The sequence below is a fragment of the Chamaea fasciata genome, unplaced genomic scaffold (assembly GCF_029207755.1).
Source record: "Chamaea fasciata isolate MVZ Bird 193981 ecotype frontalis unplaced genomic scaffold, bChaFas1.0.hap1 SCAF_12, whole genome shotgun sequence".
Lineage (NCBI taxonomy): Eukaryota > Metazoa > Chordata > Aves > Passeriformes > Sylviidae > Chamaea > Chamaea fasciata.
Genome location: NW_027094097.1, coordinates 8,050,345 through 8,164,061, shown reverse-complemented (window position 1 = coordinate 8,164,061; position 113,717 = coordinate 8,050,345). Strand labels below are relative to the sequence as shown.

General features: G+C 39.7%; 1 protein-coding gene across 5 annotated transcripts; it reads right to left on the bottom strand.

Annotated features, from left to right (window-relative positions):
* Nucleotides 1-11,308: 11,308 nt before the first annotated feature.
* SMPD3 (sphingomyelin phosphodiesterase 3) lies at nucleotides 11,309-113,494 on the bottom strand. 5 transcript variants are annotated; one of them, XM_066194487.1, is made up of 10 exons: nucleotides 67,160-67,770; nucleotides 66,908-67,017; nucleotides 66,712-66,809; nucleotides 43,626-45,247; nucleotides 31,590-31,665; nucleotides 25,012-25,167; nucleotides 20,807-20,896; nucleotides 19,923-19,986; nucleotides 15,997-16,159; nucleotides 11,309-15,869 (listed from the first exon to the last, which is right to left on the bottom strand). In XM_066194487.1, exons 4-10 carry the CDS (start codon nucleotides 44,955-44,957, stop codon nucleotides 15,768-15,770), a joined length of 1,983 nt encoding a protein of 660 aa, XP_066050584.1. In that variant the 5' UTR covers nucleotides 44,958-45,247; nucleotides 66,712-66,809; nucleotides 66,908-67,017; nucleotides 67,160-67,770; the 3' UTR covers nucleotides 11,309-15,767. The 5 variants fall into 5 exon arrangements, with proteins under 5 accessions (XP_066050584.1, XP_066050586.1, XP_066050585.1 ...); XM_066194489.1 differs by having other exon boundaries at nucleotides 67,225-67,770; XM_066194488.1 differs by lacking the exon at nucleotides 66,712-66,809.
* Between the last annotated feature and the right edge of the window lie 223 nt (nucleotides 113,495-113,717).

Below are 113,717 nucleotides of genomic sequence, written 5' to 3'. Positions count from 1 at the left end.
AAGCTACATGTGTATATTAGTACACTTAACAGGGAGAAGGAAACAGCTTAGCTGTTCTCGGTCTTGTCTAAGTTGTGGCTGGTTCTATGCTGAAATGGCCAGTGAATTGAACTGTGGTACACTGATGTTCTGCTACAGCTGATGTTCTGAGATGCTGCATTTCTGAAGAGCCCGTTGCCAAAAAGTGACTGAAATCTGGAAAGATGTGACTGGAAATGAGAAAATATACATATTCAAATTACTGGAAGTGACAAACTGATGGTAGTCTGACCAAAACCAAAAGTGTCATAGGCAAAAAGCAAATCTTTATGAGATATGTAATATTCAATATATGATTAAAAATGTGGCCTTAAACTCATTGTATCAGAGGTGTAAATAATACCTGGCAGTTTGGCTGCAGTAGCACATGTCCACTACTGAGGTTTTCTTAGTTGCTCTCCAGATCACATTGGCTGCAGTGGCGTTGTGTGAAATGAGTTCTGCTTTAGATGAACAATCAATTTGGTGTATCTGTTTTGTGTGTGTGACCTATTAAGGTTTTGATAGAAAATCAATGTCCTGCCAGTCCCAAATTATGTCAGCCATCCACAAGGATAACAGTTACCAAAGCTACTCCTGTTTTCCTCTGAGCAGCAGCTTTAGCAAAGGGAAAGGATTATCATAAAGAAGCCACAAAGCAGCAGGAGCCTCCCCTACTCTGCTTTCCTGGTCACCATGATACATCATTCTTGTAAGTAAAAATCCTCCTTTTTTTTTTTCCTAATGGTGTGATCATATTTGTGTGGATGTGACCCACAAGCCATCTGAAAAATTCCTAAATTTTTAGATCCATCTTCCTGATGAACAGAAACCCTGCAGCTCCTGCTGAGGTCTGTGAATTTCACTTTTCAAAACTGCACTTTTAAGATGCTTAACTTTAGTTGTCATCCGTTACAGACTTTTCTGGAATATATAGGTTGCTGTTCATAAAACAATTGTTTTAGTTTTGACACACTGTGCCTAGCCCACAGAAAGTATGGTAGCAAATCTGTTTGTTATGTGTTGTACATAGTACATTTGTAAAGGGAACAGCAATATGGCTGAGCCTTTAAAGTAGTAGAGGCTTGGCTCTTTTTTTTTTAAAGGCAGAGGCACAGTTGTACAAGGCTGGTGTACAGCTGCTCTTCTCTTCTCTGGCTGTGTCCTGCAACTCCTGTGTCTGGCCTGACAGAAAGCATGAGCTGCTGTTCTTCTGCAGTAGGAATAGCTTCTGAAAGGGCATTTGACTGCACAATTCATTCTGGATCCAGCAAAAGAGTACAGTGTCCCATCAGGAACAAAACTAGTTAGCAATATATTAGAATTTATATGTATGATAAAATAAGATAGGAAAAAACCACAAGCAAATTCACAATATTTTATTGTGTAGTATTAACTTTCTCAAAGATAACTGTGTATGGATGTGCCTGAATTGTACTTCAAATAAAAAAATAAAACAAAAATTTGTTAAAATGCCAAAGGGAAAAAATCCACACTGATGGGAATTTGTATTTTGTTATCAGTGATGCATAGGTTGAAGTTACATTGTTCCTGCACTGGATATTAGGGATGGTGACTGAGGGTCATCCTTGTTAAACCCTCTTGGTATTTTGTGTTTGAGATCTGGGATTGTAGCGGTTCTCAGGGGTGGGTGCAGTAGAAGGGAAAGCCAGAAGCTGGATGCAGTAGCAGCCATCTGCAGAACTGTAAAAAAAACCCAAAAAACCAGAGAACAAAACCCAGCACTGGAAGGATGGAATGCTGAGCATATTTTAGCACCTGTGGGTTCCTTAGAGGAGCAAAATCTGATGGATATGCTCAAGAAGCCTTGTGCACGTTCTAATTCACTGTCAGTATTGGCAATATCACTAATGTTGCTGGTTTGGCTTGTGCATTTAGACAGGCACTGCAACTGCTTTAAGGATTTGATTAAAATTACTGGGAGCTGTTAAGTTGAGGCAAGCCCTTACCACAAGTGTGTGTAATGAGGACTATTTATTGTATGTATCAGTCGTCTTGACTTACATGAATTCTTCATGTTGGGCTTAAAAACCTAATGTGATCTGTAAATTGTGTGGAAAACAGCTGCTTACAGAGGGACACTGGCCATTTCTTATACATGTGTGCAAGAACAAAATATAAGACTGCTTCTATCTCTGTCCTCTTCCAAAGGGCATTTTACTGCAGGCACGCACTCTGGGGAGGAAAACCACTTTATCGAAAAACCACATTACCCAGGAGCAGCAGTCAGCCTCCCATTTGTTCCCAGACCTGACAGAGGCATTGCAGTCATGTTCTGGGTTGGAAGAGCTGCTGCCTGTGGGCATCTTAATACGCAGGGCAAGAATCTTATTTTCTTTTGGAAGGAACTTATTCGGTGCTGCCACCACAGGCAATTTTTTTTCTAAATGACAACAGCTTTGATCGTGACCAGGCCTGCAGGCACAGATGCACGTTCTAATAGAAACAGGATCCTCTGCCAGCACTGAACTAACAGTATTACAGTTCAGATACTGCAATAGAGCCAGTGTGTAGCTGGGCAGCTTTTTTAATGCAAGACACAGGTTTTAGTCAGGCATTAAAAGTCATAATAAACTACCAAGTGTTGCCATTCACATTTAACTTCCCAATGTTGGCTTTACTGCAGGAGTAACTGTTCTGTAGTTCTGAATTGCAGTGAAATTTTACTAAGGTGTGGTGGTTACCACAGCACTGCTCCACGAGAGGGTGCTGAGAGCCCGCTTCTAAATTTCTAGCACATTATAAATCAGGAAAATGCAGAGACTTGCAATGCAGCTGTCTCGTGCAAATCACACTTGCGGTGTTATGAGATACACTGTACATACATGCATGGAAGTGGAAAACTAGTGCAAAAAGTGGCAACTGCTAGTAAATCTAATCCAGACCTGTACCTACTGTTAAAGCAGGCAGGCAACAAACTGTCTCATGCTGAATACAGAGTGAATAGTACTCCTTGGACAGTGAAGTTGTCATGGCCCTAATGAAGGACAAGTCTTGCATTTTAAAGGGTGTTTTCTAAATCACTGCAGCTGCAAGATTTGTTCCTTTATTTGCAGAACTGGTACCTTTTGTCTGTAAGCTGGGCAGTTCAAGGACTGAGATCCTGGAGCTTGCTTTTCTCCTTCATTAGTCCCTTTGAAACTGCACTGTGTGGGCTTCCTGCATTTAACAGGATAGAGGATGCAGTTCAGGACTAATTCATTTAGTCACTCATCTTTTGTATTCTATTTGTAGTTACAGCTGGTTGTTAGGGGGGAAAGAGACTGTTAGAGCTTCCTAGTGTTGGATTTTTCCAGTGATGATTGTGAGCTGAATACAATGGGTGCTTGTGTTGTCATTTTACCTTATTGACTCTGATAGCATTGCAAAATGTTAATTTGGCTTGGTACTTAATCACTGTAATACTTCACATTTCCAAGCATTTAATGCAGATTAGTGATTAAGATGCTTCTCAGAGGGGTATGTGTTGTCATCTCTATTTTTTGGATGAGAAGAAAACTAAGTGTGGTTTGTGTGGGTGTGTGAGTGTTTCATCTGCCCCAGGCTCACTATAAGATTAGAGCCTCAGAGCTAAAAATGACTTGCTCAAGGCCATGCAGAGTAGACTAATCCCCTGACTCCCCAGCTCTGCTTTAATCATTTGTTTTCTTAGCACAGTGTGATTTCAGATGCAGCCTTATGAGGTTTGACCGAGATGCAGCAGATAAAGACTCAGAGACAGTAAATCCTTGGATAGCTCAGTAATTAAAACCACCTGGGGTTTAATGCACATGTAAAATATATTTATATTATATAGAAGTTACATATTTAATACAAATATATATATATATATATATATATATTTACAAAGCTATAGAGCATTGGTTTTGTTTTCAAAAGCTGTCATGAAGATGACCCACTTATTCTTCCCCCCCAGCAGGATTCTGTCTAGGATTTGAGAGCCCCGAAGCTGCCTCTTTTGTGGACAAGGGCAGTAATGAATGAATGAGAGCTGATGATCTTCCTGTGTGCCAAGGGAAAGCCCTGCAGGTGCAGTTCTGGCTGCTCTTCACAGAAGCGTGGGCACAGTCCCAGGGTATCTTGGCCTTAAGTTACTCAAGACTGGCCATGTACCCTCTGGTTCTTCCTCAGGGTTTTGCTGAAGTGCAGCTGCATGAGGAACTGCAGCAGCCCCTTTGCTGTGGATCGTGCCCCTCACTCCTGTCATTTTCCACAGCTTCTGCTCTCTCTTGCTGTGCACATCACTCCCTTGGGGAGGTGATGTACTCGTGCTTTGGGAGAAGGACTGGGTGCTGCAGGTTACTGAGTGTGCTGCTGCTTCTGCAGGGTGGTGGGTCCTGCTGTATCTGTCCTCATATAAGGCGCCTTCTGGCTTCCTGTTAGGGTATCTAAGAAACTAATTACTCACACTCCTGACAATCAGCAAACAAATCAAGCTGCAGTGATGAATGAGGTGGGAGGGAGACAAACAGCCCTCACTGCGGCACTCCAAAATGCCATGTCCCTGCTCAGCTGCAGTGTTTCTAGGAATGGTTGGAGGGGCTGTACAGTAGATCTGCTTGTCTCATCTCGTGCCTGCCTGACAGGCAGCAGCAAAGTCACTTGTGCCCAGGGGTGCTGATAGAGGATGAGGCGTGGGGTGGAGAGGCTGGGAGTGCATCCAGAATTGGGAATGACCCAGCTGCTCTGCACGACCGGCGCCCAGGGGGACACTTGGCCAGGGATGTCCCTGAGCTGCCACCGTGCCCCTTCCTGCCAGGCTCCTGAGGGGCTGGGCTCAGGGGAGGATGGACATGCTCTCCTTACCCCTCCCTGTGTATCCCAGCACCCTGGGCTGTGTCCTACCCAAAATAAGATGCGTCAGCTCCTGCTGCCAGCCCACAGGGACAGGGAAGCTGGGCAAAAGGCTTGCTGTGTTTTGTGAGCAACTTTGGGAAACCAAAGTTCGTGTGTTAAGTTTGTGTCTGTGTGACTTCCAGCCTGAGGGAGCCAGGAACACACAGGGGTAATGAACTGGTGTGAAGAGAATATTCAGACCATATAATTTTGCTGTGGCTGTTTTGCCACGTGTGTGTCCTGGCAGGCTGGGACATGGTACTGAAGGCCAAGGCAGTGGCTCTAATATTGACTGCTCATGTTCCTGCTGCTTTAAATCAGCTCTGGTGTTCTGTGTCTCTTACCTCCTGAATTGATGCTGTTTAAGAGTTTTTCATAATGCTTCTCATTGCCTGTTTCTATTGAGTAGCAATGATCTTTAGACTCCAACTCAGGTAGTTTCATTCTGTCAGTGGAGTTTGGGTGGTGGGTCCTTAAGTGACCCTGTTGGCATTGCTTCTTCTTGAGCCTTGGCCTTGCTTAAAATCAGGACCTTATGGGTGGCCCTGTGTTGAAAACTGTGCTGGCATATTGCATTATGATGGCTTAGTATGTGTTTTCTGTTTTGTATGAAACTTAGGGAAGCTGCATCTCTTCTCCTTCATGCATTAAATGAATTTCTTTATGGATTTCAGGGGCTTAGATTCCTGCCCTGCCCTGGCTCTTCACTTTTTGGTTATACTGACTAGTGCTCAACAAAAAACTTGCAGTTCCTTCTGTGTTGCATGGCAGAACAAATGAGCTGTGAAGTCAGGTTCTGTGTTAAATGTTGGGTTTTTATCTTTTCTTGCTTTATCTTGACACATAACCTGCAATATACATGGAGAAAGTCTTCAAAAAGGGAATAAGGAAGAGAAATATCTGGGAAAGACTGTGTCTTCATATTTCAATACAAAATGGTCTCTATGTCTGTTGTAGCAGGATGCTCTGCTCCATAGGTTTCATGGGTCTGTGCTGACAAAATGTTTAATTTTTTGTGTGTTTTCTTTTGTGCTTGTCCCAGACACAAGGCCCTTCAAGGCCAGTGTAATCTGTGTGTGGTGCTGCCAGGCTGAGGGTTTTGTTTCATCTTCACTGATGACATGAATGAAGCTGCAGGGTAGAGGCATGGGCAGCATCTCCTTTCCAAAAGGGGCAGCAGCATCTCAGACCATCCCAGCAGTGCTTCCCAAAGCAGGTTAGTGCCCAGGCTGAGCTCCTGGTGCCCCACTGTGGGTGTGTTAATGTACAGAAATGGTTGGCTGTGTGTTCCTTGTTCCAGAGTGGCAGCACAGGTGTCAGTGGGAGGTTTTGGTGAGGATGTGGTGCTGTTTATCCCACTCTCTTTGAGGGCACCCTCGATGGCAGATGTGTCCCCATTTAGAATGGTGCCATTTTTGTTGTGTTCCTGTGCCAGTCAGGCAGGCCCTGAATAAATACTGGGATTTTCTCCCAGGAGATCATCTGTTCAGGTCGATGCAGTGCCTTACATCCAGTGCCAGCTTCCTGCTGCTTTCTTGGATGCTGCTGCCCATATCCTTTCGCCTGCAGGGAGAATATTCCACTTGTGTCCCTGCCTGTAGCTGGGAATGAGATACACTGCTCCATTTTTTACCTCCCCTAGAAGCTGAGAGCTGTGACTCTCTTTTTAAGACAGTCTGTATTTGCTTTCCCTGGGTTGGCTGGGCAACAGCTAATCAAATAATTACATTTTAAATAAGATTTAACAGAAAAAGCACATCTAAAAATAAAGGCAAGGTGTAGTCATGCTTGTCACCAACAGAACTAGTCAGCAGTGTGTGTTCTGGGAAATGTTTCCTGAGCAATTAAGGGCCATTTAATCTTTCTTAATGTACTTAACTTTTTATGTTGCATTTTTTAAATCTTTTAAGATGTTCTCCTATCTTTGCAGTATGTCTGCAGATCCAGTATCTCCTCCCATTCCTTTTCCTTCCATTCCCTCTGCCCCCTGTGCTTTTAGTACAGTCTTCTCACACAGAGCCTTGACAGGCAGCTATTCATACTTCAAGAGTTTCTGCCTGTAAGCTCCAGTTTTGTCCACGTTTAAAACAAGAGTAAAAATAGCAGTGTTGGGGGTTTTTAAATAATAAACTGAAGGTCCCAAAGAGATAATTATGCCTCCCTTATAAATAAGCATAACCCAGAAGCAGAAGAAATTCTGTATTTTCCCCCTATCCTCAAACCAAACACAGGACTGAGTGGGACCTTCTGGGTTGTTCTGTATCATGCCTTCCTGAAGCTTGGCTCAAGCATAGAATCTCTGTAAAAACACATTCAGCTCTGTTTGAAAAGCATTGGGGTTTCAAAGAGGAATTTTTTTTTTGTTTATTTTGCATTCCATTATGGTCATTTGGAAGCTAGTTTTGAACTTTCCTGGTCTTGTGGTCAGAAACCTTCTTCTAATTGTCAGCCCAGGAATCCAGGCCTGGACAAGGACCTCTTACACTGGGTGTGGAGCCACTGCCCAGCCCTTGACCAGACTCAGCATTTCTTTCTGCCAGTGTATAATAAATGCTACATTTACAGCTTCTAATTTGCTCTGACTTTGGGACAGAGCATTGAAACATGGTGAGGTTTCTGCAGTGAGGTGAAAGGACACTCGAGGTCAGCTGTGGGCAAAAGGATCTCACCAGGTAAGCACTGTGAGTTCAAAAGTGGCACAGAGTTTCAGGAACACTTATAATGAAGTGCCTGCAGCATGAAGTCCTTTTTGTGTGCTTATTGTGGCACACAAGACAAGTTTGGTTAAAAGTCTTGAGTTTGCTGTGGCTATAGAAACTTTGTTGGTAAATGTGGAAAAGAGGAATTAAATGTAACCAAGGAATAACAGAAAATAGTTTTAAATACCTGTTTCATAACAGTCTGATTTTGGGGCTGAGATAATGGACTAGGTTGCATACTGAGAATTAGTTTGTCATGAGTGATACACCTTTCATTAGAAGTATATTTAGCTTAGAGCTTGGCACCATGCTAGGCCCAGTATTTTTGTTTGGTTGGTGTTCTGTAGACCTTGCAGCTTTAAATGTAGAGAAAGATTCAGCTGGATTTTGCTGGCTATTTAAAATTCTGAATTGGCCTTTAAGTGTTTAAGAACTTGTTGCAAAGAAGGTAACAATTATACCTAGGTAGGTCTGAAAAGGTAGTGAGGACATTACCCACAGTGTAGCAGGGCTGGGTGTTCAAACTGAGAATCCTCTGCTCGTGTAGAAGTTCACGAACCTCTTTAATGAGAAGAAAGGTACCTAATTACTTTTGAGTGGAAAAATGTCATCTTTCCCTCATCATGCTCATCTCTTTCTGTTCATTTCTGTTCATGTGGTGAGATCAGATACACTGGGGAATTTCAGGTTCTGAACTCCCACATACACTACCAAGGTGTTCAGAGGCTTCTGTGCAGACACTGCAGCATCTGATGCTGTGGCAGCGTTGGAAACTCCTTCAGTTGTTTGAATCCACAGAATCCCAGAATGACTTTGGTTGGAATGTAAGACCTTAAAGACTGTCAAGTCCCAGCCCCTCTGTCATGGGCAGGATGTCATTTACTGGATCAGCTTGCTCAGGCTCTCATCCAACATATCCTGGACCACTTCCAGGGATGGGACATCCCTGAATCCCGAATCTTACAATTACAGTAATATTGTTGTGGAATAAGGCAGTTCTTAGCACAGCTGCATCCTGAACTCTGTATGAGTCGTCCTGCTCGGCATCTGTGGGTCCCAGGTCACATCTGTGGGGTCTGTCCCCCCTGCCCTGCAGACTCTGCCCTTTGCAGGCAGCTCTGATTCCCTCGTCTGACACTGCAGTGCCTTGGCCACCACCCTCCATTTGGGCTTGTTAAGGCAGGAAGGATTTATATCACTTAGTAGCTAATTCAGTGTTTAATGTGTGTATCTGTGAGGCAAATTCCATTTTAGCTGGGTGGGAAGCGGTCAGGGATATCAATATTCCCAATATTCCCATCCTAATGACAGCCCAGCATTCAGGATCACATTAAGGTCTCTATTGAGCTCAGCACGCTGACGCATCTTGTTGCTGGGATTTGGAAGGGTCAAATAATTTGCAAATAGGAATGGGACTTTTAAGGCTTTTGGTTGCTTTGGACACAAACTGCTGTGTCTTGAGGAGCTTTAGCAGAGCTTGGCACAACCCCTGGTGTATCAGCTGTAGTGAAAAAGTGAAAGCAGAGAAAGCTGTGTGGAGCTTTGGGCTTTTGTTGCAGTGTACAAAGGATATTCTGACACACCTGGCTACCAAATACTGTGGCACTTGAAGCACTTTGAAGTTATTCTGCTGGGTTTGGCTTTGGAGACATCAAAGGTTTACTTGCAAAAGGGGAAGAGGGGGTTTGGTAGTGGTGGGCTCTGTGAGTAGGTGAGATGTTCCTATGGGAGCAGCAGGAGGTGAAGCATCAGCTTACAGACACTTGCAGAGGGGCACAGTAAGCAGGTGCTGTTTTCTAGGAATTCCACCATTTACAGACAGGGGAGCCAGCGAAAGCTGGTGTGTTAACAGGAACATATGGAAAATGCCCCTTTATTTTGTGGTTATATTCAATTATCCTTTTAAGAACACAGGAAAGCTGTAGCATTTTTCTGTTATAGTTAATCTCCTTTTCTGATGAGCTGTCCCTTCAGATGTGATTCCTGGTACCACAGGGGAGGTGTCAGTGACTGAGCACAACTTCAGTAGCTCATGTGATCTGCAGAAGTAGGAAATGTTTATCAGACTCAGGAAGGAGTTTTGAGGGCATTTTGGGGGAGTTTTAGGGAGGAGGAATATACATCCTGAGTTAAATGTTGATCGAGATGCCATCTTTTTGTGTAACTATTCTCAGATATTTTTTTCCTTCAATCTTTTTTTTTTTTTTTCTTCTAATCTTTCCTTCAATTCATGCACATTTCTTCCTGTCCACATTTAATGGTGGTAAGAAGCAGTGATTAAATCTACCATTATGTAAAAAATGAGAAATGGGATCGTTGTTCTCCTGCCAGTCTTCCTAGCAAGCCCCACACACTGATTTCACAAGTGGCTTTTTGGAGGCTTCCCTAAATGTCAGGGCAAATATGGAAGAAAATGGGCATACAGATTTAGGAGTGGTAGATGGGAAATCTGGAATAACCTTCTGAAAGGTCATGAAAATGTAGATGAGTCACTTCACTTTGCTGCAACAAGGAGAATTGCTACACCAAAGTATTAAATGGTCAAAGAAAAGGGCTACAGGAATAATGGTTTTAGCAGCATTCTGAGCAGGAATTTCAGTGGGATATGGAGGTTTGTGTTTCAAAAATTGTGCTTTGCCAAGAGAGTCTGTGAAATAGCCAAAGAGGGAGATGGAAGTGCTGTTACGGTGCTGACCCACAGGCAGATGTGGGCACGAGTTCATCATGAACTACACTGCAACTCCTGGCACAGGGAGCAGGAATGAGCTGGAGTTTTCTGTACTTGTTCTTGTAACTATCTGCAATATGCAAATATCCAAGAAATTACTGTGTTTTTAACTTGTAGTTCCTCAGCACTTCATAGAAGGGAACCCACTCATGAGCTGCTCACATAATAACCAACTGCAGCAATGGGAAAATAGGTCAGGTATTGCAAGAGAGGCAGTCAAGGAATCTACCACTGGAAAATCAAGTCTGTCAAAGTATAATGCAGGGGTAGCATCAGAATGCAGACAAAAATCATCTGTGCAGCAATGGAGAAGGCTGCAGAAATCCATCTCTAATGTCCTGTCTCACAGGATGGGGTGGTGCCTTCCTGAGGCAATGACAAGAAACTTGTGCACTGTCCTTTTTCTTACTCATTTGCATTCCACTGATTTCATCCTTTCTGCTTGTGGAAAATATAAATTCTTCAAGGAGGGCTTCCCTACTGGATTTTATAGGATTGTTCAGGAAGACTAAACCAGTTACATGGACTCTTTTCTCTTGACATTGTTCTGTTAAATGAACAGTTGTAATCAGGGTGTGATGTGTGGTTTTTATCTTTGACTGGAAAGCACAGAGATAAAAGACCTGCTCTCCCTGAGCTCAGGGGCCAGATCACTGTTGTGGTGCCCAGCTGTGCTCCTGCCTCCTGCCTTGTTCTGCACTCTGGGGCCATGCTCCAGTGCAGAGCCTTGTCCTTACAGCAGCAACTGGGCGTGAGCTGCATGGGCAATGCTCTGCAGGAAGGCTGCACGCCTGGAAAACTGCTCAGGGTGTCTGCAGGGGCTCTTTGGGTGGTGGAGGGGGAGCTAAAAGGACTCATTTCTTTCATCCTGTATTTTCTGCAAGTTCACTAGAACAGGTGTGGCACAGTGAGCTGTGCCTGACCCACCCACCAGATTTGGAGTCAGATGATTTGGTGACATCAGACTCCACATCACAAAACCAGAGAATATGACTGCACAGAATCATTTGAGCCTTGAAATTTTATTATCTTGTTTGCATCAACCAGTTATTCCTTTCAGCACCAATAAAAGACAAAAACCCCTCCATATTGTTTAAAATACCTTGTTTTTATCAGGTCTGTGATTGTGGTTTTCTTGCAGGTAAAGAAACCAATGAAAATATTTAAATTTTTCCTTTTTTTTTTAAATACATTTATAACAAAATGTCAGAAGGTGTGTGCTTACCATATAAAAACATTAGGTTCCAGAAGGATACAATACCGAAAAATCATTGAAATAAAAAAAGGTTATTCTTATTACAGGACTTCTAAACCTCAGCAATAATACAAGTCTTTAAAAGCATCAAGATTATATTTAAAACAAAATGGCATGGAAAAGTGAGACCTTCAGTAACAATTTGACCCTCATAATTGATAAAACTGGGAGGTTTTCAAAGTGCTTGAATTGTATTTCCGTCCTCATCCTGTAATGCCAGGAGGAGGCAAAACTGCTTTATTTCTGAGCTGATGATATGTGCTGACACTGCTGTGCTGCTGTGTGATCCAGGGTAGCTCACACACCAAACTGGGGACAGTCAGATTGGCCTCATCTGGACCACCAAACAAAGGCCATTAAAAAAAAAAAAATCCTGATTGGAATTGTCTGTTCCTTAAATCTTACTGTCTTACCCAACAAGTAGGCCTGAGGGTCTAGCCAGGCTAACTGAGAGTGCTTCTGGGGTAAAACTTTCCCCTGCTACTGGCACAAGGCAAGTAATCTCCTTCTGCAGCCAGCAGGACACACCTCAGGCTGCAGCCTTCTCCTGGAGCCAGGCTCTGATAGTTTCTGTTTGGCTGCTTTAGGCAGCTTCTACCAAGTGTCCAGGCTGGGATGGAATAAAACTGGGCACCACTGGAAATGAGTCAAATGCCTCTTCCCCCAGCATGAGGCTGGGTGTCACTTCCCTGGTGCTCAGTGGCTCCATCTCTAGGGTGCGTTTTTGAAGTGATCTAAAGTTACCAACTTTGTCAGGACCTGACACCTTCAAAACTTTTGGAAATGCTTGGTTTTCAACTGTCCTCTTTGGGCCAGTTGTTCACTTGTTCTGGAAGTGTTGTTGTAAAATGCCAACTGAACGTGAGAAACAGAAGACGTTATCTAGCTTTTGTAAAAAGATGACACTTCATCTCCAGTATCCCTGGTGAGGGGCAGGTATTAAACCAAGCACAGTCTTACCACTCACTTCTTGAAGATGCCTGAAATCCCAGTACAAAGTGGGATAAGCATAGTAGAGTAAGCTTAACCTGATTTCTTACATATAACATTCTACTTATAAATTGGGTCATGCTGTTCATAAGCAAAGTAGGATTGACATCTGGAAAACCTTTCCAGGGTTCGATGTCCTGGCTGTGGTCTCTTCACCCCAGCCCCGCCCCCCCCTTTTTTTTTAATGCAAATATTCTATTCTATAGTGTCTGCCTAAGGCCTGTGATGATTGATATTGTGCCAGTACAGGCATTGTCTGAGTGGACTCTCTGTGGGCTGTTGGATAGAGCTGTGGTGGCTGGAGTGGTGTAGGCAAAACTCGTTTTTCTCCTGGAGGTTGCTGTCGTGGAAGGGGAAGCTCACTGCTACAGACACTCTCTGACCCCCGCAAGCATTGCCAAGGCATCAGAAGGCACAGGATCAATGCAAAAAACCAAGGAGCATCTGTACAGTGGTGCCACAATGCTGAACCTCCCAGCATCACTCCCTTGCAAAGTCACATCCCTAAGACAGTAAATTAGAAAGAACTACTTACACTGGTTAAATGTATGTGTATTGTGTAAGAGAACATTTTACAGCTAGCCAGTTCTTGAGCACTGAGGAACTAGGAACATCAGAAATCTAAAACAGTTTACTTCAAATTTGAAAAAACATTTTTCAGCATATCTCAAAAAATTGATGAAAGTGGCTGATTTTTCAGTCAGCACAAAGCCACGGAACAAATTTTAAATTTAGACCATGTTAGTTTTACCGTAAATAATGTAACATTGTTTGGCAGTAGTTTTATGTTTGTATCCCACACAGTGTCAAATTCAGCTCCTGCAACTGATACTTGGTGAAATTGATATCAAATCGTAATTTACATTGTTAGGAAAACTATTAAAAATACCGTACCTTGTAGTTAGTCTTACTACTGAGAAATAGCTGCTGGACAGCACACAAATTGCTACCGGTACTGTTTGGGTTTTTTAGAAAAGATTAATAAAATACAAGCAAGGTAGAAAACAGGATTAAAAAGCATTGGTTTGGGTACAAGTTTTTCTGAATTGAGTGGAGCAATAAGAAACCCGAAAAACACATTGCACATATGTGCACCCTCTGTATAAAGACAGACGTACAAAGTGGGAAACTGGTGGTGCACTGGGGTAGTACACTAAAGTCTCTGATTCTGTAAACTTGACTTCCTAATTTTATAAAAAGGGGAACTGAGTCTGGTTCCATTTTTGAGTCCCCATGGGTTACACTTCAGACTACCCCACGGTTTGGCACAGTACACTTTTAAGAGGCAGTCTCTGCTGAAGGAACCCCAGGACTGGAAAATGAGGCATAAGATGTGTCAAGACCAGGTGCAGCGGGAGAGGGCGAGCAGTGGCCTTGCTGCCTCCTTGGAATGAGCCAATACTCTTAGTCCTGTACTCTCATGACTATTTCCAGTTTCGCTGTTTGCAAAATCAGATCTAAGTACAAGTTCTGTTGGTTACTGTAGCTAACTAAGCAAGTACCAGAGGCTGTGCAGACTGAGATTTCTAATTTAGATCTAATCTGATTTAGCTCAAGCTGATTCACAGCAGGTGTAAACTAAACCAAAACAAGAGCATCCTCAGGAGCTTGTGGGCAGCGTAACTAAAACAGGTTATTTAATGGAATACATCTAATATTGGGTTATTCTTAACACAGGGAATTTGTAATACAAGAGGAAATAACACTAAACTTAACAGGAGATAGGCAGAAGAAACTAAGTAATGGTTAAAACAGAAGGGGTCTCTATGTTCTCCCAACAACACAAATCCTCTGAAATTAAATCCCTAAAAAAATGCCAAGTCTTATTATGGACCTGATTCTCAGTTTTTCATTATTTTTGTTAACGTTACAGAGGCTGGGTAGGTCAGGTCATGGGGCCAAGATGGCAGAGGGGAGCCCCACATTTAAAGAGCTTTAGTGGAAAGAACCTCTGAATCAGATGGCAAGACCCCCATTCAAGTCTATGAGTGCATAACAAATGGAGAATCATGTCTCACAGACATCAAAACAGCCTCTGTTCCTGGGAAGCGGTTACCTAAGGCCAAGAGTCACAGTTCTCTATTCTCCTGCTGGCCACGTTCCACTTCCCCTTTAAGTGTATTGATTCCTTTAGAAAATTGTCAGGTTATTCTGCCTTATCAATCACACACCCTTCTACACCTTTTCCCCCCCAAAATGTCACTTACGTTTATTTTTACTCTATATCTAGCATGCATTTTACAATTCATTTCTCACTTACCCTTTCTAGCTAAGGCAGAATGTTGGCTCAGGTGTTACCAATGGTACTACAGGAATCTATTCACTCTACTGTAACATACATATCCCATACCATAATTCAGAACTGTCCCACACATTGGAAAGAAAAGACATTACAGGGAAACTATTTCTTCTTAAGGGAGTAAGTTGCATTTAGAAAGCTGAAGGCCTGATTCTGGAGTCATCATTCAGACAAAACAGTTCATAATTTCAGTGGGAACACAGCTGGAATAAGGGTGGAACTGTGCCCTCGAAGTCTCAACTCCAAATCTTTTAATTATCCTTAAATCAGACAGGAAGATACTGGTCTGCAAATTGAAGAGAGTTGTTTGGTTTAAGGTGTACCTGTACTGCCAGAAGGCTTTCCAGTCCCAGTCCCCTTTGGCTGGGCCTGGATTGTGCCCTCCCTTCCCTGCTGCCGTTGCCAGGTGTCTGTGCCCGGTCTCTCTCCGGTGCATGCAGTGCGGGCGCATGCGGCTGCTGCAAGCACGAACTACAACTGTCACAGGCTAAAGAAAGAGAAAAAGCTGCAGCTTCGTAGTTAGACAAAGAAATGATGCAAAAAACCATTGAGCGGCACTAACTCACAGACTAAGTACAAACTAAATTGTGCTATATATTAGTATAAAAACATGTTTTAGTAAGAATGGCACTGGTTCAGAAGGAATTAGGACTTCCATCTTGGTTCCGTTCGGTCCACAGTGAAAGCATTGTAGTACAGGCCTGCCCTGTTGCCTGAGCCACTTGTGACAGTGGCTTTTGGCCACAGCCCCTTCCATTTCTTCCCTTTTTAGATCCACATTGTTGGTACTTTCTGGGAGTAGCCCAGGTCAGGTCTGGTCATCTTTCCTAACGTGGCACCAGAATAGTTCATTCTTATCCTCTGATATTTTTGAAATATCATTCATGTTTCCCTCTTCTAATCTCTCAGAGCTGGTCAGTTTTAAGGATCATCCTCTCCCGTAGACACCATGAGACGCATTGCTACTGGTAGGTGGTCTGTCAGGCCTGCCAACTGGGTAATAAAGCTGAACTCTTCCACTTCCTGCAGAAGGAGAACAAAAGTAAGATAAGGAGCTGAAAAATCAGTCTGTCATTCCACACATCAGAGCTCAGCCACTCAGAGGAGTGTATTGTGCAAGTTACAGCTTTTTGGCAACTCTGAAACTCACCACTTTCCATTCCAGGTAGAGACCTTCTTCTGTGTAGAGCATATAGTCAATCCTCCTCCCGTTTCCCTTCAGTGATGCCTTCCTCCCCTTCTGACTGGAACTGTGGTTCTTGCTGGTGGGATAGACTAAGTATCCTTTCCTTCCTTCTTCACTTTCCAGCACCCTATTTCATTTAAAAAAACCAAACAAAGCAGGTTTAATGTTTAAATGTTTGCCCATCCTGGCCATTTACGCATTACCCAAGGTTCTCTCCAAATCCCTGGTAAGGATAATCCCAGTCCCAAAGGACTGTTAAACCTGTAAAGCACATCCTTCTCCAAATGTGATTTCCAGTATGAGGCTGCTCTAACTGCTGACAGTTAAACTCTTAAAGCCTCAGGCTTGGTGTCGCTGGTGCTGTCCTAGAGCTCCCTTGAAGCCAGGAGAGCAGACACTGAGAGGGGAACCTGCTGTCAGTAATAGAAGGCAGCTCAGAGCCCCTCTGCTGATTTCCTATGTTGCTGAAACTGGCAAAGGAGGAGGTAATTTCTTGGATTGTTTTAGTACAAACCTGAGCACTTTGATATAAACCTCTCCATTCTGATCAGACTAATTCCTGAAGTTACAACATCCAGCTTTACAGACAGGTATGGGTGGTTTGCAGGAACACACATCTGGGCTAATGGTGGGTGGTTTTGTGCAGGTTTCACCATCAGATTACTGTGTCTTGCACCCCAAGCTTTTCCTCCACTAGAAGTGACAGCTTAATTTACTTGATTCCTGTTCATGATCCTGCAGACGCCTTCACATGGAGGAGTTACTCAGTAGGTGTGTTAGCACTGCCCCCACCTTGCAAGGTTACCCAGCCCAAGGCCACATACAGAAGCACTCAAAACTGAGAATTGGTTTTCTAGGTACCAATCTTGTGTTCAAGGAAATGAGATGCCGCTCTCCCATTAAAATACTTATTTTGGTTGCTTAAACATTACCTGTAGGTTTTAAACAGAACACTGTTAAGACCCTGAGCAACTCGATCTAACTTGAACTGAGCCCAGCTTTGAACGTGACCTTGGACCAGGTTCCACACCAGGGTCCCTGTCACTCTGTTTTTACAGTAATCCTGTTGCTGTTGTGTTGGATTTTGAAGGAAACTCGCTTTACCGTCCTGTGATCTATTTAAAAACGCTACCAAAGGAGCACGGAGGGAAACAGCCCCAACTGGGACTCACCCATGCTGCCGTTTGTGCACAGGTGACACCAAGTCCAGCACAGGTGAGTGGCACAGCCCACAGAGAGAGGGGCTGCTCAGGCTGTGGTTTTGCTGTATCTGCCTTAAAACACAAACTTTCAAAACCACCTCCTCAAAAATCTCCTTCCTTTACTCACCTGCCAAAACCCGAGCTCACAGTTCTGTGGTTTCCCTTGTAAGAGTTGATTTTGCCATTAAGCTGCATCATCAACTGTTGCAGGAGGAAACACTGAGCCATGAACTTGGGTCCTAGCAGGCAAAAAGCCTTTAATTTCACTTTGGAAAAAAAATAAGATAAATTTGATCCCCTGGTTTTTAAGACTTGACTTGGATGGGTTTTATGGGGCTGGGTTCAGGAAATTTTTAAACGCATATATGAGATTACAGAATGGAGGAAAAACAAGGGACAAGCACTTGTGATATGTTTTAATGTGTGAGATTCAAATGGTTCCTTTGTCAAATTTTGAGGTTTTGGAAAGACCTGAATGGTGGCAGAGGGGACCCAGCACTGGCTACAGTTGATTAGGTCTCAGTAGTGTTATAATCTCTAAGTTTGGGTCAATTGATACATTTGAGGTGCCCTTTATGTGCTGCAGCAGATAACAATGACAAAACTCTGATCATGTTGTCATTTGATAAGAACTTTTCTTAACCCCCCCTTTGGACTTAGGAAGATATTGAAGGTTCTTAGAGCTCACTGTAATCAGTTTATGAAAACAAACTTTCTTTTATGTGTTGCTTTGTTTTAATAATAACTCACAATAAATTAGCTTATTGTCTGCACCCTATTTTGATTCTCCAAAAGAATCAAAGAGCTCTTGCAAACGATTCACTTCCTTAGATTGTTTTATATAGGTTCAAGGAAGTAAGTTGTTTGATGGTATTGACCTCTTTCAAAATTTGTATTTATATTTAGCAAAGCTAATTAAGTAACTAAATAGAAGAAACTGCTGATTAGCTCTGCAGCACTACTGCAAAAAGTCTTATTTGCATTAATTTAAAACATGAATTTGTTTCAGCTTCATTTATGTCTTTTAAAAAGTCTCTGAGTCCTGGGTATTCACTTAAACTGCACAAGTGCTCATGGAAGGGAAATATTAATTTCAAATACATGAGGGAAGCAAATTGTAAATGTGCATGCACGTGCTGCTGCTGAGAACTTGCACCTCTCTGTGCACAGGGCTTTGCTGTTTGTCTCTGCAGGAAGCACAGGACAGCTGGCTCTGCTGTGCTGACAATTTGAGGGAACATTTCTAGTCATGACTGAGTTGCACAACTAAACCTCAGTTTTATCAGAACAACTGTCTTGGTTCATAGGATACAAAGAAAGGGAGAATAAAATAATTGGAGCTTTGTTTTTCCCTGACAGGGTTTTAGTCCCAAATACCCCAGAGCTGGAGTGTGAGAGCCCCTTCCCTCTGTTGGTTGTGAGGTGCTGACCCAGCTGCAGCGAGCAAAGGAGCACCCAGAGCAGTGACTGGAAGGGAGCCAGAAGGTAAAACTCAATCATCCCAAACCTTGAGGGACCATCTCTCATTCTGGCCAGAAACACCTGAGCCAAGGGAGACTTTTCTCGCTGGCATTGAAACCTTTAGCCTAGAACTGTGAGACCCTGTCCAGCAGAGGACACTGGAAAAAACTGCATTTAAATTTTTTCTTAGCTGTGCTGGAATGTGCTCACCTAGGCCTGCCTCTGGTCAGGGTTCAGAGGTTAAAATGAGCACTTATTCCACTGCTTAACTTAAAGATGACAGTCATCTCTCTGAGATGGGACTATTTGTGTGCATTTCCTGAAGCCTTTCTGAGCAGAAGCTTGTGTGGCTTCCAGGACTGTGGCAGGGCCCAGGTTGTTACATCTAGCTAATTAATTGGTTGATAATTATAAATGACTTTCTCATTATTTGTACCAAGTCTGTTATTGTAGTCCAATGTTTTAGGTACACTGTGCTTAACACAAAAGAGATGGTTAAGAACGAGTTGTTCTGCTGCTTTTGTGGCCTATTTATTTTAGTAATGTGAAATCCCTAATTTTATTTATAAACCAGAGAAGAGTGCTGATGAAGAATTAATTCTCTGGATAGCTGATATTGCCAATTTAAATGTTATAAAGCTTTATCAGGGTTTATTATTGAAAAATTTGAGAATGGATCAATTCTAGGAGGTATCCTGGTTTGCTGTGTATATGAACAGTATTTGTCAGCTAGATAGTGCCCCACAGCCAGTGTGCTATTTAACATTTAATGTCTTTAAAGCCCAGATTCCATTAATTGCTTTAAATTTCCCTGAATTTCTTTGCAAATTCCCTGTTTGCCAGTCCTTTGCAGAGACAGCAGGACAGGCTCCCTTGGCCTCTCATGGAAACCATGGCTTCTCCAATCCATGGAGATGCACAGGATGCACATATGCAGAGCCCTGTCCCCCTGCAGAGCTGCAGAAAGAGCCAGGGGAAATGACAATTTCATAGAGGGTTATTTCATCAGTGCAAAAGGACTCTAACACATTGCAGAAAATTGAAAGCCACCCCTATTTGACTTAGAGAACCAACCTCTCCTCCTGCCCCTTTTATCCTCTTTCCCAAACACCCCTGGGTAAAAATGTGATTATTTGGTTTGTTTTCAGTCTATAAAATACATCTTAGCAAGCAATGAACTTGCATTTTACAGAACTAAAACATGTGGAAAGGTTAGGAATTGCATACTTCTGTAGGTTATCTGGGGTACACACTTCTTCATCATATAATCCTTCAGGATCCAACAGGGTACCTGTGAACAGAAAGGGAGATGTGAGTGTCCCAGCAGAGGTCCTGGGATGTTCCTCTAGGGAAGCTTGCAGAGGCACAGGTGTGTGGGAGAGGGAACTGCTCTGAGAGCACAGTGTGTTCACTTCTCTCTCCAGACCTCCCTACTGCCTGACACCTTCCAAATGTCTCCACACTTCCACTTTCTCAGCCCCCATGACTCTAATTTGTTCTTCTCCTACCACAGAGTAAAGCCTCATTATTGAAAGGTTCTACTTATCTTTAGTATCTTCACAGTTATTAAAGCTCCTCTGGAGAAAGTATTAATTCCTGTTCTAAAACTTCAGTAAGTTCAACTGAGTCTCATCAGGTATTAATATCTCAGAATTCCAGGAAATCTTTTATAATACAAACCTTACAAATTCGTAGAGTCGATTTGCTTTGTTACATCCTCAGTGACAGTGTTTATTGAGCAAATGGAACACTCTGAGCAGAAGCTGCAGGATTTCACTGCATGCACAAAGTACAGAAAAAATAATTTGGCTCCATTCCCCTCTAAGTAATTTGGAGATTATTTTAAAAGTAGAATATATGGGGAAGGCATTCAGGTGTCTTGATGCATGACTTCTAGAATGTGGACTGCAGTTCAAGATCTCTGGTTCTTAATTATCATTCCACAATGATAATTAAAGTCCATAAAATCTATTATATAGAAATACTGCTTATAAGTATTTGTTCTCCACCAAACTCTTTGTGCTGGTCAGCTAAAGCAGCTGCTGCTTGGAGCTGGCAGCGGATGACAGACAGGGAGGTGTCCCCACACTGAGAGCTAGGGAAGGTCTTACCAATTGCCCAAGGCTTATCCTCCCCAGGACCAACTCGACACGGGTCTTTGTAGTGTGTAAACAGAGAATGCTGCTGCTCCAGCTTGTCCTCTGCAGGGAAAGAACAACCCCAAGAAAAGGCACATCAGCTCCTGGTTGTGAACCTGTGCACAGCTGTGTGTTCTGCCACAAGAGCAGCACCAAGCCCTCGTTTCTCCTCGGTAGGAGAACCCTAAACGCATGGGTTTGATTTGAGTCACTTCAGCCACAGCTTTACTGCACAGCAGGATCTTGCCTCGGTCAGAAATTCCACCAAATGCTTGCTATTAAATGTGCTTCCCTGTGCTTTCTTGCAAAGTCTTTTCAATGGAAGATATTCTTGGTAGCTTTTAGCTCTAAACTGAAGTGAAAGTTTTCCAATGTATCGCCTCCCTCTGCCATTGCCACTGTTTGCTTACACAGTACAAAACTCTTGTTGAGATAGAACACACAGAGGAGAGCTGGGCTGGCTTCCCAATGGCAAAGGAAATGCCTGTTTATGGGCATATTTACATATCTCAGTAAGTTTGGAGATAAAACCTTATGCTTTCTTTGCTTCAGAAGAATTCACTGACTGAATGTTTTCCAAGCTATAACAGCTACGAGAAAGGACAGGCAATAGATAATTTGCTTGGGATGTTATCCACAGCATTAAAGCTATTCTACACATAATCAGCATGACTTCTCAAACTTTAAATTAAATTCTTCCTAGTTGCTACTGTGCTCCTTGCATTGAAAGCATACAGCAAATCAAGATCCTAGGATCACTTGGTAAGATATCCCACAAAACTGCACATTTCAGACTCTGAGGAAACCAGCAAGATCCTGTTCTATGTGTGCTGCTTATCAAAACAATCCCCACATCTGGGAGACAAACTGGAACTTGAAAATGCCAACGGCAACAATTCCACTATTACATGGCAAAGAAAGTGCAAACAGCTCCTGAAAAGTTCCTCACAGCACTTACACCTTTTATAAGGCCAGAACATCTTAGCAACACTTGAAGGCTCTCTCTTGGGAGATTATTCACCTGAGTTTGGAGCTGCTGCTACTGCTGCTGTCATGTTATTTGTCACTGTCTATGCCAAGAGCACATGTGAAAATGGGAAATAAACTCCAAAACAAAACTCTGAACTGTGAGCTGTGTCTCTTGACAGAGCCCAGCTCACACACCAAGGATCACATCAAATCTCCTCGTGTAAAACTCTGCTCTTGCCAAGGAAGAAGCTGCTGATCTCTTGCTGAACAAAAAGGTGGAGTGAAGCAGTGCTGTGCTCACAGCTGTCGGCTCGTTTGCCATTTTGTTATTCAGAGTCTTTAGTACAGCTGACTGACAGTTCATCTGTCTCATTACATCTTTCCAGCTAGCTCTCAGTCTTGAGAACATCCTCAGAACTGTAAGGAGGTTGAAAAACTAATTTTTCAGGGAATCCTGGAGTTGTGGCAGATGATTGGAGAACTGACCCTCCCTAAGATCTTCCATGTGGGCAACACAGAGAATTGCTCTTTCTGCCTGAGCAGCCAATTGGTTTGTTTAATGCTTATGGAAAAGTAGAAGCTAAAATCTTTGCCATTTTCCATTTCTCCAAGTTTTCCCTTGTTGTATCATATGTCTACAGAATCTCCCTCAAAACCAAGATAGATTGAAAAATATTAATTTACAACCGTGGGGCTGACCATGACAAGTCGCAGCTGATGCCACAAAACTTTGTCCATCTGACCGGAAGGTTTTTTTTCTTATGCTAAAACATTTGAAAACATAACAGACTTTTACACAAATCAGTCCAAAGCAACATGACAGTGAGTAACTTTCTGATAACATTCCCACTAAGTGTGAATTCCCTGTATGAATGTTGCCATAATGTTCTGTAAAGCTGGAAGGGAACACTGAGTTGCAGAAAATTTGTCATAAGCATAAGGTCACTTATGGACCTAAAGATCTTTGAAAACTGTACCGTCAATATAACTAAGAATAGAAGCTTGGTATTCACTGAAACATTAATTAGCTGTTGTATCAGTCTGTGGAGTGGGAAAGGATACAGAAAATCACAGAGAGAATTACAGGAAGCTGGTTATTGCTTTAAAAAAACTTAAGATACTCAATTAACCTATAATGCTAACAAATGTTCCTAAAACAATGAGTAATGTAAAAAGGGAGTAGAGAACTTTAAGATACTGCATTAATCTTGCTTAGTACATATGGAAAGAAAGCAATCTGAAAATTAAAAAAATAAAAAAAATAGCCAGCTTAATTCCAGTTTCCAGGCTGGGTGCATTTTAAAGGGGAGGGTGATGCAAATAAGCATCAGAGATAGCAAAGATGAAATTAATTTTTATAACCCATTTTTCAATCCTCTTTAGCAGTAGTTGCAATGTCTGCAACTATTATTTGCAAAAGCAAATTGTTATTTTTACTTTTTCATTAAAAAGACAGCTCAGAATTGCATTAATTATGCTCTGTGCTTCTTGTGCAAGAACTTGGGTAGAGTGCCAACACTTCCCAGGTGGAGAGTCCTGACCATATGTTCTGCCTCACAGCCTCACTCCCATCTCCCTCTCCTCCTGCTGCAGAGCCCATTCACTCTCCATTTGTGATCTGACTGGGCAGCCTCCCATTTAGTTTGCAGCAGCTTGTTTGTTTCCTTGATGGACACCTTTGCCTCCAGGCCACTCCATGCAGCCAACAACAGTGCAAGTGAAATGGTCAAATCACAGCAGATGTTTTTCTATTTGTGTCCCCAGCTTCTGCCTCCCTTGCCTGGCACTGCTGCAGCCTCCTCAGCCTGTGTGGCAGCTTAGGCAGCTGAAGAGCTGTTACTGACCATTTCCTTCCTGTGTTCTCTCAAAAACTCACTACCACTGCTGCCTTATTCTTCACCCTAAGATGTGTTTGTCTGACTACAGCATTCTGTAGCCACTGCCACTTACTGCTCCCCTCCACCAGCCAGAGCCAGCACTCAAACCATTCCGAGTTCACTTTGGAGCCTGAGTTGTGATGGATTTACTGTTTGTACAAATGAGCTGGAAACGACTGGGAGAAGGGCTGGGGTTTGGACTGCTGGTCTTTTCTACCAAACTTTGCTAAAATCCTCCATTTCAAGTGTCTGATACAAGTAATGAGATAAGAGATAACAGTTTGGGGGTTTTTAGATCAGACAATGCTTTCTGCTAAAATTGCTTCTGGTACAGCTGTTGCTCTCAATCTCAGTTACCTGAGACTTCTCATAAAGACTAAAGAATCCACTGGGTGCTGTTGCCAAATTCACCTTTCACCCACAAACCATGATCTGAGTTGCTGAATCCCACTTTGTATGCTGCAGCCTGAGCTCCCCTGGGCAGTGTCCCTGTGATGAGCCCCCTCCCTGTAGCTGCCCTGTGCTCTCTGTGGCAGCATTTCTGCTGTGGCCCCTCAGCCCCAGCCCCTGATCCATGTGCAGCTCCAGCCCAGCAGGGAGCTCTGCTGGGTGCCTGAGCCGGACAGAGCAGGGAGGCACAGAGAGGATACACACACACACCGCTCTGCTCTCCACATTGGCAATTTAACCGTTACACAGCAGAATGTTCATTTTGGGAAAAGCTTCCATCTCTGTGAACTAGACACCCATTAATTATGGTTTTGTGGAGTTCTTTTTCTAGTACCCTCAGCATCCAATTAAAAGAAAAAAACAAATTTCTTAAAATAAAAACCCCAAAAGTACATAGCATGAGTTAATTTTTTTCCAAGACTGATTCAGCAATGCTGAATTCCCTGTGCAGCATTATCTCCTATGTCTGTATTTATGTACTACCAAATTATTTTTAGCTGCATGAATTTACTACTTTTTCTACATGTCTTTCTTCAGTAACTAAAACTGTTGGATAGTAAATGTCTACCTAATTCAAGTAAAGCTAAGCCATTGGATCTGTCCTCATTATTGCTACCACAAGTCACAAATTATTGCTTTTTGTGCCTTAAAACCCATCATGCTTAATAATTCCACAGAGCTCATGGGATGAGCCAAGGGGAGTAACTCAGACTCAAAACTCATACCTATTTTAGAAGTGTCTGCAGCAATTAAGTTTTTCCTAGCAAAAGCCATTCATAATTTAGTATGTAGTCACAAACTGCTAAAACCCACAGGGATCAAGAACATTCCTATTCCTTTTCAGGACTGGTACACACCAGGAAAAGGCAAACCTTGTCTTACCAGAAGAGCAGTTATCGAAGTTGAGATCTCCACAGAGTACATCAAAAGCCACCAGCTCCTCTGGATTGGCTGTACTGGAGGAGGAGGTAGATTTTCTGAATTCAGACAGCCAATCTTGAAGCATATCCAGCTGCTCACATCGAACAGTAGTGTCTCCTGTAGCAAACAAACAAACAACCAAAACAAGGAGTAAGACCTCCTGTTAGGATGTTACTCAGCCATGTAGGAGTTGTTGAGCTATTGGCAGACATCCTGAGGAAAAGGCTGCAAGATAAGAAATGGTGTGGCCAGAAGTGCACTCAGTGCTGAGCCAGTTAGGAACTCCACTAGGAACCACACTTTTTGATGATTTTAAGTATCTCCTGGAACCAGGCACGTCTGAAAAAATAAGGAGACAAGTTCCCTGTGCTGCAGACAACCACCCAAAACAGTGATGTTTCTTGTCATGGGAGAATCTGATGCACTGCATTTATAATCAGGAGCTCAGAGTTAAAGTCCTGCTTCAGACAGGACTAGACACCATGTTCTGGGGTAAATCACTTCATCTTGCTTTGCCTTCTAATTTTTAAAAAGGAAAAGTTTAGCTTTCAGGTGTAAGTAGTAAATATACATCAATGGTACATTCAGCTTACTTATATTGTAGTAGTCCATCTGAGGAAAGGTTCTAGTTATGGTCAAGAGGAGAATGCCTAAACTGGATTTTTTTTTTTTCATCTTTTAAAGGTACATGTTGGAAACAGATTTAGGTAGGCAGAAATTCAGAAATAAAGAACCAGATTCTTTTCACCAGTTCTGGAGAGTTACACCAGGATTTGACCTGTTCTACATGGAAGAGTTGAGATTGATTGGTTGCCAAATGGAACCACCTGACACACAAACCAGCTCTTTAATTACAGCAACTTAACTTCGAGCACATTAGGTGACATGAAGTCTAATAAAAAATGATTACTGTCTCTCTCTTACAATGATTACAGCAAATCATTTTGATGTGGACAAAGGAGCAGAAATATACATTCTAGAAACAATTCTTTACCATATTGTCTTTCCTTTTGTTCTGTTTTTTTTTTCCACTGTCCCTAGAGTCAACAGCTATAATTCTGCTTGTTTCAGACTTTTAAAGATAAATCAAGTCAGAACAACATTATTTTTCTTCAAATAAAAGATTTTTTTTCAAATGCCAGAATCAGAAGGAAAAGCAGCAAGCCCAAAATTACTTAGCCTGAGTAGAATTTTACTTTGACATAACTGACTACTTTGTAAAGCCTGTTTAGTTATGTATGTCCAGAGCTGCTTTCAGAAGCCACTGTGGAGATGGTGAATATTTAAGTCTGCACCCTCACAGTTTATTAATCACTCATCTCAACTGCAGCTGTCACCAGCACTCTTTAGAGACTCTTAAAAAATGAGCTCTGCAGCATTAGCATTGTCACTGCACTAGCACACAGGCTCCAGCCATGAGGGCTTCACTTTCCCACCACTGTGAAAGGTTGGAATTTCAACATCATCTCAGGGCAGGGGTGAGCAGGAAGGTGTTAAAGCAACAGTTAAATAGAAACAAAATCAGAAATGTTCAACCAAGGATTATTTGATATGAAGCCAAACAATTAAAAGAAATATTGAAAAGACCATGACTAGGGAAAGAGGGTTTTACATAGGTTCTGACATTGACTCATCTCTTCAGGCTGGTAATTCCAAGAGCAAAAAATCCTGTCTTTTTCTTCTGTTTGTGTTACTCCTAACAAACCTTTACCAGCTGGGCCGTAATATAAAAGCAGATGTGCTTCCCAGATCTATTCCCTAACCTACAGTTTCCAGTTACTTGTGCCCCAGGTTCCCATTGTACCCTCCTCACACAGCTTGACACAAAGTACTCTTGGGAAAGCCCCTGCTATGACAGCACAAGAAAGCCCCCCAGTGAAGATGGAGCTAAACAAAAGCACAGGAAATAGGTCACGTGGAATAAATAGAGCCTGGAGCAGGTGACACTCACTACAAAAGGTGTGCGTGACTAACAGATCCATCCTACTTAGCCAAAGATAGGGGCAAAATCACAGATTCATGGAATGCATGAGCTTGTGAAAGGGACCTCTGCAGATCATCCACTCCAACCCTTCTGCCCAAGCAGGGATCACCTACAGCAGGTTGTTCAGGACTGTGTCCAGTCAGGTTTTGAAACTCTCCATAGTTGGAGACTCCATAACCTCTGGGTAGCCTGTTCTGGCACTTTGTCATCCTTGCAATAAAACCCATTTTCCTGTGTTTAAATGGCATTTCAGTTTGTGCCAGTGCCTCTCGTCCCATTACTGAACCCCAGTGAGGAGAGGCTGCCTCCACGTTCCTTGCACCGTCCCATCAGTATTTACACTTGGACAAGAGTTTTCTCCTGAACCTGTCCCAGCTTTCTCATTCCTGGTGAAGCTCATTCAAATTCATAGACTGTCCTCCTTTTGCAGCATCTGAATCTTCCTCTCCTGTCTCCTCTCCTTTGACTTTACATTTCCTCACCTGCCACTGCTTCCTCATAAGATAACTTTTAAGCTTGGTGCTTGTTGACAATCTCATCCCCCACAAAGTCCCAATTACATAAATTGCTTCATTTTCTACGATGTGTTGTTACATTCCTGAATGGCCAAGGATTTTTTACTCATTTTCTGTGAATTATCCATCTGACATGGCTTCACCAAATGAGAAATAAAGTAATAGGGCCATTACCACATGGGCATAAAACTCAGGCAGCAACCTGTCACAGATCAGTGAGAAAAATACAGCAAACCCACTTAACTGAAACACAAAAAGGCAAAATTCTTCAACAGAAAAATCTTGAGAAAAACAAGAGACACAGAGGCAAAATGATGTTGTGTCTGATAAGATGCATTGTTGTTACTAGAAAAGCATTAACTGCACAATGACATACATCTCTCTCTGAGGATGCTGAGCCCTTCTAACAGCCCTGTACAGCTTTTAACCTCAGGGCTCGGCAGGTAAACAGCAGCCTTGGAGCTCTGGGAACATGACTTCCATCTGTCTTTAGCGAAGTGTGGACTTGTGACAGCCCAGCATCCCTGACTATCCCCACTAGAGGTCATAGAAGTAATTGCTCTTCAGGGCACTACTGGGAGCAGGGGCGTGTAGTCAGCCACAGTTCCAGGACACAAGACGGGGTCTCCCTAATGAATCCCTCTAAAGAATCACTTGAACGTAATTGTTTTCTGAGATTAGGATTATGCAGCTCACTGCAGCTCTCAGCAGGTACTGCCGGTATCCCCATGCAAAAGTTTCTACTCAGACCCGAGTCTCAGCAGCTCCCAATGATCAATAGCTTTGGAGATGAAGATAAGTGAACTCAGCAGACACCCTAACAGAAGAGAAGCCGCATCCAGCACACTCGGGGAACAGACAGTTCAGTAAATACGAAAAGAAGAAAACTAGTTTGTAACTCCCAACAAAGGTTCAACTTCTTAAACTTTCAGATGGAATCAGTGATCTGACTGCCACCAGGGATTAGCCAAAGAATACAGATTTGTGCTAATTGCTCTGCACTCTTTTCTTCAGGAACCAGCCTGGAAAAATACACATAATTGTGTCATGATGGGTTCCTGCAGTCAGCATTTCCAAATTCTCTGAAAGCTCCTTTCAGCCTCAAATTTTGTAGAAGGATGAAAGGGTAATATGGGAAACTTCAGCCAGCATAAATAAATACTTCACCTTTGTTCATTGTAGAATAATCATACTTGCCCTTTCCATTCACTTGGAAAACACTTGAGTGAAACCCTGGCTTCAGTTAGAGCTCAGGCAAGTATTGTACACTGACTGTTCTGTCCTATTCTGAAAGGCACTGGAAGGAGCACTGTGGTTGTAGGACAAAGCAGATACAGGCCTAGTCACAGGAAATTAGTGGAGGCAGTGCAGTATGGGATAGATTGGCAAGGAACCTGGGGAAGAAGAGCCAAAAAAACCTTGCAAAGTGTTGGATGTAAAGACTAATCACAAGGAAAAATTGTTTCTGAGTCACAAAGCAAAGGCTTCAGTTCAGCTGTGAGATAGGCTGTGTCACACCTGACTGTGTGCAGACCCTTGCACTTGTAACACTTAATCCAGGGTAGGCTGAGGAAATAAAATAACCAAATTAAGAACAAACCACCTAAAACCCCAAAGGAACAAAGTCCCCTTTTATTCTGCTGGGTTCCTTTTGAGCTAGGTCAGGTTCCCAGCCAAGTACAGCACAGCCTTTGACAGCTGGGGTAGCACAGCTGAGAGGAGGGGGAAGGACAGGCTGCCCTGCTGTGGATACACAGGCTCCGCTACTTCAGGAACATCTGTGGAATCACTGCCTAAGGATGCTCAGCACCGGAGCTACTCCTGATTGCACCACCACAATTTCAAACACTGAGAGAGCTTTCTCAGGGCTGAGTTCTGCTTCAGCTCTGCGTAGGCTTCGGAGCCTGAAACTGGGTCTAGGGAAGTGTGAGTTCCCAGTAGCTGGGCTGCCAATGGCTACATTGACACTAAATGCAGAACAGGGATGTGAACAGGTTATGAGATAGCATCCAGCAGGCTACATCACTTCAATTGCGGCTGGAGTAGCTTGAGGCTTACTCTGTACTGATGGCTTGGTGGGGTGTCTGAGAGCCGTGACTCAACGGGACTTGGGATGTGGGTGGATTCAAGGCAGCAAAATCTGTCCACATCATTAATCACTGACTAATCAACAGACATAAAAGAACCATGCAAAATTAACAGCCCCATGGAAAATAATTACATCAAATCTCATTAAAGGATCCCCTCATTTATCACTGAAATGCAACTATTTCCACAGTGGAAATAAAGAACTTCTTCATAGCAGCAACCAGTAGCAGGCAGAGACCTGAGAGGAAAACGTACATCGAAATCTGAAGTTTCTTGAAAAAGTTGAGGGTCAGGTCTGAACAAATAGTAATTGCTCAGAACAGAGTTGTGCCAGCACATACCTTGAGAAAAGCAGTAGTGCCTGGCCCCTGATCATAAGCAGTTGGATCATTTAACATTATACTTAGGTAAGGATCAGAACTGTCGAGTGTAAGTTTATGTATCCTAGAAGGGAAATCAGGTTGCGCTCAACCATGTGTGACAAGATGATTTAAATGGCTGACCTTTTAAACACTGCTTGTTTGTAGAGATACACATCTTTACATCGTCAGACTGGGTTTTTGTATAATTTGTTTAATGCATGAATGTTATGAACTGAATGATGCAAATCAGAAAGCACAGCTCTGCCAAACTTAGGAACTTTAGTTTTCCATTTCACTACATAAACAAATATGATATATCTGGGGACACACTCTGAAGTCATTGTCCGCTCTATTTGAATGTAGTTTGAACCAGATACGCCTGAAAATACAAAGCAGGAAAATAAAAGGTTGTGTTTTACCCTTGAACAAACTTTAGGTTGATTTTGAAAATAGAACATTACTTCCCCTTTCTTCTTCCCTCCCCCCTCTTCCTCTTTAATATTTTAGGGATTTCACAATGTGGTTATCAAGGACTGACTGAGAATACATGACTAGGTAATAAAAAGTAACAGGACGGAAAACTAGAAACAAAACCCAAAAAACTAAACTAAACTAGAACAGCAATAAATCTCAGCAATCTCACAGTACATCACCAGAAGTTAAAAATAGAAAAGCAGAGAAGGATGTTACATCGTTAAAAAGTGGCTGAAAAATTCCTTAATCTTTTTTAGAACCATCCAGTGTCTCTAATGGACTTGAGGGACTGGCAGTTCGTTCCCAGGTCCGTGTGTGGCTGAGGCAGGGATGGAGCAGCAGAGCAACGCCACACGGGCTCACAGCTCCACCATCCACGTGCAGCCCTGGCTTGCCTTGGTCCCAGCACATGGGCTGCCAGCAGCCAGTCTGACAGGGTTGTCCTGCTTCCAGCAGCCAGGAACACAAGAATCACAGTCCTATTAAATAAATGAAGGGTATCCAACCCTCTGGCTAAATAAAATGCTGATCATACTCAAAGTGAAGGTCTATAGCTTTGGCTTTTATAACTACACCTACTCTAAGTACACAACTGCTTTTAAACATAGCACCAAGAGAATTTTCCAGTGAGTGTATCAACTTGCTAGTCATTTATGGATGAAATGTGCAGGTCAAAAGCCAGAGAATTTTGGCTTTTTCCACCAGAAATCAGCAGTTAGAATTACTGTCCCAACATGTATCTTCTTATTATCCCCCAGTTATGTACAAAGAGATTTTTGTTTATATGCTGATACTCACACTATGGGCTGTTGAATGCTGTTGAGTAGCAATGATAGTAATGTATTCCTAAAATAGTAGTATTTGGTAAAGAGGGAGCAAAGGGAAGTCCCCAAGGGATAGTTTTTGTTTGTGCCCTATAATAATTACTCTGAGACTGAAGATGCGAAGGATTGGGGATACTCCTCTGCCCTTCTTTGCAGCACACGCTGTACCTGACTGTCAGAAACACAGGAGGGGAAAAACTATCACTCAACTGCATCTATACAATATGTTGTGCACAACAATACCACCACAGGCCTGGAAATAGTGACAAAGATATGGATCTTAGGAGAGTACCTGCAATAGCTTGCAAGTGAGTGCAGGAAATGTATCCCACAATTCTTTGGTCCTGAGGTGTAGTTCCCACTTGCACCTGGAAAGGAAGAAATAAAAAGGTGATTAATAGAAGAGCTCATACAGCTCAACTTCCAAGCCCATCTGTGCAGCCTTTTTTACCATTCTTTCCAGCCAACTCCATTTTGAAACCAGAAAAACCCACCAGAGACACACACTGAGGCTTACTGCTCTTGCTGGGGCTTGTGGCCAGCACACCGACCCTTTGCACATTACCATGTTCAGTGTCTTGATTTTGATCTGCAACACATTCAAAATGTTATTTTGTCCTGTTCTTTGCAGCCCCACTGGTTCCCTGTCCCAGCTCCCATTTCTATGTATGATTCAGGCCCACCACTCAAGTGCCTCATAAAACTATTATTACCAACAGCCTAATTCTTGCTACCTGTGTATGACCAGAATGCAAAAGGAAAAAATGCCAAGGGCGTCTAGGAAAAAGGATGAAATATGAAATAAATATTGGGTTTGATCATGTTTCTCCATTCCACAGTAAGTTTTGGATTTTGGTGGATTTTTTACATTCTTGTGCCCCAAATGTTTCGGGGGCCTTGGTGTGCCTCAGCAGTGTTTGCATCCTTCAGCTCACAGCAGCAGCCCCCATGCTTGTCAAGCAGACAAAAACCACTACGTGGAATCCTGTTCTTACACGCAGAAGAGGAAGGGCTTCCAGGGAAGCTGGACTGTAATATAATTCCTCATCCATATCTAAAGCTACAATCCTTTAAAAATGTACTTGCAGCTAGACACATAAGCAAATTAAAATCAAGTTCTGGTTTAGGTTTTCAACTCTTATTTAGAATTTTGGCAGTTCAGGACTTAGCTGCAGAACAAAACTCCCAATGATAAGCGGATAAGTTTTGGATTGTGGCAAGAAACTCGTTTGAGAGTATGGTTTTCTTCTTGACAGTTTATGTGGCAACACTGCATGAATTAAAGAAAATGCCCACAGGGGAAAGTTGTGCCCAGGGCTCAGAAAACACCACCACAGATGACTCTACTTCACAAGGCTAGGCTCAAATTTTATCTGACACCTCTAAATAACAAGCAGAGCTCCATTTCATATGGACACAATTTTGTCAGCTTGGTTGGTTTTCTTGTTTTTCAGCTACTCAAGAACCATCTGATTCTTGATTTTATAACTGAAAAGGCAGCTTTCCAGTAAGTGAATCTAGAAGTCATTTGTGCTTAACAATGAGGGTTAACTTTGAGGGTCTGTGCCAGCCAGGGGAGTAGGTAATAAACAACTGGCATTATTCTGTCCTCAGTCTGTTCAGTCCTTTTTTAGACAGTTTTATAAATGGATATTGATGGTGTTCTTATTGCTGTTCCCATCCAGCTAAGCTGCTTCAGGGAGGCAGAGGGAGACAAGGCAGATACAGGCAATCACTGGTGCATCCACCCCCAGAGGAGGAGATTCTCCTGAGCTCCCAAGATTGCAGCAGTCTCAGAGGAAGGGCAGCTCTGCTGGATGGCTGTCAGGGACTGCTGCAGGAGCTGCACAGCACAGACCTCTCCCTCCTCCCTCAGGCTGCCTGAACATCTCAGTGTCACTGCTGAATCACAAGGAGCTTTCTCTCCAACCCTTTTATCCAACATATGCCATTCCAGTAGAAAAGTGGAAAACACTTGATTTCCTCTGCTGTCTAGGACAGGCATGTGAGTGAACCATATTTTCCAAACGTAGTAATTCAAAATCAGGGTTTCTCTTCAATGCTATTAAAACCCACTAAACTATAAAAAGTCTCCACTTGTTTGCAAATGTGCAGTTTCCTGAAGCAGAGGGCAAGTCTGCACACCTTTCAACATCACCCATCATAACCACTCTGGAAGGAAAATACTGCACATAAAATGTTCTGTCCTATAGCAGGAATGTGCTCCTTATAATCCCCTTACTGACTGAAGCAGATGGAATCATTCCAGTGTTTCTATTCAAAAAGTATAAAAGATATAGGTGTAAAAGCTGAACATCCAAACATAAGTTATAACCCAATTGAGAAAAAGAGTCAGCTCAAACTGGCTTTAGAATTTCCTGTGCAGCCTTGATGGAGTGCCTGCCAAGGCCTTGTACTCCTCAACCAACTTGTGCATAGGATCATACTAATTTCCATTAATCGTGAATAAATGTGTGTTGTTCAGTGTGCCAGTGTGCACAGATCTGTGCTGAAATGGACCTGAAATCTTTTGCCCTCAAAAATTGTAAGAAATGGCCCAGGATGGAGACTGGCTGTGCTGTATGGAGGGGGCTGAGCACAGCAAATGTCCACAGGGATGGTGCCCCAGGGCTCTGCTGGAACACACAGACCCACGGGGAAAGGAGAGGGGCTTTCAGAAACACTCTGCTAATTAAAAAAAATAAAGCTCAAAAGCAAGAGCTGAAGACATTAACATAATTAGAATTTCCTTGGAAAGTGCCAGCATGGAAGTGCATCCAAAGCAGCTCGTCTCCCAGATTTCACATTTCCCCCAGCTTTTTTGCCTTTTGGGGGTTTGTAGTTTCTTTTGAGAGGCAGTACTGATGGCAACCACTAAACTGAGGATATTTGGTGTAGAATTGTAATGGAGGCAAATATTTGCGACAACTACTAGGAGAGTAAATAAATACCTTTGCACCCTCCTGGTCAGTTCCCAGCTACAGTAGAGGCACTACTGTATTAAATACAATCTGAAGTCAAACAGTAAGAAAAATCTGTTTATCCAGTCTAACTTGGTATTTCACAGATGGACAAAGACTGTGGGTTGTGCAGACAGGAAACCTACTTGACCTCTGAAATACTACAAGCCCTATAATTCTACATAAAAGCATTCTTTAGTGTGGCCAAGTCCTGTAGCTATTTCAGACTGTTGCATTTTCCAGGCTGTGTTGGATGGTGGTGGCTGGGCCGGGGCAGCGACGTGGCAGGAGGACAACACTGAGCCTTCAGCTCAGCCTCAACGTGGACCTTGGCAGGAAGGTTCCACTTCCACCACACCAAGTCAGCACTTGACAAATATAGTTTTAGCTGCTTAACACAGAAGAAGCATCTACAGTCACAGTTACAAAGAAAATATATGTAAACAAATAAGCCAGAGTGGGTTAGTCACCAAAAGCCTGACTTAAGCTCACCTCAGCTGCTCTACTTTGGTACCTGTGTGTCAATAACACATTTATTGAATCATCCTTCTGCAGGGACTTACTTCAGGCACCGCTTCCTAAAAATCATCATACAGTCTTGGTTGTGCCATGAACCATTCCTCTTTGTGTATGGAAATGTACAGGAAGATAAAATCTAAAGTCCCGATGTTTTAAAATACTTCTTTTCAAATTATCACAGGAGGAAAAAGGTATGTGATAACCTGTTAAACTCTAGTGTTACCTAGAGGTAAAATTAAAACTGACAGAACCTATTTGGGGTTTAATAAAGTGTCCAGTTATATAATTTTCACATTTTAAAAAATAGCATTTTTCACAATTATGCTGAAATATGCACGTTATTTTCCAATTCTCATTAGATTTGCAATAATCAAATTAGTCAAACATTGAGAAGCTAAGAGTGGATTCAGATCCCTGTTACACCACTGACCATTACATTTTGTTTGCTCTTGGGAGGGGAGCATAAAAAGCTCATTACAGATGGGAAAGAGAGTTTTTCCCTTAAGGGGAAAATCCTACTGAGGGTGTGTTTGGAATCCAAAATGCCAGTTTCTGCTGCTGCATATTGATATTTCTCCCCTACCTGTAAACGAAATAAATAAGTGCAAAACTGACCACTCTGAATCTTTGTTTTCCCAGTACTGGCTGTGTCAAGCACACAAAAGTACCTGCCATCAAGTATTTTTATTAAAAGATTTCATCTCAATGCCACAACACTTTAGTACAATCTGTTGGACAGACCACACTGGGACTGTGCTGTGCTATGCAAGACTGGGGATATTCCTAGAATTGTTTTGTAAAAGCTTGTTCTACATGACTGAGGAGTGGTCTGTCCTCCACTGAGAGTGGTATCAGGTAATAAATGGCTCATGAAAGAAATCAAGCCAACAAGGTTATGGCAGAAAGATTCTTGTTGACAGGAAGAAAACCTAATGAGTAGCAAGAACTGAAATTTTAGAGCTACAGCGAGGGAAAATAACTTTAAATTTAATCACACTGCTTGCTATCATGGGAATTTCCTGGGCTAACTGGAAAATATTGCACATCTCATGTTTCCCATATGCTAGCATAGTAAGTATACAAAACTGCTAACTTGAAAAATACCTTGTCTCTTAAGAATTTGTATTTACACACATCTGTTCCAGCAGTACAAAACAATTCTATCACATCTGGATGTCAAGAAAATCATCAACAGATACTTAAACAAAACCCATGAGAATGCTACTTCAGTACTGGGGTATTTCTTTACCACCTTGAAAAACAGCTTCAGACAGGTCATTGCTGTGTAAGTAAATCATCAAGTGTTTTGAAGGAAATGCTCTTTAATGATTAAAAATTTGAATTGTGCATGAGAAACCTCACTTGATTAAAGAACCAATCTAGAGTCTCAAATACTGACTAATAATATGTACACAAAACCAAAACATTTGTTACAAGGAGAACTTAATCTTTAGTGATATTTTCTAGAAGCTTCACACTCACAGGAGGGAGCCATTCAAAAATACCCAAAATAAAATAGTTTCTTAAATGCGTACCGTCCTAAACAAAGGAGTTATTTATATACAAGTCCAAGAATATGCCATTGCCTCTCCTTTCAGGGGAAGCAAATCCTGGTATATGAACCAGATGAGAGCTAAAATTTTGGCATATTCATGGTGAAACGTTCTTCACAAAGTCTGTCATCCCAGTATCTCCATGTAGCCAATAAAACCAGAGCTGGGAAAGGTAAATAACCTGCCTGTAACACTAAAACTCCTTCAGGTAAATTGGGATCTCCACAGTTAACTCCAGCTTCAGCCAGTATAGTTTAATCACATCTTGGGCTGTAAATGAGCAAAACCATCTATTTCATCCACTTAGGTGACCATGGAGGTGTCAGTTTTGCCACTGAAATAAATGTGAACCACAGTACTGCTCTCTGCATTGCTCATCTGAAGAGAAGTCAGCAAAGTACAGAGCTCTACAGGGAATGAATTCACAGTTATGACAGGAACCACACTAATGATGGTCGTATTATGAAGAAAAACTAACCAGGCTGAAAGCACCTCTGCTCTGGGGGGGAAAAAAACCCAAAAAAACCCCAAAACACCTCTGTCCCTAAAAACAAAAGTATGAACATGGCATTTGTAAAGAACATCATCTGCACAGGGGCCTTGAGTAACTCTCTGTGTTGGAAATAAAACACCTCAGACAGAGAGTAAATGCAGGGCACAGAAATAGAATTTACAGTCGATGTGACAGTGACTTACTCCTACAGAAATATTCATCTTACCATATGTAGCCAATATTGTTTAAGTTCAAGGGGAGCTCCCTTAAAAAGAGCCTGAGATTCAACTGAATTACTGTGGATAGAGCAAGTGTACATGCACAAGGAGTGGCGTTTCCACACGCACTGCAGGGTTGGTGCTCTGAGTTGTGCTGGGAACAGGCTCTGTACCTCCCTATTTCCACTGCAGTGGGAATGTCATTATGTAATCCAATGCAATTATAATGAGTTAACAGTGAGGAAGGGAAAAGAAAGAAATGGAAAATACAATTTATTTTCTTTCCAGTTCAACATTTCTGTAATCTTCCAAATTGTATCAACCGCTCCTGGACTTTTTTCCCATTTCAGCAAATTTCCAATACAAGCAGGAGAGTCAGCACTAAGAACCTAACTGGAACAGCCAGACTGTGCCCAAATCCTCATTCCTGTTACTGCGAACAGAAGATGCCAAAGAGAACTTGCAGCTACTCCCATTCCCACTTCAAACATTCCTGTCCCACAGACATGACTTGGATTAGTCATAACTCCCAAGAAAGATGTATTTTTGGTTATCTTAGACATGGTGCAAAAAAAATCTATCTTCTTTTCAGTCCTTTAACAGCTCTGCCTTTTGCATTCAGAAATATGTGGCAGCTTCTAAAGAAGACACATTAGTTAAATCCCTAATTTATTATTATTATTAACATGTTATTTAAGTATATTAAAATGTTATAGAAGTGAGCTCAAAACAGTGAGGTGCTCTGCAATTTTTTTCTAGCTACATTTGCACTTGATTATTTCAGAATCCTATTTTTTTTCCCACCTGCCACATGCAACAACTACTGTTCCATGAACTCAGAGAATTTGTTATTTGGCAAAGCTTCACTAAGCTAATATGTGAGGGAAAGTGGATGAAGGGCTCTTCCTCTTCTGAAGAGGATAGAGCCCACAACTCACATTTTCTCAAACCTGTATTTCATTCTGCACAACTGTTTTTTATTTATCCCCATTAATGAGGGGGAAAAAGACTGTGATTAATAACATTAATTATATCAAAGTGAAGGAACATGGTACAGTGCCATGGTAGAGTCTTTTTGTTCTTTTTTTTAAAAACTCTCTGTTTATTGGACCCCATCCAATTCCTGCATTAACATTTTACAGCACAAACTCAGCATGTGGAAAATGTTTAGGTTACCCTTCTGCCTTAAATGGCACAGCTTTAGAGTCATCTAAACAAATTCATAAGCAGCACTAGACATTTCTTTTATACATCTAGGGATAACTGTAGATACTGGACAACTGATCAAGGACAAGAAAATCTAACCGCTGAAAACTCCAGGTGTTCTTTTGCTGGGGTCAGAAAGCAGCCATTCCCCTTTTCTGTGCACTCCTGAGACCCAAAATCTTCCCCTCAACCCAGCATGAAACTGCAGCAGCTGCCCCTTCACTCCCAGGCTCAGCACCACGAGCTGGCTTGGGACAGCAAAGGCAGCTGAAATTACCCAAGCAAAATGCATCTGCATCAGAAATATCAAAAAGGAGAATCACAGAGGTTAATTCAGGGAACCCTCATTTTCTCACACAAAGCAGGCTCCTTGAGAGGATAAAACAGTAAAAATTGTGCTTCAAAACAGTTTTGCAATCAGAGCTGCTGCTCCTTCTACCATCTGTTACCACCATATCAGCTCTTTGGAAAACAAGTCGAGCTTTGCACACAAAGCAAAGGTTGCTAGGTTTCCTTTAAGCAATGAATAATAACATGTTCTCTGCACAATTACTGTACTCCCTGAGAACAGCCTTCATTTTCAGAGAATTTGAAAAGGAAATCTTTTAATAACCTTAGGAATTAATATTAATTAAACACAAGTTCTTCCAGAAATTTAGCAAAATCCACAAGACATTCTTTTTCCTTTTGATTTTGAAGAATACTATTAACTGTTCAAACTTCCCACGTCAGACTGTAGTTTTTGCATTATGTTCACATACTGTGTTTTAACTTAAAATTCTTATTTTTGCTAAAATAGACTCTCTTGGCAGATGCCAGAACCCAGAATAGTTTCCTAGCAGGAACAGTAGGAAGAACAGCCTTCTGCACACCATACTTCAGTACCTCCCAGTCCCATTGGGAGGAAGAAGCCTCCAAAACCTCTCTCTCAGTCAACAGCCATTTTGCGAATGATGCCTCTTTCTCTCACTTCCCTACTCTGTGCATCTACATCTCTTGGATAGCTTAGATATATCTTACTGTTACAACTATTACAATTTAGGGACAAGAGAGGTGAAATTTGTTGGCAAAAGTGAGTTTCTATTAATTTGCTACACCTGGAAAAATATGGGCAAACTCACCAGGTCAAGTTAAGGATGCTTTCCATTTTTTGTTGCACTACTGTCCAGAAGTTACACAGCATCCCTGGCACAGCATAACTCAGGCTCCACACTAGATCCTCTGTCTAAAGAGGGATGTTGATATTTTGAAACCTTCTAGTAAATTACTAACTGGTGATGCATTACACAATTTCTGCTCAGCACTCATTGACACCTTTTAAACTTGATTTGACAATGCTGATTTGTAAAATCAACATCCAGTTTCTGAAAAGGATGTGTATTTTAAAACTCCTTTAAATCCATCAAAACTGCAGTGCATTAACATTATGTGTGTGTCAAACCTGCAGCTGCAGAGGAACTGAGACCACTGCAATCTGCACCACGTTCCAGTCCCAGCTGTCCAAGGCAGCTTTTCAGCGCCAGTCACCAGCACAGTGGCTGTGCCAGGCCCACTTCCCACCTCTATCTGCAGCTGAGCAGCAGCAGAGACAATGGGAGTTATAAAACCTACAGAGTGACTCAAGGGCTCTTCTCTTCGGCATTTTAAATTAATGTGAAATGCCACACTAGAACAGAGTCACGGCAGAGTCTCCCAAGGGCCCAGACTGTCAAAGTATGAAAATGGATTGGCTGATTTATGTATTTGCTAACTTCTCCTCCGAGTCTTTAGTGGCAACTAGGAACAATGGTTTAACACTTCAGACATGAAACTGTCACTTGGATGTGACATTTTCCCCCTTCATATATTCTATTTTTTTCTGTAACTGTGTTTTTCTTACATCCCAATGAGACCCTCAGATTGGAGACAAAAACACTGGCAGAGTTTGAAGAGTTCCAAGTGCCAAATGCAAATTGGTCCTCCAGCTTTGCAGAAAATGGACTTCACAATGGCTCCTCACAACTACACCGTCCTCATGTCTTCATCCTGACCTGGAAAGCATCAGCCTCTACAGATGGAAAAAACAGTCTGAGCTCTATCAGGAAAACACCAGCAGTGGCACCTTCTGTGGCAGACATCCTTAGGAGGAAAACAGAGGCAGGCTTCCTTTGTACAGGTCTCCAGATAGCTGTTAGGTAGCATGAAATTGTGCTAAAAGTCTCTGTAATTTACTTCCAACTTGGATCCTTGTTTGTGACACCCTAGGTGTTAAGCCACAATCAAATCACTTTACCTTCCTGTACTTTAGTTTCTCCTTCTGTTAAGCAGATATTGACCTTTCTTCATTATGCACTCTGAGACATAGGAATGAAAAGCAGTAGGTAAGAGCTGAGTGTTATTAGAGCTACTAATAATAATCCTTGAGCTCTCTAAGTCTCTCAGATAAAATAATTTTGTATGACTAAGCAAATCTCTCAAATCCTTCCAAATCTCTATCTGAACTTTACAATCTAGATAGTGAAGACAGGGTAGGGAAGATGAGGGCAATGAAAAATCATTTCTTATTCACTGGAAATTGAATATTCTTATTCAAGGGAAATTCAGTTATTATTTAGAACCCATTCTAAAATGAAAAAAATGTGCAAAACACTTGTACCAGGGCTGTAGGGATCTGTTTTGTGTCAGAGTCCCCCAAAGCAGTTTTGTCACTTTCAAGTTATTTCAACTTTCTTTAAATATTTAGTTCTGAATCCTTTAATTTATCTCCCTAACAATTCTATTTGTAGTAAGGAGACAATCATACTTATTAAACAACAATCAGATTCTTTCTCTGAACATTCTTTAGATGTTGGGTGTTTCTTAAGGTTCAGAATAATTGGAATAAAGGCTTCTTCCTTCCCATGAGTGGAAACATTAACTGGCTTTATCCATATTTTCAAAACGTATGAGCCTTCTCCCCTCAATTGCTTTGCACAACTTTTGGCTTTTAACCAACACAGAGAGCAACTGTTCCTTTACTCAGAGATGGAAGCTGCACAAGGGGAACACTCTTTGCAAGTATCCTGCCAAAACAAGACTCAACTCACGCCTTTTCTACCTCAGAAATGGGAACACTGCATTCCACAGGAGGCAGGAAGTTAAAAACCCAGGGTTTGCATAGGACAGAGGCTCAGCTCCACGCCCCTACAGAGTGGGAAGCAATTAGGACACTCTTGTTCTGCAGGGCTCTTACTTTCTTTAAAACCAGAGAAACTCTGATGTAGGACTGGCAGGTATTACAGTCATTCGAAACTCTGTAAGGGCCAGTAGAAGTCCCACCTGGGAGCAGGGAGATAAACTGTCCATTGGGATGGCAGAGTGCTGGCCAGAACAACACCTGAGAGCCACCCAGAGCTCTGACCCCCTCCGCCAGCTTCCTGCTGCCCCCGTGTAACAGCTCGAGGCTTCTGAAGTTACTGCACTGATCCTCGCTGACTTCAAACACAAACCAGGCTTTTACTTACGGTGTGTAGTTTTTGTCTCTGGAGTCCACACCCACCCAGTTGCTGACTAAGCACCACATCAAGAAGAACAACCTCTAAACCTACTTTATTTCTAAGACAAAATTAAATAATTATTCCTACTCTATGTTACTGCTGTCATCAAAGAAATTACATAGGTACAACTGGTCATTTAATGTACAATTAAGAAAGAGAGTAAATTCATGCTAAGATCGACTTTACTCAGCAACCAAAATATTTTAGATATGAAGAAAAGTATATCAGGATGACACAGACAGGAGGAAAAACAGCCTTATGGCTGGGCAGAATTCTGTTACATTCAAAAGAATGGAGTCATCTTGGAACTTCATAATAATTGGCCTCTATTCCCTGCTCAACTGTAACATTATTTAACAACTTGGATCCATAATTAAGTTCATCATCCCAGTGGAATCTTGAAAAGAGGCTTAATTTTCTGCAGGAGAAATGGAGACATTGCAGCCTGCCTAGCAGGGTGGCAAATCAATGACTCAGCAATGGGCAGTTAAAAACAGATTGGTTTTAATCTCTTAATCCCCAATATATGCATATGTTCAAGGGTAGTCCTTGTGACCCCAGAAATATTAATACTGCACAAGACCTATGTTCATTTATTGCCTGCGGCAATTTGTGATGAAAAAATAAATTACTGCTGTTTATAAACACATAAGAGTGTAACATAGAGAGCTTAGACCCAGTTTTTGGAAACCTGCATTCAGATAGGGATTGGTTTTTGTTTATGTCAATGTAAATGAAATACTGAACTATTATCAGAACCAAAAATCTAATATTTGGGGTTTTTTATATAAGTCACAGTACCAAAAGTTTTTGCTTTGGTTAAAAACTACAAACAGAGTACAAAGCCTCTCACTGATCCTTACTGACAGCCCATATTCTTAATGGCTTTTGTTGAGGACTTGTGACTAGAAAGTACATATAATTTGAGCATCTGATGTACTTTGCCAATATTAGAAAAGAAGTTCAGGATTTAGTCAGTGAAACCCATCCCAAACTGTGACTAAATCACAAAATCTGAAATACAGTATTCTGGAGATTTTCAGATTTTTCTAGGTTTGGGTCTACAGACTTGGCAAAAAGTTTTGGTTCTTGATTAATCACCAATTAGAAGAGTCCACTTTCAAAAGAGCACAGCCAGGTACTCCCAAGAATTAAGCATGAACAGCCACTAGGTGTTGGAAAAGCAAATCACTGCAAGCAGACTTTCATTTCTGCTTTTCATGATTTACAGACATATAACCCCAGGCTTCCTGTTCTCTCTACCATTAGTTAATTTAAGTAAACCGTGTTAATAATGCAAAAAAGCTCTGCTCTCCCCAGTGTCCCAGGCACGTTTATCTTGTTTATTTTTCTTCGTATCTCTCCTTACTAATTCTTTTGCAAGCAAGAGAGTGGAGTAACCATACATTTCAGTGCAATTCTTTCAGTTTTATTATACTGACATTAAGACTTTTGATTGTCTTTTGATTGCCAGACAAACACACAACGAGCACGAGCTGGTTTCCAACAGGAATGCCCATTGTACTGTACTCATGAAGCTCAGAATTTATGCATTTTATTACAGAGATTTCTGAGAGGAAAGAAACTAAACTATCATGAAGACCATTTCAGATTTTGAGTCTTGAAATTATACTTGAGTTCTACCACCAAAAGTCCCTCATTATTTCAGACACATCCATCATTTTAATACAGCATTCAGACCACAGATCCCATAAAGATTATATCCATAACCCATCAGGTTATATCAGGAAATCTAAATCTGAATATTGCCTCTGTTGAGGTCTAAAGAAATGAGAAAATAATGTAACTTTATAACTTGCCACATATACAGAGTCAATACTTAGAGCTTCAAAAAGGCTCTTACCTTGAGAAACAAGGCTCCCTTGGAAGCCAAGGAATCCATTCCTCTTCCATTGGGGTAACAGTGATAGGCAGCATCCATAACAGGATAGCGGCTGGCAAAAAGTAGACCACTGTTCACAAACTTAAAGCTACAGCAGCCATTGCAACTGTAGACCCCAACATCATAGACGATGTATTCAAAATAGTGATGGAGCTGCTCTTTCAATTTCTCCGCAGCTCTTTTGTCAAACACTTCCTGCAAGCACAGAAAGTCCAGGTTGGCAGGGAAGAAAGCAGAGATCTCGTGGTCAAAGTTCTCATCTGTGTGTTTCTTTTTCCGCACTGAAGTCTTCTTCATGATCGAAGCTTTGTAGAGGAGCTTGTTGTTGACAGTGCTTTGGTCCACTGTACCATCTCCAACACGGACTTTGACTAGGGACTCTCGTGAGGCAGAGCAGCTGTCTAAACTCCCAGAATCTCCTTCCTTCTGTTTGTGGTTTGGTGTTTTTGAGATCTCTGCATCACCTTCCAGTGAGGGCTCTGCTGGGCCACTGGCACGAGCCTGGCCGTTGACGGTGTCTGTTTCTGTGTCTGACATGTGGCCATTCTCCTCTCCATTGATAGGGACAATGCAAGTGTTTTCTTCTCCCTCGTGTGGCTCTCCGCTTCCACCTTTATCTTCTCTGTTCTCCTCGCCGTTGTTTGAGCCACAGTTGTCTCCTTTGTACTCCATTGATGTTGTCCTTTTGATGCCAGCATTAACAGTACGGTTATCTCCAGCCTGGGGGGAGACCAGGCTGCTGAAACTCGCTGCACTGATGGATGTGTTGGTAGGAGAATCTATGTATATTTTAATCTGTGGCCTGCTGGCCCCGTTTCGGATCCTCCGGCCAATCTCTTTAGCCCTGGCCTGTGTATTGAAAACATTATTAAATCTTGCCAGAGAATCGGGCAGCAGGCAAACGTTGGCACTGCCAAAGCAGAAGCTTTTCCCACTCCCTGCAGCCTTCCATTCAGTGAGCAGCGCGGCTCCATTGGCATGGTTCTTGTCTTTCAGCCTGGAGTAGATATAGGGCCTTCTGGCTGACTGCAGCGGGGACCAGAGCAAGAAGCCAATCAGAGCAAAAGGAAGAGAGGCCACCAAGAGTGCCAGGTAGATGGGAGTGGTGATAATGATGCAGAGTGCATGAAAATAGCATGGGTCATCTGCTCTTTGACGTTTTTCATAGGTGGTTGGAACAAAAGAGCCCACGAGCCTGTCTGCTAGCCAGTAACATGGGAAAATCAGGCCCCAGGAAAAAGAATGCAGAACTGACAGAAAGCTGTTGGGAAATGGAGAAGTGTATAAAACCATTGCAACTCAGTTATGACAACACTTCAGGGCCTACTACATGATGTCACTGTGTCAAGCATCCATAAGAACACTGGGAGAGGGCTGGGGGAAAAAAAGGTGTGGTCAGGAGTTTGTTTTTTTTCCAGTGAGAGTCAATAACAAAACTTTAAGAGCACCATTTCACTGTGTTGGAGTAAAAACGAGACAAGGCCACTGTTTTCGTCTGGCTTTTTGGCATCTGTATTTGTCAAAGGATGTCATTGTTCATTGGGGGCTGCCATAATGAAACTTTCCAGAGGCAAAACAGAAATCTGCAGAAACAAAAGACAAAAAATATTGGAAGTTTAACTAACGCTTACTGGAAGTTTAAAGCAGATTGAGCTTTTCCTACAACAATTAAAGGCTCATTACATATAGTGTATTTAGATGGAAACTGGAAAGGTTGGATCAAGGGAGGACTTGGGGATTTTTTTCTTTGTTTCAATTATTAGCTTAGCATAACTTTACCAGTCTTATGCAACATGTTTGAGTTCAAAGAAATAAGGGACAAGTCAAGTGCCAAATAACAAATGTCTGGCATTTACTCATTGCCAAAGGCATTTCGGGATGTTGATAATAGGGGGGGAGCCTGGCAGATTGGTTTTCCTGAATGATTTTTAGAATCCTTCAGTAAAAGTGCCCAAAATTGGCTCTGGCATCTACATTATCAGATAGAAAAAAATAACCTAAAACCTATCCAATTATGTAATTACCAGTAGGAAAGAAAAAACTCTAAAGAAGTTCTACTGGGTGCTTAAAATGCTCTATAAAAGCCCTATTTACATAATCACTCAGCAGACCAGAAAGATTCTTGTTTACAGCAGTGCCAAGGGTAAACAGAACATTGTGTTTGGGATCTCTGAAGTGAGGAGAGACTGCAAACCTCATATTCCAACTTTCAGGCTGACAACCTTCCCGGTGAAAGGTGTAGTAGTGTTGCAGAATATAAGGTCAATTTGACTTTTACTCTTTCAAAATAACACACCAGAAGAAAATGGAAAAGCACAATGGATCCATAAAAAATTGCCTAATTAGGTCTTCAATAGGTATTTTCTTGAGTATATGACGACAGGATGTTACAGCTCCCTGGGGGACATAAAACCAAGTGACAGTTTTGTAGATAGAGCAGTCAATGGCTGCTTGGTGATGTGCTGAGGTAAAAAAAAAAAAAAGAAAAAAAGAAAAAAAAATCAATTCAATACAACACTTGCCAGTTCTGTTATGGATTGCAGTATCAATAATCTACAAGATAAATCTACAAGATAAAGCTGCCCAGCAAACCATGAAACACCCAGCTAAAACAGCTTCACAAAAGCAATTATCCAGATTGTGGGGACATCCTATGTAAAAGGAATTCATGCTTACTGTAGATCCAACATACTATCATGTATTTGTAAAAATGTAAGAAAAACTAACGCAATCCCAAACCTTTTCATGGGATAAGACTGCACAGCACATGTCATGAAGCAAAATGGTTTGGACTAAGGTTTGTTTTAACAACTTTTAGCAAGAATGTGATTCTTTGTAAACACTGAAGGCTGTACGATGGTTCAAGGCCACATTGGTGACTCCTACACTTCCTCTGCCTTAAAAAGGGAGAGAGGCTATCTTCCAGGAGATATCAGAAGAGTTTTTGACCAGGTGCCAGCTGCATTTCTCACTGCCAGCCTACTGAAATAAGGAGGCAATAAGGATTTGAGTACACACTTGTATTCCATGCATTTATTCCATGAATTCTAATAGAATTCCCACAACCCATGACACAGAAGTATAAAAACTCTGGTACCGCAGCAAGTTTTAAAATATAATAGCAGGACAAAAGGGAAGAGGAATCATTAGCTGGATGTCCTTTAAATTTTTTGCATATTGCAGACAGAAGACATAGACGTGTCAAGGTCCTAATTAAAAACCTTTTCCTTGCAAGGAAATTATTATCCTGACTTATTAAACTCAGAGATTAAAGCAATCTTGAACTTGCCAAAGCTCTGTTACAGACTCACTGGCACACACACAAACAGGAACTCAGTTTCCTACTCCTTGCTAGAAAATCCTATGCATGCTAGTGCCTCAAAGCCACCCCAAAAAAGAGAATTAAGAGGGTCATGAGAGACAGATTTTATCTCAACAAGATCTTAAAGGGTGAGGGAAGGCACCATGTGAGTCAACAGGAACTTGGAAAACATGACGTCAGTAACATCTCTCCTAATGCAACGGTTTAGATGGAGCCTAAAGCTAAAGTGCCTAATTCCTTGTGATGAAGGGTATTACTTGGTAATCCAATGCTTTATTCATAGGGGTTTGAGAGATTAAGGGAGAATTTAAGATATTGCAATGAAACAGATATTTTTGTATGCTACAAAGACGTAAACTGCAGCCTTGTTTGGTGGTTTTTATTACTTTGTGAGTGTTTGAAGGCTAAAAATAGACTTTATTTAATTTTTTTTATGGTGGCAGTATAGAACATCTCAACTTTAGTGATAACAAGACATCAGGCAGAAAGGTTTCAAAGATTTTTATGATTATAATTATGCCCAGAAGTATGATAGAGACATCATAGATCAAAAGAGATGCTTCTATCTCCAACACTGCTTGCAAACTAAATAAAGGACAATACAAGTCAACAAGTGATAAGACAAACAGAACAAAAACAACAGATCTTGCAATAATAAGGTTATGAGAATAGTCTAGAAACGGTCAGAGAAGTTTTCACTTCCTTTTGCTTAGAAACTAGAATACACTTTCAAATCCAGACAAAAATTTTTCCTCAAAGGTGTTAGTAATATCAACCGTATTTCTAAAACTACAAGTAAATCACTGGCAGAACAGTTATTTATTTAAAAACAGAATAAAACTGCTGAAGTGACTAACTGATTTGGAAAATTACCCTATGAGTAACTTCACATCATAATTTACATATACTCATTAAACCTAGTGTTTCTTGAATCCTGACAGTTGGTCTCCAGTGAAAATTGTACCAATATTTAGCTAAAAAATGAATTCTAGAAAAGCAGTTTATTTAGGCTGTGGTTTTTTCTTATCTTGATTTCCTTATTGTCATTGTGATTTGAATGAGAAAAAAACAATCATACAAAAATGGTCCCTCTACACCATGTGAAGCAGCAAAAATTAGTGTTTGTAACTAAGCACAGGTGAAATGAAAATCTGAGGTAACTGAGGGAATTCCCACTCAGGCTCTCATGGCATTCAGGCTTATCAGACAAGCCACAACTTAATTTTTGCTTTCCTCATTGTTCTCATCAGGTTTTCCTCCCAGACACACTTCATAAAATCTTCCTTCCTTTATTCAGTGTCTTTCCCCTGATTATTCTTATACATGCTTTTAATTAGAGCCTAGTTCAGTAGCTGACTAACCTTCTGGAAAAAGAACCTACTCCAAAAGGCCAAAACCACATGAACTGCTTTCCATGCTTGATTACATAACTGTAATTAGAGAGATGCAGCCATCTCAAGGGGTCAGTGGCTCTAATGAAGATGTTTTCTTGTTCCCCTGTGATCACTTCACAGCCTGATGTTTTAACTGAAATCCTGTCATCCTGCTTGGGACTCATTCCATGAAGGAGTTCACTCTGCAGGCTGAGGGAATTTAAGTAGAACTTACTGGCTCACCTTAACTTCCACCTAAGTCAGTAACAATTTACAGCTTAGGAAAATCTTTGTAAAAACTTAGCAAAAACATGTATCCTCTTTGGTATGAGAAGCTGAATTTAGTGAATCACTGGTACTGATGAATAAAGCAGAACCCATTCAAACTAAGCACTTGGCAGGAGGAGAAGAGAAGGAGGACAATGTTTTTGCAGACTTGCCATTGAAAGTTCATTTACTAGTTTCTGCCTTAACTCTCTCCCTTCTTTCTAAAGAAGGTAATCAAATACTGCCAGGCTGCTCTTCTGTCCATGGGCTGCCATCAGGCAAGGAGTCAGTATAAACAAGATGTCTAACTTAATTGAGCTAACCTGTAAAAAAGAAAATACTAAGTTATGTGAATTTACAAGTCTCACTGAATAAAAGTGATGTCAGTAGTTAAGCACATGTCTGCAGAAAGAAACCCCAGGCACCCCACAAGCTCAACGAGCTGCTCAAGCCTCTGGCATATTCAGGGAGTAGACTTGTGATGATGAAATCTTTGTTCAAAACAAGGAGGGATCAAGCACTTGGGCTAAATTTTCTTAAGGAGTCCTTGGAATCTCAGTGATGCCTCTCTCTGAAAGTCTCTAAAAGCTGTATATTGAAGGAGATATGGTGCTGTCATTAACCACAGCTGGAGGGAGCTGAACCAGGGCTAGGAGCCCAGTGGTCACTCAGTGCTGCATCAGTAATGACCAAGGTATCTGTGGTCACCACAAGGACAGTGTGAGTGGGAGTCATCCCCTTCATCTGACAAAAGACTGGCTGAAGCTGCAGAGAAATTGGGCTGGCCTGGTGCCTGCCCCACATACCTCCTCACCCCAAATGGGAACTTTGCTCTCAGAGTGCTGAAAATTTGTTTGTGATCACACTGAAAAACTTGCTCTGAGCTTTACAATTACGTGGGCTATGGCAACAGATTCTCATTTCCAAAAGCAAATCATCTGAATTTGGTAGTCCCAGATCATACTCCTAGGCCGAAAACCATACCCACACACCTTCTGCTACCTAAATAAATTGGGTTATGTTTTAAACTTAATAAATTCAATTATGATAGTGTGTGGAAACACAGGTTAAAAAAAGATCTAAACAATTATAACCCATTGCAAAGCGTTAAAAACATGTCAGTTTGTCCCTTTTTTCTTTCAAAATGGATGAAAAATTGAAGCCGAATGCATTATTGCAGAAAACAATCAGCTTTCATATTCCTGCAAGCAACACTGAGTCTACCCTGACACAACAGATTACACTTGCTCAAAACTTACATCCAGAGTCATAAATGCAGAAGGGACATATCACAGCTTTGAAGCCTAGGAGAGGTTTATTCTTAACTTCACACATACAAACTGCACTCCCAACAATGAATGATGTGTTTACACACCAGCTGTACTAATTGCTCCCTGGAGGACTGTCCCAAACCTAGAAATTTTCACCAGTCCAACTCCAAATTCTAAAATACACCTCCAAAGCTTTGTGCATTCTGTTACTGACTGTGAGTGCACCAGTACCAGCCTGTGAACATCAGCTAACTAATCAAATACAAGGCATGTGGGAACTTTTTACAAGGGCATTTAGTTCTACTTCACTGGAGGGCATGAAGACTCATCTAAAAATCTGGACTCCATAAACCTTCTTCAATTATTTTTATTTCAGTGGAAATAGAAGCAGACTGACAGTTTCTGTTGTATTTTAGAGGGGCCAATGCCACAAATGCCTCTAAAAATATCATGGTTATGCAAACTAAGTAACAACAACCAATGTCAGTTCTGATCTGCAAGGACATTACTTTAAAACATAAATTTGAATGCATTGTTAAAGTAACTACTTCAGAATTCATACCAAAAAAATCCTAATCAGCAGAACTCTCTCTTCTTGTACAGGGGACAATCACGTATTTCCAAATTATCAATTCCTATTCATGGCCTTGGGAACTGGTAAGAAATAGAATCAACAGCATATTGATGAATGAAAATAACTGCAAATACAGACAGCTCTAAGTTTTCAGAAAAGCTTTGCTATCAGGCAAGATTTAGACCAAAAAAAAGTTCATCTGACCACTTGGTGATCTCACTCAGCACCTGGAAAGCTAAACACTCTCGATTTTGAGACCTTATTTGGTGAACTTCGGTAGTGAGACAACTGCAGCCTACAAAAGTATGAATCTGTGACACTAAGCTCTGTTTATACAATAGAAACAGAATGGGCTCTATTTACAAAATCACCTTTTAGTGTGCTTTAGCCTCGTATTTTACAGGAGCTGGAGTAATTCAATAATGGCTAAATAAATCTGATCCTTGTAGATGGTTTGTTTAACAAAACTCAGTGAGATGGAACAATATTGGCTTTAGGTGCACAAGACAGAAGTGGAGATAAAATTTTCCCTACTCATCTTTCACCACCTAAATCCTACAGAGGTCTGACTATAGCCATGCCTTGCCCATAAATTATCAGGGGGCACAGGCTCCCTGTAGAATGAAAAGCTGTACTTTCTCAAGCAGCACTTTGAGCCTCCAGGCTTCTGGTTACTCCAAGACAGCTCAATAGAAGAATAAAGTGATCATTTTTCCCCAGAGTGGATACTTTTTATACTGTTGCAATTGTTCTTAAAGGTGCCAAGGAAAATTACCTTAACCTACATTAAATCCAAGACAAATTCCTGCCAATAAATATCTGTTCCTCTACAAAAAATGCCTACCTACAATGCTCAAAATACTTTGTAAAGGAAATTAAAATAGAATGCAACTGAATTAAAACACAGCTACCCTAATAAAGAAAATTAAAGTACATTTGTTCATGTTCTACTTTTGGAAAATTGGAAAAGCAGAGCCTTTGTAACTTGGATATGTTTTCATGGAAATCCCAAGACTAGACTCCTTAACTCACAGTTTCCAGCTCTACTGACAAAGGTGTATTTTCCCAGGACCCACAGATCTAATTGTATGGTGGTAATCATAAAAAACCCCAGCACTGCTCAAAACTCAGCACATAAATACTGAGTCCTTCCCCTAAAACTTGCTACTATGTCAAGGGGCTCGGACAAAAATGCAAAAATCCAAAGTCAAGCTTTTTACGATCATATTGCTCCAAGATAGGCTGAGTACTTTGGTTGCATATTTTCATACAGCCAAACATAGATCTATTACAATTCTCTTTACAAAAAAACACCCCACCAACCAAAAAAACCCAAAAACTCAACCCAGAGCACTTGACACTTGCAGTTTTTCAAATGTGATAGCAAATTCAAGCAAAAATATTACATTTACTTATTTGTAAATTCATGTCACTGTAATCCACTGGTAGACTAAAATGTGCCAATCATCTCATATTTTCTTCTTACACAGTAAGACATAAAAGCAGACAGAGAGAGATTTTTTGGAATGATTTTTCTGTGATTTTTTAGATTATCCCATCCAATCACTTAGCACTCTAAAAGAACACTTGTTGCCATCTTTACATAAAGAAGCCTAGCCAAATTTAGCTCAGATATTACAAAGCTACTAATCTCTCAAATACTCAAGAATGAATTAATTAAAATCACAAAATCTTTGTGGTGGCTTGTCTTAAAACCACCCCTAAGAAAGCAGAGAGAAGATGTTGAGCAGGTTTCTTCTAGGAAGCCTCGTGGCTTGTTCTAACTACGGCACTTCGCTGGCTGCTCCACAGCGACACGCTCCTCCTTGTTAGGCTGGGCAGCTCTGGGAGAACAGGGATACCTAAAAAGACCCATGTCAAGAATATTCTGACTCACTGCATGTTCTGCTGCGACACATTGGTACAGACACTCCTGCAGAAGCCTGGGGACAAGGGGCTCCATTGCAGGTATCAAACACTGATGGCCGGACAGTGGAGACAGCCAGGATCGCTGGCAAGGACATGATGTGAGAAACAATGGCATGGCGATGGAGAAGGGGCCACAAGGGAGGTAGGGCAGTACTTTCCTGGGCTAAATGTCCTTGTTCTCGGTTCTGGGAATAAGCACGGCATAGCACAGCCATGGGATTGAGGTCAAGAAGCAGACATGGACCAAAGGCCAGCTCAGAAGCGGGAAAACAAGACCACCCCAACCCCCGAAGGACTCTGACCCATTTCCAGACACGCCAAGAAGAATGAACTGCACATTGTAACAATTTGCATAGAAAGTGAGAAAGTTACCTCCAGGGTGGGGAAAACTTATCAATAAAAACCTACCTCCAGAAAGACCCGGTGCACACCTCCCAGGGTGCTGGATCAATGCTGGAGCCAGCACTGGTGATCTTTCTGTCTCTCCCTCTCCCTTTCACTCTACCCTTTATTGAAAATCCACCAGTGTGTTTACACAAGAAGATAAGGGACTAACATACCAATTTCAATGCCAAGTGTATCATTTACCAATAGAACTGTCTTTTTAAAAGCCTCTGACATTTGCGGTTCCCTTTCAACCACGGGCATTTACAAATCTTGGGTGCTTTCCTTCCCTTCAGGGTGGAACGCCACAACTCTGCAATGGTTTTTTTTCGAAATGTGTTTGCCACCAAAATGGCATTCTTGAAAAGAAATCTTTTTGACTCTCACAAGAATGCAAAACAGAAGGACTGCAATATGCTTCCCACTTATCCTAAAACTTCCTTCACTTTTTATTAACCATTGCATTACACAGAAAATGCTGATCCTTCCTCTGCCTTCCAAGACATCCTGACAAACTGAGAATAGGCTCAGTCTGTTCTGGATGCCTCACTGTAACAGCACAGGAAGCAATGTTCAGGCACAAAGCATCCTTTGAAGTCTTCTGACATTGCCTGATAAGAACCAGGTTTCTGGCATTCTACACTAAATTGCCCAGGAGTCTCCCATATTTTCTGCTGGCAGAACAGATCCTGGCTCATGCCTCGACACTTCCAACATTTTAGATTCCAGGTTTCAGAGATCTCTACTCTTCAGACATCACTGCTTTTGGGCATGAGTTGGGAAAGGACTTGGTAGAAAAAAGTGAGCACAAAAATTGAGGTGGGATTGGGAGAGGGGAATTTTATTTCTGAGCCAGAAGCTTTTGTATCTCTGTGGTAAAAGAAGAAAAAAGTGTAATCTTGTTTTCTGTGGTATATAAAATGTATGTTTAATCCATAACACAAATGAAATATCAAAATTGTATTGGTGTTAATCAAAGTGGCCCATATTGAGAAAAGAAACAAGAAAAGCTATGCTAAATACCCAACATTCTCCCATTTCTAAATCAAGAGAGTAGCATAACCCAGTAATAGAACCTGACGAAAATCTAAAAGAATAAAAATAAGGAATGAGTGCAAGTGAGAAGATACTTTAGTGGGGTATGCATATATGGATACTAATTTCACCTCATTATTCTGTGGACTTTTATTTCCATAAAATTACAGCAAATGTTTGTAGTTTTTTCTGTTATTAAATACATTTGTAAAGATCAGGACAATCTACAAATATTTCATTTTACACCCCATTTTTTATTTACTCTTGGAACTAGAATAGAATCAGGAAGTTTCCTATATCCAGAAGGAGCATGAGGGACAGTGTTTGCTTACAGCTAAAAGACCCTCTGCAGTGTTCTTATGTGATCAAGAAATGAAGTACACTAGATGCTTCTCTTAACCATCAGCAGAAAAGAATTTGTTTAAATATTTAATATGCTTTTAAAAATGTCTACTGAGTCCAACTGTTACTCGTTTTTTATTGTGACCAAAAGTAAAATGTTTAATTGAAAAAGCAGTTCCTTAATAAATAACCAGAAGGTGTGTGCACGAATGCATGGTATTTCCAGATTAGATTTTCATGCATGGCATACCATGCATGATATTTTTATACATTAAAATATAAGACAAGTTAAATAAGATCTCAGTCCAAAAAGAAAACTGTAGAGAATCAGAACTGATGACTCCAAAATAGAGCTGGGCCTACCTCCAGTATCAACAACTTGATCTCCGTATTAGTTTTAGGGTGCAAAGCAAACATGCTAGATGTCATTGCTGCTTTTACTCAGGTAAGCTTTACTTTTACAATGGTTCAGCAAGAAAATACTATGGATATACACTGCTATTCCAGGGGGGTAAAAAATTAAGTACATTAAAATTTGCCCCAAATATGGTCAGAAAAGAAAATAGGTTGTTTTGTTGTTTTGTTTTGTTTTGTTTTGTTTTGTTTTACCATACCTCTGATGCATATTCACAGTACAAGGAACACACCACATTTAAAAAGGTTGGTTTTAGTAAACTCTGCACAACCAATTCTACCACAGCAAGATAATTAGGAGTCTGGTTTTACAGGGCCTGCATTGATGTTTTTGTCAAGTTTATTTCATTCTTTGGACAAACTGTGCAGTCCATTATTTTCAAAGAGCATCCCCGGACATGTAAAATATCTGTGTAAATTATCATGCAACTGCTAAACAGTACAGCATCCACACAGAAGAACTGTCAATAGCAATGCCTAAACTGTAGAGACTTTTGCTACGTATTCCAAACCAGCACAATCTTGTCCTGCTATTAAATAAACTCATTTTGCCCTATGATTCACTTCAGAATTCAATTTTTAAGAGTCATTTTGCGGAGCAGAAATACATTTCTAAAAATTCAATTGCCTTTAATAGAAAAGCAGGCTTTCATATATTTAATGCTGTGCTCTTGGAAGTGAAGCTCTTCAGCACTGAAATGAACATCATATTTCAGTCTAACTTTGCATTATCTCCTGCATGTCACAGGACAGTTGCCAAAGAAATTCCAAGGAAAAAGGTGGAAATTGTGAAAAGCAACATTTCAGATACTGGTAATCTCTGTGGCTTTGGGTTATCTAATCCCCACTACACAGCTGAAGCTGTCACATACCAAGAGCCAAGAGTTCGTGTCTTGAATGGTACAGCTTCACTGATAAAACACAAATGTTTGGGGTTTTGTTCTTTTTTTAATTATCCTTGTTAGCTCTTAGTTGCATTTCTATTTCTGCTGTCTGCCCCTAGCCTCTGCTACACTTTTCAGGACATACATTTACTTGAGTATTGCAGGCAGACATGCCCTTTGTTTCTTAGCCATGGTTTTTACTCCTAGATTGCCTTTAGTAGGACTGGTTCCAGAGATAAATTTGCTTTAGTGAAGCAAACGCATACTGGGAAAGTGTCAGAGAACTGTTAGACAGAATAACATTATTTGTAAAATTCTGATTATTATGCACCCCAATTTTTTTAAGATTTGAAGTGATGTAGAAGGAACATACTGTTAATATCTTACATAATTCATCCTGATCACTTAAATAGTTTCTTAAAACAGCATACCCTGGATGCCAGCTTTTGAAGTGTTTAACAAGGTATACATAAAGAGGGTAATAATTATAATGGGGGTGTAATGAGCTTCACTATCAATGGGAGTCAAAGTACAGTAGATTTTTATCTCAGATAATTATTGTTATGTGCAGTAAATGCACCAGCAAAACTGAAGAAATAAAGCCTTTGGATTACCTCTAGTGAAGGGAATTCACAAAAGAACATTAATTTTTATTCTGACTTTGTTCTATGAATCTGACAGGTGTTAAGCTGCTAAATCAAGAGGCCTTGTATAAGTGACATAAAACTGTTTTGTACAGCAAACACAGCAGAACTTCCAATTCCTCTGTGCCCAGGCTACAGGTGACAAGGAATCACTTATGTCTATGCAATTAAACTGCAAACCTTTCACACCAGAGGGACAACACCTTGCAATCTGATCAGGAGGCATAACTGCCTTAGCTCTGAGTAGCAGAATGCTGTCACAGAGACACCTGGGGAACAGCACTATCCACACTCCACACAGTTACTCTAAAATGAATCACTTTCTCCTAAGGAACAGAAGGCTTTAATTTACAAGCCACAATCATTCACCCTCGAGCCCCACAGCCAAAACAACCACAAAGTCCCTAAATATTGCTGCTGCAGTTTGGAGTGTTATCAGGCTGGTCAGGGCCTGGGCTGAGATCACTGAACTGGCACAGAACACTCAGCACAGGTAGTACCAGCTGCTTACACTGTTCACTCTGCTCAAAAGGATTATTGATCTCTTGTGATGGACTGTACTGCTGGCCAAAAGCTGTAAGGCCATTACTTGCAAGATCCAGCCATTTCAACCTACCACAGACAAAAAACTCTTCTCTTAAATTTTTAAAAGTTGGTGCTCTGTTTTTTTCCCCTATGCATGAATAATTTTTCCCTTGTATCTCAAACTGTCTTAAGCATTTAAACAAGTCATTTTGTAGCTGAGATCAAAATTGCTCTCTGAATTTATTATCCTTAAACTAATTGAAAGTTATGACTGGCTCACTAAGGCAAAGAAGCCCAACTGGTAATCACTGAAGATGGTAACATTTTGCTGCTCACTCAGCTGATAACAACTTGATTTGCAGCATTATGAGAGACTGAGTAAACAATTCACATAAGGCAGTTGGAGAGCTCCAGCCTAGTCTTGTAAAACCAGTGTTGGTAAAGCACAAACCTGTCAAGGTGCCTTCATGTGCTGCTTGGCATATTAATTATGTCATTAGCATCCCATGATTTTATATACACCACTGGTAGATACATCAATGAACTTATAAGCAACTAACAGAAGAAGAAATGAAGGCATGAATAGAAGCTAAGTTAATTCAAAGCAAATTCACTCCAGTTCCAAACCCACTCCTCCAGAATCAGAGGTGTTCTTTGAAGTCAACTGTAACTTAAAGGCAGGTTTAAATAATTTTCCATTTTCTACATAAAATAAAATCTTAAATGATTTTCCATTTTCTACAACCCAGTATTTTCTGTGCTACAGCATTATCTGAAAACAAACAAAGCAGAACAACAATAAATAAAAGCACTAATTCTCTGTTGGTGAATATTTCTTGGAAACCAAATAGCTGCCTTGTTTTATCACATGCATCCCTCTTTTCAATTGCAAGAACTCTGACAAACAAGTTGTGAGGAAACAACTGCTTTTGTAATTAACACTGATCTCTCCAGGCAGGCTGTCCTAGCCCCCATTGGAAGCTGTTTGCATTCCCCAGCTCCATTACAGCTGCTTGCTGTAGTTACGTAACACATATTTATACATGACTTTTTATGTAAAATACTTCACAGTTCCCAGTGTATGTTAAGTTAGGAGCCTATTTTGAAAGTTCTTCACCGAGTCCACCTACAATGGCTCATACCCACAAATCTACACAACAGATTTGCAACGAGTAATTCAGCCAGGCCTAACCCTTTCTCAGATTGTAGCTGTGGCTTTTCAAGAATGCCAAGCTCAGCTACAATCAGTGTCAGTCTCTGAAGAAACTCATACTGTCTATTTGTGGCAACAGCCATGTGAAAGAAGTACTTCAAATGAAAGCTTGACTTGGTAGAGGAAAAAAGATCAGGAACCTCAAACTCCAAAATATTCCAGGCAGCACAGACACCGATTATTTTACGGGACAGAGCTCAACCCAAACCATTTCTCTACTATGTTGTGCTTAATATAATATTTGAAAAGTTAAAATAACTCAAATGTTTATTGGCTTTCGGGGGGGAAGTTTCTAAAAGTAATTTTAAGTTTTTCTAATTTTTTTTCTTTTTTCTACTCATGCATGGACCTTCTAAGTACCCTCCCCACTGGGGCTCAGAAGATGACCTTCTTTTGTAACCTTGGGATATATTTTGAAACATGTTTGAAAAAGCAGATTAATACTCATCAGTCCCAGTGCTATATTTTAAGATAAATCTCAGAGTAAAGGACTTGAGTAATACTGAACAAGGAACTGTTGAGGATTATTTGACACTGTGCCTCATACAAGGAGGCTGAGGCTGATGAGGGTTAACTACTGCAATTTCAGTTTCATCTGGTGAGGCTAGGACAGACTTTACGCTGTAATTCAATAAAAAAAAATCTTATTTAAAAATGGATCATCTAGGAAACTTTCCCATCAAATACTAAAAGTAATCATGACACAAGATGTGTGACTCAACTGTTTTGCTTTATGTTACAAACCTATTTGCCCCAGTTTTTAGTGATTTACTAGGTATTGAACATATTTGTCACCATTTCTTTTTCCCTATGGGCTTTTTTATTTTAAAAAATCTTTTGAATTATTTATATTTCTTCATATTTTGGGAGCATAACTGAATTATTATTATTATTATTACTTTATGTAAATTCCCCCAACAGCAACAAGTTAGGTATAACTCCACAAGAAAAAACTGATCACCAACAAAATACTTTGCCATTCACACAGAAGGAAGCCCAAATCTTACATCATTTTTCATCTTTTTAACTCTACCTAACATTTGCTGTTTCATGGTTTTCTTTTAATGCACACAAACGTGAGTACTGCTAATACACCTTGTTTCTACTTATTTGTCTTTATGCAGCATATGTCTGCTTTCAACATAGCACTTAGACCTGTTTTGAGGCTTAAACTTCTACCTTCAAGATTTGCCAAATTAAAGAGAAATATTACAGGAAGGAACCAGAGATATGTCTCATCACTAGCTTTCATCTCAAAGAGACAATTAATGGCATCATTGTTATTAATTGGACTGTCAGACCAGAACAAAGGGTGACCTCTCCACAGTAACCCAACGCTGTAACTTTACATAATTTGCATTATTTTCTTCTATTGTATCAGGGGGATAAACATCATGACCAGAGTAATGGCCAGGTTATGGCAGCCAGTACAGGACAAAGCACTGATTCACAAACCTTGAGATCTGTGTCCTCCAGGGTCCCAGTTCAGAGCCCACCCTGCCTTTGCCACCTTGCCCACTGCTCAGCACAAGCACACACAGCGATTCGGAAATTTCCCAGCAGCAGGAGCTGCGGCAAAGACACAAAGCAGAGTGAGGTACTGCTCCTGCATCTGTCACCTGCCCTACAGGAGCTCCTGGACCTCTGTGTGCCCTTCCTCGTCCACTGCCCCCGTTCCCAGGCCTGCCGGAGTTCTGTGCCGTGACAGACCTCGGATTTAGGCACAGTTTGTTAGGGAGGCACCTCACTGATCAGGACCCCATGAGCTGTGAACCTCAGCTAGTCAGCATATCAAAAGAGAAGCTGTCCTCTGAAAATAGGCAATTTTATTTTCTGAGGCAACAATCAGCTGTGCAGCGCTACTCAAGCAACTCTCCCCACCGAGATCAGTCAATTTCTTGCCCTGTGTCTCACCCCTTCACTATAACCTTTTAGGAGGGCAGTAACTGTCTATTTTGGTGCCTTTGATGGAAAAATTATTATTCATTGTATAAGATTTCCCATCATATATAAAAAAATCATATATTTCATACTCATCATATTAAAAGTGGATGCATTTTCATCAACATAATTAATGTTTGTTGCATTATCACTCAAATAATTGCATACAGTTGTGGCTGGAGAACACCACAGCTCTGAAATAGCACTCTTCATCTGCAGATCAATGCAAATGCAGCTGGTAATTCAGCTTTTGTGAACAGGTCATCAGCATGACTAGCATATTAACATCTCAGCCAAGGAGCAACACTTAGAGGCATTCTTTTAGAGGTTAATGAAAGGGCTTAATATGTACTTCAGCAGTGATTATTTCCAAGAATTTCGTTAAAGGCAAATGGGTATCACTTGAATTTTAATTCCAATTCTAATTTTAATCTGAACAGTTATTGTAGGTGTTGCTTGACTGCTAAGAATATATTCTCGCTCCTGATCCCATTGAACCCTGCTCAGATTTGTTCAAATTAATTGTGTATGGTGTTACTGATTAAATTCCCTGGGAAAAAACACCATGCTCATACATAATGACTAATTCTCTCAGGTTATTGATCCTAAGTTCAGAATCATTATGCCAGTGTAAACGCAGAATACAGGGAAGACAGATGCTACGTTTGGATCATAGAGAAGGCTCATACCAACGGCAGCGACTTACAGCAGCCGTAACTATTTCACATTAAAGACATACACTGTTAGATAACTTTATTTTGCATTAATTTCCCCTTCTCACTCCCACCCCCCAAAACAAATTCTGACAAAGAAAATAAATACACATAACCCAAAGAACCACTTGGAAGCATTCAGCATATTCATATTATTCACTGTAAAGACTCACATTGGAATCCTCCAGTGAATTGTCATTAGAAACATATTGAAGACCATCACTTGCAGTGATATCAGGGCAAGATCAGATACATGCAGGCAGCTACCTGCTGCTGTGTAAGAGCTACAGGAATTTCTCACATTCCTTCAGCTAGGCTTTGTCTCTTGTAGGGCAATCTTCACCTTTCAGTCTGAAATTTTTTGAGGCCTTCTTAGGAATGCATTCCCAGAAAGATCAGACCCTTGAGGCAGAATTGCATCATCCCTTGATTCATAATGCCCCTGGTGAACCTCATTCACCAGCTTCTCAGCAAAGACAACAAGCTGACAGTTCAGCTACCAAAGAGCAGAGACCATTGTGCAAATGCAGAGATCCAGAATGACTCTTTCAAAACGAATTCTTATTGCACGTAGGAATATAGTATATAGAAGAAGGAATTAAAAGAAATTAATTCTTCCAAATTCTTTATCTTACTGGGGGAAAACACAAATGTTAGAGCCAACTTATCCCAGCCTTCTTATCTCCGAGGGAGAGGGCTCTGTCTGCTTCTCAGTCACTTCTGGGGTTCACTTTTAACCAGAGAAGGTTTGTTCAGTCTGAGTGTGCTGAAACTCTTCAGCTCATATTTAGTATCACACCCTGAAATACTGAAGATAAAATTTAAAGCACCATTAGCACTCAGTACAATCTACTAAATGATGTCAAAGAGATTCTTGAAAGCTGTTCCTTGTCTCCTGCAGACAGAAGAGGGGAACTTAGCAAGAGATAACCCTTTGCATGCAAATAGCAAAGCAACATGAAACAATAAGAAACCACAAAAAAGAAGCAAACAATATTATATTCATAAAAATAATGCAAGAAGCTTCCAACAAAGCAGTAAGGCTGCTTATTTAACCAGCAGGATATTGCTGCCTCTCTTTCACAGGAACAATGCTGTTACAATATCACTCAGAAACTCTGTATTAAATGCTCTTCAGCATTTTTTTAAATGTTCAGTAGTGTGCCCTGTTTATCAGATTTTTTGTTTTATGTGCCTGCACTGGAAATGCTAACCAGAGATTTTTCTCCAACAGGACAGTTCTTAAAGCAGTGTAGATAGTAACAGGCAAGAGACCCCTACCAGTATTGAAGTTACACAGTGCATGAGAGGTGAAACAGAATCTGAATCTATTTCTTTGCAAAGGTTTGGAAAGAACTGGCCTTGACAGAAATGTTTTGCATTGAGAAAAAAAACAGAGCTCCACAAACACTGGAGAAATACACAGGGATTTTTTTAATTATTATGTATGATTATTTTTGTTATTTATTCTGCTTTATTTTTTAATTTCTACCTCTTAACATTCTGGAATGTATTATCTAGTGTCCTGTACTTCCTATATTGTGCACTGGCTTTAAGGAAGCATGAGGTAACCCTAATTATTTTAATGAAAATTTCTGCTTCCATTTACAAAGTTATTAAATAACTTCCTTCCTACCGTTCCAATTGTATATTATTATGTTTAAAAAGGCATTTTTAAAGTCTTTAGATAATTTGTTATTATTGTAAATTGAATAAATATGGGTACTATATAAATTCAACACAACACATAGAAACAAATCTTTCAGTCTCTGCTAGGCAAAATTTCTAATCAAATTAAGAAAGTTTTACCGAAACTATATCTAAATAAGAGCTGGAGGAGTTGGTCACAGGCAGGAGCTGGGACACCTGTCAAAAACCAGTCAGGGGCACTGGAAAATTTGTCCTCAAGAGGGAACTTTGTACGATGCTCACCACACTCCTGACTTTACTCTCCCAAGACTTCTTCTATACGAACTGATGAGTATGTAGGTCTGCACCAACATTCCTGGATGTATTTGCATATATTAATATTGATAAGAAGAACTGTTAAGCTATTTTATCATCACTCATGTAAAAGCTGTAGGAAAGAACTGGTGGATTCACTGTGGTGTATGTTTAACACTGCCAGCTCATGCTTCTTCATAGTATTAAATTATTTTTATTTTATGATACAAAACCTTCCTAAAAGCAACAAAAAAAGAATTGAAAGTAATCACAGATAATATGCAAAGAATAAAAAATATTTAATCCTCATCAGGAATATCTCTGTTTTCTGTGTACAGAAAAGACAAAAGGGCCAGGGAAGGGGAATTTCCCTTGTGTAACTCTCTTCTGGAGATTAATTCAATATAGTACATGCCCCTGTGTTTTAAGAAACTCCAGATACATTAAACGTACATTCACCTGTTCATTGTCTCACAGATATGGAAGAAACAATATCTCTTTCAAGAGACACTAAGAAAAAAGAATTGCACTCAAGAAGGAACTAAACTGCCTGTCCCTCTCCCAGCAGGAAAACCTCCTCCTATTAAAATAAATGCTACTGTAATGGCAGCTGATCTGCATAATGTTATGGTAACACATGCAGTTCCTCTCTCTGAACAAAAGAAGTTGTTTTTCAAAATTAACTTGAAATCAACCCTCTAAAAATTGCTTACAAAGAATAGCGGCATTACTAAATTATCTATTCATAAGAGTTAGCTGATATTTCTCTCAAAGATAAAGACAATTTATACTATAAAATTAAATGTTCCTTGTATCTTGGAATCATAGTCTGTTGTGCTTTGGACAGACATTCTTCAATAGCTTTGCTGTCCCTACCAAATTGGTAAGAGGTTTATACACAACCTGTGTGCCAAGCAGTGCTCAGTTTTGCTTTTAGAAATGCAGCTGGCAATAACTAAACTGGAAAAATTTGCAAGTCTTCTGAATCCTGTTCTCAGTTAATTGTAAGTGTTCTTTCTTTTCTCCCAACTCCTATGCAATTAATTACACTTCAGCTTTTCTTCTTGGTCTTGATAAAACCTGACATAGTAGTTTTCTTTCTTCTTAATTAAAAACATTTTTTACTTTGTTGTAAAGTTCTGGGAATGACTTTATTGTATTTGGCAAGGGAGGATACTTGAAAGAAAACTACTCTGTGGGCCTTTCTGTACCAAGTCTGTTTCTCTCTGCCTGAATTGTGAGGCTTTGTATTTGATAACCCAGATGGTCCCTTCTAGTCTTGCATTCCTTAAAAAGGACACTGAGTACTGTAAACTGATGCCACATGGCACACAAAAATCACAAAATTCTTTAAAATGTCATGCAGCTAACCGAGCAAGTTTTAGCCCCATTAATGCCATTTCACTAAAGGAAAATTTCCATTTTCAAATGCAGTTTGTGTTAACAAGCTCTGAAATCAGAAGATTAAGCTAGTTTTACTATTAAGCAAAGGCATAAATGCAGCATCTCTCCCCACATCTGCAGCAGCAGAAGTATGATTATTGAAAATAAATGAAAACCAGAAAAACCTGGCATTTCATTGGACATGATGATCCTAAAAATAGCCACCAAGATGTATTTTTGTGTGGAGATAGGTATTTGACAAGTACACGAAGAGCACTTTCCATCACTATTGTTATGATCTACATCTTGTCTTCAAAGGTTTGACAACTTTTTGCAGCAACAACTCTTTTACTGCCCCATCAGGGTGGCAGCCAGGGACTGGCCTCACAGGGCCCTCCCCACATGGAATCCAGCGTAAGGGAACAAACACAGCTGATTTTGTACTAGGAAACTGAGTTTGTACCCCAGGAGTAGCATTTGTTCCTGTGCATGTTCCATGGAATAACCTTCATGGAAGTCATGTGGTAGTGTGCAGCTGATAAGAACTTCCCACCTGATAAACAACCCTGACTACACAAAACCACTGCTAAGACGTGATGCCAAGAAAACAAATGACTTCAGCAGGGATCCAAGGCAACGTGGTTTAGAAGCCAGGAATAAGCTAGGAAGGAAACATGAAGGAAAGCACCAGCACCCAATCCAGTTTGCATGAAATATGGAGATGCACTCTGGAAAGTTTAATACACATTTATGTAACAGTCAACAAGGATCTGAAGCACTGCTCTTTGTTAGGCACCTCTTTCAGGGTACACTGCTCACAACTCATCCTTCTCAGGGATCCACATCAGGTATCCAAACATTCGCTGTGGCCTTCTCATTACTAAGAATGCACTTAAGAAAGCACAAGTGAGTTTGTAAGCAAGTTGCTATTAAGAATTAATTAAGAGTGTTTGTCCTGAAATTGTGAAATTTGAATTATGAGGTGTTATCAAAGGTTTTTCAAATGATAAGCCTTTCTAAATCATCCTTGCTCTCACACAAGGGATTTTTCAAAGGCACAAAGTACAGTTGGGTGCTCAAATGCCTTTAAAAATGTCTTTGATAGAAAGCCACCAGGGAAGCGAGTTAGTGTTACAGCTCTGACTTTTCCAACACTACAAGTCAGCCCTTTGTTTCTCCTCTACAGAAAGAGCTACAAGTTTCTTGTAATTAAGAATTCCCCCACACAAAGCATTGAAGGTGGGATTTTTGGATCTCCTTAGAAGTCAATAGCTTAAATAAGTCTCCATCGCTGCTTTGCAGGGTTCACAGCGCTTCCATCATTATCTTTTCAAACAATCTCTTCTAAGCATCTCTTATTTAAATCCTCTTGTATCAGCCCACAACAGTCATTTATTTAATGAGTTGTTTGCTCTCCCGACTTCTTCCACTGATCTATCAACATGGTCAGTTAGCTTTTTGTCCTTTATAGGATCAAGGAAATTTTAACCCAAACCTCTCCAGTATATAGCACTGCCCAGAGAATATTAGCCTAAACAATTCCAAAATACAGCAGAAGACAGTAAAATCACTCAGAGAAATAGGCAAGGAGGAAGCAAAATCCCCCACTTTGGAGAGAGGAAAGAGTTTACTAAAGCAGCTGCACTTAGAGAGATGGGAGGTCCCTGCTTCCTACCCCCAAACTACAGGAAAGCTGAACGAAGGTGTAACAACAGAGTTCTCCAAAATACACTCATCACAACTTTTCTCTGATTTTTCCTCTGTTTATATTTGGGCAGATTCTTATTTAAGGCTGCTAGCAGGCTTTTGCTGTCATTTACCCAACCACTCTTACCCTATTAGGCTGGGATAGGATAAAGATCAGAGAACAAGCAAGATCACAGTTCTCCTTAAAAGGATTGCAAAGTAATGACTCCAACTGCATATATAAACTAAACAACACTTGAATTGTTAGGGTATGTGCTCCTGAAGTCCACGCTTTGCTCTGTCAGACATACAGATAAGCACCAGCTGTGAAGTTTGGAACAGTCACATTGCAACTCTAGATTTGAACTAGGATATCACACCATGTACTAATAACCTTTCACAGTTGGAAAATTTCAAAAATTCACTGGCTTTTCCTATCATATTTGTTCCCCTTTTCAATATTTTATATTAAGGTGATGCTACAAGTAGAATTATGAAAATAATGTGCTTTTACAAACACATTTAAAATATAAAGAAATCAACAACCTGTGACTCACATATTACAAGCCTCCTATCCATACACAAGTTTAAAAATTGAGTAAGTGCAGGGCATCCAGTACAGGAAGTTCTCCAGAAAGTAAAAAAATACACTTTTAGTTACTGACTGCAAGGAAAGCACCCAGTGTCCTACTGAGATCCTTGTACTATTCATCTAATTTTACAAATACTGCAGGAAGAGGAAATTTCTCTTACACATATATTCCTGAATCTCTAGTATAAAAAAAATCATTAAACACATATTGATTCATCCACATCTGCTTACAGCTAGAATCAAACTGCTAAAAATTTCACTTGAAGACAGCCAGCCATGAAAGAATTTTGGAAAAAGATCAATTGATCAAGTGCTTTTAGAATCCAGCAGCAAAACCAGGAATCTTGACAAGAGCACTGCAATCAGACTGCTAATGGAATACATGTTGCTATCACAGTGCAGACAAAAGAGGTAAAATGCTATTATTATTTGTTATCACTGAACCCTGCATGCCTGGCTGCCCATCTGTGCCTGCAAACACTTGCACAGCATAAGCTTCAAGGAAAATAATCTATAGGAGTATAAGAAAAAACCTGTAACATAAAGAAGAAAAACCCCATAGCAGAAGCTCTCCTTGATAGTTCACACCATAACAGACAGTGAAACCAAACCTTCTGAGAATTTTCAGATCAAATGTTGTTGCTCTTTTTTTTTCGCTAAGGTCACTTCCACTTGCTGTGCATTCATGATGAAGTGTTTCAGAAAATGCCTAAACAAAGCAGAGAATGTCTAATAACATCTCTTACGTTATTCTTTCTATGGCAAAGACACTGTATGTGACTGCACTCCAACTGTTCCTCTCCTTACCTTGATCACCTTGTGTTCTGCGTTCCTTTAGCCATCAGCTCTTCCATCCAAATTTAACATTGCTTTTACTGTTGCTATTTGTCATTTTTCATTTCTTCTCTCTTTCTCCACTACAATAATTCATATTTAATTTAGCTATTGATGTATTTTGATAGATTGCTATATAAAGCTCCAGTTTAATAAATTTACATTATAAACAATCCCATCAGTATCAAACACACTGAAATACTTGTATGTTAGGACCAAACCTACCCACTGTGACCACAGGTTATGTTGAGACTGTTGTATACTATTTTTTTCAGGATGAGTTGCATTACCATTATTTTAATTTTTTAATACAGTCACTGCACTCTTCACAGAAAAACATCTTCAACAGCATTAAAGAGTGACAATTATATTAAATTTCCAAGTATTCTGACAACCAGCATTACCAAAATGAAATTTTAAGAACTGGCATTAAGACAGTGCCTCTCAGAAGGAAACAATAAATAATTTGAAGAATTTGGTTCTTCATTAAGTACAGCTGCCACCTTACCAGTACCAACATCAACATAACATATTCAGTTTGGAGATTTTTCATTTTTGTCAAAATCTGCTAGGAGGGCTGAGCCAACCAGCTTTCCTAATAGCAAAAGCAAGGAAACAGGCAGCACTGAGCCCTGTCAGGCAGCATCGTGGCAAAACTCAGAATCTCTTTCCCATGATATGAGAATTACAAGCATATTATAGAGGTCTTAATTAATTTATTTTTTTTTTCTCAGATATACAGTTCAACCCTAGCTTTTTTTGCCTTGGCAGTAATTAAGCAAGGTCAATTTTATTCTTAGATTTTAGAATTGCATGGGGATACTCAACAGACTTCAGTATCACCTTGGGAAGGCCTAATCACACAGCTCTGCTGCACTGACTTTAAATATTCAAAGAGACTCCTGGGAGAGACCCCATTGCCGGTGTCACACAGCTGGTAATATTTTTACTATAATCCCTGCTGCCAGCCCTGGATTATGATCAACTGTGCCCAGCTTCTTTTTAGCCCATTCTTTGACTGTGATTTTCCCTTTCACTCTGCAAATCAAGGCTTATTTGGGTACGTACAATCTCCATTTTAAGTACATCTTTCAGGACTGAAGCTGGAAAGCTGCTCAGCATATGAAGATTAGCACATGAGCGCACACCACGACCGAGCTGCAAACCCCAGGCTTCTGGGCTTTGTTTGACAAACTAATCCACTACAGGAGAAGTCAAGTGCCAATCTTCTGAAAACATTCCTGAAGAAAACGGGAGTGGATAAGGGGTAACACATGCTAAAGAGAAGGCATCTGTTTATTAACTAGATGTTGTAATCTGCTCTCTGTTTTCCCAGTGCAGTTAGAGTTAATATTTATGAAGGTGGTTAACTTCCTCATCCAGGCAATCTGATGGGTTTAATCCAGAGGCATGGCCTCACTTATTCATCAGCATACTAAGCTCATTTCCTGTGCAGTGCAAGGTAGGTAGATGCCATACTTTGAGTTGCCACTTAAATCATGTTTCCAGGTGCTCTGCCTGACAATGCATGATTAAAGTATCCTCTGTGAGCTGATTTCCTATGATTCACAATCAAAAAGCTTCACTTTAACCATGAGTTGAGGCTAAAAATTTCAGTTTAATTTCAGGTACACAGGATTCATCTAGCTGCCATGTCCCACTGTTTCCTGGTTGCTCCCATTTACATAGCTGCAAAAGTGGCATTACTCTCTACTGAAAGTAAATTTATACATATAGTTTCACAAATGTGTTCTATTTGAGGTCTGCTTAGTTCATTAGCTAATATGAACAAATGAAAGTTTTTTGAAAAACAGTTTTCCTCCAAGCTGGGTCAGAAATGTTATAACAGAGTTCTTTTTAGTATAGTATCAGCAGGCATTGAAGAATAATGTCAAGTGGTCATTCTGTGTGGCAAGAGGAGTTTCACTCCAGTTCCAGCTGCAGAATTTGGCATTATGCTGTTCAGTCCCTGAAAGACCAACAGAAATCCAAAACTGAGGATGTAAGACTAGAGAGATAGGCTTTTTCGCTTCCAAGAAAAATTCTGTTAAGTTGATACATGATTATGGATATTTTCAAGGGAAAACTTCATTGCTTTTATACATTGATCAATACACAACCCCTACAGGCTACAACCTGAAATATATAATCAGTTCAAGGGAATTTTTTAAAAACATGAAAAAAGGAAGTTTAAGTAACTTATAGCTCCAGATCCTTCTCCTCAGCTTAATTAATTCATAAGGTTTTACAGGAAAGGATTGAGGCTATGAAAATCTTAGTTAAGTCAGAATTACAACTCCCATGTCTTTCACAGTCAAATTTTGTAGACAAATAAGGAGCTAGCCTCAATTGCTCAAGGAATTCCTTCTGCACATGGAGTCACAGGGATGTAGTTTACTATGCAATTGAGGCAATCCCAGACAAACTGTATCAGACATATATCCAAGACAGGCAATTATGTGCATCACACACAAAATATACATTTATCACACAAAATTAATGTCCCTCATTTGCGTATTCTTCCTGTATCTGCGCTATGTTTTGATGTAACAGCTGTTATGCAGCAGCTCCTAATTAGATTTTCTGCTCTCACCCACCTTTCTATACTTTAGCCTCATTAACATGATGCTTGCAGATGTCAAGAGCAGCTTCACTGAGCCTGGTTCAATGCAAAGGTTTAAATATGTGATGCTTTAGCTGCCACCTCAAAAAAACACTCCTAGAAGGAACCATTGGTAGACGGGACTCAGATGCATTAATGTCTCAGTTACTTTTAAATTTTAATTTCTAAGTCCCCAGTATACATAGCTGCACCCAGTAGATCTAAACCACAAGCCACGTATTTTGGTTTGGTAAGTTTGTATCCAGTAGCAGACCAGCTTTTAAAATGTCATTGCAACAGATATTAATCCCTTTTATACTTCCACATAACTAACAGTAATAGATTTAGTTACCTTTCTGGCTGAGTTCTTGTTTTAGCTGCTTTTTGAATGTTAATTATTAACACTGACAAAGTGCACTTGCAGTTGTGCTGAACATTTCTTGTGTAGCTGTGGCCTGGAAGGAAGGAAACCTCATTGGGACATTATATAAGTGCAGTTACCATGAATATCATTTTGTTGCTTTCTGACCTCAGCAAAATCAGTATGCAAAAACACAGCAATTTAAATATTTTCAATTAGCTGCTATTGAGTTAAAGACTGTTATCTTTAATACGACCCACAAAAAAAATCTAAACAGACTTTAAATTTAGGAGCTGATGAGCTTTCTGCAGCTTTCGGTCTCAGTCTTCAAGACCGGCATTTCTAGTGCACAAAGTAACCTCTCAGAGACTTGAAAAACTGTCAGTAAAATATCCCACAGAATTTCTACTTACATAACCAATCCAGTCTTCAAAAAAAGTTCAAGTAAACCAACCTGGCAACCTCACCATATTATAAACAGCTCTGCCTCTGCTTTGCATGTATTTGTGACTGGAGGTTGGAGAAACAAATAAAGCAGCAGGAAAAAAAGAAAACAAATTGAGGTTTTTAATTCAGAAAGGTTTTGCTTCAAGAAGTGTGTGAAGGTATTAAAAAAAGGGCTTTTCAAAGCAGTCACTAAATAAAACATTCAAATGGGACAATACTGTAGAATTGTAACATACAGTTCCAATCACGGTCCTGTTGATTTATGACCATTTTAAATATTGACTAAGAGTTATACTCCCTATACTTTCTTGTCATCCCATCAACCTACAAAGTACAGAGTGGGAGAGACAATATGGAACAGAGCCCTTTTCCTGAATCTAAGGAAGGAGTACTTATGTAGTGAGGAACAAGCTGGAACTTCACAGAATGATGCAACATTAGGTAAACACATCAAGTACATTAAGAAAAAGGAGGTTTGTCTTTGATATTTAACAAATACCTAAAGATCAGCTGTAAGCAAACATAGAATGATCACATAAAAGCAGAGAAATACAAAGTAAATTTTGTCTTGCACCAGTGTCATGTGTGAGTTTTGTTTGTGGTTCTCTTGTGAAACATTTTTCTTATATTGCCCCCAGAAACAGACTGTGCACGTGTGAGATGAGAGTAGAGTAGCACTCCAACAGCTCTACAGAGACAATTAAATTCTACATAGAATTCAAGTCAGAAGCCATTTTTTCTTCAAATCTTACCCATTTCATTATCCGTTTTCCATGAAACTTACTATATGTTTGAAACACCAAATTCTCTCATTCCACAAAAATAGGAAACTGTAATGTGCACACAGAGAGTGAAGGGCACAACATAAAGACCAGATTAGTGCGTAACATTAAAAATACAAATGGTAAAACACAATGCTCCAAGTAGTGCACAGTCACATGCAAAGGTACCTCCTACCTATCACACAGATCTTAATTTCACAGCATCCATCTCTGTGTTGCTACACCCCAGGGAACAGTGTTGGCATGGTAACTGCAGGCACTATGTCTTTCTTTCTTTTCCTATTAGCAGTCATATGAGTTTTTTGTTAGTTTCAGAATCAGGTAAATTTAGACTGATAGCACTACTTATTTGGGGGAAAAAAAAAAAAGAAGGGGTTTATCTGAAAATACAACCAATCCTACATGAGGAAAGAGCAGAAGCACAATGTAGATTGAAAAAAAACCCCAACACATCAACAAAAACAACAAAAAAACCCCGAAACAAACAAAAAAAGAAACCCAAAAGCCTCATAAAGAAAAGTTATACTCCTCAAAACAGTGTCACGAAAAAATATACATCAACAACTTTTTCAATCTGACTAGAGTCATGTCAAAGACAGAACAGGCTAAATCTAATTTTCACTCTGATATCTTCATTATCATTTTCAGTAGTAAAGCAGAAGAATGGCCAGAACTGGAAAAAGTCTTTAAATAAGTCATCATAATAATAGTCATCATCTTAGTAGATCCAATTTTATACACAGGAAAAATGGCAGTTTAAATTTTAAAACAAAGAAAAGAGCGCCTCATACTTCCATTATTTTTATCCCAGAAGAATAACTTGCAGACTAACGATACTCTAGATATTAGAAGACTAACAGAAAAAAAGTCAAAATCACAATGCACGCAGAATAACCTTGTCTGTAAGTGTCTCCAGGATTGCCTCAATGACCAAGTGAACAATTTCCTGTCAGGGCAGCCCTTTTCTACATTCCATTTGCACAATACACTGACACGATCCAGTCAAAGGCATGTGGTGCATAACAAATAACTTATGAATTCATTAGACACTGCTTGTAGTGGACATGCTATGGGGATGCCCAGGAGCTGTGATATATCCCATGCCAAATACTGAGTGAATTAAATAGTCTTGTCAATCTAAAGGTCTATATAACTTTCTCTTTTATACATGCAGGAGTTTACTCAGTGCTTAGGGAAATGTTTATTTTTGAACAAAACGACACTCCAGGCATTACAGGCACCTATAGTACGCGATGGCTCTCTACCCATGTAGGTCTAGTGAGATCTCTTCCTGCAGAAACAAACAGAGAACATGACTCTGATGCTTTCTGGAAGTTTCTGTGATTGTGAATTAGATGTGCTCTCACACTGGTATCTCAGCTATGTTTTGTTCTTTCAAAGTATATCTCATTTGCCAGATGATGAGGTAAGAAATAGAGCAATAACAGATTATCTTTCTTTTTTAAAAGTCAAATCTATTTCAAAAGCACTCTATCCATTTCTTTCAAACTGCAGTCTAGGCAACCATTAATCAAATCTCAACTTCATTCGTTTCCAGCTCCTTAGAGCTTTTAGAAAAAGAAATTAAAAAACAATATAATTAACAGAAGTGTCTTGGCTGCTTGTAAGATCCCTCCCACGTCTCAGTTCTTCCACTTCACCTCTCCTAACATTAGATCTCTAAAACCACTGCCCTTTCATGCTTCCCACCAACAAAGCTGACCTTTCACAAAAGCATTCAAAGTGCTTTGGCCATCATCAGTGGGACTAGTGGATGTGGAAATCCTTCTGTATTCATGTTCACATAACCAAACAATTGCTACCTGACAGAGAGCAGCCAGAAAGCCTCATCACTCCCAGTGCTGTGTGCCTGATGTTTGCAGAAATGGCATTTCTATTGACTGCAGGTGTGAGAGGGGCTGATCTGGGACTTTCATGTTATGCTGTTACTTTACCATTCAGTTTTGTGGAATTCAAAGTGCAACCAATTTCAAGTCAATTCTACAGCCAACCATTACAGCGCCTGTCTATTAGAAAGGGAAATACTTTAAATCAGGCAGTTCTTTCCCTCTCAAAGAAAATCCCTTTATTAAAACAAGAAGCTAGAAGAGAGAGGAATTATCTGTATTTCAAAGAAATGTTTGCAAGGTGAAGAACTGAAGCAGCTTGGTGCATTTACAGTTTCACTATCGGGAAAAAATGCAAACCTGCTCTGCTTAGTACCTACAATCCCTATGTTTCTGGAGAGTCCTGTTCTCACTAGTAAAGGTTATTGGGAGCATACTGATTAGGCAAGCATGTCCAAAAACCAACCAGGAACTCAAATAAGTTTTTATCAGCTTTTCCTCTTGTCTGAAGAATAGGGCATCTCATCTTCACTTGAGCTCAGTTCAGCTTCATAAGCCTCTCTCTGCAGGGCTGTTTCTTGTAGTGTGAGAATCCAGGCTTGGCAGCATGGGTTAACCAGTACTTCTGGCTGACTGACACACAGTTCTGTACAGCAGCTTTGTGATGAACTTGCCATCTAAACATAACATTTCTAATCAGGATAGTGAGAGTTTAAAAATATTGGACTTTTTTTTTTTCCCATAAAGTTTACCACTCATTTCCATATCATTCTCATTGGCCAGAAACACCTTTAAATTTTATTTTATTAAATTTTATTTAAATTAAGTTCATAGGATCATGTACTTCCTTTCCTAACTTAGCATTTTTAAGGATTCTCACACCCCTCTGTGTGTGTGAGAGAGGACGCCTTTAGTGCCTAAAATGGAAGTGCAAGATTAATTTCAAAACACTTAATAGTGAAAGAAATGCTCATTTGCAATAATAATAACTTTACCTCATTTTTAAGACAAAACAACCATGAACAATTTTAAAACTGAATGCTAGAACAGCTAATATTTAAATAGCACCAAAGTTACATAAAACCACATACACAGAATATACTGAATAGAAGACTTAATTATGTCTGGAAGTTTTTTATCCAAATTACTGTTAGACTAGATTGTCACCCTGAGATGTAACTGCAAATGAGTGCACATAATTATATAATACTACAAGTTATTTGTTCTGGGTCTTATATGTAAAGATTTCTTTTCAAATACATTCCAGTCATCACTGTCTAAATTACTATGACCAAAGTCATTCAATAGGATCCTTTACAACATGTTATTTCATAGCATGGCCTAATCATATGCTATATCAAAATAAGATTTGGTAAAGGCAGTACAGGAAATAAAGGAAATAAGATTACACTAATTCAGACACTGAATAAAGAATGGAATGACTGTCTTAATTCAGGCAATTTGAATTATTAATGAACTGTTTGCATCTGTAAAGATTCTGTAGAGACTTATTCTATTTCCTCAACCATCTGGATCAGGAAATTGGAATTTCAGCTTCTGAAAGGTCAGGTGCAAGATGCTGGACAGGGCTGCTCTTTTCCAGAATTTACTTCACTGACTCAAATAGAATTCCCAGGAAGTCCATCTCCGTAAATGGACAACAAAGTGCCACAGTAAATAGAGTGGGATACTGAGAAAGCAAGGTAAACTCATGGCTCCAAAATTATTCTCAAACACTCTTAGAAGGTGTTTCTACCATCGAAATGCCACAGCAGGAGAGCAACAGGTGCGATGGCAGTTCTGTATCTGAGTTTCTGTGTCTGCCATCATTCATTACTTAACAGTCACAGCAAGAAGAGAAGCCCTATTTTCTCCTGCACCTGGTGTCTTCCCCTTTCTGCTCCGAAGAGGAATATTTGTTGTGAGAGTTGACAGCCCATACCAGTTTGATCAGCCCATCAGGCACTTGGAGAACAGAGTGATTTTCTCTCAGGAACAAATGCTGACTTTATTTGTTCATTCTTCACACTGGAGGACTCTAACACTTCACAGAATCATAGATGTGAAATCGCTCAGAATATGTATAGTGATTTACATATTAGTAAACCTCTAAGCTTACAGAAATAATCGAATTTGTTCTCTGTACCCAGCAAATTCTGCTTGAAGAACAGCAGTATATGTCAATGTCTAAAACTGATCAAGACTTCCCGTGAGGATTTTGTTATTACTGCCAACATGACTAAAAGAAATCACCAGTCTTTTGCATTAGATATTTTACTGCTTTAATCTTGCTTAATTACATCTTTTATTAAGTCTGTTATTTATTATTTTTGACCTCTCTGCAGTTTAGAAATTTGACAGTCTTTTTACAGACAGTCATTTAGATTTCAAAAATGCCCTCCCTTCTATTATTGTTCTTCCCTTTTAAACTGAAACCAATATCCAAACCTTACTGTGTTTTGGAATTGCAATGAGAGAATTCCCTCCTAGCAAACCAACAAAAATTACATAGGTTAAGTAAAGAATAAGAGGTGACCTTTTATGGGTTGCTCTTAAGATTTGGGGTCCTGAGAATCAGTATCTTCATAACAGTGTATCAGCTGCTATTAGAAAAAACACAGGTAACTGCCATGCGCACTATACAGTGTGCTGTCAATAAGAACAAGCAACAATGTCTGAAAAAAAATCTAGTACCAAGCCTCAGAATTTTCCACATAAAAGTTAATAAATATCCCCTGCATATATCTCACCAGTTGGTCAAACATCATATGCCTTGTAATCATACAACCTTCAGAAGGGATGCATAGAAACAGAAAATGCTGCCATTGATTTAGGCATACCAGTTGGTAAATATATATCAAATGTTCCACAAGACAGTTCTACTACTACCTGCACTAAAAATATAGTAATAATCACTTTTTATCGTGCTTTACAGTCAGGTGGCAAATGGTTCATGAAAAATTTCCCCACCCATATTGTAAAACACTGTTATACCTACAAGATTCTGCACATTCAAGCACTGCAGCTTCTAAAACTACCCAAACAGAAATCTTGCAAATAAGACAATCAGAAGACAAAGGGCCAGATGGTATTAGCAGTCTAGCATCACTGGGGCTTACAGTAACCACTTCCTTAATAGAGATCCCTCACATCTCATCCAAGCTCACTGCATCTTTTAAGCATCTATTAAATGACAAAGCAATTCTCATTATGCTCTTGGCAAAACTTGTCCAACAAATCAAGTACAGTATTCCCTGTAGTAATCAGAAGTTATGTTTCCAAGCCTGGATTCACCAGCACATTTGTCACACATAATAAACACCTCAGATTTTCCTGAGGAGTGCCAGCCACCAAAGCCAAATAAATTGCATTACATTTGTATTGTACTTTCAACTGCATCACTCAGCCCTGCCATTAATTTCTGCCGCAGCTGAGATGTTCCACACTTCAACATTTTCCAGTAACAATTGACTTAAAACTAGCACACAAATAATAATAATAAAAAACCTCAACCAAAAAATACATTTTTACCACCACTATGCTTGCCTTGCTATCATTCACAGAGATATATTTACTATTCTCTCATAAATTTCAGCAATGTCTGTTGAAGAGGAAACTTCAAGGGAAACACAGCAGATTTCTGCTGAAAAAGAATTGTGCAACAATGGCATTTTCAGAGTTGTACGTATTTACCTTCGCTAAGGAAAGCATGAGAAATGTATGTACCAAAGCATGGTCATTACAGCTGGTTTTGGTAATCAGGTAATGAAAGGTTTTACTTTATATCAGTGCCTCACTCTTGACATTTAGCTCTATGGTTTTGTTCTACCATCACGTTCCACAAATCCCATTTGGAATTACTGGGCAACCATGCACTCTGCAGTAATCAGGGCTTTACAGTCAGCATTTCTGAAGCAAAATATGCTCCAATCACTTCAGAAACTCTTTGTGAAAAAGAGGCAAAAGCAAAATGAAATGCACAACTGAGTTCTAAGTTCAACAGTTACTACAAACACCTGTCAGAAACCCTTTACACGGTTCCAGACAATCCTGTAGAGAAGACTGGAAAGCCTTACACAGTCACCATTTCAGTTGAGTAAATGAACATATGGCAAAAAAGTGATAAGACAAAACATTGACTGTTTTTCATTGTGCTTCTGAACTACCTCGTTCTGAATCAGCCAGACAGAAAGATATATTCTCCATCAGTTTTCAGAGGCACTGACTGATTCAACATTTTGTATAACACAGAAAAAATTTAACAGCAGAGGTGCAGATGTGTCTTAAATCCACAGGTATCTGAACACATTAACTTCGCAAAGGCTTAAAATCTTCATTTTTTACAATACTTATATTTCGCAAATAAACAAAGGCTCTTCAATTTGTATATTCCTAAACAATGTTTAACCTCAGAAGTGTCAGGAGTCTTAAAAAAAAAACAACCAAACAAAACATCTCTTTCTCTTTCCCATATTCAGCAGCCAAGTATGGATATTTCCAGCACTGTGCTCAGCACCGTCCTCTCTCAGCAGCAGACTCCAGCTCAGCCCCTCATCCTAGTGACAGATAATTACTGCAGTTTGCAGAGAGATCCTGGCTGCAGCCGCATCCTGCTGTCCTCATGGAGAGAGCCCCTGTAATTCCACCAGTGCTGGCCACATCTGACAGCACCAGCCTAGACCTCTCTCTCAGGAACACATATCCTTGACTTCCCTGGACTGAAGATCTGGGTCTTGCTTTAATCTTGCTTAATTACATCTTTTATTAAGCCTGTTTTTTACAGATGAACATTCACACCAGACCCTAGCACATGTGCTTCTGATTTTAGCAACACCAGCACACCAAAGGTGAGAATAGCTCTATACTCAGCTATTAATGGAAGAAAGATTAAATATAAATGATTATGAACGCATAATAGTAATGTGACTATTCACATAAGACTCTAGGAAGAAAAAGCTTCTGCAATGCTACTAACACAGATTCTATCTTATAAATAACCATCTCTGTTTTCACAAGTCAATTTTCATGCACCGATCTTCTAGACTCAAGAGCTATAAACAGCTTTCTTGAAAAGAAAAAACGTCCTCCCAGCAACCTACTTTCATCAAGATTACACAGCTACTTGGTGTAAACATTCCAGAACACATTCCATTACCAAATTCTTGAGAAGACTTGTAAAATAAAACAAAACCAAGTGACTTTCCCAACAACAGTAGTTTAGTGTTTCCTCACAAAGCCATGAGTATGCTATTGGTCCCTGAAAATAATTTCTGCCTGAAGAGTACTCTAGCACGACAAACTAATGCTCCACAAAATATTTCTACTCCAAAATTTTCAAATATAGTATTAGACAAGAAGAACTTTGTATAATTTTCCAATAAAAATATTGCTTTCTAATTTTAAAGACCAATTTGGAAATCATTATGCAGCAACCTTTTCTCCTCAGTGGGATTCAGCAACAGATTAGCAGCAGTTAAAAACCTGAGATTTGTACCCTGTGGTTAAGCAAAGGAAAAAGCCATGCTGGTTGCTAATGTTTTGGTCAAATCTGACTTTAAAGAAAATGGGAAGCTTGGGGCTACCAACCGTGATTAAGTACTCTTCTACATGGGACAAGTTCAACCTTTGCTATAATAGGACAGTCTTTTGATGACAGGTTCTAGAACCATTCCAAGACTTTCTGCAGGGGAACAGTTGGACATACAAGAGTCCTGCTGCTCATCACTGCAGTCAGTTGTGAACTTGGTGCATGTACAAGTGAATTCCATTTCCTGCTGACTTCTCTTGCAATTATATTTGGCTTTATGCAAGCAACACCTGCAAATAAAATTTTAACATTTTACTGTGAGGATGGCTGAGCTGATTATTGATAACACTGGCCCGCAATGTCTGTGATCTTTCGAGAGATGAAAAGATCCCCTATACACAAATATTATGGTTTCCAAACACACAAAAAAACTTTAAAATTGTGAGCCTATCATGAAGATATTTGGAAAAGTTCAACAGCAAAATTATGAGCAAAACAAACAGGAAGAAAAAAAAATAAGCCCAAATATGACAAAAAAGGGAACAAGTACCAAATACAGAATGAAGAAAGCTGTAGGAGAAAATAAACGCAAAAAAAGTAATTAAAAATTTGTAAAAAGACAGCATTACCTAAAGAAAGCAAACACACATTTCCTTCCCCCAAAAAAATCCCCACCCCACTGTAGATTTCAAAAGACAACACGCAGTGAAAAAAGCACCAAGAAAGTGATTCAAGGGAGATGAGAGAATTCTCCCCTTAGGTGACAGGGGAGCTAAAACATGCAGTGAAAAGCCTGTGGGAAAGAGTCGAATCTGTTACCCACTCCCACCTCAAGCCTTGCCGTTCCTCAGACAGAGCTGCTGGGTTACAGACCCACACCAATGTTTAGATTTGGGCTCTGCAGTGCTCTTGCTCACAGCCCTCTCACATTCCCAGGGCTCATTTCTCCCTTCGCCATCTCCCTGCCTTGCTGAATGTTCTTGCCAAACCAAATGGACAAGACAAACTCTGATGGAGCCAACACTGCCTCTTGCAGTTCTGTACAATTCTGGCCAAAACTATCAGTGTCGATAAGATTTAACTGCTAACAAATTGTCCACAATCAAAATTCTAGACATTCTAGACTATAGCAGCAGACATTGATCTCACCTTTGTCATGGCTACAGAGTCGTCTGAAAATACAATTGGGTCTAGGTTTTAAAAGAAGTCCAAAATATGCAAGATCCTTTTCTGTGAGCTTTCTGTGAAAATCTCTCTATGGAATTATTTTCTCGGGACAGACAAAGGTCTAAAACACCGAAATATTTCCTCAGAAGTAGAAAATTTTCAACTCTCTGTCCTTTCTATGTTAATTTGATTTCTAAGTCATTAATTTTGAATAATTGTGTTTTGATTTTAGAACTTTTCTTCAGAAAATAACTGGAAAAAAAAGAATCTTTAATGAATGCCCTAAATACTTAATTTTGAAAATATAGAAGTATAATGTTTCAATAATTTTGGTTCAAAATTGGTTTTTCTTACGGCGGGCGATAAACAGAAAAAAATCCTCTTCAGCAAATGATTTTGCTTTCAGTTAATCCATATTTTCTACATAACCCATGTATGTAAAAAATCATCAAGAAGGTCTATTTCCTTTTCTACAGTATTCTTCAGCAGGAACTGGATTTAGGTGGGAAATGGTAACTGCTGCTTTTCTCAGCTGTGCAGAGGCTGGGAAGACACAGCTATAAAATACCTGCTCATCATCAGCGGGTGAACAGTCAAACACTTGGACCAGTAGACTTAGTTTTAATTTAGACTTCCCATGTGCAATCAGGCACTCCATTCCATTCTCACACTACATGGAATTAGTGACATTGTTACTAATGTAATTATACAGTTTGTTTTACTGCATATGAGTTCCCTGCACATTAAATTTACACAGCAGTAATAAATTTCTGGTCCCCAACTAGGAAACATGGATAGACCTTGGGTGTTTGCAAGTCTTCCTTTAACTATTAGCTAGGCCTGAAGTGCTAATCCATTATTTTCAGATTTATGAATAAAAAAAAAGTACAGTTTCTTCAGGGAAAAAAAAAAACAAAAACAAAAACAAAAAACACCCAAAAGACCCAGTTATCTCAACCTGTTTCTTAGGCCTGGTTCTTCATGCACTGTTACACAAGACCTTGAAAAACACCCTTGCCTAAACAGGATGTAAGATTGGTGCTTGATGTTTCGAGCTTTCTTTCAGCCTTCTCTTGTTTCTGCATAATAAGATTTCTGTTTCTTAACCATAGATTAGATTTATATAACTCAAAGTTACTGAGGCATAACTCAACATCATTTTGATCAAACAGAAGCTATTACAAGAATTACAATCTAGTGCTTCAAACATTTTTAGAACAGTCTGTGTGTAAAATATCTAAGTATATAACTTTTTTTTATCCCCACAAGTCAAAAGAAATTCGATTTCCTAATATCTAATTTCAGAAGTGTATAGGAACAAATAATAATTATGTTGATAATCAGTAGCACATACAAGATTTTGCTGGTAGAGAAAAAAATCAAAGGCTAAAGTTACAGCAGAGGCAGAGTGGAGACGTCTTCAAGTTTCTTGTTGCAGTTCTAAAGATCAAAATTTAAACAACCCAGGGTAAGAATGAGCAAACTTTTTATTCAAATATTTCTGGCTGTTCAAATTTAGTCTCCTGTTAAAGCTCTATTAAGAACCTTTCAGAAGCAAACAATGGGCTTTTCAAAAATGAGACAGCAAATCTCTAATAAAAAGAGCCACCTCTGAGTCAAACAAATGAAGATTATTAAACTCTTTTTTTAATAAATGAAAGCATGAAAGAGTTTTTCCCCTTAAAAATGGAAGTATTCACACATAGCTATCAGTCAATAAATATCAACAGATTTAATGAAAAGCACTTATTAGTTTTCTATTTTAAATTGGTTCACATGTGTCTGAAATAATCCAATTGTATATTTCACAGTTAAAATATCAAAATGCCTTTGTATATAATTTTTAAGATGACTGCCAATTTTGAGAAATGATTACATTTCACATAGATGGAAGACTTATTTTATAAGTTACATAATGAAGCAGCTTCTCTATATAGGGAAGGTCTTTCCTGCTTGTATTAAGTCTGAACAAAACTTCCAGCTAATACAGTGAAATAAGAGATTGCACCAACCTTGGGTTCAGAAACTACGGCTAAGGAAATGCTCCAGTGCAGCTACTGCTTCATCCCACTTGCTGGAAAACTACCAAGCTTCTGAGCCTTCCCAGCAGCATTTTAAAGCCAGAGGCAGAGGAGGAAAGAAACAGCAAAGATTTAGAGCATCAGCCACCTAACAGGGACTTCAATTTTGGATTAATTTTTAGATCAACTATCTCTACACGTGCTGTCAGTACAAGTTAAAAAGTTATTACCAGAACGTATAAGTTAATCTGTTTTAGATTGAAGGGAACAGTGAACAACTTCCATCAGTGTTGAGGGCCACAAGGGCAGCAGCTGCTGCTGCTGCTGTGTCTCAGTTCTCAGACTGCTCCTTAGAAGGAACCACAGAAGAAAATGATGCAGTTTCTGCTCAAATATAATACCACACTGGATTCTAACCAATTACCAACCAGACAAATACAAGTTAAATATCTGGGGTCCATAAAAAGTTTTCCATGGTTGTGACCCATTTTCTCCACTTGCCAGCTGCAGTCTAAGGGAACAGAAGGTCATCCATGAAAGGGTCACAATAGTTGATTTAAAAAATCAACACTTGGTCTGCAACACATTTATAAACATGGGAAAATGGTAGGGAGGAATGAAGATGGAACAAATATCCAGGTATTAGTCCTATTTTTTGTAAGGAAAAGCCTTTGTGATTAGATTGCAAAATAGCATATGAGGATTTTTCTTTCAATACAGCAGCATGACTCACAAATATTTTTTAATTAACTTTTCTGTAGTAAATATGATCACTTTATATCAAGAAGGTGGAGACACTCATAAAAAATTATGTCAGCAGGTATATAGCACACACAGACATGCCTGTAGAGCACATGCTATATGATCTTACAAACTAAGCAAGAAACTGAAAAAAATTCAGCCTGAGTAACAAAACTTCTGACACTTCCCAGGTCCTTCAGCAGGATGTGTGCCAGACAATAACATTAAGCTTTGTATACTCTAGGAGAAATTATTCCACCCCAACAGAGATCTTCATGTAAAACAGTATATTACACACATGGAGCTAAGGAGTGGAAGATGAGCTATATTTTCCGTGAGCAAAACCTTAAATTCTTTACTTGCAACTTCGAATCTATTTTTCTATATGCAATTAATTTTCAACTGTAGATATTTTTTCCTACTCTCAAAAACATTAATACTAAAGACACTTTCTCTAGCATACAAAAACGTCCTCAATTCCCCACTCAGTTTCTTTGAAGTCTAATATATATAAAAAATCAATGAAAAACCCCACCCATGTCTAGAATGCAAATTTTGAAATAAAGTAATTTTGAACAAAACCTGTATTTAAGTGTACTCTCCTAGATCTAAGTGTGAAAACAGTCTGAAACTACAGATCCCATCCTCTCCCAGCAGCATTTTCAGATGCAGCCCACAGAAGGGTTGAGGTCATGTTGCAAGCACAGGGCAGAAGAAGCACAACCTCTGTAATGGGGGCATTCCTGTCCCTGTGGTCCCATTTGTCACTGTAATTTTGTGGATCCTTTATGAGGCTGTTCCCCTCCCACAGTCAAGCACTGGAAGTGTTGAAGTATCAACTGAATATGCAATTAAGAGTCATGGGAAAATGGTTCCTCTATATCCTCAAGTTAATTCCCCTTATTTCAGCAAGACCAAGTTCTGCACCAGCTTGCATATTATTATTTCTGTATTACTATTTATTGTATTAGTACATGAAATCACACATACACACAACATCCATTGTTCAGAGTCCAATTATTCAGAGTCTGTACAGAAATCAAGTCTAGCACAGGCACTTATTACTGTGCTATGACTAAAAGATTTCAAGTGCTGTAGAGTTTATATAAAATGGCCAAAACCACTCGACTCATCCCAAAAAAAAAAGAGGCACAGATTTTCTGGAAGATGGCAGCAATCACGCAAAATGTTTGCATTTCTTGTAGAAATGGAAAATAAAGAAGAAGCTCTCTCAGTAACCAGCATCGCAGATTCTTTGGGTGCAATTAGTTGCAGAATTTGCTCCATTCAAAACAAGCCTGTAAAGTCTTAAAACCTAATACAAAATTTGCTCAACCCACGAAAAGCTTTTAAGGTTTTAAAACCTAACATAAATTTTTGTATTCTGTATTTTATCCTCCTGAAAAGGCTACATTAACACAAACTGGGACTGTGGAGTCTCAATTAAAAGGCACAATAAACATTAAAAGACAGCTGCCTCTGCAATAGAAGAGGTATATTTTTGCTAAGTAACTCACTGAACTATAGTAAAAAAAAGATTTACAGCACTGGGGACTTTCGAATTCACAATAGACTTTGGAAGAGAAAAGGCTGGTTTCTGCCTAATAGCTTACTAGTGCTGATGAAAGCCTACAATACAAAATCTTTTCAAGGTCATATATTTTGAACCCATGAAAACTGGTTAAACTCAAATTATCTGTTTACTACCAACATCTGTTTCATTCCAAACAACCCAAATTTTATATCTGAAAGCCTAAACTTAGGCTTTAAAAATATTTAAAGGAAAATAAATGTACCTCCAACTACTAAGTGAATTGCTAATGCTGAGAGTCTGATTTTTAAAAATCAACTCCAGATTTGATTATTCATACTCTAATAGTTGAACTACAGTAGCAGAATGAAAAACAGACACTACCAAATCCACATAGCATGTAGACTAGATTTCAATAAAATCAGAAATACCATAATATCACACGGAAGCTTCCAGAAATCTCATGTACTATGGGTCAATAAGAGGAGTTAAACGTTGTTACAGCCTTTTAAATGAGACAGAACACAAAAAACCTCCTCTGCAGCTTGGTTGTCTGCAAAAAGCTCTCAACATTTCAGCCAAAGAAATTACTCTTGAAAACACATCCGGTCCTACAATGATAGAGAATCAGTGTAAAACAAAGAGCTAAGGAACTACAGCAGTAAAGTGGTTTTTTTTCTTGATATAGACTCATGCTGGAAATGAGAGGGAGCTACAGAGGTGAGTACTTGATCTGCAGAAGGATTCTTACAGTCATGCAAATGCTTACATTGCTGTAAAACATGCAGGACAGCCAATTGCATGTGTTATTCCACCAAGTGCTTTGTGTAGCACCCTAGTTAACTTTGCTCATTGTATCCCAAAGACAAAAAAATCCCAGAAAGGCTCTGGCCAGTGTGAGCAATTGTCTTACTAGCTGACATGGCTCAAACCCCAAATAGCCTGTAGATAACTTAGAAAAAAAATAATTAATGACCTAAAGTCTTTCCCATGGAAAATACAAGCAGGGAGAGAGGAACAAAAATATAGGAGATGTCTGTATGTGTCCAGCAGTGCCTGTAAAAAAATATTCTATTAAAGAAAATGTCTTTTCCATTGTGCTGCCTGGCAACTTGCCTAATTACTGTGGTAAAAAAAGAAAAATGGATGAAAAATGATCCTGCACAGCTTGTTACTCTCTATAAGCTCTTTCTAACTTGAAAATTTTATTTGCTCTAAACAAATGTTAATTTCATTGCTTAAAAATGTCTGGGATTGCTGAGAGGTTAACAAGATATACTTCAAGCAATATTTTAATATATTTTATTACAGCAAGACAGTAATTACATTAATAAAAAAGCAGTAAATCTAAAGTTTTTATGGACTTATTCCCCTATGGATCCACAGTAATTTTGTAATAATTATCTCAAAGTCTCTACCCAAATGAAATTCCAAGTGGAAATTGTTTCATATCCATCTCCCACAGTGTTTGGTTCTGGTGCCAAAAAAAGTGATTTAGTGGTAAGGCACTAACTAACGTGAGCTGATTTCATTTTCCACTCTGCATATTATGGTTTTTGGGAGGGAGTTGTTTAATTAAAAGACAGACTCTCAAAAGTCTCTAACTCTCTACTGCACTTCCTCCTTCTTGGTCTGAACATGCTGCTATGTCCATTCAAAACATTATCTGCTGATGTGAGCATCCAGTCAGTTCCAAAATTTAATATTAAATCTATTTAACAGACGGTTCAAACTAGATTCTTAAATGTTTTAACCATCATAGAGCAAAGCAATGAGCAGAAGAAAAATGAGGGTATAGCCCTGCAAGCACCCCCACAGAATTTAACAGCCCTTTAAAGTTCCCAGTTACGTTTAACAGCAGGCAGGCAACCAAGTATGCAAGTCCCTGAAGTGGAACAGGTAATTCTGACATCAATCTAGCAACTCTGCCATCAGACTCTGTTTCCTTTCCTTCTCCTTAAAGTGAGAGAATAGATAACAGAAGCTACATATATTTCCATTAGAATTTCTGATATAAACTTGAGATGTAATGATGAAATCGACAGCTTTACTTAAAGGAATTCACCTTGAGGGCTGTTGCAGGATATCAAGTTGAACTTGTTTCTTCCATTGCTGGGGAAGAATGATGTATAACAGCAGTGCTGAAATTACACTTGCTCTGTATCCTGTCTGCATTCTATTTTATTAATTCTGTCAATGAGAAACAGATGCTATGTTTTATTTTCTCCTGACAGCAGTTCAGTGGAGGAAAGCAACAAGCTTGAAGACAGTTCAAGAATGTTTAATTGCTTTTAAAAATGGGACACTAAAGGGCTCAGCCTGAGCGCACAATTGCAGATAAACAAAATACCTATCAATTTCAATAAGTTCAGGGCTGTTCCCTAAATCATATTCCTATTACACCACACAGTGACAATACAGTGACACACAACAGAACAGACATGAGAAGCATTATTGATACTATGCCCACCTCCCAAACATCAGCTATAAAATCATCAGGACACCTGCTGAGTTATCCACTGACTGCAACATACTGACTTTGGCAAGGACCATCCATTGCAAATCAAGAACTAGGTGGATTTCTCCTTGTTCCAGGTTTCAGGAGCATGCCTTTCCCCCCATTTTTAGTTGCTGTCTATAATAGGTTTATACAGATTAGCTGCATTAGTGTTGTGTCCCCAATAAGCTGTGATGCTGGCTGGATAATCATCTTCTCTCTCCTTTCCATGACCCTTCTTCAATATGAGTTGTCCCTGAGTTTGTCTGGTTTTTTTAAACTGCCCCACTCCCTGACCTTTTACAGGTCTACTGATCGCTTAACATTTCAGGAGACAGCTGTAGAATGTGTAGCAGGCCCTTAGTTGTTTTGTTGCACCTTGAAAAATTGATGAGTCTGTTACTGGCTAAATCAAGCCTAATCATGTATATAAATCTCATCTTTTAGCTTTCAGTGACCATTCAGTGACCAGATTTTAAAGGCTGCACATCAGTTGCTCTGTTTATCATATCCAGAACTGGTGCTGAACTAGAAGAACACAACAAAACAGAGTGACTCTGGTCACTATGGGTAGATTTCCTTACCCAATATTCAAGTCAAACTTGCTCTTCCCCAATATTCAAGTCAAACCTTGTTTTACTAGGCAGTACTAGCCCAGTACTGCCAGTTCATTTGAGGGAATGAGCAGATGACATCAAAAACTTTCCCACCATTCATAACTGTAAATTACTAAGAAAAACAGTATTGACTTGTGGAGTAATCACCTTCCATACCAGATCATGCTTGTGAATTTTAGAAAGCCCAAGAGTAGGACAGAAAGTAGAATCAAGCAGACATAGTGCTGTTCTTCCCATCTAATCAGTAATTTCTAGGGTGAAGAACACAAAGAACCAACTATTGAAAGGAGCTACCTCACTACTACAAACCATAGTGAAAGAACCATAGTGTGAACTACAGACATTTCATTGCAAGAGATAAAATTATTCTGTATGGCTGTTGGGAGTGTCATCTAGGAGATGTGAGCACTCTCTGTTCTTGCTGAATATCATTTCGTACAAAATAGCAATGGAAAGGATTTTCCTCATTAATGAGCCAGGATAGGGGGAAGAATGAAACTTAAGCCAGCTAATTTTTCCAGGATCATAATGTTCTTCATTTTTAGGCCATTTGAGTTCCACATCAATTGTAGAAAGATGGAGACTTTGCAATCCCACTGCTCCCTCTCTCATTACATATGTAATTGTAAAACCTATCCTGCTGTAATAAAACATTAATCTCTGTACTTCTTATTATGGGATCACAGACTCCTAGTGATGGATGACCATGTGTCAGAGCACATTTCCACAGTACACCATAATATCACTGAGTCATCTTTTGGAATATGAAAGCACAAGTCCAAAAGCTTACTCAGACTACACATTTTTGTTTGTTTTTAACCTACCCTCAAGTGCCTTCTGAGCCATATCATTGACAGAAATACCTGACACTTCTTTATTTAGGCTTAGTCATACCTAATTGAATAATTCTGCATATCTACAGTAACTATCTTCTGAAATGTGCCTTCCTTTCAACACTAAAGGCAAAATTCATTATATCTAGGAACAGTAGTACAAGACATGGGCATAAACACTATGCAGATTTAAACAAAAAAGACTGGAGAGACAGTACTTCATTGCAGTTGATATGACAGTACTTGCTTTGTAATGCAGTAATAACAGAAATTAGTACCCTTAACTACGCTGAAGATTTATCAACGCAATTTATTTCAACTGCAGGCTTGCTGAAAAACAAAATGGCACCTACCTTCAGATGGTGTTAAAATATAAATTTCTAATGTGGAATTTTACTTCTTTTTCATGTCTTATTGCACAGGATAGCCACAGTCCACCAACACATCTGGATGATACATTTACCTATTGACAACTGGTTTTATACATTAAAAAAGTAAAATAAAAAGCCAAACAAACCAATCAAACAAACAAATCTAAAATCTATGTTATATATTTAATTGCATATGCCCAATCCATACAGCTATGCATAAATCAGTCTTTCACACACGCTGCAACAGAATGTGCAAATCTCCCACAACTCTGAAAAGAGAAAACAAATTCCAAATTCACATCATCTTACTTGTTGATTCTTATAAAAATGTTTACAGAGGGAAATCCCCAACTTTACATCAAAACAATCACAATCAAGATCACATTAGTATCAATGGGATGGTGCTGCTTTGCCAGTCTCTGTAACTAGATTATACATGGATACACTTCACAGTTTATTTACCCTTCCTCCTATTCAATGTAAAATGTTGAGTTTCACTTACCCCTCAGTGTGTCCTCTGTTACAGAGCAACACTAATATTAGCTAAATTTTTTTTAAAGTACTGGAATTTCTAAGTATGTAACATTTTCAGTGTTTATCCAAACTGTGTTATATATGAAGTCGATTTACTTTCTCTTGGCTTAAAGAAACACAAGGTAAGACATATAAGCAGGACACAGGAATGGGAAACCAATTATTCCTTACCATCACTCCACAAAAGCTTGGTATTCTTAATTCTAATGATTTGGTATTCATAATTCTAATGGTCTTTAAGGATAGAAAAACCACTGATTTCGCTAATATTTTACACTTCTTATTACAGTTCACCTGAGCAAACAAGGCAGAAGGCAGGAGTAACCTTTTGTAAACTGCAACTTTTATTTTTATCAGATGTCTGCTTTCGTTTTTAAGTAACACTCAATGCTCTCTTTCCCTAGATATGTTGTTTCTTCCTATTCTCTTTCAGTTCTGATTATTTAAATTAATTATTGCCTTTGGCACAAGCGTTAGAGTTAACAACAAATCAACATCCACCTGACATCAAGAAAGAGTAAATATAGACAGTAAATATAGACTGCTCCACTTTTCAAATGAAAGTAATATAAAGTGCATGTGATAAATTAAGCATGTCTTGCTGGTGCCACAAGTCCCTGTGAGGAGCTGGCAATCATTTAGATGTGCAGTGAATTAGCAACTGCATCTCTTACAAGCAATTAGTTGTGGACAAAACCTGTTCCAAACAAAACTGTTCTACATTTGAGCATACTGAGTTTAATCATTATCCAAAGGGATAAAAGACACAGCCAAAGTGTTGTGCTCTTCCTTGCTTTCAAATATATCCAAGAAATGTTCTGGGCATAGCAGGGCAGACTGCTCTGACCTCTGTAACGTAACTATTTTTACTCAGACTTACAAAGTTGAAATACGCTTCTCACAGAAGTGCCCTTGTCTTTCCACTGAAAATGGGAAAAAAAGCCAAAAAAAAAGGGCAGAGGATTAGCTGAGATGTTGTGCACACAAGAGTTTTATGCTGCAGTTGCTCAAAGCTACACAACCTGATTACTCCTCACAGCAATGTAACCTGTATGTTTCACTTGGCCTTTGAAACTAATTTGAGTGATTCTCTTTGGAACTTTCTGCCAGAACACCTGTTTCTTTGTCCTTGTTCCCTTGAAGATACCAGTGGAAAAGGTCACTTGTACTGATAAATCCATGCCAGTTTAAAAATTCAGCTCCAATAAACTGTAGAAAAACACAGCCATGAACAGAAAAACACCTGGGTATCTAAAGAAGGTCTTTATATTTTCGGAACGTACTTGCAGTTAAGAATATTCAAAGACAAGTTTTCCTATAGGACAGCACAAGGCCTCACACAACTAAAACACTTAAGCCCAAAGCTAAACACTGTGTGCACTGTCTATCATCTATAAATCAGCACATTTTTCAGAGGTAATTTGGAAGCATTTCTAAAGGCAGAAGGAAGCAAGATTTCAACTTGACACACAGGGAAAACATGAAGGAACATTCGGGAAAGAATCCAGATTTCCCAGTCCCTAAATCTTACAATCAGTACATTAAGCCTCTTCAGTGTTTTCGAAGAACCACAGTTTCACACAAAGGCAATCCAAATTAAATAAATTTCACACCCCCAAAACTTAATTAAAATCAAATTTCACCATTTTGTATAACAAGGAGCAATAGTATGAATGAAGTTCCATGCACAAAAGGTTAAAAAAAAAAAAAAAAAAAAAAGGATATTATTTTGCCTTTGTCTGAAACACAACAGATTTTTTCAGAAGTCAGATTTACAGCAAAGGAAAATGAAGAATTGTGAAGTTAACAATGGAGCAGAACTAATTGTTGAAAACAGCCAATTCTTTCAAACAGGATTTACTAAGGAAAAGAAAGCATGCTGCACAGAATGCTAGCTCAAATAGGGATTAGAAATAGGAAAATCATTAAAATTCTACTGTTCTGTAAAGATTGAACAGTAACTCTAAATCTGTCAGTTCTATGAGATGTCACCATTAAAGTGAGAAAAGGTAAAATGTGTTAAGGAAAAGTATTCCTCTGGTGATGTGACACATGAAAACCTCCGCAGTTCTGACTCTAAACCAAAACACTGAAGATATCAGAATCAATAAGGACCATTGTAATGTTGTCGATATTTTTTTATTTTTCAGTGCCCACCAGCAAAGAATGAAGAATACATTGGTGATTATTAATGGGCAAAAATTCAGGAATGGGAAATATTGGTACATTTTGACACAGTTATAAGTGGTTTTCTAATACTCAGGAACAAAATACAATCTCTACTACAAACTGAACATGTCTTATTTTCCTATGTATTCTCTTCCCCCTCTCTAGAGTGTTCGCTATTCTCTCACAATGTTTCTAAGAAAAACATAAAAGATTCATCATACAAAGAATAGTCCCACAGACTTTTCAAAGCACACCATAATCTTTAGAGTCCACAAAAACAGTCCAGCAACACTTTTGTAAGTATTTGCAACCTTTAACCTTTTGCATATTCCTCTGGTTCTGAAAGTTGGAGTGCAATACCAGCTTATTTGCAGACTTTTATTGACTGACTACTTGACTTCAAAAACAGGAGGCAGATTTAGGTCAAACATTAATTTATTGTTTCCTCTATTTAAATCTTTGCATGAAAAAAAATCACCAAAATAGTCCTGGAGAGAAAAACCTAGTTAAAATAAACTCTATTTTGGAATTCAGATCTGTGATAAACAAGTTGCATAGGGCAAAGCAAATAATGCTTGCACACTTAAATAACTCAGAACCAGCTGCTCATCTTACCCACCAGGTGCATTTCCTCCAGTTTCAGACTTGCATTAAACCTTGAAATCAGAGTCCTCTTAGTTCTAAATCAGGACTACCATCCCAAAGGACTCTACACTATTTTTGTAGCCAGCAACCAGGTACTGATGACTGCCAAACTCTAGCATAATAAGCACTGACCAGCACAAGCCACATCATAACTGGCTCTGTCTTCAGGCAAAAATATTTGCAGTCCCCACTGGAGCCCAGCTATGTCAGGAAAAGAGAATCACTGAATAAAAGCCTTAGAAACACACAGCCATCACTACAGTTGTTCTTAATGGCAAAGAAAAACATAACACAGTAAGCAATTAGGGCTTGTCTTTTGAGTTTCTCACTCCCTCCCTGTTGCAAGAAGTGCCAGGGACTCCTGAGTGGCTTAAATTTCAGGAGTTTATTTCCAGTGAAAAACCGTATCAGGGAAAATACCTATTATGCACAATACAACCAGGTCACAGTTACACCCCCCCCCCCCCAAAAAAAAAAAAAAAAAAAAAAAAGAAGAAGAAAGAAATTATTTGTTGTTAAAATTGTCCAGAACCACAGAAAAGTACCTATTGATATTATGTCCACTTATTAGGACTCAAGTCTCCTTTATTTTATCATAACTTATTCAGGCAACACCACTGGAGCACAATGACAAGACAATGGGATAAAGTTGCCATTTGCTAAATAGGCTGGATTGCTGCTTCTACCAAAGTCTTAATGGAACACAGATTTTTGCTGTCAGATCATCCTGTAATAGTCATTCCCTGGAGATGAGCTCTGCAAGGAGGAGGAACAAAAACAAACAAGAACACTCATGTGCAGCTTACCATTTATTCCTGCTTTACTAAAAAGAAATAATAAAAGCACCATTTTGCAACAGCTGAATTTGAAAAAACTTGTACAAACAGTAAAATATTTTCTTGGTCCAAAAAAATCTATGCACAGAATTCAGCTTGTACATGTACTTGTGAAATTTCCAAGAAGTGTCAAAATCTGTTTCAATCACATGTGGCAGTGGAATCTCAGCACAGTTACATTTTCCTGATGACACACACTGTGGGCAGAGTTTGGGATGGCTGTGGCGTGAAGATGGACAATAAAAACAGTCATCAATTTCCCATGTAATACAGAAGAAAAAATCTAAAATTCTTTTTAATTTAATGTTGATCTAATTGACTTTTGATTAACAACTCCTAACATAGTTGGAGTTAGGATTTTTTTTCTTGTATGGTTCCAGTAAATTACAAAGATCTCAATTCTCTTAAAATAAATTATGGTCAGTCAGGGAGTTTACTCCCCATGGCTAAAGAGATGAGCTGGAATTCTGTGCTGTGTAGGCCCTAAAGATAATAATGACAGATGACACAAAGAGAAACATTTCCAAAATTTAAGAGACTTATTTGGGGGTTTAAAGCGTAACTTTGTTCTTTAAAAATTCATCAGATCAACAATACTGGAGAAATAGATTTCCTTACAAATTTTAATCTACTTATCTGTAGTACTCCCATCTAGGAGATCAGTAGGAATTGTCCTCTGCTGATCACAGTTTATCCAAGTCACCCATTAGCAACTTGAGCTTTTGAACTTATGAATAATATTTCTGTACAGTCTGAAAGAGCTAATAGTACTTTTGGCCAAAGGATCATTTAATATTTTATAAGGAACATAACACAAATAAAAATAAATAACACTTTTCATGTCTTGAATTACTAAAAGCTACAAGGATTCACATGGTATTTTTCAAAGCAATAGAGCAAAAGACTGATGCTCAGAGCTCCATTAGAAACATTTATATGCAAAACACTGCTTTTTCCCATCATGAATTTCTTTTAAGATTCATTATTGCCCTATGGCACATTTGCCTGAAAAGAGACTCTAGGGAGATGACACTTTCTTTGGTTAGCATTGTTGTAGCTGACAGAATGCATAAAAGGCAAACTGCTTTTTCTCTAGCTTTCAGCCTGAGCCAATCAAGTGCAGAAATTCTCAGCCTCTTCTCATCTTGAATTCTGGATTTTGAGGTTTACAGAATAATTGTAGCTTTCCAGCAGAATCGTTTTGGCACATAGACCATTCTAGCTCACATAAATGCTATTGGTGTCCTAAACACCATTGATGAAAAAAATCTTGATCTTTCCATTGTAGACATGTCAGCCTGATTAAAAATCATTGCATATTCTTAGAATTAATGCACATTTCACTATGAAGAAATGATCCCTGAAGGCACCCAACACTTACCTTCCTACAGAAAAACAATTCATACCTGGAAACATTTTTTTTCCTTCTCTCCTGAGGTGGTATTATAGGCCCTTGCCTGGATTTCTGGGCCCTGCTGTGTTAAATACTTTTACAAAAAGCCAGTCTCTGTTCTGAAGAGCTTACAGAATATTTCCTTTTATTTTTAGACAACTGAACAGAGTCACTGGAAAATACAAGTGAACATCACAATACGCACTGTTTAATCACTGTGAAGTCTTTACAGGTATCACAGCAAGTAAGTTTCAAAGGGATGGACTTGAAAGGAAGAAAGGTGACCCCAAGAAATATTTAGAGACAGCTTCTTCTAAACACAAGGAAAGGTAAAACAGAAGAGGCTTGTTAGCAAGCTCAATAAATAAACCACCAAGACTCTTTGTTCATCTGTACTTCAGAATAAAAACTAAAGGCAAGTGACAAAATAGATAAGGCAGAGCAGACCACAGCTAAGCAGCTGGCAAGATCCCATCACTCGTGTGCTTAAGAGGCAAGCAGGAGAATCATGCAGCGTGGCTGACTCCAGAGCCAAGCAAATGACCTTAGCAGCAGAGTTCTACATTGATGTCAGCTGCACAAAATTGGATTCAAGGTTCACAGAAGAGGAGGCTCTTCTCAGAGTGTGGGAGAAGTCTGGAATTTGGAAAGCTTTTTTTTAGTGGTCCTGTTTCTGGTTTTGCTCCCGTTCAGTGCAAGATACTGTGAAAAGTTTTTTAAGCAACAGCATTTAACATCACCCAAGAGTTCAATACTTTAAAAAACCCAAGAATTTATTTCATTAATAGAGGCACTTCAATCTACACCTATACTGTCTCTTCACCTCTGGTCATCAGGTCTTCTAAAAGCCCCATGAGTTGAGAAGCCACCTAGAAAATAAAGGTTTATGAAGGTCAAGACGACATGAGTACCAGAAAGATACCTCATAATTTCCTGGGACAGAAAAAACCCAGAGTTGAACAGGCAGTGTAATCTGGCCCAGATCTGCAAATGAGGCGCCTGAGCTGGCATGAACTGAAGCCAATGCAGCCATGTGGTGTGGCAGTGCTCATGGGGACACCACAGGGCACAAAGTGACTGCAGCACCAGGGGAAAGCTCACTGCCTCTGCCTCTGCACAGGCTCTTTCACCTTGCTGCCAGTGTGACTCACCCCATCCACAGCCAGCTCAGCAACTCTGCACTGCACTCCACTGCACCAAGAGCCAGCCATGCCCACCAGTAACTGCAGCCATCTGGTTCCCTTTTCCAGGCCCCCACTGCAAACATTTCTGACATCAGCACTGTCTCCATAGCACCTAGAAAACTTCAGTGATTTTTTCCAGAAAGCAAACCAGAACAGAAAGCTGGACAAATTTAAATGCAAGATGACATTTAATAATTTAATAAAATATTCCAAATGGCAAGGAGTAACTAAACTATGGGCAAGACCATATTTCATCTGTTCACAGAACCTTTGACTTGGCCACTGTGAACCTTTACCATAAAGGATTGGTTTGCACTTTTCCCTGCCTGCTATATGTGTTTTCATGGTATTTTTTGCACTTGTCACTGGCACCTCATGCAGCCCTGCAGTTAACTAAACCAAGGAACTGATGCAGCTAAAAACTGTAGCAGCACTGATTTTCATCCTCTTGAAACTGAGCATGGGTCTGTATCCCCAAAGTATTACACAGAACCACAGCACACCACACTGCAGCTGACTACTTTGGTATCTTCATGTGGCTACTTGTAGATAAATTGGTAAAAGAGAAAAAAAGAGAATCTAAATGAACCTCACTATTACCTGCTACTCTGCCAGTTGACAGCTTTACTATTTACATTCCACTGGATCCCTTCCTCTGTCAGAAGACCTCAACTTTCAGATACGTCCTCTGAAAAGAATGTGCAGCTTTTGCTTCTGCTTCTGTCAGTTTCCTTAGATTTCACTTTTTGCTGTACCAGAAGTTGTTTCCTTGCTGCTCAGGTTTATTCCATTTTCTCTGGCCACCAGTCCTCCGTGGGTCTGTTCTTCCTCGAGAATGAAAACTCATCCATTTGAAGCAGTACTAAACTATCCAATACAACGTAACTTACAACTCTGACTCCTATTGGCGCTTATTATTCTGCTGCTTCTTCTCAAGCTTTCAGTTTACTGCAGCATATTCAGAACAGTCTCATAAAGTGATCCTACAGCAGGTGCAGTTTCTCTAAAGATGTATCCTGTAGGATCTCATAACAGTAACTCTCACAAAATTCTACTCGCACAAGAGAAAGGACATTTTGGAAGGCAGACAAAGTTAGTTTTCAATATCTTAAACCCCAGAATACAATTAAATAGATTAAATAATAATGCTAGTAAATATCTGTGTTTTCTAGAGCACATTTGACACCAAGTATTTTTTTTTCAAAACTGAAAAACATAAAGCACTAAAACAGAAAATTTCATTCCATATTAGATTATTTTAAACTGTATCTTAGACATTACTCTCACAAGTTAAATAAATATAAAGATCCCAAACTGCTTGACCTTGTTTCTGTACAACTACTATGCAGTACATAAAACTATAGAAACTGTAGATATCTGCACCCAAGACATATCCCAGCAACAGTACAAGCCCTTCCTGGGGACTCTATCAAAGCAATCACTTATGACAAATGACCTTTTGGCAGATAGCAGATTCTTTTCCCCCCTTTTGCCTCATGTAAAATTCTCACTACAGCATTCTGGGTGTGTACCCTTCATTACTAGGTCACTTCTCACCTTCATGCCTGTAATTGGAGAATAATGATGCCATAATGGGCCCACAATGTCAGTGAGGAGCAAGCTGAATCAAATTCAGTATATTAACCTCACCAAATTAAATTTTCATTTGCAGAAGGACATTCAAGGGATACAGATGTAAAACAGAGCGGAGTTATCCAACCACTCCAAAAGTATGACAAAAGGATGCTCAGTCTTATCCCAAGCACATCAAATAGTCTTTGTCCAAAATGAGGCTTGTGACTGCTGTGAGACTCCTTCAGCCTTGAGATTTTTTCAACACAAACACTGAAGATACTGGATAATTAGTAAAACAAAGCTTTTCAAAACATATCCTTTCCCAAGCTGTTTATTTCTCACTGTGACCCTGAAGTACATGCCATAAAAGACAGAGAGAAAGCACAGTGATGCAGTCGTGTGCCTGGGAAAACAGCTTTGGGAACTGAAGAGTGGGACAGGCTCTGCTTTGCCATTTCAGTACAAGTTCTACTTCTAAAAAAAACCAAAACCACCAGTTGAAATATTAGCAACTGCTATGTGGAATTGATACCAGTAAATATAGAATCTATATGGCACACTGACTTCAGAAGACCGATTACATGTCTTTATTAGTGTGTACATATGCAACAGTACAAGGACAACAAACTCCAGAACTTGGTGCCCATGGCTAACAAGGAACACAAGAACACTTCTCAAACCTGGTCAAAATCTTTAATATTAAACTTACCTGCAATTGACACCAACAAAGCAGAACAATGACACAACATGACAGTTAAGTGGCAAGTAAAATACAACCTCCATTCAACCACCCAGACAAAGTGGAATCAAAATAGGATTGTACTTGGAGCTCACAGAGCAGTGAGTGTTTATGGGCGGTTCCCCTCATGCAAGTTTTTTCAATCCCTACAATCATCATTTTATTCTAATTTATTAATGTTTTTTAAGCCTAAAATTCACTCCAGCTAGCACTGGCAAGCTAGAAATAGCACGATGCCTAAATCTCCAGTCCAATTTTATGGAAGAGTTGTAAAGCAGGTATCTCAACAACAGCTCATCTCTTTTCCCTTATCACCTCTATGTGAATGTCTCTGAATCTCACTGCTCTGAGAGTTATCAACTCAAATGTAGTCACATTCAGTTTATTTCCATTTGTCTATCAGAGATTCACTCAGCTATTCTAGAAATGCAACCCTAGCATGTAGACAGGTATCCCATCCTTCCTGCATAAAAATTACAGTATTATTATTTGCTTATCCTGGATTATTGAAAATCCTTATTTCTTTGTACTACAAAAGTAGTACAGTGTGTGCAAAAATAAAGCTCTGTTTTGGTTAGTTTTGTCTTTTCCCCTCAAAAGGCCACAGAAAATTATTGGTTTGTTTCTTCAGCTGCAACAATTAATAATTCATTCTTCAGACACAGTGATTAAGAGACCAAAGACAAGGCCAAACCATTGGAGAAATGGACATTAAATTATTTTCAACTGAAAGGAATTATTTGAAAACAGAAATAGAAATCTTCTGCAGTAATCTGCAACAGTAAGTGACATAACTAGCCAGAAAGACCACATAAATCAATATTACCACCCTGTAACAGCTCTGCCAGTAAAAACGATGGCCCATGGCTGATATAAGTAATTTTTTTTCCAACACAAAACATTCATTTTGTTCATACTGCTACTATTTTAACAGAGGACTCAACACTGCTAAACCGAATTCAGTAGGATTTACACCATTGATTAGAGTGATGGACAATCAAAATGTTTATCCCAGGCCCCAGGTCAGAAGGCAGCACAGCTCTAGAAGCGGTTATCTCAGAACTCACAATATTATTAATGACAGCTACAGTAACTTTTAATTAAAGCATTTTCCTCTTGGGGCTTCCCAAACACATAGGACATTTTTGCCCCTTATAACTAGCATTTATAGCTTCCTTTCACAGCAGCTTTTACTTTAAATAAACACATCCAGAACAGAAGCAGCAAAACCATACTTGTTTTCACTGTGAAATCCTAGAAAACTGCTTGGCAGCAGATACCGACTTATAACCCTGCCTTACTCATACTCTGTGCTCTGGGCGGCAGTTTTGGGGTAATGAACTGAGTGGGGGGTGCTGTACAGCTTTTTTTTTTCCTTCGAAGTGTTATTACTGCCCTCACAGCATTCTAAGAATGTCATGCTTAGCTACAGAGACCAGATTTTTGACAAATCAGTTCAGTTAGGCACAAAATCAAAATGGACAAATCTTCACAAGAGCTCAGAACAGTCAGTGCTAACCTCTTTCGAAAATCTGCCCCAATTATAGATGCCAAGTACTTGAAAACCTGGCTCCAAGCTCTTAAAAATCCATTTTCATTTGTTCAAAACCAACATTGCAGCCACTAAAGGGAGTTCTGACTGTTTTTCTACCAGGAGAGGAACAAGGCAAGAGGCAACCAAGGACAGAGTAAATCTACTGAATAAATCTATTTGAAATCACAAAGCCTACTACTACTACTACTACACTTACTGGCACCATCCGCTTTTGGGTTTAGCCTCTTTTTAATTCATATATTAGTCTTTCTGAGCCAGCACTGAGCACATCTTCCTTTTGCCAATTCCTCACTGACAGCAGCCTGAGGTGTTGCTAGAGACAGTAGATAAGAGCCAGAACAATGAGCTGGCCTGAAGGGAAATGTAGCAACCCTCACACCTTACTTCTCCTGTAACCAAATCGGGTTCAATGTCTGTAAGTTATCCCAGTTTACACACCATAGGAAAAAAAAGACAAAACCAGAATATTCATCCAACTGTAAATTTATTCACTTGTGAAAGAGAATGTAACCATTTGCTATTTACGTGGGCTAGACTGATATCACTTAGCTTTAACACACACCCAAAATTCACTTCCAAAAGGAAAGTGTTGTGCAAAATGAGATTGAATTACACATTTTAAAGCTTTCACAGCTTTGAACTTTAATATGAAATACCAAGGCCAAAATTCTGCCTTCCGCACAACGCTTTGTCCCAAAGACACAAATAAAAGTTGTTCTGTTACTGGAGTTTATTTGAGGATATTTAGCAGTGTAGTAGTTGTTTATGGTTCTGTGTTCAAATGTAAAATTGAAATGACAGTTTTGGCCAATTCATATAGTTTTTACACTAGAAAGTCACTTTCCATTAATTCCCTGAACTGCCACATAGAAAAAGAACCATCATTTTTCTGCTGTGATCAGAACAATGAGGAGAAGTCTCCATGCATCTGCCAAGGAACTCTTGCCTTTAAAACATATGCATGAAGTGCTTGGCTTTTTACTTCTGCCACCTGCCCTGATAATTAAAACATGCTATTTTCCTAACAAAAACTATTTTTACTGTGGTCACAAATACAGACTCTTCGAAGAGGCAGTGTTAATTCTAGCTTGTCTAAATGTAGATGATTCTAAAGAGAAAACAAAAACATAAGGGATTAAATGTAAAACCCTTCTAATTCCCTGGTGTATAATTACATTATTCATTAGCAAGTAACCTCAGGTGGGCGTAATTTAATGTTTCCTTCCTGTCCCTTGAGCAAACAGAACACAGAGTAGCTAATCAATTTGATCCAAAGATCCTAAAGCCTAAATAAAAGCTGATGGAAGCTTACAGAGGAGTCACCCCAGGCTACCCGTGAGGATTAAGAGCGCTCACCCAATTTACAGGTTCACTCACTTAAGAGGGAGAGGATGGCACATCCATGTGCTTCCTGTGCTTCCATCATTTCTCTGTAATTTCAGAGGAAAGGCATTGTCCTGCAAGACTTACTTATCATTTGCTGTTGTTCTTCTCCAACTTCCCATATTGTGTGCTGGGCTGGTCCCTCGTGAGATGCCCTGAAAATGGGCAGATCTGCCCTGAGCCTCACCTCGCATCTCCCCTCAAGAGAAACTGTAACCAGGCTCTGATTTCAGCTCGGTACAGTCTGGGAAAGGATCTGCACACTGACAGAAAAAAATTATCTATTAAAACAATGCTTATTTAATAACGAATTACTTAATAAAACACTTAATTACTCAATAAAGCCACTGCCATTGAAACACCTTTTTGCTGTTGAGCAACTTCAGGAGGGTTAATTTCCAGTGCCGAAGAAAGCGAACCCAGAGCTTTACAAGCAGAAGTCCCGCTCTGAGGAGATGACCCACAACATCCAGACATGGCGGCCGCGCCTCCCGCCCACCCGCCTCTCTCAGCTGCTGCTATTCCTGCGCTCCTCCAGGCCTCTTCCTCGCTTCTTTCCCCTCATTCTCCCTCCTGCAAGGCTCCCGTGGCACACCTGAGTGGAGGAGCGCCGGCGCTGGGGGCTGAGGCTCCTGGCCTGCCCCGACGGAGCCACTAACAGTGCGCTCATCCACCACACACGCTGCCATGCGGATCCCGCTTTCCCGCCGTGCACTCTGATTGGCTGCCCGGCAGCAGGGGCGGAGGTAACTGTGTTCTGATTGGCTATCTGGTGATGGGGGGTGGAGGTAACCGTGCTCTGATTGGCTGCCTGGCAGTGGGGGCGGGGCCTCGGCGTGAGGGCGGGAACACGGTGTGAGGGCGGGGACGCTCAGGGCGCTGAGGCGGCGGTGGCTCAGGGGAATTGGTCGGAGATTCTCCTGTGAGCCAGGTGCTCTGGTCAAGGGTGAAACCTCCGCCCGTGTTCTCCTCTAGATGAACTGTGATCTGTGTGTTATTCACATCAATGTTATATTATATTTGTTCGGAGATATCTGACGTTGGCCTCAGAATAAAGTGTCAGTGCCCTCTTGAGGAAAATTCTCGCTTCACCTATCTTTCCATTATCTTTCTAATGGTATGCAACAAACTTTTAACAATACAGTTCTTAAACCAGGGAAAAGGTGCCTTAACTGATAATAATGAATAAGCCCTATTACCTTTATTGATGCATGACTTGGGTTCTTCATAATTATGTTGGCTTTTTGCATTAATGTGTGATCTATAATGTTTTGGCGCCATCCCATACTGTTGATTTAATTAGCTTGCCTGGCCTCTATATTAAAATCTTTCTGCATCTTGAAAAGTAATCTAGTTTCCCAAATACCAGAAAGATAATCATGTTCAAAATTTGACATGATTTTTAGTATTCTATTTGTCTATGCCATAGTAACTTTTCTACTGAAGTAGTCGTAATAGGCTTATCAGTGCATAAAGAATTTCTGGAGATCTGTCTTCAGCAATGAGCTGTTTTTCTTGAACTGCACAGCTTAAACAACTTATTAGACAGTGCACAATGAATGAAAACAATGTATACTTCAGTGTATGTCTGTGTGATAATGCTAAATACAGAAACATCATCACACAACTCAAAAGAAGGATGCAGTTTCCCTCTTGTTCTCAATGACTGGCAGCAGTAATGGGCTGGAAAAGTAATAAGGAAAAGTAATAGGAAAGAGTAACTTGGCTAACTGAAAGTCAATGTAGAAACTGGTTTTTTTAATAAGGTGCTCATTTGGGGTATTATTCTAAACCTCCTTTTTTGTCAGAACTATTTCTCCTCATGATGGTATCAAAATTCAAGATCAGTTTTCATGAGTCCTCACGACATCTCCTTGTGCATGCAAAGCTGTTAATTTCTCAAGCTTGTTCTTCCTACAACCCCTAAACCCTGTGCACTTAATTCACTCAATATTCAACAGTATGTTATGGCCAGATTTTTCGGGGAGTTTTTTTGTCAGTGTAAAGAGAAGTGGATGGAACTAAAAATATTTGAAAATACGTGGAAACTTGACTGCAAATATTTAGTGAGTTTCAAGATGCAGGTGTTGGAGTTGACTGTTATGAATGTCTGGAATGTTACTAATAGTAAATCTGTAGCTGTGAGAAATACAAGCTTTGTGGAAACTATTTTATTCTTAGTATACAGATTTAAATTGGGGAGGAAGGGTGAGGTGATGTCATAATCCTTAGATTCTGACACTGTTTTTCTTATTGAATACAAGAGGTAGTTTTTGCAAATGAATTCTAGGTGAGATATTTCTCTCTTCAGTGCTTACACCTATTGAGCATTTACTCACTTGTACAATCTCTTTTTCTCACTTGTATAATTCCACATCTCTGAGCTGTTTGCCACTGTTTTTTCAGGTAATGACCTTTTAATTATTCCTTTGTCTATTTGCTTCTGTGCCGATGCAGAACTGTCAGCCTGGGGCCCTATACATTGCCTGCAGTTCAGCACATCATCGACATTTTTATAGAAACTGTTGAAATTGTGTGATTCTGCTCACTTCACTTACGTGCTTGGCAGCAGTCCCTTCATGGGTATAGCTGTTGTTTTTCCTCTCTACTGAATGTTCCAGCTCTTGCAGTGTCAGTTCCTTCACCAGCCATCTGTCTTGCTGGCTCGCTCACGATCTTAACAGCTCTCCTTCTCAGACTAGATGTAAGTCCTAGTGAGTATGCCATCAGCTGTTAATTTTTTATTCAGAAGCTTTTAAAACAATTGTTGCTGCACAACATATGATGCTGCACAAATATCCTATATTTCAATCCTCTCTATCCCATCCTTGGCTCTTAATGGATGCTTTCTTCTGCATCCTCCTTTTCACAGGTTCCTTTGCAAGTTGTTTGTCTATCACTTCATTTCTTTTCCTGAAAATTCTAGTTATTTTCTTCAATTTGACAACTTGTCCCTGAATTCTATCTGGGAATTGCATGTCTGAATGCAAGGAAGGCCTAATCCAGTTCTGTTTGTTGTGACACAGTAACTCTACAACCACTGCAAGAAGCATCTAAGCACTTTCAGATATTACACAAGTCAGGTGATAGCTCCTGAGAAGTGTAAGATTGTCATCTTTTGTCAATAAGTTAGATAATAACTTCTTTGTGGAGGTATCAGTGTTACAGATAGGATAGATTGTCTTGTAGCTCAGGGGCTGGCATATTGCTAAACAATCTAGCAATCTTTTTGATGAAAAGTTCTATTTGCTTGTAAGGCAGTCAGGCCTGGATGCAAAATTGCTTTATGACGCCCTGAGAGTATAGTATTCCTTATTATAGCAGCAGTTTGGTTTATTTTTGTACACTATACTTGCTTTATAATCTTCCAATAGCTAAGATTTGGTTAGTGTTGAGAGCTTTATAAACAACTACTTGGGTTTAGTGCAATTTTCAGTTGTAGAAATGAACCACAGAGATAATAATTACAGTAGACACATGCCAGCTTTTCTTCTTTTTAATGTCTATTGATAATCCTTTCTCAGACCTTCTGCTTCTTTCCTGGACAAACTCAAATATTGTTTATTCCCAATGCCAATTAGTCAGCCAAGCATCTGCAGCTGGCAGCTATCCACAATGTAGAAGCCTCGGAAGATTAAAACTCCCAGTTGATTTGCATGTTAGATGTCATTGTTTGTAATCTTCTGGATTTCTTCCACACTTAGTGTTTCTTAATGATAAAGAAAACCGAGTGTGCTTATAGTTGTAACTAATAATTAGTAAGATAGATTTTATTTCCCTACTGCACTTATGACCTCCAGGATAAATTTAGATCTGTCATTTAATGCCTCTCATGACGGACTGCCCATCTGAGAAAGGTTTGCTTCCAAACTAAACATTGCCACTGAGACAGGTCTCCTCACAATGTGATACTCTTATGCTGCTAGAAGTGTGTTCATAATACATTCATCTCTTCTGGGCTAGAAAGTTAAAGCTGTATTACTATATTGGTAACAGAATTTATGCCAGCCTAGTAAGTAACTCCAGTAGTACAGAAAAGTTTTACTAAGTTACACAGTGTTTCTCTGCCATTGCTCAGCCCTTTTTTTCCTTTATGCACAGAAAGTGAAAACAGTCAAGCAAGACAGCAGCATAGAAGAGAGTGAGAGTAAATTAATTGCTTTTCTGTCTTTGTCTCAGGCAAATCAACTCCGTAACTCCAGAATGTGACTTTCAGAAGGAAGATGACAGCAGAGATTGTCTCCAAAACCCTATTAAGTGAGGTACTCAGGTGTGATCCTGGCAAGTCTTATGATTAAATATAACCAGCAGAGGCAAAGGAATTTGAAACTATCCAGAAATCTTCAATAGAGAACTGGTAGCTGATATACTTTTTCTCTCGTTAAGTGAAGCTACAGATGTTCTTACGCTAAGAAGAGCAAGTATCCAAATCCAAGAAAGCTGCAGAGGAAACTGGTGAGCTACAACTTATCTTCCCTTCTTGTTACCAGGATATACTCTCTAGCCTGGGTTCAAACCAAGCATTATCCCAAGAACATTAAGGAATGTCATTGTTGTTAGGTGAACACACTATGATAATATACTCTGCTTGAAATAACACGTAAACTGGTTTCAGAAGAATAAAACTATTCACCAGAAAATGATTGGATGGGTATTTTAAGAGCAGACAAAATCTACTTACATGATAGGCTAGAAGGAGCTAGCTACTACTTAGCATGCTATTAACTAAAAGGAATCTCAATTAATTCCCTCTTAAAAAAAAAAAAAAAGTTAGGCCTCACAAGATTTCAAGGTTTTTTGCTTTCAATAATCTCAGTTGCCAAAGAGAATTCCTGCTAACACACCAGCTGGAATTTCCACCAATATAGTTAAGGAAGTGTGAAGTGAATAAAAAATTAATTTTTATATTAGGCTAATAAAATCTTTCCATCGTGGCTTTAGTTTCATCATAGTTTTTACGTTGTATTATAATGAAATAGATTTACATTTTATCAAAACTATGTGAGCAAGTCACACCCAGTTGGCAAGAAATGCTCATTGCAACATCCCAGAGTATAGGAACATCACTGTGTAGAGTTTACTATTCTTTTTAATGCTTTTTAAAACAGGGCATGGCATGCTCTTCCATTTACCTATAATGTGTTCAATAAGAAACTGAATTAAGGGGCTTCTCATTCTGTAAAAACGACTGTGTTGTGGCACAGATATAAAGACTCTATAGGTAAGTTCTGACTGGAGAAATCTGGAGCTGGGCCTTGCAGTATTGTCAGAAGTAGCTCTTCAGGGGCAGATTATGAAATTAGAGCTGTAATCTCTGCTTGACATAGAGTTAATATGCAGCCATTCCAGGACTGAAGCTGTTTACTGGTTCTTCCATCTGCCAGGATTTTCCTAGTTTCTCTGGGAAGGAAATACATTCATTTGAAACTGAGATTGCATGGAAGAAAGCTTTCTTTGTGGCTGTGTTATGGAGCCCTTTTTAAGAATTGTAGGTAGCTGCTGGCAGACCACCAGGTGAAGGAGTGAGTGGGCATAATGGATGTATTTATTCACAATAACTAAACAAACTAAGAATCCTTTTCCTCCTAAGTGTGACATTTGAAACTCGTTTGTGCAAGAAAAAATAGTCTGAGAAGTAATAGTTAAAAACATTAAGACATGATGAGAATGAGAGACCTGAATGAAACCCACACTGGATTTTTTTTTTCTTTTGTTCTTCCTTTTAGGACTGGGCTTAGCTGACTAAAGTTTAATGTGTAAAATCTGCAAGGTTAATGTACAAGCCAGACTTGAAGGACCTTGCCATTGGGAAATAATGAAAGCAATTCATTTTATCACGTGGCCAAGATGAACATCACATATTTGCTGTACATTACTTGTGAAGGTTGTCTTGGAAAGTCCAAAGAGTCAACACTGAGAAAGAACAGTTATTTTGTGCTGCCCTAGTGGTCTGGTAGGGCAGGGTTCTGTACTTATACATTGATTCTTCTGTGCTCCATAGCCTTTTCTTGCAGGAGTATTGCAATTAGATATGTGCAGCAGCAGCCTGTGTGCTGTGCATCAGAGAAACTTTCAACAAATGTGTTTATGTTCAATAAAGATTTAGCTGTGCCTGTACTTTTTCGCCCCATGTCCTTTGGCTAAATTATGTTTCGCTTTGGAAGACATAAAGAGGAGGATACTGGGCTAAAGCTGAGGCTCTGAGAAATTATGAGGAAACTGGTTTTTAAAGAGTTGCAAATATCTACTTCTGTCACTCATGTTATTTGAAAGTTAATAGTTTAACAAGGAAGGTGAAATTACAAGTTCAGGCCTTCTCACAGTGAATAAAAATCCTTTTATAGCCAAGATATTCCCATTTGTTTACAGCAATATACATTGGAATTAGGTTTGCCAGGCTGTAGTAGCCAACTTCTTGTGCTTCATTTCCATTGTACTTTGTCCTTTCAAAGGAATGTTTATCATATTGCTGATACCCTGGCAGTAAATAGAGTAATTTACATAATTGCACCTTATCTGGACCAGATTTTTTCAGTAATTTTTCCAGCTTTGCTGTGGGTGTAAGAAAAGTTTCCCCAGGACTAGAATCAGTGAAGGATTGTTTTTAGACTAGAGAGTCATCTTTACTTGCTCTGCTTGTAGAGTAACAACAGCTTAAAGGTCTATCATGAATAAAGGGTGGTATGTGCATCCTCTGGAACTAGCAAGGATCCCCATCCCCAGCCTGTGCCAGCAGTGTCTGTATCTACCTGCCCCGGAATTCACATTGTCAGGGACTCTTCCTCCCTCTCCTTCTCTCTCAAAGAGACACTAAGGGATTCTAAGAGGGATTTTATCCCTCTTTCCTCTCACTCATGGCTACAAGAGAACACCAACTGTTCTCTATCCTCTGACTAGATTTACTAACACATACCAGTTAACGAAGAAGTCATAAACTTAACAAGATTCTTACCTTTCTTCATTTTTCACTCCCAGCTCCTTAGCCTGGATAAGAGACTCCTCCTGTCCATTCTGTGTTTTCTAGACTCTCCCTGTCTTTTCTTTCTGCACATAGGGTCACCAATGGAGTTCAGCTTCGAGCTCAGTGAAGGACTCCTAGAGGAAAAGCTATAAATCTTTGATCTCTCATCTCTATGGCAGTGCTGATTTCACAGAAGTAACTGTGATGAAGGAGTCAGGAACTGAGTATTTTTTCTTCTAGTCTGTGATATTTGAAGTGTTTCAGGGCACATGTATAATTCTGATGTATTTTCACTTGTCGCTTTTCATGGAGACAGAATTTCTCATTGTTTTCAGTGACAGTTCTGCTTAGCAATGTGGGAAGGGTGGAGTAGCCTGTACAGAAAACTACAGCCCCTCAACAGATTGCTGCTTACTTTCCTTAGATATATCTCTTCCCAGAAAGGGTTAAACTCTGGGTTTTTCTCCAGCCAGTAATTCCTTAGTAAAGAAAGAAAACAAAGCTTCACAGCTTCCTGATCATGATTTTTTCTGCTAGTCTCTTTGCAATGCAGTTGCCCAAAAGAAATCTATGGAATTTTACCCCTTTTTCCAGCATGGCTGTACCAATGTTTGGAGTAAGTGAAAGGAATAAAATGGCCACTTAACTCTTCTTTAGGCAGAGAGAGAAAAGATTGAAGCAAGATATCCTGCCTAAAAGTGAAAAGCTTCTACCATACTTGAAGCACAGTATAGGTGGGAAAGAGCTAAAAAATCACCAAAACCCTGTGTTAAAGCAAAACTGTTAATCACTGTTAACTCATTTAGAAATAGTCAAGAGGAACAGATGGAATCCAGTTATTATCTCTCTTTTACTTCAATCAGTTTTAAAATATATTAAAACTTATGTACTTTTGAGTGGCAGATACATCTTGTCACTTTAAAGGGTATTTTTGCTATTGTTAATACTGAAATAGACTGTACTTCAGGAACAGTAGTTAACAGAAGTCTTAAGTACCTCAGAGAAAATACTTGTCTTGCATTTATTATCTCAGCTTTCAGATTTAAGCAGCTGTATGTGGTTAAACTTTGAAATTATGTAACAGTAATAGAATGCTGTTCAAGTTGATGCCTTTTAGAAGACAAGGGAGTGGGGGTGGGGATGTGATTGTACCGTAAACCCACGTTAAACTTTTTTCCTTAACTGTACTCCTTGAGACAGCAATCAGCTACCCAGAACAGAGCCCAGAATGCTCTCTGCAGTTTGCTCTGAACTCCTACTGCATCTTGTGGGTTTTTTCCCATAAGACAGTGATATAAGTCTAAGCATTGATGTAATTCATATTTAAATCAGAATTTCTCAGCCTATGTTTTTTAATTGCAACCTGTTCCCTGGTAACGTATTTTTAGAGTAAACATCCTCTTATTATCTGAAGAATATGCATTTTTAATTATCTCAAAAATGAACTGAATTGTTAAATCTTGTTTTTGTTCTGTGGTTGAGCTGTGTCATAGGTCACACACTACTTTCCAAAGTGCAAGTTTCAACAGATGCTGCGTGAATGTTAACAAAGGGCACCTTAAAAGATCATTTCCCTTTTAGGATGCCAGTTAAATGTTTTGTATTTGTGATGCTGAAGTTTTAATGCACTTCCAAAGCAAAGACAGCAAACCATGTCACCAAAGCAACTCTCTACTGCAAATGTAGCAAGAATAATCCTTTTCTGCTGGCATAAAGCTAAGTGGACAGGCAGAGGATAAACTCATTGTGAGTGGAATATTGGTTGTGTATAGATTACTCTTCTTGTATAATTTCTGAGACATCTTGGTTCCAAATTTAAAGAAGATTGTATAACCATCTTAAAAGGAAACTAATGGAAATTCTGTTTGTTTCAGAAACTTTCAATGATTTGGTCCTGTGTGTTTCACGTGGAATACCTCAGATGTCTATATTTGCCAGTTTTGTCAAGTTGCATTTTTTGATGGCAAGTAGCAAGAGATCTAAAAAACCCCCAAGTGTAATTTTTTCATAGCAGCCTCAGACATATCTCAAAAAAAAGCAAAAAAAGAAATCGGAAAAATAACAGAACAAACTGTTTCATGCAGTTCTTGCAAACAAGTGCTAGTCCAGGTCCATTACCTCTGCTCTGTAAAATACCAGGTGAGTGAAGAATGCAAACTATCAAGGATTAGGCCAGAGAGAATAATCATCACTGACAGAGGAGCAGGCATTCTGCCCAGCACTTATTCCCACTGAGAAGGCTGGGGTCAGCTCACACAGAGTGAGCTTTCTGATCTTTAAATACGCTTCTTAAACCTCAAACTTGCAGCACAGGATTCAAGACTGAAAGATTTCTTAGTCTCCCTCACATTCACCGAGATTTTCTATAATCATGAAATTGCTTGCTCCTGCTTTGACTCAAGAGGATATTTGCTTGTCACTTCTTTAAGGTATGACAGCATTCTGCCTCCTTTTAGAGTAAAAGCTGAGTGGCTCTGACAGTAGAGCCCTCACAGGGCAGTATGTGCATGACCAAATCAGGAATTACCAAAATCTGGTGACTTCCCAGTGGATAAGCACAACTGCCTGTCCAGGGCTTGGCCTCTGTCCCATAGTTTTCCTCTCTTCCCCCATCCCAAGCACTAGAAACAAAGCTGAGCAGAACTTACAGAGGAAAATCTTGTATTCATTGCAATTCTACATAAATACTGTCACTAAACTGCCCATTTCTCAGAAACTACTTGTTCAAGACAAAATAAAATGGAAGTGAATATTTCTGCACATCTTGTCAGCATTGTGCTGTCAGCTCAAATTATGGATTGTCCCTTTTTACAACAATGTCACAATTCAACCATAGTCTAACATTTTCCCAGATTTTAGAGTGGCTTTGACCTATGAGACATAAAAGTACATGATTATAGCAATAATGGCTGGAGCGCAGCTACAATTTTCTTCTCTTGTGGAGTGTTGTGGAGAACTTAAAACAAATGCTTAAACACTACAGTCAAATATTTAGAAGTTAGAAGCTATACCTTCAAAAATCACTGAAAATATTACTTGCTACTTGAAGCAAGTCACTGGGATTGCTCCTTTTTAGTTAGCAGGCCCTTTCTTCTAAAAGGAAGCAGTACACAACTCCTTATTGCAGTGTGCATTTAATTGCCTTTTTTAAAGAGTAGACTTGGGAGTATCGTATCACAATTTACAAGCATTTCTGGGGATAAGTAAAATCTAGTTATGTTTAATGCCAAGAATTGCTAGAATTCAAGGAGAAATTTGGCGCTATACAATACATAAAATTATCTTTTCTCTATTTAGAGCTGTAGAAAATACATAAGCCATCTCAGCCATGCTTAGAGGACAATATTAAAAAGATGTGTTGGTAATACAGAGTACTTTGATTCTCCATAACATATAAAAGTTTGTGTCCTGTCATTCTCCCTCCTACAGACAGCAGTTTAAAAGTCTCTGCTTTTCTATAGCGCATGCTGATTTTTAGCTACAGCATTTTTGTACAGATTGTGCTTGCAAGGATTTTTTAATCCTTAAGAAACCCCTACCCCTTCTGTGTTGCTGTATAGTGTGACAGTAACAGTGGCTCTAACATTAAAAAGCAAGTCCTTTTGAGAAATAGACTTTTCCTTAAGTGTAATGGAAACATTTCCATGACTTCAGCAGTCTCCTTTGGAAGTTCAAATAAACATTTCCACAAAGAATTGCAACTTGAGATTTGACTTACTATGCTGAATGCATGATAACTGGACACAGAAAGTTGCAGCAGATCCTATCAGTAAAATATTGATTGTTTATTGCCCAAGCCGACATACAAGTAATTAGTAGAAATATTCTATTTGCAATAGCCTTTAGCATAAACAACGTTGGGCACAAGAGTCTTCTTAAACATATTTTGGGAAGCCCAGACCACTGGCTCTATTAAAAGCATGCTGCACTGGCTTCAGAAGGACAAAGCAGCTTTGTCTTTGTCCTAACTGACCAGGTAGAAATATGAATGTGGCAGCAAGCACAGAGTCTCAGTTTATTAATTATGGCAATGTAGGGGCGTGGTCAGAGCATGCTGCTTAGCTTTTCTCATATTTTAGTGGCTTCTTGAGGGCTGTTGCAGGCAGCAGCAACTGCAAACATAGAGCTGAAACGTCTACAACGTCCTTCTGTTATAAAGCCTCTTATTCCTACCCAAAAATGAGAACCTATTTTAAGGTTTAACAGCGTCCTTTCAAATTAGAAGCAAACTGCTACAGGGAGATATTCATACTGGGTTAGGCAGACTATGCTATGGTTACCATCACCAAACAGAGCTGGATCTGTTAAGATCAAAATGGTTGACTTGTCACTCCATAGTAATTGTTCCCTGTGGAAAAAATTCAATAGCATCGCTTAAATCACACATAGCTGATCACGTGCTCTGAGGCTTTGATGGTGCTTAGACTAAAAGGCAGAGGTAGGGAGGAGCTGTGTCAGGAAATCTAATTCTGCTGGTGTGAGGGGAAGCTTGCCTTGCACACAGTCATGTGCATAAATTGATTTTTAATTTTACGGTAAAGCACTACTGTAATTATTAACTCAATTGATCCCTAAAAGGCTACTGTTAAAAGCCAGATGTTATGCCCCTGCATGTCCAAGGTGCCTATTGGAAGGAGAGCTTTTGGATGTGAGATGACTGTCAGACTGCATTCAATCTATTCAGCTTCTTTTTATTACAGTAAAGCACAAAATCTGTTAATCTGCAGCTTCTATAAGACAAATTGAATGCACGCTATCTTAGAAATTAGTTACATACCTTAGTATGTATGTTACATACTTTAGGACAAAAAAAAAATTTAAAAAAGAAAGCCAAGTCAATGAAAATGAGAAGTACTGTGTTTCTGTCCAGACTGGAGAATCTTCAGTATTATGGGAATTTATGTGAGCCTCACAATTTTGCTTTTAAACACTTACCTTACTGCCCCCTGCAACTGTTTTTCTGGCTCTTTTCTTCTGACAATGATACAATGCAACATGGGGAGCATGAGACGCTTAGTACACAAATTCTAGATACAGGGCAGAAATAAGTTAAGGCAAAGTGCTATGAGTATGCTAATCAGACTGCATTAGATTTTCTAAAAGAAGCTATTTTTTTAATCTCAGTTTGGTTCTTCAGTTTCTTTTGCAAATCAGCACAGAAACTGTACAAGTCCCTGGTCTGACTCCATGCAGTCTCCTGGGTTAAACTTTTCTCACCATCTACACCTGAGAAAAGTGCTGAGTTTCTGTTTTGCCAGGCTTACCCTTCCCCTGCCACTCTCAGAAGTGAAAGTTAACCTGTCTTACCAACAACACAAAAAGGGCGCAGCTGCATCCTACTCCATTTAGGGTGAAAAATTCTTTTCATAGCTCAGGAACACTCGCTGATCCTGTGACAGAAGGTACTACACAGACAAGCGGTGAAGAACACTTGCTGCTTGATTATGCATGGTTAATATGCTTGCTCAATTCCCTATTCATCACCCAGCACTAAGAGGAAGCCTGAAGCATCAGGCATAACAGCACAATGCTCGGCTGTAAATGACTTCATGTAGGATGCAACTTGCCATTTGGCCTTAAATACAGTGGAATTTTCTCCTCTCTTTCTGACACCTTGTCACAGAAACACTGTGGCTGCTACTCTGACCTTCTGCTGCTTGTCCTAGCTCTTCGGTGGGGCTGGTAATCCACACGGAAAGAAGTAAGAAATTATTGCAGTGCAAAATCTATACAAGCATTACAGTTAAGGAGGGTACTCAAGGAAACCATTTTGCAGTCTTGACTATAGCACTATCTTACCTGTATGACAAACACATCTTTTCCCCTGCTGAACCATGAGAATAGGAATCTGATTCCATGAGCAAATTAATATACGTAGGGGTATTTCCCCGCTACGGCTAAGCACAGATATTTGCAGTTAACCAGCCCTCCCGCTCTTCCCTTCCCCACTCTCCGGAAACTAAAATACCGAAACTACTCAAAAAAACATCTGGAATGCACCGCTTTGTTCCCCGCGGTCCGCCTCGCGGAGCTCGCTCCCTGCACACAACTCTCGCCTCCGGCAGCCTCGGGCTCTCGGCTCGGCGAGAGACCCCCGAGCCGGCAGCTCCGAGCGGAGGGCGGGCGGGGATGCAATGCGGATGGGCGGGAAGGGAAAGGCTTTACCTGCCGCCTTTCCCCGCGGAGCCAGGGGCGCCTGGAGCTGCTGCATCCACGCCGGGGCGCGGCGGGCGGGCGGGCGCTCAGAACGCCTGGCGGAGGCGGCTGAGCGCCGGGGCCATGGCCGCGCCGGGGAGCGGTGGGAAGGGAACGCCGCCGGAGCCTCCGTAAGCCGCGGGGAGACTCAGCACCTGGGCGCTGAACAGCTCCACGGAGCGCCACGGGCGGGGCCGGCGCCGCGCTCCCGCCCCTGGGCGCGGGGGGGGCCGCGCTCCGCCCGCCGCCCGCCGCGCCGCGGCCGCCCCG

What these genes read in the sequence shown, in the direction of transcription:
- SMPD3 (XM_066194490.1), bottom strand. Translation starts at nt 44,957, where the DNA reads ATGGTTTTATACACTTCTCCATTTCCCAACAGCTTTCTGTCAGTTCTG. An exon ending in CTTCGATAACTGCTCTTCTG is followed by an intron (nt 20,897 to 25,011) that starts GTAAGACAAGGT and finishes CTTTCCCTGCAG; the next exon opens with AGGACAAGCTGGAGCAGCAG. An exon ending in ACCCCAGATAACCTACAGAA is followed by an intron (nt 16,160 to 19,922) that starts GTATGCAATTCC and finishes TAAATGAAATAG; the next exon opens with GGTGCTGGAAAGTGAAGAAG.